The following is a 144179-nucleotide window of genomic DNA, read 5'->3' as shown; positions in this document are numbered from 1 at the left end:
AAAGCATTTTCCCTGTTCATTTGAGCCATTCCTTTCTATTCTACTCATAACCCTGCTTGTTTCTCAGCTCACTCAATGAATAAAATCCATGTCAGTGAGCACCAAGCTCCAGAATACTACCCAGGGAGCACCTTTGCTGGTGACAACCCACCTTGAGCTTCACCAGCACAGAACTTCAAAGATCAGCAGAAATGGACTTGAATCCGAACTTCAGGCAGAAGCCCTGCAGTTTTCTATGTGGGAATGTGGTCCCCAGTCCCCAGGTGCTTTGAAGAAAGAAGAGAGAAAAAAAAAAGAAAAAAAAAAAAAAAAAAGGCAAGCCCCAGAGGATTATATCCCACAGACAGTTTCGATACTCCTTTTACAAAGCCATGAGAAAAGAGGTGAAATACTTCACTCTCAGCATTCTGGAAACAAAGGCTTAGCACTGGTGTCAAGGTTTCAGCCCTGATAGACCTGAAGGTGGTAGGAACTAGAAAGTATACTGTGCCTTTCAACTTTAAATGCTGAAAACAAAGAGGTGAATATTCAGCTTGTAGTCCTATGGTTTCAGGTTAAGTCAAATGAAATAAAGGTATACCATGTAGGATGATTTAAACATCATTAGCAGATACAATATGTGAGAAAGCCACTCACAATCACTCACAAGGAAAGTCTACTATGAAAAGCCAGTTAGAGACTTTGATTTAGGATTGTTACTTAAATGCAGCATTTCTGCACACAGACACATACTTATCAACCTAATTATTGAGGTGTCAGGAAGTAGTTATCTCCAGTATCACAAAATCTATGTAATTTATTATGTAATTAACCATGACTGTAGTCACCAGTACTTATGAACACCTGATATCCCAAAAGCTAGTTTAATTGGTCTGAATTCTATTCAGAAAGAAGCCAAGGAAAATTGACCATAAATAACAGGCATGATATTAGTTATCTCCACAACCTTGAAAAGATAGTCACATTTTTAAAAAACTTCTGGAAAATACATTTAGTGGAAATCATAACGGGGATTATTGTAAAGCAATTCATCAGGATGACACAAGCGTATGATACAATTTTGTTTTCATGTTCTGGACACCCTCTCCACTTTCACATGGATTGAAACTTCTAAACATGAAAGGTTTAACTGACTGATCTATAGAAAATAATTTTTTTAAAAGAAGTTTTGTCAACGTATCAGAATATACTTGAAATACATAGTGGGTATTTGACTGAACTCTCATCGGCGTCAGCGTAGTAATTTGTGTAGTAGTTGGTGTAGTAGTGTCGGTGTCAGTGTAGTAGTGTTGATGTCAACGCAGTAGTCATCAGTGTCATAATCAGGGTAGTAATCAGTGTCAGTGTCATAGTCACCGTAGTAATTGGCATCGTAGTCAGTGCTGGCGTAGTTATCAGCATTGGCATTGTAATCATTGGTGGTGTAATGGGCATAGTAGTTGTCGGCATAGTAATCGGTGAGAGATTTTTCCCTCCTGCAGATGGTAAGCTACCTAGGCAGTAATTGATCTTAATCACAGGTTCCTTCTGATGTCTGAAGCTGAATATGGTGCGTATTTTCAGTCATTTTATGGTCCAGTTCCCAACACTCACAGTGGACTTTCAGTATCATAGTTTACAACATTATTACCCCCTCTTGTTCTGTATTTTATTGCTTAGTTTCAATTGCAGGTGTACTTTAAACTGAATTTCCTAAAATGCCATCTATCTTTTCCAAGCCACTGACTGAGCCATCAGTTTATAGATATATATAACCTAATCCACTTGTTTTAGCAGGTTACAGTATCATATTTTCTATTCACGCATGTGTAAGGTGTAACCAAAGCTCCTTAACCTCAATTCTTTTAAACTGGTTTCAGTATTCTTGCCAGAAACTGTCACCAAAATCCGACCCAGTCCATTTAACTCCACTAGCACTCTAAAGTGAGCATAGTTAAAAGCATTTCTCCCTACATTCCCATCTTTCCCACCTGGCTCCTAGGAAAACCATTTCCAGCAATTTTTAATGACACCACAACATCTATTTTTCACCTTCACTGAAGTATTCCTGGTCAGCTCACAAAGCGTGTGAGACAACCACCCACCTGTCATATAATGAATAAAGGATTCTTTATATTTTCTCTTTCCTTCTTCCCATATATCTTTTAACTGGTTCCTACATCCCATAAAACTTGAAGCTTTTGTGTATTCCTTTAGTACAGTAATAGGTTGTCCCTAAATCCTCTGTCTGCTTCTCTCATATTGCCTCTGAAAATGGCCACAGAACTCCAAAGACTTTAGTCAGTGCAAGTGCTCATGTCTCTTGGGTTTCAGATTACTTCCCCAGCCATTAAATATTGCAGATCATTCTCTGATGATACCCTTCAGAAACTACTAGATGCAAGTCCTAACAATGCTCCTTTTAACAAACCGCTGTGAGGGACATTAAATAATCACAACAAACCCATGATACTCTCCCCTGCTGTATTTCTCACCAGACAAAAGAGGAAGAGAGGAAAGTTCTCACTCTACCTCAGCATCTCAAGTAAGATCATCTGTACTTCAGAAAGAAGAGATCTAAAACAGATTCATTACTGGGTCTTTGTGGAGGACTTCGTAATTTTTTTTTTAATAGATTCAAATATTCTCAAGGAAGAAATTCTCAGATGTACACAGGTTACAGACATACAAGAAGCTCTTTACCCTTCACAGAATAATTTCTCTCATTTGGGCTTTACAGACACTACGGCAAAAAAGAAGAGTTAAGTATGTCATGTACTTGAAATAATCACACACTTATTCTTTCTTATATTTAGCACTAGAAAAACTATAACTGCACCACAGGCATCTCTCAAAGTAAAAACCGTGTACAGTCTCTTCATTTGCTTGATACACTAATGGCATATTTTGTGTAGCCACGTATGTTCTTTACTGGGTCATGCTGAAACCAGTCTTATTCTGTGAGATAAATGAAGTGTTCCGATTTAAGGACTTGATTTCCCAGCATAAGAAAAAAAATCAAAACAAGTGAAGCCTCTTACCACTCAGAGTTCAGACAGATAGAGAGCTGGAAGCTCCCGTCCAGTTCTAAGTCAACTGTTGTCCTCGTCTTACCCTATCCAGCAGACTCAACTAAAGAATGAATATTAGAGGAAACTACAACATCCTATCCTTCCATAGAAGTGGCAGAAAAAAAGTTCTGCTGTTGAAAAGAAAATTTTGAAACTTTTGGAGACCATATCTGGCACCTTTAAATAGCAAGAACACTATTTTGTTGAGTGATACAGAAAGATTCTGTTCTAATTTTCCAAAGATGTGCCCACACTCTGTAATGCAAGACATCTCTGAACAAATTTGTTCCAGCACTGGCAGCAGTACGGATCTGTTTGCAGAGTGATCCCTTGGCTAGTTACCCCTACTCAGGAGGGGATTAGAGAAGTTCAAATGGTGTGCTGAACTTATTTCTACTGTCAAGACTATCTTTGCAAGCACCTGTTCCTGAAGCATGGAGGCAACCAGTCTCACAAGCCAAATAAAGACAGTGGAGGGCAGTTATGATGTATGTGAGTCATGTCATGTCAGTCTCTCCTTCCTGCTTTAAGCACCACAGCATTTCTCAGATTGCCAGAGCACTTTGGCTGTGCCTTTACCAGTCACTTCTGGGATAAGCTGCATCCTTGTGCACCTCAAACACCCCAAAGCATCTTTGCTATATCCTCCCTGCTCCCTCTGTAACACCCCTGCTGAGGATTCTTCTCTACCTGAGTATTTAAGGCCCATATATCTAACAATTTTAACATGGAAACAAGGGTCTGGTAAAGTGTCACCATGGATTAGATTGAATAGGAGCTATTTTTCCTAATGAGTAGTACAAGCTGGCGAGATTTCCTATAATGATTATAGTAAGTAATTAAGGAAGTTTAACAGTAATGTAAACTAATATTTTTATTAAAACAAATTAGTAAGACAGTGATTAAAAATCTCATGAATACAACAGCAATACAGACTGTGACTCTAATGCAGAATAAAGTATATTCTCCTTTACGATGAGTAATAAAGCACTAAAATGCTCTCACCCTGAAGAGCAGAAAAAGCAGTTCAGATTTTAATGTTCTAGAAAGCAAATCAGCCCCTGCAGGCAATTATATCCAATTACAAAGAACTTTCTCAGACAAAATATTTTTTTTCTTATTTCAGGAAACTTCATGGTGCAAACTTTGAAAATTTGTATTTTATTACTATTACTACTTCTGTTGTTGTTGTAGTGCCTGTAAGTACCACCCAAACCTGGCACTCTATTGTGCTAGACACTGTTTAAACACATGAAGACAGTTACTTCTCCAAAATGCAGAAGAGGGTTAGAAGGTCACACTGTTCTTATTTAATAATAAGCTGAAGTACAGCGGATATAACTGATTTGCTTAAACCACACACAGTTTATGCAGAGGCAGGAGCCAAGCCCAGCTCACCCTAGAACCAACTCTAGTACCAGGACTGGAAAAAGCACCTTTTCCCTCTAAGAGGCTCATCACACACTGTCCTTGGAAGGAAAAATTTCAAGTGATTCTTTGCAGGAATGGAGTTAATGGCTTGTCACTGTAGTAGAATAATTCAACGCCAAATGCCTGTGATACCCAGATCCCATACACATTAGAGGTGCCTGTTACTGTGCTGTCTCACTGGAAGTTGCACGAAGTAGAATTCAAACATTCTTCACCACTACGTTAATGAAACAAATTTATCTTCTAATAGAAAAGCAGTCCTTCAGTGCTCTAAATCTACATTTTACATTCATATATACTCTGTATCTTCTCTGTTTGCATTAAAAGAAAATATTTTTGATCAATGCTCTGGCAATGAAATTGCACTCCCCCGTTCTTCTCAGCCAGCCTGCAGTGTAAATGATATTTAATAGATAAAGAGACATGCTGTCAGGATCAGCTATGCATGTGTTAAAGCTCAATTGTTTCTAAGGCAGCAAGGAATAAAAGCCTTTCAGATTACACATTACTGTCTAGCCTCACCTGTAATATATTTCAGTATAAGCAATAGGGCTTCTTTCCTCCTCGTCACTGTACTTATTTCCCTTTGCATAAAGACTCCATTAGGGTAAATGCGAAAACTTCAGCACTCACAAACTGGGAGACTGAGACAAAGTAACCTGAGGTATCTGGCTAAGAATATGTGTTGTCTTAGCATCACAGGTGGCACTAGAAATCAGGAATCCACAGATTCTAACCTGTTACTGCATCATCAAGCTACACCCCTTCTACTGTCATCCAAAAGGCATGTCAGTGGTTTTATTCTACAAAAAGATTTACTGGAAGCCTTAATAGTGTTTTACTCGTCCTCAACAGGATTACCCAGTGAGGAACAGGCTCTTTAGTGTGTGGCACAGAAATGACCACAGGCACACAAAACCTCCTCCATTTATTTGAGCAGCATCCACTTCTGCTCCCTTCCCTAACAAGAAACAGAAAAAATCTACAAAATCAGTAACTGAGTCCTTTTGCAAACACAGCTTAGCACTGTGGGGTATGAGGTACTTCCTCACCCTCCTGACCCAGTTTGGACCAAGGACTGGTTACATTACAAGCACATAAACTTATTTGGAACTACATTTTGAGACTTAAAATATGCAACTCCAGCTTTGCTTTTTTGATATTTCCCAGTCAGCTACAAAGTTTACTGAACTTTTTGACAGTCAGTATTTGCAATTTAAATAAAAAGCAATCAAATTTTACATTTTTTTTTTTAAACAATACAAAACACTACAATGGTGCACAAAAGAAAAAATATTTTGCTTGACAAAAACAAAATTTCAGCCCATTTAAGAACATGAGTGTCTCACCCTCGCACTGCAAAGCGAGTAGCCATAGGTAACTTCTGTACAATCATCGTAAGATCAGTACTATGAAGATCCATGCAGAAAAAATAAAGCAATATCAATCCAAATAGAGGAATTTAATGGGACTGGTTAGAAAAGGAATTTGGGGACAAGTGGAGGGTCTTTATCAGACTACTTTGAGAACAACATACTTTTTTTTTACAACACAATAAGTAGAAGGCAACACCACTATTAACAATTGCATCAGCATCCAGACACATTGCAAATGTTCCCAAAAGTTAGTGCACAAAGCATGTCAGCCTGAGAGAAAATGGAATTTGTTTGGAAAGTTCTCTATAAAAACTATTTCAAAGCACCGTCTTCATCTCCAGCATTGTTTCCAGCTGTGTTTAAACAAATTTCATTTCCTTTGTCATCAGCTGCAGCTGTATTTCCCTTCTCTTTTGCTTTCTGTTGAAAGCAGTTCACTGTGATAAACTCAAAGAAAATGCAGCTTCATTCCAAGGGTTTTTCATTTCTTTTCCGCTCTGATGGTCACTGATGACAGACGCATATTATAAAAACGAAACCGACACTGAAATTATACTAAAGGCGAATTAGTTTAATATACACAAGGACACAGAGCTCTGCCCTTAAAAGCACAGGATACCAATGTCGGGGCATTGCTGACCCCAGTCCTCTCTGCGCATAAGAAAGATGTATTGGTGTGATGTTGCCTTCTGTAGCATTAATATAAGGAATACAAGAAAATCTGTACATCAAAACAAAATAATTCCTCCCTCCACACACTAAAGTCTCCACTGAACAGACAGGATGAGAGAATAAGCGTGTGTTATCACATGTTAATGTTGTTTCAGAAAATGCTTGAAGAGAGGAGAAAGACAGCAGTTATTTAATGATCTGTCATCTCTGTCGTGCCTTCTCATTCGCTCGCATGCATCCACACTCACACGCACTAACAGCACTTAGGGAAGGGGGTGGGGCAGGGAGGAATAAAAAAAGGAGGGGCTGCATAGAAAGCTGGGCTAAAAATAAAAATTCTCTATGTATCCAGATGATAACTCCTGTTTTTCCAAGGTATGTTAAAATCTTGGAGATAAAAGAGAGGTGAGTAATTCACGCTGTGTACATCATAACTGATAGCAGGGGGTGTAGTGACACAGACCCCAACCTCATTCACAGATATCTCTGGAAACCTAAATTAAGCTGCTTATTATCCTAGGACATAATGTGACCAGCTTTAGAGAGATCAATGTCTTCTCTACAGATGCCCGCTCGCAAGTTGAGAAATCAATCAGCTAAGCCTCAAACAACTGCCAGAGGAGCAACCAAGGGCATGCAGCCCTAATACTAAATTTAAACAGAGATTACAGCACCTAGTTCTCCAGAAAAGTGTTTCTGCATTAGATTGTAGGAACTCCCGTTCAGGGCTGCTGTCACAAATACTGGGGAAAAGGAGAAATGAGATCTCACTTTAGTGTGTGTGAATTATCATATCTAAACAGTGTGAGTTTTTCCCTATGTATCCCTGTTTCTTTTTTGAAGTATCCTCATAGCACCTGATCTAGGCACAGAAGAGCCAAGTGGTCTCAGTGCACAGGACGACTTCACCTCTTTGGTGAAAACATTTAACACTTGGCTTCCTTCAATGCTGGAACATGACAAAATTCACCAGCCTGCACAGGCTGCACAATTACTGATGAGGTTCTTTGATACATAGCCATAACTAAAGAAAGAGAATATTTTTATAGCTGTTGATGGGCTTTTTGTGAAAGTCTGACAGAAAGGGAAAACGCTTGGCTATGTCAGAGGTCTGCTTTCCCTCTCGGAGCTGATTTAGCATTCTGAATGCTGAGGGGAAAGAAAGAAAGAGAGTAAGAGAAATCCCCAAGAATTCAACTGGGTGAAATTCATTCTTTCAGAAATGCAGAAAACGTTGATTATTGCATAAAGAAACTTTTTGCAAATGCTGTGAAGCCCAGAGCACAGCATTGAGGAGAGCTGTCACCCAGTCCTTAGCTCCCTTTTTCAGGGCTTGGGAACAGCTGCTGTACTCATGGGCTTGACCTTGGCAGCTGCCACACACTGATTACAGTGACTGGTAAATGTGGGTCTTCCTGAGTCATTTTGGATTCTCTGACAGTCAAAGATTTGAGATTTAGAGATGACCATCTGCATGCTGCACTGCAGGAAGACACATGCAGGGAGGACACCCTTTTTTGTTCTAATACTCTTCAATCTGTTGTGAGAGTTACTTCTGATTAATTGAGTTAAACAATCTGGTGTGATTTTGTGTTCTTATAAGTTAATGAAGTTTTCAGCTATCTTACTCATCAGCATGCAAATCTAACTCCAACATGATTTAGAGAAAAAATAAAAACAGACGGTAAAGAGGGTGCTGGGCTCTCTACCTACAGCAGTTTCAAGCTTAGTTACTGTTTTTGTGTCCTGTTTTTGCACAGTGTGTGGCTGGATGCCATGCATGGGAGAGATGCTGGGTGCCCATCTGACCTCTGCTGAGTCAGTGACCAGCAGGATCTGTTATAGCATCGGTGAGGTTCTCTGAATGAGCCATTTGTGAGACCTGGGCCAAACTCCCCAAGTTCATGCTACAAGGGACTTTGAACAGTTCTTAGCCGCTAATTGCCTGGGTAGAATTCAAACGAATGCTGAAATATGTCTATGTTTTTAAATTCAATTAGAAATTTATATTCACAGCCTTCAATTTCCGATCAAGAACCTACCATACATTTCAAAATCATATATTTAAGTCTTAAGTTCAAGAAAGCGTACACAGGAAATAAATAACAATATATCCTTATGACATACTGATCCTTATGGGTCCCTTCCAACTTCAGATATTCTATGAATCTGTAATTCTACAATAAATATAGGTGAAACTTAAGAATATCAGAGCACATGAGAAAAACAAGCTCTCTGCATATTTCTCTGTGAACAACTCCAGTAATCAGAGCTTTGTCACATGTACCAGAAAATCACAGCACAGAGAAACCAAAACAAATAGAAACAAATGGATGCATGGTGAGTGATGTCTCTCGAAACTAAACAGATGGCTTTGTGTTCAGTCCTCTATAAGCAAGGACAGTGTCCCCTCTGCCAACACAGGTGTGGAAAGAAATACTACAGAATGGGATGTTCTTATGTTCCAAAGAAAAAAGATCAGAGGAACCACTGAAAAGGGAAAAACAGCTACTCAAAATGATCATATCCTTTGTAATGTAGTCATTTCAGTCCCTCCTGCATAACGTCTCAGATTGCAGCAGACAGTACTTGAGGAGGCTGGGTTAGTACACAGCGAGGCTAAACAGCATTCCCTACCTTGAGCGCAGATTTTAATAAACAAACAAAATGAGGATAAGAACATCCTGGAAACAAAGAAACAACAACAAAACAACCCCACCACACACCCCCCCACACACATAACAGAGACAAAATAGCTAGAGATAGAAGAGGAAGAAGGTATGACTGGATTACAAATCGAAAATTTTGTTGCATGTTTCTTACTAATTATCAGAAAAAAAAGTTAGAGGATAAAGGAAAGGCCTATTTCACAGCTCAGATTTAGGATGTTTTTCCTAAATTTTAAACTCTACAGGAAAATAATCTATCAAACCTGCTATGAGATAATCAAATCATTCTTCAAATTTGATTCCTTTCATTAGCTTTTCATCAGCAGCGTATCCACAACTTTTAGATAATGATGGTTTGACTGATTGCAAATTCAAAGTCAACCATAAAGAGGCTACTGTATTTTATATGCTGTATAATCTTTCACAAGTTTAATACTTTTACGATGTACATTGTACAGATATGCCTACAAGATTCTGACCTAGCAACCTGATCTAGTTGAAGATGTCCCTGCTCATTGCAGGGGGGTTGCACTAGATGACCTTTGAAGGTCCCTTCCTGCCTAAACTATTCTATGATTCTAAGATCGACATCACTTAGAAACTAGATTAAATAACTGCACAGTCCTAGCATTGAAGGCATGCCATCAATAAAAATGTTTAAAGAGGAGATAATATTTATTGTGAACTATTTATTCCCCTTTGAAGTAGAAAATGAAGTATTCTGTAGCTAAATGAAAAATGACTCACTTTCAGAGCATAAATCAGTGTTTTAACTGAATTGAATTAATTAACATGTGGTATCTTAAGGGCTAGATTGCAATTTTTCAGGAATTCCTGAATTCCTTGTTCATAAAATGAAAGTTCATAAAAGGGGGGAAAATAACAAAACCCTTACTGATTAATCTTTCTTGCAAAAGTTGCTTCTAGGAAATATGTAGCTCCCATGCTAACAAATGCAATCCTTCACAGGGATGCTCATGGGCCTAGAGCGACCCTACATGAACCCAAATTGCAAATAACTCCACCTCAAATCCAGAAATAAAACAAATCTCTCCATAGTAAGGTCAAGTCATCAACAGACTGGGAAATTTTTTAGTCAGGAGAACACACTTTTTTAAAGCTGAAATGGATGAAGTGTTTGGCTTTCAGTTCTACACTGTAAAGAAACTTTAATCATCTGGGTGTTCTGTACAGTTCTAGAGAAGCAACATGGGACAAGATCCTGATCCAATTAAAAATACTGGCAAAATTCACTGTAATTTTAATGGAGAAAGAATTTTACTCAGCATGTCAACTTTTTTTTTTTTTTGGATGTGTTTGTATATAGATTAAAACTATGCTGTTGCAAATACAGGTCTAATTTACTCCTGTGATTCCAGCAGGATGAGTCTGAAACAACAGAAGCAGAGCTAAGATAAAAACATGTTCTATTATATATAATAATACATAATAGTAACAATTTCCAAAGCAAGAGAATAATATCTGTTGACTAGAGACAGAGCTAAGAAGTCATACAGGAAATATTTTCTCTCACAGTCTCTCTCATGATCAGCTCAAACCAAAAGCTTGATTCTACTGTTCTTACAGAGCAGCCACATCCCTTGCCTCCCATGAAAGGTTTCTGGAATATATATAAAAGACTCACGATTAAATTTTGTAGTGACAACCCAACAATATTGTCCTTTGGAATACTCTCCTTCTGAAAAGCTTTCACCTTCTGTTAGCACAGTGAACTCCACTAAATAACTTTTATGCTACCACCTGAAGTCTAAATACTTTTATTTTACTGCACTGTATTCCTACAAGACCCAACTCAGGAAGATACTCAGCTGCCTGATTTCATGTGCTGGAGTAATTCCCTTACAATCAAGTTCTTCGTGTATTTAAAGTATGGTGTTGGCTCAAGAATAATTTTATTTTCTTTGTTGATTTTTCAGCCTAAATGGATTTGCATTTTCATGTGGTCCTTTTCTTATTTTGACCCTTTTTTTAATTTGACTGTCTCCGTAATTCACTTCCTGTTCATTTTAACAACATCATTACTAAAGTAATTAGTTCATGGGCTGCTTCAGACTGAATCTGATATATTTTTAAAGCAGCAATAGCTCAAACCATGACAACCCTTCATCTCCTGTAAATACTGCCTTGCATATTCATAACTAGTTTTTTAATAAATGCCGCTGGCAAGTAGTATGTAAGAGCCCTCCAGCTAGTGATTAAAATATACCCTACTAAAAAAAAATCCCCTGGCTGGTCTTTCCTGAATCCTTTCTCAGGTTTCAGAAATTGAAAATTTGCAGCCTCTCAGAGCTGAACAGAGAGGAAATGAGAGTAGTTTGAAGACTATTCCTGGGCTGTCCTCTGGCTGAGAGTCTGCCTAAAGCTACAGCAAAAACTTTGTACGGCTCGGATCACTGCGACACTCTACTCTGCATTACCTAGTATGGATATCTTGTCTTAAATCATCACAGCGTCTGGCTATTATTGACCAGGGAAATGTTTCTCCTTTCTGTGACTCAAGACACATAAGACATCTTTCCTTTATACCGAACTCGGGATTTCTTTCAAATCATACTTAAATATTTCATGTACAGTCATGGCTTCATCAAATTCCATGTATATCTTTCCCTTCACTTATATATGCTAGTTTGCTTTCTTTGTGCCTCTAACTAGTCAATCAATTAAATTTGGGAAAACAATTGGGGGCAGAATTTGCAAGAAACAAAGTTAGAACACAAGTAATTAGCTTCTTCCATTTTTGTTTTTATTTTTCACTGTTTTGGAAATTAGTTTGATGTTAATTCACTGGAAATGAAGCTGGTTTAATTTATTCATTAGCAATTCTCAAGAGAAACCTTAGGATTTTTGTAGCCAGACCTATTCTGGAAGTACCTTCTCTATTTTTAATGATTTGCTTTTGCTTTTAGCACACCGCGATCAGGAACTGAAGAAGTTATTTAGACATGTTTGAAAACATGACCTTCTACAGAAAGTTTCATCTGCTCATTTATTATTTGCCTTGAAGTTCCCATCAAAGGTAGATGACAGAATGTTTTTCCAGATACCTGCCCTAAATCCTTTGAAGAGCCTTATTTATGTCATTATTACAATATAAATGATTGTATTGATATTAATAAGGTTTTACCATTAGCATCCTTTCCACCTCTCATGACAGGAATTTAAATGCATGCAGCTGTCACTTTTTCTCGCTTCCAAGAACTAAAAGAAAGTTACTTTCAAGAACCTTCGCAATGGAAATTTCACTGCACTGGAAAGACATTCCAAAGTCTGTTTTGTGAGCCTGCATTTGGTGAGGATGCCATTGAAGTACCTGTAAGCTGGTGAACAATAAAAAGGGCTTCTCAGCTCCACCTGTAGGTCTATTTCTCCCTGAGGTTCTGGAAGAAGCCGGCTGTAAACAGTTGCTGAACAACACAGACGGCAGCTCTCACACATCTCCCACAATGAGTGGCCTGAGATCATCTTCCTCCACTTGTCTGACCACTGTGCAACCTCAGATCTACTCCACCTGCTGCCACTTCCCTCTCTCCATTGCACATTGGAAGAGAAACAGTTGCTGTGGTAGCAGACCCGTGTAAACGTACCTCTGCTCTTCATACACACTTTGATTGGGCAGCCCAAAAAACCATGTTCTTAACTCTTTTCATTTCATCTTCTACCACTAAAATCTATTACAAAAGATTAGTGACATTCCATTCTTGTGATGTCCAGAAAAGACAGACGGCTTTGCCCATTTCTAGCCACAGGGAGAAAATGCACATGAGGCGCACACGATCATCTGGCTGATCACAGCACAGGCTGTCACGGTTGTCATCATTGAGGTCAGGTTTTAGGAGAAATCAGTTATGACCGAGATCTGTTTTTCAAGTGTCCATCAATCTTCCAATATAATATTTGTTACAAAACTTCACTAAGAGCTTGGCACACTAAATACATGAGGTGGTTTACTTAGCTTTCTTTAACCAGAAATATATTTTCTGGAATTAATTATGTTTTGCTTGTGCTTTGGTATATTAATCCTATCAAGAGCTGAAGACGCAGCATAAGGCTTGTTTTCACGTTTATCAGTACCAGATTTGTGCACTGGTGATCCATTTCTCATGACACAAGGTGCTTCAGGTAATTACTAGTGTGGGAAAGGAACACACCATTTCTTTGCATGACAGAAAAAAATAGAGGATTAAAAATTTAGACAGGTTTGTGGTCTGCCCAATTTGAGTGGTTTTGTTCTGTGAGACAGTAAAGCTTTAAAGTATTATACAGCTTGGGGGAAGCTATCCACTCTGTAGCAATTGCAGTTCTATGCTTGCTTTATGTTTATACATTATTATCTGCCTACCTATTTAGAAGAAATAATTAGTACCTAACTAACTATAAATAAGACAGATTTGTTCTTTCTGGCAAATTCCTTAATGCAACTGATTACCCTTGGCAGAAAAGCTACATCACATGAACCTCTTAAATAAAACCTGCACAGTGATCTTTCCATCTGTCTAACTACCATAATTAAAGGCATCAGCAGCGAAGAGAATGAGAGCTTCCGGTTAGTTCTTGAGCATGGACAGTATCTATCATTAATTTGAGAGACGGGCTTATTTACATTTATTTCACAATTTTGATCTTATTTTCTGCTAGTAAAAACAGACCTGTAGGGGACCAACAAGTCTAACAGATGCATCGTACTTTCAGCAACACCAGCAAAACGTTGAGTGACTTCATTCAGTTGAACCAACATTCAACAAAAAGCAAAATTTTACTTCCTGGGTGCAGACAAATCTAGAGGTTTTTAGTGAGAAATAAATCCACGGGAGACATAAGGAAAATAAACATCCTTTTTATATGACATAAGAGCATAAATGAGTTCTGTCTGCTTTCAGATCTTGTTGGACCAACGCAGAGAAACCTGCTGGTATAGAAACTTAAGGGAAGATTCTAGAGCTATAACTCCAGCTGGGATAATTTGTCACAGGCCTATTGAAATAAAAATTGACCTACGACAACTTGCTCCGTTGCAGATCTACCCACTCATATATTTCATTCAACAGCTTTTGGCTTGGTCATGCTCTTGTTGGAGTTTCAAATTTACCTTCTGAACTGTGTTCATTCACCTTACGTATTCTCTCCTTGCTCTGCCTTCTCTCTCTTTCATGTCTTGAAGTAGATGAAGCAAAAGGAGAGAGAAACTATTCTGCTATTGTGATCCATCACATCAGAACACACTTGATGCCCTGACTCAAAGGAAACAAGGAAGATTCTTCTTCATAACGGAATCTACTGGGTCCTGGCTGACATTCAGATTACACAAGTCGCCTAGTGTCTATCAAAAGCGTAAACGCAATTGTTTCAGAAAATGCCAATATCTCTATGATGATGGAATTTGAAACCAAAATTCTGCAGAGAAAGAACTTTTTTGTCATTTTTATTTATACACAGTCACTATTACAAAGATTTAGGTAAATAAAGTAAACAGAATAAGAGATTCGTTATTAGTTAATAAAATACCTATGGAGCACATATTCTGGAAAGAGAAGTAGTCTGGGGGTGGAAGTCCTGTATTCGAGCATCATCTAAGTAGGTTAGTAAGGAAGGAAAGGGTCCTGAGGGAAGGCATTGCCTCCTGTGGTTGGAATCTGACACAGAACAGCCTTTCCCTGTTGGTATGAGCGGGCTCGGAGCAGACTGTCGCCTGCCAGTTTTGCCTCCCCTCCTGCAGATGCTCCCAGCCCTGCTGTCGGGTACCACTGCCAAGGGAGCGCCGCCCACGGCCACAGGCAGACAAGTGCAGTCACTGTAAATGTTGTGGGTTGCAAAAGATGGCAGTTCTGATCCATCTCGAAAACATGCAGCTGAGAACTGGCAAACTGATCTTCAGCCTACAGAAAATTTCACATGGGGAAACCTTTTCTCATTGGATGTGACCTCTCGTTTATAGAGAGTTTTTAACCTAAATTGCCTCACTGAATGCATAGAATGGAAGGAAAGTTAACATTTAGGCATGCAATAAGTGCTTCTTTTTTCTCTCCTCACTCAGGTAGATAGGTAACACCTGCCTCAGAATGATCTTATAAGTATTGCATAAAGATATTTTTGTGTAACAACAGAAAGAAAACTTATCCATGCAGGTGTTCTCAAGTCTCAAAGTCTTTGTTCTCAATTTTCTTTCCCTTCCTCCGTCCTTTCTTTTCTTTCTTTCTTGTATGTTATTCCAGTGAAAGAAGTACCGTTCATCTCAGCTGGAGAGCCAATCAATTTGGAAACAATAATGAACAAATCCTTTACATACAGAATTCTCATTTATATTTTGGTTACTTTATATTTTTGTAGGCCTTCAGACTGGATGATACACAAGCCAAACTGCAATAGTTTCCTCATGTCAGAGATTAAACACTGGTTGCATTCTCTTCACTAAACTGTTTTTCTCCTTGTGCAGACCACTAAGCCCCTCACACCTGCAGCAGTTTCATAAATATAAATTATACTGTTGCACTTTCACCCTAATTTAGCTCTTCAAAACAGAAAAACTGCAAACCTGAGGAGAATCAGGGGGAGGTGAGGAGTATATAGTAGAAAAAAGTTCCTAAGCACAGAGCAGAAAGATAAAAATAGAACATGCACATAGCAGAAAACAGAAAGCAAATCTTCAGATTCTGTGGGTAAATCCAAAGGTAACTGCTGTGATCCTTCGAACATCTCCATTTGGATACGTGTTAGTGCTTTCCCACACAAGCCTTGTGCTCCTTTCTCAGTTCTGGTAAAATTGTTCCAAAACCTCCAAGATTATGTATCTCCCTCCTCCTGCAACTTCCTCTGTTCTTTTGCCCAAGGCAAGATGTGTGGCTGAGGCACATCTACCCTGCCCTTCCTGGCTTCTCCATACAAATAGGCTGTTCAGCGGGATAGAGGAGAAGGACAGGGAAGGACAGGGAAGCCAGAGAGCTTGATCAGGTTCAACCCTTAGTTTCCACAGCACTATCCGGCAGCTAGAGCTGCACCTCCTCCAAAATCCACAGCCAGTTGCTTAGGGACTGCTCCTGGCCACTGCCCCGTGCTCAAAGGGATAAAGTCCAGCAACGTCAGCAGAAATCTTTCCTGAAGGCTCCATCATGGCCCTCCCAGTTTTGGTAACATGCCCAGGGGAACAACCTGTCCATAAAAGCCTAGCATGTCCTCACTGTGTCCAGCTTTTTTCTTCGTGTACTCTGATCTGGGATTAAAAGCATTCCCTGTGTGAAGCATTGTTAAGCTTGGTTTCTGCACGTGAAATCCAGATGCATTGGCTCAGCCATTGCTACACTGCCTCCTCCTTCCACGTACTGACCCACATAGACTCAGTTTATGTTTAGCATCTATGTAGACTGCAGAGCTGCAACAGTTCAGAAATCCTGAAGCATGTAAAATGAGCCATTTCCCAAGAATGTCAAGATAAAATAATTACAGTTATAATTTTAATTTTAATCAATTAACTTGTGGGTTCTGAGCCTTCAGGTTAGACTGTGTTCACACTCTCAGTGTTTTGAACGATAACCGTGCAGGCTTAATCCTTATTCAACTTATTTCTTTTTTTAAATGAAAATAGGCTCTCTTTGAATCACCTGACATCAGCGTTCAGGGCTTCCACAAAACATACATTCATCGGGATGTCAAGAAGCTTTTGTTGTTTTCTAGTATCAGAATAAAACTGTGATCCCAGCAATGCCTAGCAGGTTTCTCTATGAACAGAAAATAAAGAACTGTGCTGTTAAATGCAATACTGCAACAAAGTGCAGGTGGGCTAACCACATAACAAAAGAGGCCAACAGATGCTGAGGTAACTTATGTATCCTGGAAATTATTGTAACAATGTTTATTTTACTATTATTAAAGGAAGAAAACGTGAACTTTTAGGCCATTTTACTGGTTCTTTCCTAAAAACTGTTTGTCCTTGTAAAAAAGTCTATCATAAATTTTTTTGAAATGAAACTTCATTTACATCAAAAATAAATGAAGACTAAAATATGGCACAATCTGTATGTTCTCTAAGAGAAACAAGAGAAGCCAAGACCAATCTGAGCAGCACCTTAGTAGAATCTTAGTCTTCCAGCTACCTATTATAATTAAAACTCAATTCTAAAGTATGGCACCGATTTTATTTTCATACACACAAGTGTAAAACTACCTCACACTTTAATAGCCTTCTTATAAAATCATACTGACTAGTCCTGAGACAGGAATTTCTATGTATGAAACAGAAACACATTTGTACAAAAAGAAAAAAAACCAGATGTGATAAAGCAGTCCAGTTCATGTCTGACGGCAGAGGATCAAATGCTGGGATTCTATCTAGAAAGCAACAATGTTTCACATGTAGCTTAATGTGCTTTAGAACCCGGTTTCAGTGCACTGGGTAAACTACAACTTTGCTACTCTTTGCTGCAGAGACCAAGCACAGGAAGGATTCTGGTTTTGCAGATAACAATTTATACATGGTATTTCTAATAAACTCTCTTTTAATACCCACTGTTATAACATCACCAAGTAAACGTGTTCTTTGGTGTCCTGGGCCGCCTCAGTTAAGCTGGCAATTTAGAACAAAGAATATTTAGGATACAGTTTCAATAGCAGGAAATAGAGAAGTCAGTGTTGATGCATACATTTCCAAAGCTGAAAGGACAAGACTTCAGTCTAAAGCTATAAATTATTCATAGCATATTCTGACACATTGGGGAAGAGACTTGAATATTCATATGCCACACAACTGGTAAAGTCCGTGTAAATTTGGGAAATGATGAGATTGTGGAAACTTTCTTTATTTTCATTATACAGGCGTTATGGGACAAGCTGTGCCACAGTGGATTACACTGATACAAGATGTGCAATCAGAACAGATGAATCTGTGGAAGGCTTGAGCCTTGAATCAGAGTTCCTATTTTTTGAAGAAAGTGGGGATGCCAGCAATTTGAGAACCATATTCTGAAATCACAGGCACTCATAAAAGATTACCAATCATATTGCACTCATTTGCTAATCAGTTTGCAAGTTGTTTTCACAGTGAGTCCATATTCAATAACGTAAACATCTGATGTGTGATTCTATGTTGCCATAGATCTTCTTTAGCCATTTATAACCAGACAAAATGAGTGCAAAACGCAACTATTCAAATTTGGTGGCAGGTTCTATCTATTGTACATTAATAAAACTCTCTGCTTAATGCCCTTGATGATATAGAATTTAAGTGTCTAACAATTACATCTCCGTAAAACAAAATAACTATCTCTGTAACATCAGTAAAATTTTTTACAGACAAAGTATGTTACAGCACTGGCCAGGCAGTGGAAATCAGGACCGCAGTGTTCTTCTTCCTTTTGAAAAATCATTTAATTTAACCAATTAGTGTTCTTGTCACAAACATGTTCTGGGCAGATGCCATATATCTACTCATGTCCTCAAGTCTGATGTCTAAGACTAGAAAAAAGTCCTCTGTCATTTCCCTTGCCTTTTCCATACCCTTTCTATACAACCAGCAAAAGTTGATTTGAAGCTTTTAATCTGCCTTATGCATACTAGTATGATCTGGATGTAAGTATTCAGGATGTATTCAAGATACATACGTATTGTGCTTTTGTGTTCTTTTTCAGGAGACAAGTTGACCCCAAATCAGTTTTGACACAGCTGAAAGAATGAAAATCACAACAGACGCAGCATTTAGAGGGCCCAGTTTGCTCTGTAGGTTCTTTAGAAAACCTGTTCTCTCAGCTGTCAGCAGACAGGAGGGACAGAAAAACCTCAGGGAATTAAATACCTGAGTGAGGATGTGCTGTCCACATGATACAGCAGTGAGGCTCTGCATATCCCACAGAGAAAAGGAACAGGCGTCTTGTTAAAGAAAGGATTGAAGCCTAAGCATGTGTGAACTCCAGTTCTGACTTTCTCACAAAGTTCCTATGTGACCTTGGGCATCTACTTTAAATTTTATGCCTCAGGTCCCCTCTAAAATGGATTAGAAAGGGTTTTTTTCCACACCTTGTGTCCATCTGTCTTGACCTCCAAACAATTAAGGCATAGACTGACTTACAAGGCCTCGTCCAAATATGCTGTTCCTGTCTGAAGTATCTAGGAATGACAAAAAGTCTGCTATTAATACTTAAATAGTAATTAATGGTATGAAGAGTGCCTAGACTCTGGCTCCTCTTATCTCTGTACTTCAGTTTCCCCACTGCAATGTTATTACTTTTTTATTTCTCATGGTGTGTAATGAAGCATATATTAGCTTTGACAGTCCAGTGCCTCTTGGCATACGGTGCCAGAAGTGCACTAAGGATGGCTGAGCTAAACAGCAAGCACCCCTTTATAAATGATGTGGACAAGATTAAATGATGTGAAGAATAAAACTGATGGTAGCTGATGGTCGTTGCAGAGAGTTATTTTCAGGAGACTGCTCCCCACGATAGGTTTCACTAATGCAAAGCAACAGGAAAGCAAGTTATAGTGACTAAGTGTATGGATTAGGTTTATTACTGAAACAATCAAAGCTGCCCTAAAAGTTGAGGCACCCAATTTCTGCAAATGTTAAGGGAAAACAAGTGTTCAGAGTTTCCAAGTAGCATTTAAAAAGCTCATCCCCATAAAAGGTATTTTATTCTAATGAAAAGATTTTTCAGAGCTCTTTTTTTCACTTAAACTCCTGAAAGGAGTTGCTGCTTTTTCAGAACTGGCTGTGAGGCTGAGCTCGTGCTTCAGGCAGCAGTACAACCTCAGCAAGTTGAAACAGCCACTTCTGCTGTGCTTCCATGCATATTCCTACCCGTGTCATCTCTGTAATTTGCCAGTAACTGCAGAACATCCGAATCTTACTCATGTAGCTGCTTATTTGCTTTAGAACTTCATGTTCACTCTTTCATAGGAAAAAAAAATCATTTTTAATTATGTCGTAAGGTAAATACCATTCATCACCAAGGCCATCCAGGTTCTGTTGGAGTAAAAGCATAAGAAACAGCTGTCACAGACACATACACTCAGCTGTTGAACTGAACCGTAGCCATGAATTACAGTATCTGTGTTAAGTATGGTAATTATTTGCCCTCAGACAACACTTAACAGTCTTTATTCATCATTCCAGCTACTCAATGATAGAGGAAAGTAAAATAATCTCAATTTAAACATGTCAAACTAAGCCACAGAAATCTAAGGCCGGTCTAAGAGTCTGGGACTGATGACACAATGTCTCCAGCAGCAAGAACAGCACAAAATATTCCTGCCCTGAGCCAGTCAACACTGCTTTTTCCTCCCCATTGCAGCCTACCCAGCCCCTTATTTGTGCCACTTTTCATTAACTGAAGTCCTGAGATCAGTGCTAGATGTTTCCTAACAACATTTATGAGATATTCATATATATTGATTGTTAATAATTTGCAGCAATTTTGCCACATATGTTGATGTCTTTGAATGCAGACAGCCCAAGCTACATATATGTCAGATTCAAAATGTGTGAACTATCTAACTCAGTAGGTCATCACACTGATCACACATGTTGTGTGAATGTCATATAGTTTGTGCGAGCTGAGAGATCTGATTCTTTTACATAGCTTTAAACAGCTTTAGACTAACGCTAAACTACCCTTTTATCTCTGTGAGAAATAAGCAGGATTCAGACATCTACTTCAAGGTAAAATGAACGATACCCTAATGTTCATTTTTTACTGGGAGTTAGAATCACTCTTTCCTCTCATTCTGAATGTCTTCTCCAAGATGACACAGCAGCAAATCAGTGGCAGAGCTGGGAATGGCACTTCAATTTCCTGACTCTTGGCATCATGCCTTTGGTACTGGATATTGCTTCCATGCTTTTGAAACTCAAGGAGAACAAATTTTAACTTTGTCCATGGATATAAAATAAAGCAAGAGGTAAAAACCAAACCAAACAACAGCGACGACAAAAAAAACCCACAACAAAACAAAACCCGCAAAATAAACAGCAACAAAAAAACCCGCAACCAACCAAACCCTCACCACTGAAAAGTCTTGTTTGTAACACTGACTTCTCATTACTGCACACATAATTCCCACAGACATGAACAGCAATATGACATTTCAGTCTATTGTACAGGGTATTATGTTGCTTAAGGAGTGGAAGCACGTAGTCCACATGAAGCAGCCTCAGGTGGATTTAAATTACTCTCTGCTCTTTCAAAGTGACAGTTTCTGATCTCCAATTTCCATTGGTTACTAGGCTACTAGAAACAAGCATATTGTACATGGGTAAACAGTTATTTTATACATCTGGGTCACTAGCCAGATTGTAATGCAACCTGCCATTAGTGATAATGTACACTGTGCTCCTCTATATACCCATCTATTGGCTGCAGGAGTTCAGCCTTATTTAGATATTCTGATATTCAGCTTCAGAAATGCACAATAGGATGTGGATGTTTCTCTGGTGAAAAAAAACAGTCCTAAAAATCTGTAGGATTTCCCCATTGTAGATAAATAATTGGAAAGCTTAGAGCTATTCAGAATTTCTTAAGGTTCCTGGTCCTTTCTTGGATATTTCTTTTTGCTTCAGTTTACATGGTTAGGAGCGAGGAAATGCAGGTGGCACATTCCTCAGGAGGAAGTTACAAATGACAAACAGCCTCTCTGAGGACAAAGGAAGATGCACAAAACAGAGTAGGTTTTGACATTTTTAGGCATAGAAACCAACCAACTACATACTTGATGCCCGTTTCATGGTCACTAAGCCCAGAGAGCAGCAGCAATCGCTTTGCCCAGACCCCTGAACTGTGGTGTGCATCCATCCACAGAGATCCTGTAATAGCTAGAAAGCAGAGTGAAAGCAGGAAAAATCGGTTCATACTCCAGTCAGTTCTGTACAAATCCAGTAACAGAGGAAATACACAGACTGACAAATAGCGAAAGCACTAAGCAGCTTCTCCTTATGTAACTGTATCCTTCCTACAAGTCTGTATAGCAAGATAGCCTTTTAATTGCTGCAAAGGCTGTAATGATGATCACAACTTGTTTACAAAATAGCGATCCCTCTTTAATCATTCTGTATTTCCCCTATGTTGTACTGCATATTTAAATGTTGTAGGCTTTTAAAAATAGATCTTGCTTATATAACACCAGACACATGCGAAGCGAACATGGAATAGAAGCCTTGACTCTGCAGCGGTTCACACAAAGAAATATCTGTCTGATTCCTCCATGGCTGTAAGCAGCATTATCTTCACTGAAAAGATTGTTTTTCCAACTCGTTCGCAAAGTTCAGTATATTTAATCTTAATAAGAGTGTATAATTCACTGCTCCAACTGAATCATCACATACCTTAGCTTAGAACACTATCAGCAAACGGCTCATTTCTGAAGATCAGAACTACACAGCTCACTTGAACTGGTTCTTCATTTTGAGATCTGGAAAATGCTTACTGTATGTAAACAATTGCATACATTCATTAGGCTTATGTTATTGAACTGCAACTGGACCAGGGACAGTGAGGGCTCACTGGAAACCCTCACAAGGTGGAGGCTTGAGCTGGGGTGTGACACCTCAGCAGACATGGGGACTGGATCCTAGGAAATGCTGGAGATGCTGAGGATCACAGTCCCTGTGGATTTCAGTTTTACAAGGAAGACTAATAGACAGGCTCCAGTGCTAAAATTCAGGGTGTTAGGCAGAAAGCTGAAGATAAAGAATCTCTATTGTAGAGGACCCTGAAATGCTCACAGTACCTCATGTGGGGACAAACATGGAAGCAAAATAATAAAATTATTTGAAGAACGTCATTTCATCTTCAATGAGGGAGTTTACACAGGACAAATTTGGCATCACCTAAAGAAGATTGGAACCAGGCTACCAGTGACAGAAAAGTTTTTAAACTAGAGTATTATAGAAAGCTGGAGCAAAAGAACACATGGTTGTGGTTGGTCCATCTTTCAGGATAAAGTCGTGTGAACACAGTGTCTTTCAAATATGGCATAGAAAACATTCTCCAAAAGTTTAAAAGAAAATCACAAAGACTAGAATGCCTAGCTTTAAATGGAAATATTGATATAAAAGGTACAAGAGAAACTTCTAGAAGGCATCATTGGGATATTGTAAACTCAGTAATCTACGAAGGAAAACCAAGTAGAAGAAAGTATTGTATTGTGCATCAAAGAAAACCCACTTTCAGATGAGAGTGAAAAGTTAACAGTGTCAAAAAGATAGAATCTCTGTAGCTTGAAATTTCAAGGTTAAATGGGAAAAGCACATCATTAAGACTGTATTACTATTTACCTGACCACAGTGGTGACAGACTGGAACGTGCCAAAAGGCGACGAGAGCAGGAAACACTATCTAATGTAGAACATGTTGATCATAGATGTGATGTCAAGACTAAGCATCTAGACGTCACCGACAACTGCTTCCTCGACAGACTCCTCACAATTTGCTGGAAGAAAAGCAATTCTTGGCTCAATTCTGAGCACAGTTTAGCATTGGCTTGTAACATCTGTGTACGACCACAAGAGTTAAACAAATGACTCCACTGTGACAGAACAGCCATGCACCAATGCCCATGCAATCAAGGAGTTCTCAGTCTGTCAAGCCTGCCTGTGTCCAAGTCAGGGGAGGTTTCCCATCAAAGAGGAATTCAAAGAGCCTCTCAAATACAAAGCAATTAGTTTGTATACATACACAACTATATGAAGTTAGTTCTTTGAATTTTGCAGCATTTCAGATTATTTTATCCATCTATAAATAGAAAACCCACAAGAACAGAATCCAGACACACATTGTCCTCCCATAAACTCAAGATGTACCACATCAAAAGCATGGCTTCTAAAAGTGCTGGTTTTGTGTAAAAGAAACAAACTGCACTGTGACACATGCCTGCTAAAAATGACAAAAAGCTACGGGATGCCAAAAGAGAGCTTAACCGATTGCCTAATCTGTTCAGGATGTGTTATCTTTTTGTATTAGTACTCATTGAAAACATCATATGATTTTTTTTAAATAGAATATTCTTTTATACGTACAGCGTGCACTCACACAAAGAGACACACACAAGTACAGATTTTGATTCCATAGTGTGATGCAGCTAATTTGAACTTGTTCTTAGTGATGCTCAAAAAGCGAATACATTTTCAAATTAGGCTCTTGAGGCTTCATCATGCTCTCATTAGAGGCATTAATGAAACTCGCAATGATTTTACCAAGAGCCAGGATTTGGTCCATAGGAAGATAAAAAACCCTTAATATTAAGTGTTGCAGTCTTCTTAAAAGATATTGTCACTATTCATTGATTTTCAGAACTAGCATCTCATAAGTAGATGGATCATTTGTTCTGATAAGAAGTTCTGCTGATGCCTCAGGCTGTTCTAAGTTTCTTTTTGCTTTATTTTCTTGTCTGACAGAAAGATAAATGCTCAATAAACAAGGCAGTTTTAAAGTAATTTTCTTTCATTTTAATTTACAGGTTTTTGTAAGATTGCAGTTGATGTGTGTAATTTCTAAAAACACAATAATTTGCATACATTAAGAAGGTATATGTGCGCAGTATGTCATTACTTCTGTCTCCTGCATAGCTTTTCTATATGAAAAGAGGTTCTGATTCAGAATTATGAAAAATAACATCTATAAATCCTGTAGAGAAATTACATTAATAATACTTGGCAATAACTTCTCTTGAAACATTAATAATTTGAGCTTGTTCAGAACCTGTCTAATTTTAAGTGAAGACCCACTGGAGCCAGAAAATACGTCATAAATTTTAACTCCATTTAACTGACAAGGAAACTAAGAATTGGAAAGTTTGAGGGACTTGCTACTGTATTTCAAACTTTGTCTGCTTTCAGAAAAGTGTCAGGTTTTTAGAAGTCCCCAAACCCATGTACCATGCTCTTTTTGTCACACAAAGGAGTTACTGAGTATTGAGCAGTTTTGAAGTCCCACCAGTGCGGAGTCTCCTGACGAGTGGCTATTGCATGTTCCGGACTACACGTGCAAACCTGTTTTGTGCATATTCACTTGTGAAAAAAATAATGAAGTAAATTGCATTCATGCAAGGACTGATTACATCAAAGAAATGGTTGAAGGTACATCAAAAATTTTAGAAGACAACAGTAATTATAACCAGTGACATATATATCCACTCTAAACTAGAAAAAATACTAGCAAAATATATTTGTATGTAGTTCACATCTCTATATATGCTGGTTTATATCCTGGCTAGCAATGCCACCGAGTTTAGCAGAGGGCAGCTCTTTCACAATGCTTTAATGCTGCAACACCAAGATGAACAGCAGTTCAGTGCAGCTTCAGTTATAATCACAGCAACAGTTAACTTTATCTTCACTCTGCAAGCTCTATTCTTTGGGCCTCCCCTTAAAAACAAAGATGTCTATTGCCTTGAAGTAATCTTTTTTTTACCTGAGTGATGAGAATTATTCAGAATTTTCCAAGTTAAATCTTTCTAATGCCTTATAAAATGACATTGAAACTTTCACAGTTCCACTGGAAATTTCTTGCCTGACATACATCTCAGGTTATTATTTGTTTCGTGACTGCTTCAGACTGATGGCTCACAGCAATACAGTAAATCCAAAAATGCAATTGCTCTTCTTCCTCCTCATGTCATTTTGAAATAACTGTCTGGATTTAACCATATATGTTTATATTTAAATAGTAGTAGGCTTCATACAGGAATTATTAAATGAGGTTCTGTAGCTTGTGTTAAACAGGATGTCAGATTTCTCACGCCTCCTGGCTTGAAAAGCTAATTCTATACACCCATGGAACTCAGGGCCTTAGCCAATCTCAGAGTTGATTAGGAAGGAAGTTACCTTGATTGAGTTATTCTGTAATTAGTCCCTGCAATGTTCCTTGGCCCCTTTGCTAAAGCATCTAGTATAGCGCCTTCAGAGTCACAGTACTAGATTAATATTGATAAGAATAACATTTGCATTGGCTCGAGTGTCTTGCTCACGACACAGGACGGTTTGAATTTCTGTGTTTCTGCAGAAACAAGTAAACACTGAGGCAGATTAGAAAATAGACTTGCACTTAGGAACTTAATCACTTGAATTAACATCTTTGTTATTGTGTTAGTCACATCCATCACAGAGCGAAGGACTATGAAACCACTGGAATTTTCACACTGATGTGACCCAGCCTTAGTCTCTTTGCATGTTTTGTTTAGTTCAGAGCCTTTATACTATTAGCTACATTTACTTATGATCACTTTTCAGCTGTGCTCTCTTTTGTTTCCTTACATTATCCTATTTTTCACTCTGCTTCATCTCCAATTATTTTTCCTGGATTTCATGGTTGAACTCTCCTTTTATCCTCCATTGTTCTACTTGCTTGAAATAACAGGTCTGGCACTTAGATTTGGTTTTGTACTTATCATATCACAGAGCAGGATCTTCCCATTAATTACAATTACTCTTCTGCAATTTTAGTCTTTGTTTAGGTTTGAAAAAACTGTCTAACTTTTAGTTACTTAACAAAACCCTTTAAACTTTACATTCACAAACATCTTCTGGTATTTGCTTTTAGAAACTACATCTATACTGTTGTACATCTTAAAGGAACATATACAAAGCCTTTAAGGATCGACATTGCAGCAAACCTCAGGGACACATCTCATTCCACTTCCCTGCTCGTTTTCAAAGGAAAACCACAAAAGAAAGATTTGCTGTTCTATGTGATTGAAAACTAGATCAACTAACACTGGTAACATCTACTTATATCTGATTTCTGTGCGCCTACACTGTAAGAAAGAGAATAATATAAGAACCCTAGTAAGCTGTCACATAATTAATTTCCAGTCTTTTGGTTAGTGACCAAAGTCACCATTTTGATTTAATCTGCTTTTTTCCCCGAAATTTTTTATATCCTTAGCAGGACAATGGTCACCCTACCACAGTGAGCTGGGGACTGGGCCACTGAGCTGTAGCCATGTGCCTACCAGGACTCACTCCTTTGCAGCACAACATCAGAAAAACAGACAAATAAGAGAGCCCTTCCCCTCCTCACCAAACTCAGATGTGCTTTCTGCCTGGAACACGCAAATAGCTATTTTAGGTATCAGCTCTGGGGCTGTAAGGTATAAAGAGCAAGCTTGTCTCTTACTGAAATGGCTGTCATAGTGCTTCTTGCTAATTAAGCCACCTAAGAGTCACCAGCACCTCCAGACAGCTCTCTGCAACTTTCCTACAGGCCAAGGCAACCTTATATTTAAGCTTTTAGGGTCTTCCCTGCCAGCTCTCCCAATGGCGAGAACAGTAGTTGCCTGGCTCTGTCTTACACGCTTAAGATAAAACAGGAGAAACAGTTGTGGGTGAGGACTGGTCTGCAAATCAATCACATCATTTGACAGGCCCATTTCACTATACGATGCTGTTCACCTCTAACAGGAGCCATCATATACTTCAGAAAGCTGGACTCACGCACCCTCCTGTCAGATGACAGCAGCTGCCAAGGGTCTTGCACGTTCAAGGAGCTGACTGTTCCCAATTCCAGGTGGGAGACAGTGAAATCTCTAAATGTGTCCCATAATCAAATATTTCAAAGGCGATAAGAACAGAAGAAAAACTTCTGCTCTGAATACTAAAGACAGCCTGATGGAAAAATATCTGATTCCTCTCTAAAATGCTGCTCTGCTAAAAGAATGTGGAACACCATTTTCTAGTTCTCTATAGGTAGATGACCTCTTTATTTCTTCTTACGCATTGTTCCATTAGTCAGCTCTGCTTTTTCCAATTCTAACCCTCAGCAAAGAGTTTTGCAGACTCCTGATAATTGTTGCAAAAAATTTTACAGTGCTGAAAATTATTTTTGGATTGTTGCAATTGCCTGTCACTATGAGTAAAGGCATTACCTGAAAGTATTATACTTTTCGCAGAACACAGTTCTCTGTCATTAGTATGGTCTTACATGAGGAAAGAAATGGAGTGAATTTGTTGGCAATATTCTTAAACCCATTGTTGTAAAACTTGCACAGGGAACTTCTACAGGAAAATGAGCATCACTCCACTGTCACATGCTTTCAAAATCATCAGATGCTCTGGGCTATCTGCAGTATAGATCACTTTGTGAGTATCAAACAATTATGGGTAATACTGCTGACATGTCCCTCTGTCAAGATTTAATAGGGTAGATTTGTCTACAAATAATATGCTAAAGTTTGTCACAAAAAAAATATAATTATTTCCAGTGCCCTTTCTCTCCTCTTTTTCTGTACATGCATATGGAGAGATATACATCCAGAGATGACATCCTGCTATACATGGAATACATGTCACCAGTCACTGAAGATAAATATATGAAGTGCCAGCTGGATGTAGCAAAATAATAAAATGTGCACCATTAAAAGTTTCTTTCTAGTGCAGAAAATTATAAATAAAAGGATGCATGTGGAGATCACTTGAGATAACTAAGACAGATAGATTAGATGTTACTGACAGAGTAGGTAGCCAGATTCATACTGTTAAGAGCTGGTATGTTATTTTTGTAAAATACAGAGAAATAACCAGTGCAGACACAGGAGTGACACATGAAAGCCTTGCACAGCGGTGCCTCTGCAGCTCCTGGGACCACTCGCAGCCTGGAACTTGGAGCTGGAGTTGGAAGAACAAGCTGGATTTTCTGCAGTTAAGAGATTATCCAAGTAATCAATGCTGGTTTTGTCATGAGAGTACTATAATCTGGTCCTGAAAATATTTGTTACCTACAGTATTTACAGTAGCATGGGAAGAACAAAGTGGTTAATGTGACCACTCGAAGTGAGTATTTGGTATACATGGGCAGCATCTGGTGCATCCTCAGGTTATATGAAATATTTACAGGATAGGAGTCTCTGAATTTCATTTTGAAGTTGCAATAAAAGATGCCAGTTCCACAAAGCGCTTTGGTCTTTCTGAAGAAAAAAAAGAAAATCCTCAGAACACAAGAACGGTTTTATTTTTGTGATTTTTTTTTTCTAATTAAAATTCCTGAATTGTATCACTTAATTTTGAATACATCCTTAACATCTACAAATTTCTCATTATTTTGCTCTCACATAAGATTGACCTGTCAGACTATATCTTCTCAAGCTCATTTCCTACTTTGCAAAATAATAGAAAACAAAATTACAAATGAGATTTATAAAAAAATATTTGAAGCAAACATTAACTTCTCTTTCTCATTTTCATGCCACCTTTGGATCACCAAAGTCTAAATCCTGATGGGAATTTTAATTAACAACATCTCAAACGACATTTTACTCTCTGGAAAAATGTTTACTAAATTGCATTGAATCAGTGAAATGCATTTCATTGAGGCAACAGTAAAAAGAAAAAGAGTTCTATGATAGTGACACTCAGTGCTATGCAAAAGAACATCACAGAGTATGTGTACTTTCACATCCCACAGAAATTCATTAATTTTACTGATAAACCATAAGTAAACGGAACTCAAATTTTGTTCTTTGTCAGTTTTTGTATTTTTTTCATTCTCTTCTTTCTAATTGTTTTGAGCTTTTGCCAAATCGTACTTAAGTGCTCGTAACATGTTTTTACTTTTTCTTTTTTTTTTTTTTTAAACTAATTTTGTAGCAGCCCTTCGTTTAGGAGTTAAAACTCTAAAATTGAATGATGAATAATGAATTACAGCTCGTTAGGTAATTCTGGTCCTACAGTTGATATTCTCAAAGCACTTCCTGCTCTCTTGTCACAGCATGGTTACTCATGCTTTATTTTTATCATTTATTAGTTACGAAGTGCCATGTGTTCCTCATTCTTCACTAAACAGCGAACGTTCCAGGTCCCTGCCCAGAAAAGCTTACAGTTCATGATCAAAAGGATGCGGACTTTTCTGCTTTGGAACCTTTTTCAATGCTACATCACAGAACAACCAGTCCAAATGATAACAGACCGTCCCAGTCCACCGCTGGACAAATAAGCCCAAAACAACTCTGAGGTCTCATTTGTTACCATAAAGCCCTAATCCATTTCCTTTCCATGATTTCCATTCCATTATTTCAGCACAGTGAAGCTGATGTTTACATCCCAATTTGGTACACATCTGTCGTTTGTATTTAGATGCTGATCTGTCCTTATAGCTGTTCAGTGAAATCTGAATAAAGAACTTGACCAGTGATGATAAAATGAAGCTGTATTGCAGAGCATGACATCTAATTTGCTCTTTTAAGGTGAAATTCACCAGCACACACTGGATACCTGGTTTAAAGTAACTATAGGTCTATAAATATAACTTATAGATCTATAAATGCTACTTGTTCATTCAATTGATGTCTGACTGCCAGAGACATCTCATCAAATTGCAGGCAATGGCCTTTTTTGCTATTCTCTGTTATGCCAATGAGATACCTGAAAAAGTCACTAAGATGCAGAATTGAACTTTGATTTTTCTTCATTCTTTTAACACTGGTTGACAAACAGTTCATCCTGTGACAACAGAAGTTAAAACCATTACCAGGTTTCTAAACTGCTTTGTCCTTTGTGTAAGCATTTCAGGCTTCAATAAGCTTGAGTTTTGTAAATTCTCAGAGATGTCACACTGCTGAGAAAATAAAATGTGCCTGAAGTTCTTAACATTAAAAGAGACAAACAGTCATTCTTCTTAAATACTGGTATAGCCACGATCATCTAGGCTGCCAAGCAGAAGCTAGATTTTTAATCAGACAAACTGGAATAACTGTAAAAACTAGAGGGGCTTTCAGGTATGCAAACCTTTCTTCAGGTCTGAAATAGTAGTTAACTGTAATACAAGTGAATTTGGCACATACAAGGCCTTCTAAGAGAGGGAATTTCTAGTCTCTAAAACGCCAAGTGTTACTAGCTTGAGGGAAAGGAAAGTTCCCAATCTCCCACTTTTTCCCAGATATTCTGCAACTTTCCCCCCTTTGTTTCAAAGAAAGTATTAATCTTCTTTCTAAAACAGCCGGTCATGATCCTCATGATCTCCTCATACCAGTGGTTAAATTGCACAGTACTACATGAGGCCACATCACTGACTTATATAACCACATTACTGTATTTTCCTTATTACTCCCCAACAAAGACCATATATATCTCAGTGTCAGCTTCACTCTGTGACTGCAGAAGTAGACTGTGGTACCTTATAGTAGAATCACTTGGAGACGTGAATTTTTTTGCAGCATGCTAGTGCAATGAATAAAGCTGAAATACGGACAAAAAAGACAGAGGAGTTCAGCTATGAGAAGAAATTAACTGTGTGACAGTGTTTTGGCTACAGAGGAAGTCCAAGGCCACCCGGCAAGGTTGGGGGAAAAGTCCTGTTCTGGAAATATAGAAAGGACATGTTATAGTCTCTTCTTCTCAAGTCTATTCTTTCCCTTGCAGCTAAGATTTAAAATGGTGAGTGAAATACAAGCTGGTGGAGGAATAAATGCAATTGACTTGAACTTGAAGTTAAATTTAGCTCTGTTAACCCTCTGTTAGGTTCCTGTCTGAACCAAGAAAAGTAACTTTGGTTTGAGGTAAGGTATATTTCTTCTGCCAGTCCTTAGCCTTTGTATTTGTGGGCATGGCAAACTAGAAACATCTCTCCCTAGCCTAGGAGGCTGATTTACAGATAGAAGCTCATTATGCTAATCTAAGTACAAAAAAAAAAATAAAGAAAAGGCCTCAGGAGGTAACAATCCAGACTCAACCTATCTCTGCTTGTGTGTTTACATTAACCGAGAAAGAACAAATCATCTTTTATTTCTAGTAACAGCTCAGTTCCTACAGGATGGCCAAGTGAGAACTGCTTGTAATTACTGATTACAGGAAGTGATTACTCACTTCCATGGCCCAGAGAAACTGGGCTTCAGCCATACCTGAGATGTTTAGGTATATAAACGCTCTTTGACTTCCTTTGGAAATTGCAAGTTGTATTTTGAGAATGATGTTTTACTGACATGACAAATGACCTTAACATTTCAGAGAGAAGATTACTTCAAAGTCAGAGTTATTGGTACTTCAAAGTTTCCTCTCCAGGTCACGTAACTTTCCTCTGAGATCCAGTGCATCTTTCTGTCAAACGAAGATGATGATGATAACCCATATCATCATGATATTTCAAGTCTAAATTCATTAAAACTTACAAAATGTTTTGCGGTGCTTAGGAGAAAAATGTTACAGAAATTGAAAGCATTTTTGCTATACTAATTAGCTGAAGAGTGAGACCTCTACAGAACTGTAGTCCACCCTTTGGAGGGATTACAGGTGGTTTTCAGCTGTGAATTTTTTTAAAGTCTGAACACATTTTATTTACTGCAACTGGAACACAAATGAAAGCATGCTGAATGCACAGTGCCAGTATCACTCCCAGCAACATTGGCTTAGCTTGCCTTAGTTCTTCATATTTACATCTGAAATTATATAGTCATACTGGGAAGTAATAACTCATATGTTGCCTTTTGTCCTAAGGAAGTGCTGTGAAAATTAACATGTTGAGTATACAGAGGAATCATGACTAGAGTTTCATAGCTTCACAGCTCACAATAACTGCTCAACAGGTTAGAGCAGAAATAAAAGATGAGTAGGGAAGCCGACAGGAGCGCTGAGTGCATGGAAGGAGCCAGAATTTAGGTGGGCAGAACATAAGTGTTTAAATTGGAATTTAGACAAGACGGCAGAGCTAACATGCCAGTAATGTAAGAAAACTGAGAAGCAGCTACAACAGATATTTTGATCACTATTAACGTACTTCACAGTTCTTGTAGGGTGATAGCACAATCTGTTACCATGAAAAGAATTGTGAAGATTTAACTGAATTTATTAAAATCTCTTTGTCCACCACTGGAGCAAAGGTTTCAATATTATACAGTCTAAGTGCATTTTCTTGCAATTTGCTTGCTTTGGTTTATGAAGAGGCACCCAAACTGGAATAGCAGCATCCCAGAATCAGCTGTTAGAGGGATTTACAGCACATAGAAAGAGACACCCTGTGTGTCACAAAGAGCAGATACACACTAAGCAAGGCTTCCCTAGCAAAGGGAAACAGCAGATGAGCAATAATGCAGATTCGGTTGGAAATCAATTCATACTTCAGAGAAGGATGAGAGTTTTGAGAACTTCCAAGGTAGAAAAACAGGACCAAACATTTTTCTCCAGAGTGTCTCCATCTCTGTGTTTGGTAATAGAGCAAAGCAGGATGATATGCGGTAATCCAAATAAAGTGAGTAAAGGGGAATGCATTAAAAAAAATTAAGTTGTTGCCTCCTCCTTGGACCTATCAGGTATTTTTTTTTCCAAAGCACAAATTCTCTATATAGCCTTCATCTTCCAAATGCCAGCAACATTTTTGCTCTTCATCAGCTGGACGCTTCTCGAGTCGATTATTTTGCCATGAATGTCTCTCACCAAGTCTCCCAGCACATACTGCATCTTCCTCCCTGTCTAATGAAACAGGTACCTCACATATCACCTAAATTCTTCCCTGTATCTAAACAAATGCATATTTCTACTTCACATGATATCTTAATCACTAGTACTTTCTGGAGAAAAGTTTCAACATCTGCTGTATCTTAACTATAGTGTCCCAAGGGACACCAGCTGACTTTCACATTAGTTAGCAAAGTCTTCCCTGTTAGGAATTCTTCGGAGGCCAAATCATTCATCTTAACATCACCACAACACAGCAGGTGAAATACTTCAATGCAGCAAAGAAGTACAAGACCTATTTACCTCCCAAGACATTTATGTAGGATTTACTTACTAAGCCTACAACAGAGGTGGTAAACACCCTCCTGCAAAAAGATGAATTCCACCTCGAAAGAGGTGGAGTTGTTCAGTAAGGAGCAGGCCTTTGGCAGGTAGAAATTATCACAACTCTGTTGTCATGGAGCTATGAGAATTTATCCCTGCTGAGGATCTGCTCCAGGATTTTGCAGCTTTTATTACTGTGTATGTATTCTAGTAGTGAAAGCTTGTCTATCATGACAAAAGTAAGCACAACACCATGATTTGTTTGTATTTATTACTCTATGTTTTTATGTGTTACTCATTGCCTTTTTTTTTTTTTTTCTAATCACATCTGCTTTTGGTCTTCCTGAATCTGAAATCCCCTATTAAGACAAATTGTCAGTAAAAGCCTTTATCACTCTCTGCTGGCCCTGGGACACGTGCAGCTAATTACCTGCCCGCATCTCTGCCCCAGTTTACACTGAGAAAACAGAAGCGGGGAGACTGTGTTAGTGACAGTTTTAAAGAGAAACAGTGCTGGGACAAGATTAGAACATATAAGTTCCTGGTCTAAGTCCTCTGCTTCCATGACCAGACAATACTTCATGACAAACTGAGGACATGTTTCTTTTTGAAAATGATGCAAAGACATCGTTACTGAGAATCAAGAATTGAACTTCAAAGTGAAAAAAAGTGAATAGTGAAAACTTGTAACAACAGTTAGGAACAAGACTTTTTGAAGTGTTCTCTAAAGCTTTATTTTTGTGCTTTATTCAGTTGCACAACTCCGCAGAATCACTTTTATATAGTTGTTTGTAATGAGCATGCCCATTTTTTGGAATGAGATTTGCAGAAGCACCAAGAGATCTCTGAGTGCAAATCCCATGCCTTCCTGTGAGACTCATGTTATCGTATCACTTGTGTTCACTTTGAAAAGGTGAATCTTTCAAATCCAGTCGGGGTTTTATTTCTTTTTTGACAATAGGGACAGAGTTAGTTAAACTGGCCCTAAGCCAAAGTAAATTCCAGCCCCCCTCCCAACTAGAGTCTTTTCTTATGAACACAAATGAAGCCGAGACGCAAACTGGATGCCAGCTTTCAAAGAATCAGTTTATCATAAGATATTCAGAGCCCACCTGTGCACTTGAACAATGTGTTTCAGAGGTGTGAAAACAGAGACACTCCTTACATAGGCATAAGACATAATCAATTATTCTTGTCCTATCTCAGCTTGTTAAACTGATGACTGCTATTTTAGATCACAGGATGTGCATTCTTTAAAGAACTTTAAAATCTACAGTGAAGTTTTTCATTCTGTCTATGTCAAAGGACCTCAGTTGCTTTTGTCTCTGTTACCATCAACACATCGCAAAATTTTAAGGTAGCTATTTTGTTACTAACTGAAGATAAAATGCATTTTCCCCTCTGTGCAGTCAAAATGAATACCTCTGTTACAAATACGCTTAGAACCATTAAATCATGCGCCTGAAACACAAGTTATATGTGAATGACAGAAAAGCCAAAAGGAAAGATTCAGCAGAATTGGTTTGTGGCAGACTAATCTTACATGCCAAGTCTCACATTTAGAAAGTCTCACCGTTTAAAAGTTACTTCCTTGCTGTTAATTGTGTCTGGCCATTTCTGTGACATCAGGAGAAAAGGTGAACTGAAGCTGGTGTGTTCACAAAACCTGTGACCCTGCGGCTTTTTCCTTGGCAGCTCCCCCCACCAGCCTGTGCTGGAATCAAATGGGGATCTGTTCTCTTATCAGCTGGGTGATGTACATACTGCTCTGCACAGTTGCCTTTCCTGCTGTGAAATGCTGTAAAATAGAGAGATCGTTCTGCTGGGTCTCCACATGACACTACATCAAGCATACAGAAATAAAGAATACCAAAGGACTTAAAGCAGTGACACTGAATCACTCAGGGACTGGCCTGGTTGGATTGAAAAATTTAAGAGCACCTCTCAGAATCAGGCATCTGAGCAAGGATGGGAATGATTTGGCCAGCTGAGCTGGTGGGACAGACACATGTTCAGGATCCCACTAACTCATGTCTTAGAAACAGTCTTTCCTTATGTGCTCCCTTTTTCAGTAGTATGCGTTTTCTGTGTATCAGAACCAATTCCTGATCTGTGACAGGAACTTTTTAACCCTTACAGATGTTTCAGACCAAAAAAAACCCCCGCCAAAACAAAACAAAAAAACCAAACCAAACAAAAACCAACACACCACCAACAAAAACCCACCGTCATTCATTGAAAAAAATATTCTTCCAGGTTGAAACAGAGCATGCATTATGAAAAAACAACATCTGAAGCATGAACTTTCAGCTCAGCAGAAGAAAAGTAATGACTTTGGGAGCCAGCAGAGCAGAGGGAGGCCAAAAGCTGTAATGAAAAAAGGTTTGATGGCTCTAAGGGCACTGAGGAAAGCACATTCTCCATCTGATACAGGGTCTATGTGGGAGGTTAGCCCTGGCTTCCCAGAAGAGCCCTCCCAGAATGACATCAACCGTCTAGAGGAATGGGACGGAGGCTCGGGTTGGCCATGTGTGGGGTTTCAATGCTGCTGCACTTGCATGACAAAAAGCACAGCTTGAGAACTGTTTCTGGGCAAGGCGCATAGATGGGAAAAAAAGCCTCCTTTAGTCTCCCACACTAAGCATGAAAGCAGGAGAGATACATGCATGTCTGAAGAAATATATATTTAATAAATCTCAGCCTTTCTCTTATTTAGTAGGAAGTTGTGTGGTATAAAGGACAACACTGCAGCTCAGGAATCAGTAACAGCAGGTACTGTCCTTCTTCTGCCAGCGTCCTACTAGGCAGTCTTGAGTAAATCAGTTTAGAGATTACAAAATCGGTAATTACAACGATCAATTGTTTGTTCCTACAGTACAACTATAAGTCCACTCTAAATCAATACCGACTTGAAGCAGAATATATTTTTCAGAAAAAAAATACTCTTGATTATAAAAATTCCAGACAGAAAATCCACAATGAACCTTTAAAAACCATTTCCACAGCTTATTACCTTTATTATAAAAATGTGCACCCAGAGTCCACTGCTGCCTAACTTCCAACTTTCCAATATTTTATTATCTTATGACTGCTATGTTGAGAAGTTTTCCATTATCTTATTATGTGCCTTATATATAATAGATACAGGCTGGAAAAAATTACCTTCGCTGAAACTAAATCGGTTCAAGCACTTGAGTATCTTGCTGCATAGAATGTCCAATCCATTAATCATTCCCTAAGCCTTCACCAATTCTTAATTATTTTTTGAAACATGAATCTGAACCTTCACACGTACTCAGATATTTAGGAAGTTGTGACATCACCACTGGCACAGAAATAGCATAAACTTCATGATTCCTGTTTGAAGTTTCTCTTTCGGCCTTTGGCTACTGTGTGACAGTGAAATCCTACGTTCAATCAATTATCTCTCATGATCTCCCAAACACTTTTCAGTCGTTATGTCTCAGGATAGAGTCATTCATCCTGCAAATGTAAGCTAAATTACTTGTTCGTATATATGAAAATATATACATTTAAACCAAATACATACGTATATGATTTTACCTTCAAGTTTTACTGAAGCATATGATTTATGGATCACTTCATAAGTTAACTTTATTTCCAAAGTCCCAAACTTCATTCCATCTGCATGAATTTACCATTAACGATTTTTTAATATTTTTCCAGTCATTAAAAGTACTGAGAAAAAGAGCACAGCCCAACAATGCCTAAGGGATCCGATCAGATAATGATTCCCACTTTGCATATTAAGACTACCAGATAAGTAGGTTTAGGTCCTTTTAATGTGTTGCCCAGTTGAATTTGCATTATTCTTATTTCTTAATCAAAGGTTGTATGGTACCATGACAAATGCCCTAAGAAAGTCCATTACATCAGCATGGCAACATTCATTGACCAAACCTCATATATCACAAGAAAGCTATTGAGTTAGTCTGACACAATATATTTTCCATAAGCCAATGAGAACCACCATAAATTACATTATTCTTGATTATTACTTTACTAATAACGTCCCATATCAGTCTTTCATTATTTTGTCAGGGATTGGCACCAGGCTGGAAGGCCTGTAATGACTATGGCATCACATTTAAAATTCTGGCACAGTATTTGCCTTCCCAGTGCTGTATCAATTAATAAAATACAACATTAACAGTCCAGAGACATTCTTAAGTGGTTCCTTGAATACTCCCCAATGAACGTTGTTGGAACTGCTGATCATAAAATGTCTTAACTCGAACAGTAGCTGTTTAACAACCTCCACAGTTAGTGACAAAATGAAAGGAATTTCCCAAACCCTATCTCTACCTGTACAAAAAGCAGATAACAGCACTTACTCCCAAAATGCTTTGAGATCAGTAGTTTAAACACAATTCCTAAGAGCTCGGCATTTGAATTTTTAACTCCTCTGTATTGCTATACATCTCCAATTATTAAGAACATTCATACTGCAACAAAAATCCTTCTTTCTTCTGTATTGAATAGGATCTGATGTACAAAGCATTCTTGTATCTTTTTCGTGCTGTGTACCCAGAGTTTATACAGCAACATTAAACCTTCTGCTGTCAGGAAGTCCCTTATGTAACTGCGTGCAGTCACTCTCAATGGATGTTTCACTGAATCCAGTAAATTCTCTGGGTTTCTCAAGTACAGCAAATAATGAAGCAAGTAATATGGTAAGAGGAATATGTCTCGCCTGTATTATCAGTAATTACAAGTGCATAAAATATAATTAAAGAGTATAAGTTTTCACTTTGAGATCCGTAGAGCATTTTTGTACTCAAGAAAAAAATATCAGAATAATATCCTTGCAAATTATCCTTTCATTTGAAGTCTTCCATGTTTTAGGTACTGGTACTAGGTAAGCATTTTTAGCAGTATTAAACCATTTAAACCTGATTTTCATTAACTGTATAAGAATTCTACATAAGTAATTTTTCCTGACCTCAGGGTAAATTGATATGTTTACATTGCACTCACTGATGCGATGACAATGTAGTGCAGGCATACCAAAGCTAGCTTTAAACCAAAGCCAGCCTGGACACTGGCACCCATCTGGCCACAAGACATCACGAGCTTGGAGTACGTAAAACACCTGCATATTCATGCAGCTTTTAAAACATGTTTTGGAGCCCACAGTGAGCTATATGGTGTTAAGCTAGTACTGGTATCTGAAAAAAGACTAGATTTAAATTACCTAAGGCGGTCAGCTGTGATCAGAAGTCTAACAGACCTAACACCAGTGATGGGAAGACAGAGGCTTGAAAGCATTTAGGCAAGTTAGTTGTTTTTAGAATAACTACACCTGATCAAATTCACGCTCAGATACTTTGAGCACATATTGAAACAATTTCAGAAGCTTTAAATACAACTTGTAAACACATACAAACAGCATTAAAAAGAGAGCAGAGAAAGGCCAAAAAGCTTACTTTAAATTACAGCAGAAATACTATAACAATTAATCAAACAAACAATTTAAATATCTAGATGATGAGAAGAGGCTGAGTAACCAGCAATGCAGACTGTTTTCTCTGTACAATAGAGTAAGAGGCATTACAGACAGGCAAAAAAAGACTAGATACTTTTAATAAGAACTTTATGATATTGTAATAAACATCTGGGGGAAACATGGTCTAGAAAAACTGCTGTTAGGTGGCCGCTAACTCTACTCAGAAAACAGTTATTGATGGTTTGCTGTCAAACTCAAGGGGTTTCCCAAATGGCATTCCATTGAACACCATATAATTCAGTATTTTGATTAGTGATTTGGCCCAAGGAATAGAAAGCATATTTGTTAAATTTGCAGGCAACATGAAGCTGGAAAAGCTTGTGAGAACAAGACAAGGATGTGATCAGAATTTAAAAACATTTAGATAAAGTGAAGAAATGGTTTTAAGTAAGTAGCATACAAGTCAATAAGTACAGTGGCAAAACTCTACAGTTAGGTAGGACTAATAAACCACAAAAACCACAGTGGGTAAGGTACATGATTCAGGAACATCACCAAAGGTAACAGCAGATCGCAAGCTGAACATGACTCAACAGTATCATGGTATTGTGACATCATATGGGGGGACATATGAACAAAAATACTGCGTGTAATACACACGAAGGAATTTTTCTAGTCAACTCATAAATAGTAGATTAGAGTACTTGTCCAGTTTTGAACATTACTGAAGTAAAACAGTCTAAGGCAAGTAATAAGAAAGATGATCAAGATCTAGAAAACCCAATCTATTTGACAAGGTTTAAGGAACTGGAATTACTTTAGTCTAGAAAATAGAAACTTAAGGGATATGCAATAATTTTCTTGAAATATGTATGAAGAAGCTACAAAGGGAAAGGGAAGACATCCTTCTCCACATCTCTTTTGGCTAAAGCAAAAAGGGCATGAAGTCCAGCAGTGCATATTTAAGTAACATCAACAGTAAAAACTTTCAAATAGAAGGATAGTGAAGTCCTAGAGTCAGTGAAAAGTTTGTGTTTACTTCAGCAGAAGCAACCCAGGGTACAAAGTCAAGAAAACTTGAGAGCATTGGCCATTGAAACATAGTTTTCTTGGAATGTGCAATCAAGTGCATGAGGAAAGTGGAGAGACAATTTCTCCTCCTTTCTTTGTCTAAATATGCAGAAGATCCTTTTTGTGTAAGGCATTTCTGTGTGGAGAACAGTGTTACTACACAGCCTCCCTGCAAACAAAGAAAATCTCTTCTGCTAGGAAACAAAATATATGGCTGGACAAACAACAGTAACTGTGGTGCTAACAAATACAACCACAGAGGATAAAGGCAGGACAGATCTACCAGGCGGCCACTCTCTGTTATGATTCAATGTGGGTGAGATGTTAACAGACAACCATGACTTGCATCCTCCCTCAAGTAGCCCAATTTGGCAGCGCTGGCTGATGCCGAACTCAAACAAGTGCATGTGAAAGCCCCCTCAGAGTCCACCTTTCCCAAGGAGGTTACAATTTCTCCACAGCACTTGTGTCAGATCTGGGCATGAGTGGCACAGGCTGTGTAGCAGCAGTAACCCTGTCCCATCACACACTCTACTACAAGTAAGCCACTGCTAACAGGGACACAGCTGGACTGCTCCCCCTCTGCCCACTCACAGCACTTACCCTATATATAAAATCGGGCTAACAACAGGCATATTATATGTAAATGAGGGTAACAACGACGGAAGCTTCAACTGAAATAAAACTGTGGACTTTGTAATTATGCTGGTCATAATCTGGAATAACGGGGTATTTTTCTTCATTCTGTTAACAAGTTCTACGCTGGTATTTACTGACAGAGCAGAGATACAAGTGAACAAAACCAGTGTAATTCCAACATAAAGAAGAATTACCCTGTTAGTATTCTACTCAGGGTATTTACAATCTAATTGCTGTTTGTTACTGTGACTTGTGCTTTCTACACCGACTCTTGTTAATTAAACGTTTATATGCACCATTAGCAAAACTTTTAGCTTTTAAAAATTAATTTAGGATTGTGTGTTGCTCAAATTTATTATTCATTAAAGTATGTAAAGCACCTCAAACACCTCTTTTACATGTATTCCCTAAACACGTACAAATCATGTCAGCATATAAAAGCAGTGCGTAAATACACATAATATAATTAGCACTTTCACTGATGTGTGGTTGTACCATTCATACCTTACAACTGCAACTAGAAAACAAAGTATAAAGTGTAATTAGAATCTGTCTGAACTAACAATATTATAAATTCTTTATTCTATAATATTTAACACTATTAATACATTAACAACTGAATTTTCACAGTATTTGCACCTCACTCAAGTCTAAAAATAAGCAAGGATATTTTTGGTAGTTAATTTTTAATCAGTTCCATGTTTTCACAAATTAGGCCAATTATCTTTAGTTAGCAGAAAATATTATTAACAAAAATATTTGTTAGTGTTAATGTTTGTAAGGATGTATTTCTTAATAAAACCCAGGCGTTAGGCCTAAATGAACCCAAAAGTTTCCATATATGCAAATTACTTAATATCTTCATGGTTACATGACCTAATAGACTGATGTTTTATATAAGGCACATATGCCACAACATGACTCTACTATTGAACAAAGCATCAAATCTGTGTCTTTACGACCAAAGAGATGCTACTGTTGGATGTTGGCAACACAACCTGTTGTCAAACGTGAGAAACACCAAGAGATTCAGGGCGATCTGCACAGCACAGTGAGCAATGGAGACAACAACCTGCTGTGGACCTGGAGGTCGGAGCTCCCTGAAGCACTGTCTCCAGGTCTTGCTCCTGAGTGGCAGGAGCACAGCACATCGCAGGCAACGGCAGCTTCCCATGCCACTGATCACCCCCAATTGCCACTTTAAACTCTTCCTTGGAACACTTTGTTGAGCGAAAGTTACAGCTATGGAAACTCATTTTCCTTCAAGTTATCTACTGCCCACCTTCAGAAAAGCATCCCTATCAAGGAAGAGCAACTAACTCCATGTTTCACATTGAGTATATATCCACTTTTCTGACTTGGAATGTGCAGGTCTGTTCACCACTGCATGATTTCCCTAATAAAAATCATTACTTACCCTAGACATGTGGTTTCTTAGCATGGAAACCACAAACTTTGCCATTCCAATCACCTTTTTAACAAAGATTGTGATAACTTTAACAAAGATTGTGATTGTGGTAACTTGAAGTCTATACGTGTTGTCTTGAGCAGTTTCAGGGTCAGTGATTTAAAACTATTTTTTTCAATTTGCAGGATGACGTAAATATCAGTAATGCCTAAAGGAATGAAATATCTACCTCTATGGAAAATCAATAGGCCTGCCAGTGGGAGTTAAATGTCAGAGTTTTGACAATAACTCAGTAGTTGCCAGATTCTCCAAAACACCTGTGCAGTTCTGTATTTCTGAATATGCCCCTACACTCCCATAACTATCTCTAGGCTTCCTAATAGTCCTAACTGACCCAGAAATGTATTTGAAAACAAATTCTGAGCATTTATTTGTAAAATAAAGTATTCTTATTTGACTTTTTACAAAATTTCCCCTGGCAATTTAATATTAATTAAAATCTGTTGAGCCATATGGTGACTCTTCTTTCTCTTAACAAACATTATGACTTTCATATTTTCTACCATGATTTTTCCCATTTTTGCCATAACAAACAGCATAGCTTAGAGAGCTCAGAGCACACAGACATCACTGGCTCAAACAGCAATGCAGCTACAGAGACAGACCGAAAGGGACCACAAAAAAAGCATTTTAGGCAAGTGAACCTTGTGCAATTAAATATACCCTGTAACAAAACAGATCTTCACATTGACGAATAGAGCAGACTCACAAGCAGCATAGGCCCTGGCACGCATCTTTTGCTAAGCTATAAAGAACTGGCCTTTATATTTATGTTACAGAATTGCACGCTAATGCTTTCTGTCCCACCCACCATCACACATTTTTGAAATTGTACTATAACTGAGCAATAAATATCCTGCATTAACTCCAGAGTAGAACTAGACAGAAAAAGAAATAATCTTGCCGAAGCTTCTTCTAGTGAAGAGCCAGAGCAAAGGCGGAGTTTCCACTTGCGGAAGCACAGCGCTGTGTGAGCGAGTGTGGCTTACAGTGGAAGATATTTAAAGATCAGCTCCTTAGGAAGAAGCCACTGCCACCCATCTACCTCTGCATCCATCTCCCTCCGTCTCTCCGCTGCACTGATGGCTGCTTTGCAGCCTCCTTACTGACTGAGGCCAAGCGATTTAGGCCCTGCTGAAGGAAAAGGTAAAAGCTGGATCTACCTGGCTTTGCTGGATCTATTAGATCCTGCCAAAATGTGCCTGAGTGTGCCACTGCATCAACAAATTGCAAAATGAATTCACTTTCTTCTGATGCGTTAAGAAAAATGCCTATTCCAACACACACTATGCTATAAAATCTCATATCTAGCATTTGGGTCTTGCCAATTTCTACCAATGTTTGTCCCTCACCCACAAATAACATGACAAGAATAATCATTCCTCAATTAACAATTCTTCTACTATAAGTGTAGCTCTTTTTATCCCATAGGAAAATTTAAGTCTTTATGCATATACTTAGATTTAGAAAAAAATATATACTGCTACATACTGGCTTTGACAAATTTACCCCAGCTTCCACTCTGAGAAAAGCAAAAGAGCCCTGTACTTAAAACAACAAAAAAGAAATATTCACATGCCTTTAGAAAATTCAGCTACTGTAGAAAACCTGCACACTAACCCAGGAAAGGGCAATCTGGATCTACTGTAGCCAAAGTGAAAAAGTGCACCTTTAAGATTACTAAAAGCTTAAGAGTCTAACATATCTCTGTTCTACCAACTGCAAAGACACCAAGGCTCCAAGCTTAAATAGGACTTGCTTTTTCTCATCTAGACCTAGACTTTCTTCTAAATTGAGCACAAAGGCATCCAGATATTTATATCTCAAGAATCTGTACTCCACATTTTATATTTTAAATGAGACCACGATAATTCAAATCTGATCTTTTCATCTATGTAAGTGCAGTCACCATTTGTATTACACAGTGGAGTTTTACAGTGAGGTATGTCTAACATGTATGGACAATCCTAAAGAAGTATTTTAAGCTTATCAGCTCTTAATTGAGGTTTTCAAAGCGGCTTAAGGGATTTAGACAAAAAAAATATTCATTTCTTATTTCCTTTTATCACCAATACATGGCTAAACTCCTAGGCTGCTCTGAAAATCTCAGTGAGCCAGATACATATTCATTGGATGTAAGAGAACTGTCACTTTTGCTATGTATCTAAAAGATAAAACTCGCAAACTTAAATGAAAAAAATAATTGGCTAGATTTTGCTTGTGCCATCACTGATGTCTTTACAAACTTGTGTTCTGCAAAACTCCACTTTTTTAGCTGAGCAGGAACACTTCAAAAAGGCATATTTAGGCAGCTGTGGTGATACAAATGTTCCGGTTTCAGGAATAAGAAGTCTGATTTGAATTGCTCTAGTACTGGAACATGCTTAAGGTTGGATTGCTCTGGTCAATGAAAAGCGTCATAAAGTTTTGTGTAGTTTAATAATAAGACTTGAGAACCCAGAGCCGAGAAATTATACAATCTAGCAAATTACAGGTGCTAGATGTTTTCTGTATACCGAATATAGATACACTGGGTGGGACAGAAATTTGCAATGGATTTGAAGCAGCTGCTCTTATTAGCAGATTAGAAGTTGGGGGGGGAACAGAAAAAAAGCTGGATCCAAGATGATGCAGGTAGCACTTGCAGGATGTAGCAGGCCTGTTGTGTCTGTTTACAAGGTCAGATTTTTGCATGTAGAGGCTATTGCCAGATTTTTTTCTGTATAACAGTATCTTTAGTAAAAATTACCAAGGAATACCACCAAGCCAGAAAAAGAGCCTCCTGGTATTTTCTGTGAATCATGACAGACCACATGTGCCTTCATTCACAGAGCAAAAGATAGCAACATATTAGTAAGATTCAGTTCAATTACAACTACAGCCTCTGCATCTCTCTTGTCCTGCGATGCCAAACTTTTTGAGTGCTGCAGGCAGCAGCCAGCAGCCTCTTCAGCTGCGGCAGCGGCGGGGAAGGGCTTTGAGCCGGGTGCTCCGGCCCCGGCTGTGGGGGCGACCATTGCCCGGGATGCGCCCCCTCTCCTTCCACCCCAGGAGCCAAAATCCGCGCCCACCCGGGAGGCTCCGTGTGCCTGATCCAGGTTTTGCTGTGCTCTAGCTCTGGGACAATCGGGTTTTTTTGTTGTTATGCTCACCATTTTATTTATTTTTTTTTTAATTGCTGCAGAGTGAGCCGCCAGCCGCTGGCAGGGCGGTGGCACCGCGGTTCCCCCGGGAACCCGCCCGGTGGCCGCGGCCGCTCCGCGGGACTCCGCGCGTTCCCCGGATGCCGAGCGCTGCCTCTGCGGACGGAGAGAGGGAGGAGGGAGAGAGGGAGGGAAGAAAGGAGAAAAGAGGGAGGGAAGGAGGCCGGGGCTGCCTCCGGGAGGCGGGGGAGGGCCGGCGGGGCCGCCAGGCGGGCAGGCCGGGCCAGCTGGCAGCGGGACGAGGCGCGGAGCGGCGGGCGAGGCCCGGTAGCGGGCGGCCGCGCTCCGCCCCACGGCGCTCCCCGCCCGGCGGCCCCGCCGCCTGGGTCCGGCCCGCCCCCCAGCACCCCGCGAGGAACAGCTCCTGTGCAGTTCGCAGCGCCGCATTGAAAAGGGAGCGGGAGGGAGAGGCAGAAAGGAAAAGAGAGGAGGGAAGAAAGCAGCCCGGATCTCTGGGTTACTGAAAGCAGCAAAGGAGCTTCCAGGACAAGCTGAATCTTCTGCAAAAAATAGCTCTTTCAGGGTTAGGCTTTTTTTTTTTTTTTCTTTTAGTCGAGTGCACAGGAGAAGTGCCCCCACCCCAGCGCGCACCCAACCTGTCGGCCTGAGGGGCACCTGAACCAGCCAAAGCAGAATGTACCAGGGACACATGCAGGTAAGAGGCTGTCAGCAAGCTGGAGAAGCCTTTTGAACAGGCTCCGCTGAAATGTGGTTCTGTGAAGTTCCTGTGGGTTGAGCAGAGGGGAGATGCCACCTTGGCACCGTGCAACAAGTGAACTGGTGCAATATGGTCATGGCATTCCAGCTCAGGGCTGGAGGGAAGAGCTGGCCTGGGGCTAGCACTGCTCAAGGGGGAGGATGGAAAAGGGGTTCTATCAACTTTGTAACTAGGTGAAGTTTTGTGTCAATGTATTCATTTATTATGCCTGCTTGTTCAAACAGATTCTATAGAGCATTCCAGGATAAACATTGTTATGGCATGCTTTAAGTGACACATGTCTCCTGCCATCCTCTTGATGCATCTCTTCCTGTATGTCAAGTGAAGGGCAAATAATAAGGGAAAAGGCAGAGCACTTGCTTTGCAAGATCTGCAAAGATTTCATGCCACACTAAAGCCATCGATTTGCACAGTGTGTTGTGCTTAAAGGTGATGGATTTCTTCCCTCCCAACACAGGGTAAGGATTGATTTTGCTAAGCCCTAGGATGACTTTGTAGAATGAATTCAAACACATGTCTAAGTGACTTCAACATTTTAGGTAGAAATCTTGTCTCATGATCCTATTGATCCACATCACCGTAGCAGCAAATGCCTCTACTTGATAGAATCATACTAGTGCCTTGGACGTGATGACTTTAACCTTGACTCCCACTCTCCTTCACATGGCTTTTCTTTGGAAGGCCAAGGCTATTTTGAAGGAGGAGGAAATGCCAAAGTGGAGTAAAGGTTTACACTGATCTCCCAAATTCATTTTGCCTTTTGACCCAATCTGGCTTGTGTTCATTGCCAGGAATGATCGAATGCTTTCATCACATACAGTGGCACCAGCCTTGCATGTAGTGTTGTTAGTGCTAAGGCTGTTTACAGAGAACCTGCAGTTTCAGTAAGTGTAAGCTGACCACTTCTCTTGGGTGTGATTCTGCACAGCATTTAAAAATCTGCTGAATGGTCGTCAGGGAGAGTAAACTTAAGTCAATGTCAAACACATGGTTGTGTACAATACAATCTAATACGTGAGTTAAGCGAGGACTCCAATTCAGCACTCTCTGCTTTCCAGAACTGAACGATACCATGTTTGTGTTATCTGATCTCAAAAATGATAAATAATAGGTCATAATATTGCATGTGATAGAAGAGCAAACAGGTTTTAACAAGAAAAATAATGAATAGAAGGAGTATCCATATTACGATTTACTTCTGACAACAAGGTTAAAGTATGCATTATTTTATGGTAACACAAAACCCAATCCTGTAACTAATGATACTGAATTGGACATTGGCAAATAGGTAGTTATATCCTTAAGAGAGCAGAAGTTCTTTGCTATGACTAATATATTGCAAGGTTTCAACAACTGTACGACACTTGTAAAAAAAGTAAATGTAATGGAATATTGAGGTATCTGCAGCACTAAATTTTCTGAGTCACTAAAAGGTAGAAATCAAATTTGCAATAGAAAAATCAGGTCAAAACATACAAATATGTTGTGACTGATCTGCTTTAAATATTTTTCTTTCAAAATATTTCTTTTTTCTAGCCAGAATGTAATCAAATTCTTACCAAATCCTATTAAAAAGATTGCTGAATTCATATTGAGTATACTTGTCACTGTTAAAAATAAAAACCCACCTGAGTTCATCAAGCAAACTTTTAAATATATTTTTGTCCTGACAGAAAGCATTAATGTTCTTCAGATAACACCTAAAAAAGACTAAAGCATCAGGAGAGATTTTCATGTTTACTGTAGCCTTAATTAGAACTTCTCATTGAGTCAGAGAAAGACAATAAAGAGCTCATTTCTTTGCAATAAAATAATCTACTGTAATGCTCATCAAACCACATTGGAACACAAACTATCGAAGTTACCATACAAGTACAGGATCAAACCACATCCAAACAAAAATGTAGGCACATCTTAAGCCCTATGGGTCCTTTCTTAATATCTCCAAGTCTTCTGGTAAGATTTCTACTAATTTACAGAAAACTATTTACAATTACCTGCCAACCTAAAATAAAAGTGAACCATAAAACCATTCAAATTTGCGTGGATTAAGGCAAGCACTTAAGTCAGTACCTGGACTCCTAAACAAAAACAATCTTGTTTGAGCACTCAGAGCTTCCACTTCTTTCAGTGAAATTGGAATGTTTAGCTGGACTCTACCTGGGTACTTAAGCGTGTAACTTCATACATCCAAATGCAAAATGATGTGCCGATATACAATGCCTGATGCTACAGTTTTCAAGGCAAAAGCTCTTCTGAATTTACTGTGATCAAATGTAGGATCTGATTTAGAATGGTAGCCATCATTTTCCTTTTTCCTAGTGTTTTGTTCTCAGATGTAAAAGTAAAATCTGTAGAACTAACTCCTTAGTCCAATTCCTTTAGAAGATGTTTAGAGAGACAATGTTTTACTAATAACCTCATGTAACTCAGCTAATTCTTGGAAAACTTCTGAAATATGAGAACATTAACTGTAACAAGGTAATAAGCATAATTACGGAGATTGAGAATTCACCTATCTTGAAGAGGCATCAAGCATTATCAACTTGAGTGGGGAATTTCTGATTAAGCTCAGTAAATTCTGTAAGCGTAAATGAAATATACTTTACATTTAAGCACTGCTAAAGTCCAGGAAGCGCCTAAAGTACTTTACTACATTAGGCGATAACATGTGTATCTCTTAATTTTTAGTTTATAGCATGGATTGGTTTTTATTTTTTCTGAATCCTAGAAAATCAGTTTATTCCAAAGATCTAGGTTGATTTCCCTCTTACTGTTTTATAAGTGAGTCCTCACAACGCAGAAATAGTAGAGAGGTCCTATGCTAAAATTCCAAAGACAGTTAAAAAAAATTTCTAAAAAATAAGGTCAGTTACCAGTTCAACCACCGTCTATACATTTCCACATACCTTTCTACAGGTCTAGCTTTTGTATTACTTGTGCGCCGCACACTTCCACATAAAATACCAAGAGAAAGGCAAAGTGGCCTCCCACAGAGCCAGCACCACAAACACAAGCTCTTTCAAAGCTATTTCACCATCATAATAAGCATAAGCATTCGATTTAGCCATATTTACCAACCTGTTTTGGTTTACTCAGAAACTGTCTAAAACACACCAGGGACTGGCATAGGTTCTAAGGCACATTGCTACCTCCTGAAGCCTGAGCCTTTAACGTGGAGCTTTTGCATGAGAAAGAAAACTTCCAATGAGATGCACAGACTATTTGCCTACAAACGTACAACTTCGGTTATGTAAGAAGTCCTGTTTAATTCAGTAAATTTAGGCTCTGACAGGATAAAACCTGACGGTTACAGGAGCACACCCTGGGATTACACACACGTGGCAAAAGAACTGAATCTAAGTGCTCAACTGCACAGGTGTAAGAGAAAGTATTTCTCTCTTAGGAAAACGTGTGCAACACAGTGTGTGCTGTTTTCCATCTTCTTCAAGGAAACATTAGCAGGCCAGATGGAAGCAGAACATAAGCCGAGTTCATCCCACAGTCACTGTTCTAAAATGTCTATAATTTTAACAAACAACAATACGATGTTTCGAAGTTTTCACAGTACATTATACACCTGGTACCAGTCTCTCCCATTGGCTTTTATGAGAGTTCTATAAATGGATGGAGGGTAAATTACGATCATGGAATAGGATTTTCAGCAGCATTTTGCTTCCTAAGAAATTTTTTAAATGTTTTCAAAACTGTTTGCCTTGATGCTGTATATAGTCAGCTTTCTCCAGCACAAATGCTTGAACAGAAGTGCTTTGCCAAATGCTGGCATGGGATTTTATGTATGGCAGTGTTATTTTTTGAGATGGGTTAATTTAGACAAAGCAGATATCTTGACCACACATAGCTATTGGAGTTCCTCTGGCACTTTTTCACGAGAACAAGCTTATTAGTCACAATGCCTTGGCCAAGTTGCAGATCAGATAGACTCCTAAACTTTTAATTGCATATACAATCAACTTCATGCCCTGAATTGTTGTTTTCTGTACCATTAAAGATATTTAACATTCTATCATTGGCCTTTCATATTTACATGAAACGAGACGTATTAACCATTTACCTTTCAGTAAGATTCCAGTTGTCAAACACATACCTAAATGATCATAATGGGTTTACGGAAAAATAACTATGTACACATGAAAATTCTTGCAAGATGAAACCTCGGGGCTTCCTGTATTTTACCGGTCCCAAGAAGTGTTGCTAAATATTTCAGAAGTTATAAAAAACATTTTTCGCACTGATTTCCCAACACTTAAGACAGAGCTAACTTGCTGGCAGAAGTGAAGCAGAACTGTCTCAAGATCAGCTGCAGATGCAAGTCCCATCTTTGCTTATTTGGTAACCTATTAAAAATACTGTAATGGTGTTGGTTACACTGCCACCTAAAATAAACAATTATGAATTTAAAAAAAGCAATCTCTCAGCTATGCAGTTTGTACATGAATAAAACTGGCTCATAAAGAATATGCACAACATAAAATTGAATCTTTGTTCAGCTGTTAAGATCAGCATAAACAATAACTTTAAGCTACGAAATTCTAAAAATCTGGGCACATAGCTGGAATACTAACTGATCCCTAGGGATGTTGATGAATCATAACTCCTAGCCTAGCTGAAAATCCATTATAATAAACTGATAATTTTTCATTATTACAAGCCTTTTCCAGAAGTACTCACAATACTAGAGCAGTGTTTATGGTGGTATGTTTTCCATTTTGCCTTGATATTTTCCAATTTTTCGCTAGCAGCTTTTCAAGTTTCGAATAGCAGATTATGAGCTGCTTATAAGTGAAACAAGCTAAAAAATACTGAGCTCGCTTTCATTGAAAGAAGTTCCTTCAAAGAAAGTAGGTGATATACTGCTTTTGACTAAGACACATACTGAAACTGTACAAATTGTGAGTATTTGTGAAGCTGGTATAAAGAAGCGTTGCTTGAAGCAGGCAGTTTTACAAGAACCAAGCAGAAAATCTTGCAAAGGCTTAAAGACTCTTGGCACACAGTGAATTTTTCCTAGATGTAAATTAAGAGGAATTCTTACTAATTAAATAAGAATTCATCTTTATATTCTGAAATTAAATTCCTTCAAAACATAGAAAAACAACAGTCCCTAACACTGTCATTTATTTATATGAATATGGTAGTCTAATTCCAGTATATAGCTTTCACAAAAAGGGCACTGTTTACTTCAGAAACCTTGATGTATTTTTTTTTAATCTACCACTATTGTCACAATTTATGACAGCATAACACAGTTACGAGTTCTTTAATGTGCACATCTAGAAACATGGATTTTACGTCTAGCTTCATCATACAGCTTCAGCAAGCCCCTTCACCTTTCCGCACATCCATTTCACCCCACTCATTACCTAGCATGTATGCTGAGCTTGAACAGCATTTTTTTTTTTAAATCGTGTTTTCAAGTATCCTAAAAATGCACTTGCACATCTCAAAAAACCAAGTATTGATGATCAATAGCAAAATACTCAGCTGCCTGAAGACCTACAGAGAGAGAGAGATTCTATTTTGATCACTTAGCTTAGACTTGTTGGGAAGTTTAGGCTTATACATGTTCAAGAACTAATTAGTTTTAATGGGACCCACTGTTAATATATCAGAGGGAAAAAAAGCATGTCAGCAGTCTCAGAATGGAAGAATGTAGATGAAATTGCTATGCAAAGGAGGCCAAAACATTGGAAAAAATGTCCACAAGGTAGATCAGTATGAAATATCCAAGTAGGACAAAGCATGTGAAAGGATGGGAAAGACAAGATAAGCACATGCAGAAATTTAGAGTTCCATTTAGGAAATGCAGTCTCAAACATTCATCTGTAGAAAATAATTCCTAATTTATAATAATCTTGTTTCTAAGCAAGCTGATTCTCCAGAAATAAAATAAAATAAATCAAAATAAAGTGGGTTTGATGTCTAAACCAGGTCTTTTTAAAACCATCTGTCTGGTTTAATTTGCTACCCTTTTTGCAATACTTGCAATACAACTAAAATGGTAAAAACATTGGAATAGTACTTACAATGAACCTGACCAGCTTTTTTTGTTACATACCCAGCACAGGAAGCATCTACAAGTTTGTCTCACAGAATGCAAGATTGTACAGTCTATTTCAGAGAGAGCTGATACTGCAAAACTGAGGGAAGTAGTTGTCTTCCAAATCAGGTGTCATGACATGTAAACTAAGAGGTGACTTTCTGTACTTACACATTTTCGTCATTGTCCAATAACATTACTAACAAAAAGCCTAAGGATCCTAAAGACCATATTCAGCAAATTCTTCTAACAGGTTACACTTATTATGAATAGTATGATATTTCATTGCTTTCTTCTTGGGCTTTTGAAATTCTGAGTCATCAGTACATGAATTTCACTACCAATGGTCTATTTGCATGTAAATAAAGTAAATTCTAAAATATCATGTAATTGAAACTTATTATACTGAATGAAAAAAAAAGTTTCATCAGATGACCTATTCCCATGAACAGAAAACACTACCCAGAGTTTAACATTAGGTCCTAAATGTGATTTTTTCCAAAGTTCACAGAGTCATAGAATAATAGAATCATTTTGGTTGGAAGAGACCCTCAGGATCATCGAGTCCAACCATAACCCAACTCTAACACTAAACCACGTCCCTAAGAACCTCGTCCAAACGCCTTTTAAACCCCTCCAGGGCTGGTGACTCCACCACTGCCCTGGGCAGCCTGTTCCAATGCCTCACAACCCTTTCCATGAAGAAGGTTTTCCTAATATCCAACCTAAACCTCCTGCAGTTCTTCCTAAACATTTTTGATTAAACTTCTATCAGGATAGCACAATAGATGGAAACCCCAAGTTTCCTTCCGCTGCTTCTCCATGGCCTATCACGACACTTAGACAAATTTGCCAGTGTTTCTTCTGTCACTCTGTCCTAGTTGTTTATTTTCTCCTCCCTATCCAGGTTCAAAGGCTTTCTTGAAATGCTTTGCCTCCCACCACGTTTGCCCTGCAGTTTCATTTGTGCTGCCCACAGCAGAGCAGCCCAGCTCACCCCTGTCATGCCTGCACGCTACGTGAGACGGGGTCTCGGTCACCTCTCGGCAGTGCTTGGTCACAAGGCAAAAATGACCCACAGTGAAGTTACTGCCATGAGTAGAAAGAAGCAAACTGATGGCTAAGGACTGTTCTGCCAGCAGAGCTCACTGCTCACAAACTACATCTAGATTAGGAGACAGTAGGGGTCCACCAAGAAAAGGAAAGTAGCTGGCTTTAGAAGAGCAACCTGACTTTTTACCTACAGCCACTACAACAGGTTTGTGGGTTAGATCAATGTCAGTGAACTCTCTTTTCTCATATGCTTATCTATTTGGGCAACCCCTAGGTAAAAAGAACCACATTACAGCCTTTGTGACTTTCTCTGTAAAATATGGGAACCCTCTACTACTACATGTTCACTTGTTTTACAGCACACTACTATCTTCTGGTAACCTGCCACTGTTAATTTCATATCGATCCCTTAAAAAGCCTCTTGTCCTAAAATGGATGTTGAATATAATACAAGTTACATGAATACGAAACCTCTTTGGACAGCATTTTTCAATTAACGTACAAAATAACAGCTAGGCATTTAGAATCTTGTCAGCATAATAACAAAAGCATATGTGATAAGGAAAGTATTGTGCAATGAATTCAGACAAACAATCTTTCTTGATTACATTAAGACTTTGTTTTCTGTTATGAGATCCATAAAAGGAATTCAAATACTTTTATCCACTGACATTTAGAAATGGCAGCCTCACAATGATCTTGACATGCATTTATTTTTAGGACCAGTCAAATTTTTCTTTGTATTTTGTTTTCCTTAGATCAATCATATGGCTTTATAGACTAGTTTTCAAAAGCTGAAGAAACAAATTTTAAAATTTGCCTTGCCAACATTAGAGGCAGCGGTATTTATCTTTACATGATTGAATGTAGGTGGAAATTAAAGTAATATAAATAAGAGAATAATTGGCTTCCAAGCCTTTTTCACATTAATTCTTGTCTCCTAAGGTCACCAGTTAGATTCCAAAGTTACAGTGTCAATTAGAGACTATAAGATCTCCTGAATAGGGGCAGAAAAGCTGTTACAAATGGCATTTTCTAAGGCAACATTTTCAAACTGGTGCTCGTAACAAGAAAAAGGTTTAGGAACTCTTACTCCCTGTTCATTAAAAGTCATAAAAGAGATAATACTTGTCTGTTTAAGCCTGCCCTGGAATACAGAGATATGTTTCTCAATAAGTAACACTGAATATTAGAGTTTAAGTTCACAGAATTTACTAAGGTCAAGTTTGCTATATTAACGTATGATTAAGCAAAAACTATGATAAATTTTTGAGTATTTTGTAAAACTGAGAAAAACTGTCACATTTTGATGTGACAGTAATCTGTCAGAGATTTTTAAAATCCAGGGGAGTATCCCCTCATAGGAAGGTTTTTTAAAAGTTCATAGCTGGTATTTTGCACAGAAGATCATTATTTGTGTAAAGTAGGAGGATGGCCTTAGTCTTCAGTAAGGCCTTGGACACCATTGTCATAGAAATAATGATAGAACTGTCATAAAACTGATTAATGAAATAATGTCAAGTGTAGCTTGACATGTCTCAAAGTGACAAGTTATTTCTGCTGTCATTCATGAAGTTTAGCAAGGAAGAGAATTTTCCAGTTATAGGCTTCAGATGTAGATGAGATCTTTCTTCTTTTGTTATTTGTCATCTAACACTCCTTTCAAGAACCAGGACAATTTTAAGAAGGCTTTAAAAAAGGAATACAAGGAAGAATGACCAGCAGAAGTAAGGAAGAAAGAAAAAAAAAAAAACCAAACACCACCAAACCAACACAAACACACACACCCCAAAACCACCTCACAACATAAAAAACTTCTCAAAATAATAATGACAACAGAAAGTTAGATGAGAATCATATTGTCTCATTTGTTAGATAAAAGAAAGGAGGAAAACGATCATGCACAGAGGAAAAATAAGGCAAAAGAACAGAAACTAGGAAGTGCTGTTATTGTTCTGAATAGCATAATACATTTTTAATATTTTCACTGCACTTATTTGAGGTAATGTACACAATGCATCAAGGTATATAGAACTGGAAGGGAGGTACAGACTTGCCTGAACCTGTGCAACAAAAAACCAACCAAACAAACAACAAAACCCACACCACAAAAAACACACCAACAACAGAATTATTAGGAGCCAGCTGAACACTACATGGAAACAGTGAAAGGGCCCTTGTCCCTGGAGCACCCACAATAAAAGATTACATACTGTTCAGAAAGAGAGAAAACCAAAGGTGTTGGTCACATTAGGAAACTGGATCCCAAGAAAGTGGGGGAAAAAATTGTAACAAGCTTCAGAACTAATGTTTTCAACTGTTAAAATGTTAAGACCAAGCCAAGAACGCACAGGAATGGAGATAAAGTGCTCCTCAAGGGCAGAAGGAAAAAGTACAAGTTGCCTAAGGTAAAGCTTGTTTAGATCTTGAAAGTATATTAAAACAGTTGTTGGAAGTTTTTTAGTTAAATTATTTAGAAGGGGAGGATGAAAGCAAAACATACTCAAAGTGGCATTCGTATTCTTGATAACCTAATTTATGGTGCAAACCCAAAATGGTTCCAAGGGTATGAATCCTGCAGTTATTACAGATGTGTGAGGCAAAAGCTCAGGCAGAGGTACACTAAATAATCTCTGCTGATAGAACTGGTATATGAAACTGAAGACTTGGCAGCAAATACTTAATACTTACTTACTTAGGAATCTGGACATGACGTCATATGACAGGACAGAACAAAATATATCAAGATATGCAAGATAAGGTGAGAAAAGCAATATGACGTCTAAGAGCCCAGATACTCCCATGGCCATCTGTAGCCTGCATAGTTCTTAGAGGACAGACCTTAAGGAAAATTAAACAAATAAACATACACAGAAAAGTGGAAAAAACCACTATTTGAATTTATCAAGAGAAGATAACGTCAGGCTAACTTGACAGGATTTTCTGTTAACATAACTGGGTTTTTAGGAAAGGGAGATGTAACTGGCTTGATCTATTGTGGTCTTTGGTAAGCATTTGTTATGGTGCCACAAAAGAAACCAATAGCGAAGCTGGAGACCGTAATGAATAGCAGAAAATCTGTTAAAAGGGCAAGAAACTCATTCACAGGGAAATGAAAAGTATAGTATTAAAATAAGGACTGTCAGACTGAGGAAAGTTTAATAGGGAAGGTCTTTGTGCATGAGTGTTGGAACTGATGTCTGATGTTTCATCCAGAAACCTGCTAGAAAAAGGAAGATGTTGACTCCCTTTGTTGATTAGTCAGTGCTGGGAAACATCATCAGTATTGGGAAACATCGTCAGTACTGATGAGTTTCAGGTCACTATGCAGAGGGAGCTCTGTGAACTTCAACAGTACAAATATGATTAGATTTAACAGCACAATATGCTGTTGAACATCAATAACAAAAAACGCCTACCCTAAGCTGTAAAATATCGTTTAGAAATGACTGACTTTCACATACGAGATGACTATAAGCCATTAATATGATATATCCATAAAAAAGACAGATGCAGTTCTAGTTTTAGAAGATGTTTTTCCAGAATAATCAGGAAAATAGCAATGCCAGTTTACAATGCCACTCACAAATTTTCAATCAAGCATCTTGTACAGATCTGGTTGGGAGGCATGGAAACAAATCCAAAGAAGGATCATCAAGGAGAAGGGAAAGTCTATCTTATGAAAAAAAGACCAAAAGATTTTGGCTTATTTTGTCAAGCAAAATGACAGATCAGCAGGAGCGTAATCACAGCATGTAAATGCATCAGGGAGATAAACACCAGATACGGAAAAACCTAAATTAGCTAAGGACAAAACTGGCACAGGAACAAATGGATATTAACCGTCTGTGAATAAATTTAGGTTGGAAATTAGAAGAAGGTTTCTGATCATTAGAGCAATCAAGATTTCCAATAGCCTTCCAACTGGAATAGTGGAGGCAAAAAAAACCTAATAGCTTTAAAGATGAAACACAATTTATGAAAGACTTAGCATGACATGCTCCCCTTGAGAGCTGAAGACTGAACCTCAATAACCCAGTAACGCTCTCCTTGTCTTCTGAAGTTTCTCTGACTTCAGCAGAAACAAACCCTGACTCTAGCTCAGTAAGACCAAAACCTTCAACGTCAAGAAGTCAAAAGTCTTCCTATTATGGCTGTGGAGGGCTTGATTGTCTTCACAGCTTCAGGAACCTCCTGCTAATAGAGCCAGGCAGGAACCGACAAATGAGCCTCACCTCTCCTCCCATTGCCCAGCCCGAACCATCGTTCTGACTACTCGTATAGCTGAGCTCTATGGTTTGAATACTCTCTCTGCCAGCCTCCTTATCGAGTCTCCCACTCAGCTGAACTGATAGTTTTGCTGCATGTAAGACCTTAATAATCAGAGGAAATGTATTTTACCCATACAGCTAAACTCAATGGTTCGTGCTAAAAACACTGAAGCTTTTCCACATCTTGTATTCATGTTCCCACAAGCAGGCACAGAGGGTTTGAAATCACCAGCTGAGTTAACAGTGTGTAACAGTAAGCTTAAATTTATTTTACTAACAGCTGAAGTGTGTGTGCATGAGGATCTAAACTAGAACCTATTAGAACTAGTAGGGATATTTTCCCAGACCTCAGAGCTAAGATACAGCTGTTTCTCCATATTACCACCACTTTTCTCTCCTGAGCTACAAAAATAAATTTAATAGTCATTATTTAAAGCATATGCTCTTAAATAAGAGAACTCAGTGCTCTGTCTTGCAGTCCTAGTCAGGAAAAACTACTGAACTCACTTTGGACTGTTCTCTTGGAAAGGATCATAAAATGACATCTTATAGTCCCATGTCTCTTCTAGTAGCCTGAGTCAGAAGATGATTTTTGGGTTAATTCAGGCTCATAGAACTACTTCAGGATCTGATCGCTGGAGTTCCTGTCCCATTTCAGATCATGATGGCTGTGATTTGCATCCCTCAGTGTATCAGACAGGCAGATGTCCATGAAAACTCCATCACAACTTGATAACATCATTACAGCCTTGCAGTTCTTGGCTGCTGGCATTTGCTACGCTGAAGTTTACTGAGCATCGCTATTACTCATATTTCAGAATTGCAGGAGTCATGCCAGCAAAGTTTCCAAACAGGTGAGATCACTGGGTAGTGACCAGTCAAAAGCATATTGCTGAATTTACTGAGCAAGGAAATAAGACAGTCATTTGATGAGTTAAGTAATTCTTCTTGCCAGCACACAAAAAAATGAACCCTTATTTCCAAGGTGTTTTATAGTTGTCAAAGAGTAACAAAATTTTACTGCCCTCTTCTCAATAGTCATTGACAAATATCAGAAATAAAGTTTCAAATAAAATTCCAAGTAATTAATTCAGACTCATTAATCATCACAGGAAAAAAAGTACATTCAGGTCGTTGCGTGTATATTTTGTGTATTTGCTAAGCACCAACCAAAGTAATTTTTTGTGAATTTACAAATGAGAGTATTTACTATTGTTTCTTGCACACAATCCTGCTCAAGTTCCATCCTCTATAAGCGTCATTTGTAGAATTAGAGAGCAGGATTACATTACTGAAGTGGCCAACCAGACAAGACAGACACAGACTAGAAAGACTAGGTACACCAAGACAAAGTTTGTCAAATGGCTAAAATGTATGTACCTAGTGTGCCCACTGAACAATTGCAATTGGTTGAAGAATTGCAAATAGAAAATATGGGAATAATAAGGGGTTTTTTAACTTTTGCACAGCTCTTCACAAGGATATAGAGTGTTTGGCTTCCACTAATACAAAATAAACCACCAGCTTTTTTTTATTTAAACAGAGTTGAATGGCTGCATGGTGCTTTCGATGTATCTCTTCTGACAGCTGTTCTTTGGTTTCTAACCTTTCTTGCTAAATCATCAATTCTAACAATTAAAATCCTACCTAGCATTTCAACAGATAAGAAAATAGTTGCTTCAGCTGCACAATCATTTGGACAGGAGTCAGCAGGAATTGCAAAAGGAACACATTTACACGCATCTACAAGTGGAACCTGAGTACTGTTACTTTTTTCACTATGACATTTATATAACAGATTCTGGTTTATGTTTTATTTTGAAACCATTGAGATGGTGGTTGACCTATCATTCCCACTTCAGCTGACAATTAAATACATACCTATCAAAGACCTGCTAATACTTTACAGAATACTCTAAGTTTACTAGTCAGAGGCAATTATGCATCTGTATTTTTTTGTGGGTTCTTTTGATTCTTTGTAACTGACACTTCTTGAAAACCAATAGAGTCACTGCTTAAGGGTTCACCTATCCTTGTCATTTGTTTCTCCTCAAATAATTAAATAGTTTTCATAAAGGACGAAATAAATATATTACAGATAATAAATAAATTCTGCTCTGACTTACATTCACAGGTTTTCACTAAATAACAGGAGAAACATTTATTTAGTGGATCTGGTTACCATTTCTTTCTCCTCAGTTTTAGTTCTGGGGAGACCATCAGAATTTGTGTTTATGGGCAGTAAAATAGTTTCCGGAATGTGAGAAGCATCATTTCAAAACAGGAAATTCATCACAGATTTCTGTCTTATGTCATCTTCTTATTAATACTTATTATTGGCAGAGAATCATGGCACGATGTACTCATGTACTGCAAGATTAGTTTAAAAAGATGCTACTCTATGTTCATCTACTCCTCATCCAGTGTAATCCCAGTTCCAGTAAAAACTAGTGAGAAAGATACCATTCGTTTCAGTGCAATCAGGATTTCGTTTAGAATTTTTCACAGTAGAAAGCATTGTTCCTTGCCCCAAGGTAATTTTAAAGGGATATCATCATTCTGTGAACACGCAGCAATAACTGGTATAGAAATAGGCTAAATTCCGCTTTGGAGATTTGTACTTGTTGACACTCCATTTGTTCGTGGCACGTTATCTAATTTCTGCAGAAATACTTGAAGGATTAAAATATCTAGTGTACAGTTTGAACGGTTTGAAATATGATCTACTGTCTATAAGAAAGGCAGGTTGCATTGGTTTCAGATAATTTCTTCCAATAGGTTAGATAAGAAAAGCATTCAATCAACTACACAATTTTTGTGAAACTTATTTACTGATTGGATTTGAAAGACAACACTTGGCTCAGATCTGGGGAGAAAGTTTGAAGTTCGAAGCATAATCAGCTGCATGTGGGAACAAGGGACCTGGCAGTTCAGTGTGTGGGGAAAGGTCCTGGCAGGGCAGTTACAGGCACTGAAGTCCATTTGCCCAGCAAAGATGAAATCCTCCCAAGTATGCATGTGCCAGGTCTTAAGTCCTTCACTGGCACTACTCAGGGTTTTATCAGCTACTTACAAATCATTTACACTGGCACCTGCCCCAAATGGATTTGACTTCTATTTAAATGCAAGTGCTGTCCAAAAACGTTCTGGATCCACATGCACAATGAAGTAACCTCCAATGGTTCTGGCAGTACTACACAAAAGGACTTCCATCCTCACAGAGTGTTATCCAGATGTAATAAAACATACAGAAGCACACAGTCATGCAGTTATGTACACTACCTTTTTTTTAGTCTCCTTAACTAAACTCAGATAAAACACTTTAGTGAACGTGGGAACTTAAGATCAGAACCTTGATATCACCTGAAGCACATCCTTGGCCACATGATTCTTTGTTACAGTGTCAAAAAGCAGCCATGAGAGTGGGCCAGCCAGTTAAGGTAGCTATGAGACACACAGCCCAGGCATTAGAGCACTTCTGCAGGAGAAGGAATATGCCAAAGGTGTCCTAAATATCACTGTGGTTACCAGCTGCTTTAACAGCCTTTATCTGCAGAAAGAGACTAAATCTTCAGAGTTGGTATAAATCTCAGTCTGCCCCATGGGTAAAGGAGGATACATTCTCTTCCACCCTTATTTCTTAAGCTACACTAGGAAAGACATTTTCGACCAAAGCTGCTGTTAAGCACCATAGCTTTTGCTTTAAGTACTTCTCAGTTTTGAATGCACTTCTTTGTCATTAGACTGTGTGAGCTGTAGGCTGCTGCTTCTAGAATCCCAGACCAGCTATCCAGGGAAGATCACCAGCCTCTCAAAAAGATAAGATACTTGGATCTCAATTCCCTGTGGAGATTCTTGTTTAGGAGGAGAAAGGAGTCCTGATTCCTATTCCCTCTACATGCTGCACTGCCTTTAGAACTAGTACTACTAATGATCACACCAAAAGTTATCTGTCATGGGTCAGAGATGGAAAATAGAATAAAATCAGATCTTGAGTTGAATGAAACAGATCACTGCAAGTTTATGAGCTATACCCCATCTCTGACATCTGTAGAGATTCTTTTATTTCAAGTGATGATACAGAAATAATTAGAAGAAAATCTGGTGCAAGTTATTAGGAAAAAACCTGATAAATAACTTAATGTCATGGATTAATATTTAATATTGCTATTTAGCAATAAAATATTTTTCTCCACCAAATGCTGAAATATAGAACATACTGAAAACATCCAGAAACCATTAAATGAAATTGTCTTAAGCAGCAGCTACATGGCTTTTTAGAGGGAGAAGGGAAAAAAAAAAAGAGAGCAGAGGGCACTGCTGCTGGCTAAGTATTTGTTAATTTTTCATGTGAATTTATTGCATATGTAAGTGATTGAATTAGTAGCACTGACAGGAACCCAGGCACAGTAAAAGCTTCCTGCTACTGACACAGCAGTGCTGGAGCTGCACAGCCCTGGCCATTAGCGATCCCGCTGCCCGAGCCCTGAGCCTGCCTCTGAAGCCGAGTCTGCAGAGCAGACTGGAACCAGCCTGAGCGAGGCATTGCTTCTGCGGTGGGAATTCTCAGACATCCATAACAAAGACTAGGATGAGACCACTACACTTTTTTAGGTTAATGACCTCATTTGGACTCTGATGCCAGGCTCCAGGGAAGAGAGTCCAGTGCGAGCTAGTATCATGCTACCAAAATACTGCAAGGTAAGTTTTGGGGGAAAACGTTAAGAGGATTTTGTGGCGAAAAGATTAAATGCAAAAGGGTGTCAGAAAGAGCCAGCTTGCAGAAGAGACTGTAAGGTACAGAAATCAGAATGATTCCCCACTTCTGAGAAATGAGGGTCATTTCCAGACACTCAGAGGCTGAGCAGTGAAGTCTGGATCTTCTACCAGAGAGTGACAGATCACTTCAGAACAATGAGGCCCTGAGAGCAAACTAGGGGAATGTAAATTGCCTGTCTGCTAATGTAAGCATGCAAGTCTATTGCCAAATATTACCATCTAAAAGGAGTATAGGTATCATGGCTGCCATGAAGTTCTTAGGGAGGCTCATAACCTTTTGGAAACCCTTTCCTCCTTCCCAGCAAGATATTAACCTTTTGACCACGTCAGTGCTTCAATCTATGTAAAGAAATCGTATGCACAGTAATCGTTGGGGAGCGGTAGAAACAAAACTGTGCAAAACATCAGGGATGCAGTGTGTTGTGTAAATTGTGTATGAAAACCTCATCTCCAAGAATAGATACAGATCTTAAAAAAAAAAAAAAAAAAAGCCACACAGTATTTCAAATGCATTATGAATGTGCAGATGAGCAGCCATGGGGAAACATTCCATCGCTGTCTTATAAACTACATTCCTGTAGTGTCAGATTGTGACAGCTTAGAAAAAGCTCATATTACATTCTTGTAAGAGTAACACTGCTGGATTTAATGGTACTACTAATGGGGTAAGAATTTTCTTGGAGTACGGGTGCATTAAACCAGCCCTCAGTCACCGCTTCCTGGTTACTGCTTGTGGTTTATTCTCTAGAGCAAACACGTATTTCTCTCACTTGAAACTTCTGCTTGTTCTGAAAAATAATAATTGCTTAATATTTTCCTTTTCACTGCATTCAGCCTCATGGAATGAGGATTTCTTTTTAAGTGAATCATTTTACATGTAGAAGAGTGAAAAAGAATTACTGTTCTTTGATTAGCAGTGGTAGAGCTTCACTTAATGCATTCTTTTTTTTTGGTAGGTCTAGACAGTCTCTTCTAAAATTTCATTTAGATATCATTTGTAATTCATTTGAACAATTTTAGCCACTTAGTAAAGTTACTTCAATATTTTCCTTTTTATTGAAAGTTATTGCACTGCTGCAAGCAAGTTATTTTGTTTGATGAATTTCCACATGGTTGATCCCAAAGGAGAGAGGAAAAAACACAAAAACAAAAGACCCCCCAAACGAAATTCTAATCTAATTTAACAATAGCTGTAAGGGAAATGAGGAAATATTACTTACTCTAGAGTATCAGTCTCATGGTAACACAAAAAATGAAGCTGATTATCCAGAAATTTTAGCTAGTTTAAAGTTTTCACCTATATATACAAATGTCTGTGAGCAACTGTAGACAAAACCAGGGAGAAGCTCCTCTTGAATGACGGCATTGTACCAATGACAAGATTCATGAGCTAGGATTGAGACACATATTATAAATACAGACTGAGGTGCACATCTAATAGTAAAACTAGCAAATGTTTTGGACATTTGGACCATACCTGAAGTTACAAAATGTGTTCTAATACACTGACAGATTTTGAGTCTAGAAGGATCCATTTATTGTCATTTCATATGACCCATATCATAATACAGGCTGATAAACTTCACTTATTTGATCTTCAAGATCAAAACAGCTTAAATGAGAATAGCATATACTCTGGCAAAGCATCTAGTTTAAGCTTACAGTCCTAAAGCAATGGGAAATCTACTATCAATTGCTCAAGATATTCCAGTAGTGATTCTCTAGATTGTTCAAAGTATTCCTAGTGAGTATTAGCAACATATTATAACATTTCTTTCATACTCATACAGAATATGTTATAAACTACCTTACAAGAATATAATAAAGCAGATAATATTTTTAGAATTCTCAGGTAAGATGAATTATAATGAGAAGGTGTGAAATTATGTTTAAAGAAATGGAGAACACACCTGAGTCAAGACCTGTGTAAATAAGGATGTGAAAGAATCAGTTTAAAGTCTGTATCTTCATGTTCCCAACACAGCATTTCAGTTCATTTACTGTGGACAAAAGCGGCAGTTGGAGGAGTCAGAGGAATAACCCTCAAGGCAGCAGCAGCCTCTTGCTGTATAAGGCACAAAATGATCTTACAGTGTAAAAGTTTCCATTGCTTTTGGAAGAACCAGGATTTCCCCTCTAGTCTTGTGGGAGGGAATTGTGATCAACTTTCAGAAAACAGCTGGGTTAAGAAACAGGAAGGCTGCTTTGTAGAGTGAACTTAAAATCTAGTCGCGTGTGCGTGTCTGGAGTGTGTATTCCTGTACATCATAGTAAGGAAAATGTAATCTGCCTACTCTGAAGTAGTTTAAACATACATCTATTTTAGAATATTCTCAGAAAGTCCCTGGTAATGAGAGTTTTTACAGTCCAATTAACAGAAAAGGAAGTGATGGTCTCTAAGCCTGGAAACAATTCCCACTAACAATAATCTGGAAGAGGCTACACATAAAGAAGTCCTCTCTTCCTTATACACGGAAAGAAATCAAGGTTATTCAAACAGTTGCAAAAAATGGAAAAAACATTTTTATCCACACTTGGAATGAAAGCAAAAGACAAAGGAGTTTGAACTTGTCAGTAAAAGAAAGTGGTTAGCGTATGTCCTGATTTGGGAAGAATAATCAATATTTAAAGACACTAAACAGACTCTAGTTGGAGACAGTCCTCTCATCAAGAGGATGCTAGGAGCCAAGAAAAGACCAGAGGAAAGCTGAAAGGGGAAATTACATTGTGTTGGTAAATCAAGGTAACAATAAACACAGGTCAAAATAGAAAACGTGTTGACTCTACTACTAACCTCTTCTTTCCCTATTCAGTGGAAAGGAAAAATATCACATGCAGCATTACCCACTCCCACTGCTTATCATTTATGATAACCAAGCCAATACCACCAGCACTTACAACACTATTCTATGCTTTCCAATTACATTCACTGGATTCATTTCTGTCCTGTTAACTCCATGAAGACACTAATTTCTTGTATTAATTCCCTTCTCCCCATCTATTGACATAAATAGAAGTCATTTCTGTACAGCTAATACCAAAATGAAGTGTGCTGATTTGGAAATGTACTGTGTACAAGTGGAACAGAAATGGAGTGACCTTGCCTGCAAAATACTTCACTGTTTGAACATTTACCTAAACTAGTCAGCTAGGAACTACTATAGAAGCTTATACATTTTGAACAATATGATATATAATTTCTTTCAGAAATGACTCAATCTTATTAACTCAAACTAAAATACACCTACCGTGTATTTTTTAAAGCTGGGTTAGGATTGAAGGGATGTTTTCACTATTCCCTCATGACAATACAAAGGCAAAAAACCCCTCTACAGGGACTCAGTAGTTGAATCAACTTGTTTATGAAGCAAAGCCTACTTGTTTTATTTAGAACAGTCTCAGCAGACCTCAGGTAGCACGATGAATCTCTACCTGGATGCTGCCAGCCTTACTTAGCTAAAGCAGCTCCTTGCCTCAAATATCTAACATGTTGAGCAATTATTTTTTTCCTCTCCCAATTCCTTTAATTGTATTTATCCAGCAGCAACAGTTGATACTTAATAATTCACTGACAAGATTATGTGCCTGTACTTTTCCCTTGCTGCTGTATCTACTCAAAACAAAGCTATTCAAATAAGCCTTAATCAAGACACATCATTCTACCACACTGTGTTTGCACAAATCTGCTTGGATCCCTTCAGCTGGCAACACCACCAGTGAAGCCCAAGACTGGCAGGGCAAACCAGGTTTATTGTGATGGGGCAGTGGTGTCACATTTAGCCGACTTAAAAGTCACCTGGGTTCCCTAAGTACTCAGCTACTGAACAAACAACACAGGTGTAGGGCTTTGTCCTGTGCTGTAATTGTTCAGAGCTGGTGACTGTAACTGTAGGTGATGGTGAGTGGTTCCCTGGCAGCGGTGGATGTAGAGAACAGCCTCAGTTGTTAGCTGGAAATTCCCAGAGAAAGGCAACCCCTTCTTTTCTAAAGCTTACTTTATCACAATTAGGGGTTAAACTGCAGGTAAAACTACTGGAAATAGAATTACTAAAATATAAAGTAATTAAAAGCTTTATCAGTAAATACAGAGTATTGAGTCTTGCTTAACTGAGGCCCATCTCCTGAATACTATCTCAGCATTATTTAAATAACATTTTGACAATCCAACATATCAAGTTATACTGAAGAGTTTTCCCAGAAACTTAATGTGATGCATTAATAACACAGCATTTGAGGCATTTGCGATTCCCCCGTTATGTCAGCTTTGTAGGATCCTACCACACTAGCCCATATAACTTAATTAAAGCTCACTCATATGGGCACATGTAGTTGTCCTTTGGAAAAAGGAGATCATTTTACTGACTAATGGTATGTGTTCCTTTAATAACTTTTACTCCCCTTTCACTCCATCACCTTCCAGAAAAAATAGCATTTAAAGTGCTTTCTGCATGAAGAGCGATTATGAGCTGAAGTTAATTCAGTGCCAAAGACTTACCAATACATCAAACAGTGACAATACAGTGGAAAGAAACAAAAAACTTCCAACAGCTCCAAGGAAATAGCTTTAACATCCTACCATGAGACAGAATCTTTTACCTTTTGACTTGAAATTGTGGATGCTGTATATTTTATGCTCTAAGCACTAAAAAAGAATGTAAAGGGCAGATGCTGAAAGTAAAACAACTGTTTTTAAAAACATATAATCATGGAAACATTTGAGTTGGAAAATACCTTTAAGATCAAGTCCAACCATTAACCCAGCACTGCCAAGTCCCCCTCTAAACCACGTCCCTGAGAACTTCATCAACACATCTTTTAAACACCTCCAGGGCTGGTGACTCCACCACTTCCCTGGGCAGCCTGTTCCAATGCCTGTAAACCTTTTATGTGAAGAAATTTTTACATGTAAACACTTAACAGTAAACTCTTTTAGCCAATACGCAGTTGTGGGAAGTTTCTGGTAGTCAGCATCGATCTGCACATCTAAGTCCATGACAGTGAGCAGGCAAGGCCACAACAGCTGCGGTTCATGCTGCAGAGGTTGTACCCTTCTGGAACTGCTTAAAGTGTATTTTATCAGTACAGCAACCTGAAGTTCAAGCATCTCTAACAATTTCTGGCTTTCTCTAAAATGTGAAATGTATTTTAAAATAACGTTTTCCTGTTAAAGTAGCATTTATGGCCCAATTACTGCAGAAGATAATGGGAGCCTTGTGGGAAATAAAGCTATTTGTGTAAGATTATGAGGGACCTTTTCCATACTGTATACTTTTGAACATACGCAGCTCTATAGCCATATTTACTTGAAAAAGCTGCTTTGAACTATGTGACTAGTACTCTCAAATGGTAGCTTAAAGGATGAACTATATAAATCAATCAAAATCTGATTATACATGATTTTTAGATCATTTGTATATACAAGAAATAGAGAATTGAACTTTTCTAAATAAGCAACCTGTATAACTAGTACTTCAGGCAAAGAAATTCAGAATCATTTGGAAGGTCGCAGAAAGAGACTGAAAAAAATTCTCCATTTTGACTTCCTACTGGACTTATAATGAACAAATATTTCATGCTATTGTGAAAATTGGTAGAACTGTAACCTCTACATAATAAGAGCACTCTTGTCCCCAGAAAATCAATAGCTATGTCTTCATTAGATCTAATAACTAAGGCTAAAATTCTAAATGCATTCTGACAAAACAAGACTTTATATCTATATTTTATATACATAGCCAGAAAAAGAAAATGAAAGGAGATATGACATTAATGCGAAGCTGCCAGTAAACACCAGAATATCACCTCCGATTAGAAATTCTTGCTCTGTGTCTATGGACTTTAATATTTTCTTATTAACTCCTCTGCCTTGAATATGAACCTTAGTGCCATCCTGGAAACCCTCCCATACAGGTCACAAAGTTAGCAAATCAGCAATAAACATTTCACACCAATATTTATTCATATGTTGTCAGCCTTGCACATACCAAAGATCCCTTAGTAGAATTCCAAGGTATTTGAAAAAATGGCAGCACTCTGGAGAATATTACTGGCCACATGGTTCACTGTGCCTATAAATACGGTCCTCTGTGCCTCAGTTTCTCTCTTTATAAAAATACTTTAGGGACGGTACCAACCTAGCTTGCATAGATCTATCAAGTGGCTGAATTCACTGACAGCTGTCAGGTGCTTCTAGATCCTTGGATTAAAAAAGTGAAACAGGGAAATGGTACTGGAATAAGCATTGGCAAACCAGGTGTTTTATAAGGCAGAAAATGCACTAGCTTCCCAAAATGCAGGCAGGGGGGAGAGGGACTATCCTCTTGGATGCAAAGCACAGATATATTTTTTTTCTATATGTTGGTGATTAAAGTTAACATCAGACTCCACATAGCGGCAAATGAAGCTTATAGCATTTTTTCCTGTTTTCCTCCTTCTTATGCCATCATTTACAATGCTTTTATGGTATATCACAAAGCCCTTCATCTGAGAATTAACTTTCTCAGCTCCATTCTCTGCCCTCCAAACCTACACAAAATGCAGAAATTACCTGCCTCGTTCACTGTTCTAACCACGTTTTTTTCTTTTTAGGAGTGTTTTTATTATGACAAGTTTAACCACTCCACTTAATGCATACATATGAAAATGAGATCAAGACAAAGCCTTAAATTACCTGGTCAGTGAGGGATCATGCTCAGAAAACCACTCAGACCTGCCGTCACAGATTTTGCCCATCGCTATCCTATTGTAGCTATATAATCCCTCTAGCATTGCATTTTAATACCACGGCATTTTAACGTACAGTGAAGTTCCAGGCTGCTTCATTCCAGGTTTTCGTTTTATATAATCAGGATCTTGAAATAGCAGGGATTGTTAAGTATTCCAATATAGCAAGTTATTTATTTTTGAGGCATAAGACAGGAAAAACTAAATCTTGCACCATTAAAATTATTCTGTACGTACATAGCCTAAGTCCAAGAAGAACATATATACACATATACTACAAAAAAAATCTATTGTTTCAGCACATCCTATGTGGGAACACAGCTCAACCTGTTAAGAAACAGCTCACATCAGCACTTTCTGCAGTATGACCCAGCTACTTCATCTTATTGAGCTTCAGCATATGTTGCTGGCTGCAAGTGGTGAGCAAAAAGATACTGACAGAGAAAAACAAAATGAAAGTTGGGGTGAGACCTTAGCTTGAGAAAGCTGCAAAGGGAATTTCTTCATCTAACTCTCTATTTCTCCCAGAGTTGCAGACACACACCAGGGAATTGCAAAAACTTGCTTGTTTTCCACACGTATGTGCAAGAAAAATTAAATTGCATAAGATTTAGCGTCTTTAAAAAAAACGCATGGAGAGTCTCAATCTAGATTCTAACTAATAAGAAAATTATTGTAAAACTTCACCTGAGCTGAGAGAGTTATAGACAGAAGACTGGGCTCTACCAATATGTGATCTCTCCGAGCTGTTTTAGGACTGGAGCCCTTGAGTAATGAGAAGAAAGCCCTCACTGGTTCTGCTGTTCTGTGGCTATGTTATAAACAGGAGTTTTCAATGCCTTTAATTCTTCCATTTTTATCAGTATACCCATATAACTTAGAAAAAAAAATTACAAACACAGGTACTAAATACGTGTACCGTGTCATTCAGCTGCAGGCAGGGAAGTGCAAGTGTCACAGTGGTCAAAGAGTTGTGCCCTAAAATACTCACTGGAGTAAGGGGTGAAGGGCAGCAGTGGGAGCCCAGCTCTGGTCAGTGGCTGGTATCCCCAGCCCAGCCACACTGAGGTTGGAGCAGAGACAAGTGTTGTACCTACTACCTTACTTACATACACAGTGGCTTTATTAGTACAGTATGTATGGACTGTAATTGGAAAGCTGGGCATTAGTTTTATCTCCATGTTGCAAACAGTGAAATGTAAAGAAAGGAGTCACTTTTCAATTGTCTGTGACAGGCTGGAAGTTAAAACAAAGCAGAATTTTTAAACCTAAATTTCAGTATTTAAATTAGCTCCCCAGCTAATCAGCAGGGTCCCTTGGAGAGCAGCGTGTGCTGTCCCCGACTTCGGCAGTTAGGACAAGTGCCTAATGCTGGGTTACCTGAAGAACCATCCACTGACTGCAGAATCCTGCTCAGTAACACCACCTTTTTTCTTCATTCAATTCCTTCCCTCTTCCAAGAGTCAGTACCTGAAGGAAACATGGCATTTGCAATTCCAGTGAGCCCATGCCATCTGTGTATGAGGCTGATCTCCAGAAAGCTCCTCCTCCCGGAGTCCCCCATGAAGCAACAATTTGGCTGACACAAATTCGGGCTTTTAGAGCACAACTAGAACACAAACCCAATTTGCAGTCAGCAATTTTAATAAAATGAACAAGTTACATTTTCTATTGCAAATCTAAACGTTGATGCCTCTTCATTCTGATGCTCCAGTATAATGTAATTGTACCAGAAATCTTTATGAAACACATTGTCTGTCTGCCTGTCTGCTTTAAAACTGCTCCACACACACACCCCCCCCAAAAAAAAGTCACAGAGCATAATCCTGAGCTGTGAGCAGAGGAAGTGGCACAACATGCGGCTTTTTTCCACCCCTTACATCTAGGAAGGAGTAATATTTCAAGTAGCCTCAAAGAGCTTTCAAGTTTCATTTATTGAAATACGGTTTCTTTTCGAAATAACTATTCATACATTGCTAACAACCTACAGGCAGCTACGTCATGCACAAAGTCTGAGAAATTAAGCTAAATGCTGTTACCCTACAGGTTTTGTTTCCCCGACCTTCTTACGAGGATAATGTTCCTGAGCACTGCACTGCAATTGTCTTTACTGCTAGATTGCTGTAATGGTCTCTGACATGCTTTTGGCCCATGCTAACCAGCGATCTTCCAAACATTGTGTGACTCAGGAGGTAGCAGAGAACAGTGACCACTCCTAGTAGCAACCTGATTGCAGAGCATCTTTGCAGGAGGAGGAAAGTTTGTAGTATGGATGTCAGTTGTTCTATGCCAATTAGGTTCAACAATGAGGAACAGACCTAGGTATGTTTAATTTCTTAGTACAGATGTAACCAGAGGAACTAAGGAACCCTCAGTTTGTTCCCCTTCTGAGTACCAAACAACACGTACTCCATGAGAAGAATCACTTTTGGCTCCAAATACTCACAGCTCCCTCCTCCTACTTCAAACTGTTCTTCTGGTCTCAGCAGAAAGGCAGACTTGACATGCAGGTTTTGCATGGACTGATTCCAGCCATATGGCACATGTAGCTTTTAACTGTGAGAGAGACCACTGTGATCATCCAGTCTGATCTCCAGTGATACAAAGCAAAGAATATGACTCTGATTCCTCAGCTGAGTCCAAGAGACTGTTTAGAATCTGTCTTTTAGAAAGCCAAGCCATCTTGGCAGACAGCAAAAGACAGACAGGATACTGCATTCCTCAGTATACTCACAGTTAAACAATATGCAGCAGTTCACTTCAAATGCACATGGCTGGAGTATTCAGCACTATTACCTGTTTTGTCTAATTAGTTTTTCCTAATTGTATAACCCAACACTAACTGCATGGTAATAATGACTTTGAAAGAAGCTTGTCATAGCCAAGAAAGAGAATGTATTTTGCTTAAAAAAATCTCCAAGTTAAAAAAGCATTAATAGAAATTATAGCATGCCTATTATGCAAAAATATGCAGAATTATCTGAAAATGAGCAGTCAGCAAAGGGCAGGTAGGCTGTGCTGATGCCTCTGGGTGATATGTACATTTTGCTGTCTTTGCCATTCTCAGCAGTTTCTTTTGTCAAAACAATAAGTGATGCTTTCTGAAAAGAATCATAGGCAATCTAGTGCTTGTTGAGGATTTGCAATGAAGAATTTGTTTGACATACCTTTTCTTCAGACTAGAATACAATGAGTTTTTATTCCCTACATAATTCTCATCTGGAAAAAACTGATATTATGTGGATATTGGATATTTAAGACAATGAATGTTTACAAAAAATTGTATCTGTAATAGACTGTGTTTATAAAGAGTGATTGTATGTCTCTAAATATCTGCATGAATTACACCAGTCAACTAAAGACACTTCTTATTCTTACTAGTCAGCATTATCTTAGCCTTTCTGTGGCCAAGTCCTTTTCTAAAGGTGTGTAAACAAACAAACATTTAGAGATTACTTCCTTGCAAGACTGAATCTCACTCTCAATGAACAGATAATCCTGACATCAACCCAGTCTTCTTTTACAAATCAAACAACAAGCCAAGCAGACATCCAAGGGGTCCAATCTAACAACATTGTAGGGAACATCACTGCTCTCAAAGCTATTCCTGCCAAACTCGCTTCCCTACTGATGCAAGTGGTTGGGTTCTTTCAGTGCCAGCAGCATGAAATAATATAACTACTCTAGCGTGGAGCATGACATCAGATCTGTCATTGCAAGCCAGAAAATCCATCAAATTGAGACTTTGTTCCCGCAAACAGTCATTTACTGCGGATCATTGAGCTGCTTATTCAATATTTATGCAAACTCCTCATGATATTGTACTGGACCATGTATAAGAGGAGAACCCATGCAAAGACAACTTATCTCCTAAGAGGTTAAAGCAAGCCCTAAATACAGAAAGGAGCACTTGTATCTACTTTTATCATAATGCCAGCTTCAGGATGCAGCTGCTTTGAGGGTCCCACAAGTGGTATTTTTGAAAGCCTGCATGAACCCAAGGGGCTACCACCGTTGTTAACGTTTAGACTGGCACAGAGTGCTCCAGATCTTGGGATTCAGAATCAGTGGTCTGCTTGAGGTCCTGAGGAGTCCAAGACTAGGACACGAGCAGTTGTGTAGTCCCAAAGCCAGAGCAGACTGCACACCAAAAGGTCCCTGGACAGTTCGCTGAAGGCAGCGCTGCTGTGCAGCAGCTCAGGAAGGGGACAAGTAGCTGGACACAGAGTTTGAAACAGGTGGGTGCTACAGGCTAAGCTTAAATTTTTTTCCATTGACCAGTAGTATGTAGACCAGTGCAGATGTACTGTTTTACAGAGGACAAGATAAAACAAAGGGAAGTCCTTTTCCTTCGCATTCTCCCCAGTCCCCTTAAGGAAGGTCGTCTACAAATATACACAAAACAATCACCTAACTCTGCTTTCTCAATTACAGTTTCCTCTCCAGCACAATTCACTGGCAGATTTCTAAACTGGAAGCACAGTACAAACCCAATTGCCTTCCAAACTGGTCTGCTTGGCACAGCAATTAAAAACAAAAACAAAACACCACACAACAACTCAGATGTCACACTGTTAATCAACTTGGTCTTTATGCAACTATTTCAACTGTGAGCTCTGCTCTTATATAAGAGTCACAAATGCCATAATTAGTATTAGCTCCTGTCATAGGAGTGGATCAAAATCTTTGTTATTTGATCATTTGGTTTTGATCAGAACTCAGTTTTGAGAAAGAAAAAAAGATAAAAGAAGTAAAATTCACTTTGATCAGGATTTATTTTGCATAATCTTGATTACAGGACTTCATTGGTATTTGCAAACTGTAACAGTGGTAGCTGATTTACAGCTTGCCATCCCAAGTAATTCATAAAATAAGCATGGAGTTAAAATCCCCTTAACTCTTGAAATTTTAAAAGTATTTGGGATATAGATAATGTTTAACTAACAATTTCTCCCTTTGAGTTATGACATTGATTTTATCATTCCTGTCATGTTCTGTCTGTTTAATTGGATAATAACTGCAGTCATATTATTGCCTTGTAAGTATGTACAAGCACCCAACAATGTTTATGCAAAGAACTCTGTATGCCTTGATGGTTAAATATAACATTATATTTTGAATGTGCAGCAAAGGATGGAGAGTTGCTTTACAAGTGCTAATCACAGAGGAATGAGCAAAACAGAAGGTGAATTAACAAGAACTCTGATATCTGCCCATTGAATCATTGCTGCTAATAACACAAGCGAGGACTGATGCTCTAGCAGCACAACCTCTCCTGACTTCAGCTGCAGTCACTACCCATACTCCAACTTTTTCTTTCTTCCCTTGTCCTCATTGGATTAAAATAATAGGGAAAGGAGAGGAATGAATTATTTAAGTAATAGGCATCAACAGTAGAAGCTTTTTTTCACAACACAACAGGTTTCCAAGTCACATGCAAGGGAAGAAAAGTCAAGTGCAGCTTTTCGTTTCCTCATCTGGCAGAACTCACAGAAAACAGGTAAAGTACAGTGAAGTACAGTGACCTCAGGCTTCAGTCCAGCTGCTTATCATAGGTCAGATTCAAATCTGAAATCAGTCAAAATTCTCTACAATTCCATTGATTTATGGATTTATCACTAACATCAATAATAGTAGATTATAAACATTTCTTTTATTACCATGTCCTAGACTCTGAAGACATAGAGTGCAACCCAAGACAGCACTTGAGTTACCATCATTTATAATGAAGTTATGTACAATCTGAGAGCAATATCACTGAAAGTTCTCACAGAGCAGTTATCTGATGCCCATGTTGTATAACTCAGTATAAGCTTGATTTGCATCAAGTTAATATTTGACATGTAGAGGAACCCTTTCCAGAGTGTTCCAAATTGTCTCTCCCAGATAAACTGAGAGCTAGAATTTTAATTACAATATCCATGTAAATACTGTTTTTTCTCTTTTAGATATATATGTATTTATGGAAAAGTTTCTCCTCCTACTGTACACCTAGGTAGATTTAAAATAAGAAAAGATGCGGTCAACATCATCTCAACTGATGTTTTCCTCCAGTGAGCTCCTTCTACTTCACAAAAGTCTGAATCCTGCCAGAGAAAACTGAAAATGTAGACGACCAGTCTTCAACCACTGATGTAAATGATTGGTTCTGATGCTAGTAAAGGCATGTTGTTTTCCCTCCAGGTTGCCTGCTTTTCACATAGGCAAGCAAGACTAAAGCCATAAGGCTGCTCGTCATGTGGGGAAGGAACAACCTGCCTTCTTGGAATGGTTTGATTATCTCAGAACATGCGCAAAGTAAAAACATGCACAAGCAGTTTCCTGAAGTCGGTTGTTTTATAGGAGGCTTTAGTCTTTTATTTGGAATGTTGTTCAGGGAAATAGCATTTCAGTATATTTTTTAAGGATAAGAAAAGGTATATCATTAAATTTATACCAATCAAGTGACTTCAATGGTCAATGCAAAATGGAAGTTAGAAAAAGTCCTTGTTTGCTGATTTAAATCCTGGCTACTCACACTCAAGTGATAACCCCTATAAATGTGAGTTCTTAAGTACCAACTAGTGAAGAAAAAGTAAGAATTTCAGAATTAGAACACCATATGTAAGAAGGGTACTCTGTATCTCAAAATCAACACAATCTCTGGATAATAGGGCAAACTATAATAATAATGATGATGATGATGATAATAATAATTAGGGAGGGTCAAAAAAAATCTTTCAACGGATATTTTGCTAAATATGTGACAAAGTCATTCAATGGGCATCTCTGTTGCTCCACAAGGTGACCCCAAAGAAACTTCAAGGTCTTGGTTCTATGAAGTACTTCACAGTTCCTGGTGATTAAGAGCATCCCCAGCACCATACTTTGATATCAAATAATGGAAACTAAGTCAACCGTGAGAGTGTGAACTAATGATTTCTTTTCCACAACAACAATTAGAATCAGCAGTAATAGGTCACTTTGCTGCAAGAGTGTCTTGCATTTTTAAAATTATAACCACATCTCAGAATCCTAAATTTTTGGATGAGGAATACAAGGTTAGATAAATATGAATGTTTTCTTCACATTGTATTAACAAATTCAAAGGAATGATGTCTTACTAACTGCACAAATATGGTTTAGTCAACACGTCATTAAGAGATATTAAGATATATTTGCTTGAAACCCTCCAGCAAAATGTGCTTCTAATCTCTTCACCTGCCTTGTATTTCATCTATTGACAGCAATACCAAAGTGTCCAGTTCAAATCTACCATATATTAAGGAAATCAGGTGGTGCATGAAATTGTGAGTAGTTATGCTCTCAGAAAAGGAACCACTTTGCGTGGCCCTAGGATTCAATAACTAAACATAAGTCTTTTATGCAAAATGAGAAAAGTCACATTCAAAGAAAAAGAAAGAAAAAAAAAAAAGTCCTCATCTCTCACTTACTTTTCTTGCTAGCAATTGTCTCCCAGAAGAAATACTGAAATACTACTGAGGAGATAGCCAAATTCTTGAGGTGTTTTACATGGTATGCTTGGTAACCTTCCACAAAAACAGCCTGGTTTATTTTTAGATTCCCTTAACTTTATTTATTGATTTAGGAGGATATGAGGAATGGGCGTAAGTGAGGAGAGTTTTGTAAAAATGGTATCTTTTATTAGATTGGCTGATACAGCTTGAATAAGCAAGCATGCTTTTGGGCACAGGGTGCTGCCTTCAGCAAAATCTAACTCAGTACAGGCAATTTCAGTTTAATCTTGTTATATTGATGACAATGCTATTATGATATAACTGGAACTGATAAGAAGAGTATGTTGAGTTTGAAATTTCAAACTTCCACATAAAACCAAATGAAAATATCTTGGTTGAGACTGTGGAGGGAAAAGAACACCTGGATTTCTTCTAACCCCCTCTTTCTTTCACCCCCATGCTCATCACTGTTCAGAAACCAGACTCTGGCTGTTGCTGCTAATCTGAACTCTTACAAAAGCAATAGTTATTCTAAAGTTTCCGTACAATAGTAAAGATGTTATTGTCAGTAATGTTCCAAATTTACTAGATACACAAAATAAATGGTGAAATATCATCGTTTTTACAGTCTTGTTCCTCTCCCAGTTCCTGTTAGAAAAAGACTATGAAAACACAATGTGGGGGATATCCAAGCATGGATTGCTAGCGCGACTGCGACAGACTGAGAAACAAAGTGCAGTGAATAAAAGGCCATCATGTAGCTTTGCTATTTAAAGGTCTAACAATAACACAGAACCTGCAATAAAAATGAAGAGAAGGAGAGACTGGGGAGAAACTGCTGAGGCCAGCAGGGAAATGGTCAGGAGAGAAAGCAAGCCTGAACACTAAGATGTGTAAGGAAAACTTATAAACTGATGACTGTAGAGAAAATACCAGACAGCAATCCCATTAATAACTGGAGACCAGCCTCTGTGGTGACTCCTGGCAATGCCAGTGATAGCTTACAATTAGATTTTTCCCCAGCAAAAGCATAACTGCACAACTAAGCAAAAATACACCCTTTTATAAGCAGCAGAAAAACAAGTCAGCAGTGGCAGTCAAAATTATCCTAATTAATTTACAGCTAATTAAATGTGAAAGTCCTGAAGAACCAGGCATTTATTAGATGAACTACAGCAAACAAGTTAAGTGCAGCACTGATGATTGCACCAGCGCAAAGTTTTTAACTCATCTGCATCAAGTACCAGACTTCACTTTCTTTTAATTCTTTCTGACTCTGCTGGAAAACTCCTTACTGAGAGCAGGACCATGAAAGCAGCATTTAGACAGTTAAAGTCCAGAGGCTTTGTAACTTATCTCAGAAAGATCATCCTAAGCACACAGAGCTGCAGAAAGGAAAATGATGCAGATGGAAGAAGAAATGGTCCAATGAGACATCAAAGCTGATGTCTGTAGGACTGCATGGGAGGAATGTGGGGACTGTCACTGTCTACAGAAAATGACGCTTGTTCTCTATTTTTTTTTCCATCCTGTCCAGGCTTCAGCTTCCATCAATGTTTATTAATAGAAAATATTTCTATTCCATATGTATTAAGTAGAAAATGAATAGGGAGAAAAGCCCTGGCTGGTTTTATTCCTATCACTGGTATTAGTGAGCTGCAGAAACCGCAAGCAAGTTATTTATCACCTTTTAATAAGGCACTGCCCGAAACACAGAGGGAGAAAGCTGTGTATTTCAAGTTCCTCTAGAGGCTACTGAGGAAAAAAGAACAACATCACCTCTAGATTGAAATAGAGAGAGAGGTTGACTCAGCTTAGGTAGAACCAGACCTATCTGGGATTACTGTAGAATGGTATCAGAAACAGCCACACTTCACAGCTCTTCTCTGCCCTCATTGCCATACATGGACTGGGATTAATGGTAGGGGGATTAAAGGTAGGGGGATTAAAATCTACCCATGAGCTAAAAGAAACAAAGGATAATTCTATATCATCTCTCTGTTTGTACTTCTTTTTGCTTTGAATTATCTCACCCGTAAAACAGGATCAAAATAGTTCTTTACTGTATCTGAAAGTGTTCCTGTGCCTTTGCAGCTCAAGTACTGGGGAAGGTCCTGGAAAGTGCTGCTTCACAAGGGAGACAAGTCACAGCCCTGCACTGGCTGCCTTTCATCACACAGTGCTGTGCTTTGCTGACCTACCTGGCATGCTCTCCTTTAGTAAGCTGTTTCGTTTGTGTTTTGACGTATGCTTTTCAAATTGCATCATTAAAAACACAGCTTGTCTTTTCCACATACTATTGGCAGTAAATTTTAATCATTTGAGCAACTTTTTTATTTTATTATTATGATTATTCTGAAAGTCCTTGTGGATTAAAAAATGCTTTAAACTGAAATACAGAGAGAACAGATGAAATCTTTGCAAAACACTTGCTTGTTAGGATTCTTATCTTTCCATCAAGTACCTGGGTAGGGTAGCAGAAGCACAAAGGCACCATGATGCTCAACAGGGCATCACCTAACCCAGAGGTATTGCTCTGGCTCCTGAAATCTGCAGCTCAAGCTGGGCCCAGGGTGCACGGGGTGAACGTGTGCCTGAGATCGGCATTCACAGTCATCAGTGCCTGGAACAGGAGCTGCTTAAGAAATGAAATGCTCAGAAAAGGCTGATTTGGCTTATTTCTGGGGTGCTGAAACCCCTTCATTAGATTCCTTAGCAGGAATCTGATACCAAACACTTTGCTGCAAAGAAACAGAGATGGCTGAAGTCCCCCCTCCCAAAATACAGCACATGGAGGAGCAGCAGAGCCCTTTCCAGCACACAGCACCTACTCGGGCTCCAGTGGGGAGCTATCCCCTCTAGAATTTGTCTGAGGAATCCAAAACAACATCTGCCATCTTCAAGGTGTCCCCAAACCAGCAGATGTAGGACAATCTGCTATATTAATGGCATTTTCATTCCTTCCTGCTGAATTTGCTCCACTGTGCATGGAATTGATTAAATATTCATAGCAACAGTCAGAAAAGGGATAAAAGCAAACTTGGATACAGCCCAGCAGCCAAAGTAGTTATGCTGGAAAGAAAATAAAACACCTGAATTTTAGACTTTCTTTTGATTATCACTTGAAAATAAGTAGTGAAATGTTCACTAGAGCAAGAGTCTGAAACTCAGAGTATTCCCCCTCAGTTTTCCCCACCACTTGGCTTTCTCTACGTTGGTAAACATAGTCTGTCTCCAACCTGCTGAAAAAACATTTATTCCGCACAAATTAGAGTTGCTTTGATAAAAAGGTAGCGAGCATGTCTTCCAGCTACCCCAGGGTATCCTACAGATTGGTATGTGAGTACTCTGGTGGGGTAAGAAAGCTTAAATAATTTTGAGCAACAAAATGTAGTACACAGGATGATTATTCTAATCCTGGCGTTACTGGGTGAAAGCAGAGAAGGATCCTGTGGTTGTGTAGACTTGGCATGCTCTGAGAAGGGCTGCCAGAATAAACCAAGAAGCCAAAATAGAAATGAGAACACTTATTTAATGCATCTTAGAGATGCAGGATGAGACAGTTCAGAACTATCAAGATAGAGATGTCCAGAAGCAAAACTTTTGACAGCCGAGAAGCTGCAAGATAATTAATTTTTATGTGAGGACCCACTTCCCAACAACCACCACCACCACCCAAAAAACCACAAACAAAAAAACACCTCCAAAGAAAAGAGCTTTTATCTTATTTGGAAGCTCTTTGGGCAAGACAGCATTTGATTAAGTAAATTAAATTTAGAACTTGCATGACTGGAGCAGAAATTGCGTATCTAAAATCTGCCTACCTCAAGGAAGTCATCACAATAAGAAAGGCAATGCATAGAAGAGGATATGTATACAATACATAATATGCAATTAATATTTAACAAATTTGAAAAATAACATATCCACTGACTCCATGTTTGAGACTATGCACAGTCGTAAAGAATATGGACCATGTAAAGCCATGTAACAGGGGAGAAGATCTCACAGGCACTCAGAGTCCTCCTGGACCTATTCTTCACTTCTCCTCAAGAACTGGAGGTTTTTTACTTTCACTTAATAATTCTGTTAAATACAGAAATAAAAACATGATAAGATATATATTCTTGAAGTCTAGGCTGAAAACGTAAGAGGTGTGAGCTAATGCTCATGACTATTTGTGACAAACAGCTGTACCAGGGAGATGGAAATAACCTCCCTCGGCACTATGTGCTGTACGTTGTACACTCGGAACTTTAATATGGTATTAATTGCCCTCATTTGTCAGTGTTTAACATACAAAGTGCAGAATAAAATCATTTAGGCAATTCGGTCCAAGTAATTAGCTATTTTATGTCCTTTCTATTGTAAAATAATCTAGTGTCTCATTTTATGACTTGGAAAACCATTCACCATCAATTTAGTGATAATATATTAATAATTGTGCAATGTTCCAGAGACTTTCAATAGATGATGTCATGTCCACAGAACAGCTTATTATCAAGAGAACAGATCTGAGATGCAAATCACAGAGAATTTAATTATGTTAAAACAGACAGATGCTCTGCCATTCACTGAGCTGTCTATTGACAACATTCAATAAAGCATAAATTGAATGCAAGTTGTTACACACAACTGTCACTTCCTCGGTCATATAATCTGCATAAGATGCCCCTTCCCTGTACACACTGTCCTGGATTAATAAACAAAATAACCACACACAATGAATTCCAGTTGACTTCAATCCAGGCAACTGTGTACCACAAAAAGGAGCTTCCATACATCTCTCTTATTGCATCATTTTCCATTTTCACCAGTTTGCTTTTCGGTCTCATTCTGTTCTTTTTTAAGCAGCTAGCCCCTAAAGTTACACAGTTAGATCTAAAGCTCGCTGTTTATTTTGGAAGAAAAATTAGTAGTGCAGCATAGATGTTTTTTCTGATTCATCCTGTTTAGTTTATCTTCATAACCTGAAAGACTGTGTAAAAGATTAGCTACGTAAACTAATTAGCTGTTACCAAATCTGCATTCTAAAGAAGGGTCTGCTTCTTGTTCTTCTTATTGAAAGCTGCAACAAGCAGGTGACTTCTGGTTTCTTTGAGCGTGCTAATTTATACTGGCTTTAATATAGAAAATTCTTTTAAGTTCTCATCTCTTTCTTGTGATAGGTACAGAAAGGAAAGCACCCCTTTTTGAAGGGGACCATGAATGCTGATAAACACAAATTACCATGCTGAGAAAAGTTGTGTCAGATTTATTGTAATATAGGAAGCATGGATGTTCAGATTTGTGTTTAATATGCAGAACAACTTTGTCTCCATAACTTCACACACAGAGTTTCTATTACTACAGGCTGAGCACAGAGAAGTTGGTATGGCTTTGGGATATTTCTTTTTTAACATTTTTCAGCCTTCAAAGTGTCTTCTCATAATCCCTTACTGACCAGGACCCGAAGCTTCAAGCCTCTACCCTGCTTGAACATATGCACATGCTCAGCAGACATCTTCTTTAGGACTGCAATATTTGTTCTTCTCTAAGTATTTTGCTGAAATCAATAGCCAGTCTGAATGTGAATGGAAAAGACAACATCTGAGTCAAGCTCTTCTACACTAATTTGAGGTCAGACAACTTCAATTAGGATTGGAAATAAGCACATTTTCTCTTCTGTGGCCAGAATATTCTCTCAGTTTCAACTGAGTAACTCCACCAACCTAACTCCTCATGTACAATCCTGCATGACCAAAGTTTGCTCTGTGTGCATGAACAGAATTCACATAACTACCACTTAGCTGAAAATTAATGTAAATTAGAAACATTGGTATACTATTTATAATAAGTGTTTTAGCAGAATGGATATATTTCAGTATGTAGTCTTCAGCTGGCTTAGGAAAATAGACTGGAAAATATGTATTCCTGCTATGTTTTCTCCAACATAATAACGTGTAGTCTCAGCAATTTGTTGTCCTCTTTGGGAAAAACTGCATAGACTCAGTGTATTGTAATTTACTGTGAATTCAGCATCTGTTCATGATATTCTCAACAGGAAAAATTGTTTCTTTTCATCATCTGCAGATGCAATTATAACAGCATGGCCTGCAAAATGCTCAGATACAAGATGTTTAAGACTAGTAAAAACCCTAGAATGAAATGTTACTTTTGTCATAAAAAGATTCCCTGGGTTATTCCGTTCAGAACCCTTTAGCTTGACCATAACTATCACATAACCATAATACTTTGCACCTTTGTCTCACCTTCCATCTGAGCTTCTCAATTCACTTTGCAAACATAACTGGATTAAGTATTCCAACAGAGAGAAGCATTCTGCAAAACACAAAAGCGGAAGTCCCCAGAGGTCACACTTACACATTGAGCTCTGCATATCTACCGCTGTTTACACACAAATTTGCTAGCAGTGTACATACAAAATAGAAATTTAAACTACTGAATGCTAACATGGAGATTTTCAAAATAACCATGAGAATATATTAAGATTTTGACCTGCTAATCACAAGAAGATCTGAGAGCTTGAGGGGATCAGGGAGGGTTCAGAGCCATATTGCCCACAGAGAGAGGGGGAAAAAAAAACCCCAAACAAACAAAAAACAAACACACAGCCTCCCATGCTCAAAGACTTCAGGTAAATTTGTCAAGAGTACCTATATAATTAAGGACACTATGGGGCTATGGGCTTAGATACCTGAAATCATCACTAGTTAACCATCAGATGATAAGGTTTCACTCTCCCAGCCTGCACCATTCTTCATTGATTTCACAGAATCATGTAATTGTTGATACTGGCAGGAACCTCTAGAGATCATCAACTCCAACGTTCTGCTCAGAGAAGAGTTAACTAAAGCAAGTTGCCAAGGACCATGTCCATTGGTATTTTTAATATCTTCAAGGATGGAGAGTCCACCACCTCTCTAGACAACCTGTTCCGGTGTCCAATCACCCTTTTAGTTATAATGTTCTTTCTTATGTTTAAATGGACTTTCCTGTATTTATTTGTGCCTACTACCTCTTGTTCTTTCACTAAGAACAACCGAGTCTTGCTCAGTTTTCTTTACTTTCCCTATCATCAATTTACATGCATTGACAAAATCTCAAGCTAAATAATCCCAGCTGTCCTAGACCATTCCTCATATTTAAGATGCTCCAGTCTCTTAATCATCTTCATTGCCCTTCGCTGGACTCACTCCAGTGCATTGATGTCTCTCTTGTACTGGAGAGCCCAGCACTGGACACAGCACTCCAGATGTGGTGTCACCAGGGCTGAGTAGAGGGAAACAAACACCTTCCTCAATCTGCTGGATGTGATTTTCCTAATGCAGCACAGGAGGCTGTTGGACCTGTCACAAGTGCACATTGCTGGCTCAGGTTCAATTTGGTGTCCACCAGGAACCTCCAGGTCCTTTTCTGCTAAGCTGTTTTCTAGCTGGCCAGCCCCTAGCCTGTACCAGTGTATGGGGTTGTTCCTCCCTCAGTACAGGACTTTGCAGTTCCCTTCCTTGAACTCATGAGAATCATATCAGCCTATTTTTCCAGCCTCTTGAGGTCCCTCTGAATGGCAGCACAACGGTTTGATGAACCAGCCACTCCCTCCCATTTTGTGTCTGCAGTCTCGCTGTGGCTGGTCAACCAGGTCATTAATGAAGGTATTTAACAGTACTGGGTCCACTATTGATCCCTGGGGTAAACGAGCAGATACACAGTATTTTCCTACTGCTGAAGTGATTTATTTCTGTCTGATCCTTAGTCACACTTCACTAAGTCCCTAAAGATGACACTTTGCAGGATTTACAGAATCACCAGACAGACTAGGTCCCCAGCTTCCATTAGGATTAGCAAAATACCACTGGATCCCCATCTATCTTTTGGCAATGAAAAACTTGACAAAAATCTAACAGGAATCACATTTTAAATTAAACTCCAGCTCCTAAAAAATACGTCACATTTAAAACTTTTATTCTTACTTTGTAAATGTGCAATTAGCTATCACTGTCCTCTCAGAGTTGACAAATTGAAACAATAAGAATCTGAGCAAAGTTTCACCAAAAAATGGTAGGTGAGCCAGGAGCTGAACTTAATCACACTGATTTAAGCATCGGTCCTTTCAGAATTAAGTTGTGTTAGAATGGTTGAAGATATATATATATGACAGTTATGCAGAAGGAGCATATATATCCATTCTCATTACAAATAAAGGACAGGTTGGTTTTGATTGAAATAATGCTTGTACTTTATCTTAGGACTCCTCCTTGCTGATAGTTTCCTCTAACTCTGCTCTTCTGCCTCATGTTTCTCATCCCAACATTTAAGTCTAGTTCATATGTCTACTACAAGCCACAGTAGGAGGCTGACAGAAGGAGCAATCAGAAGGTGGGCAGCAAAGCAAGAGACATTTGCTTTGTTTTTCCCTTGTTCAGTGATAAGCTGATGTGGTTCCAGTTAGGAAGTCCAGAGCAAACAAGACATCTCAGACAGTTCAGAGGCCAAGCAACTGAAAGAGAGACTTCAAAGCAGCGAATTGGTGGAAATTCTTGTGTGCACGACAGGCAACTGTTGCACACCTCCAGCTTATGCAATCTAAGGAGATCCTAAGATACTTTTTCTATCACTAATTAAACCTACCCAAAATTCTACTGCCAGTTTTCAGTGGGATGATTTTGCAGAGATGAATAAGTGTGAAGTTACAGGAAGCAGCGTGGTTTCTGATCAGCTGGCAGTGAGTTACTCTCAAAGACAGAAGATTTACTGAAGAATACTTAATCTAATTTCTTGCCACAGAGTAGCGGTCAATATTAGATAAACTGTACAAAGCGATTAAACTTTACTGTAAGGATAGTAAAGCCTAGGGTTTAAGGAACCATTTATTGCAAAGGAACAAATGATTCAGGGCCAAAATCTTATCTAGTATGTCTAGATGACTATAGAGCCATCCAGACAGCAGTAGTAAAATACAAAACAAGAGACAAAAATACCATTACTACTTTTGTTTGTTTGCTGCATATTGTTGCTTTATCCAGTAAATCTCAGTCCACACCAATGGTTTTCCACTGCAGCCCACAGACAGGAAAAGTTCACAATTAGGGAAAATTAATGGATAATATTTAGGGAGACTATAAATGTGTTTAAGAAAAGCAATGTCACAGCTGCTAAGCTTAAATTCCCTCTGCAGAGGTTTGTACCTCCCCTAGACATGTACAAGGGTCTACAAGTGAAAGAGATATAAAAATAGTGCTTATACTTCCCACCCAGGAGACAAACAACAATTCATTAATTAGAAAGAGAGCTTATGAACTGGAGAAAAATATTCAAACCCCTGCTGTGCCATGACTTCTGTGATCCACAGCATCCTGAGTCTCTACCTGCAAACCAGGGCAGGCACAACCTGATCTCTCCAGGTTCCTCTGAGGACAGCATGGCAGATGTGCCCTTCAGATGGATTACTGTCTATACGTGTCACTAGATGGAGGAAGAGCTGTTGATTGAATTATTTCAGAAACATTCATAAAAGAAGCTACCTGTAATTATCAGTGGATTCACCGGCTTTGTCACACTGTGGAAGAAAGAATATTTGAAACAACATCCAGTCAACTGTGTGGGCATTTATGACACAGCTATGTACAAATGAAAGATTTTTGTGACAAAATATGAAAAACAAAAGCCAGAAGTATACTTCAACTGTCATATATGAGATTAATTGAGGGATAAAAATCAGTCACTCTGCATTCCACTGCCAAAACTATTCTATTAAACCAAAGAGCCTACAGTAAGTAAAAGAAAATCAATCAGTAGCTTAAAATTATTTGGGATATGTTCAGCCACAGCATAAAAGAGATTTCGTCTTGCACTTGGAAGGAACAAAGTACTTATATAGGAATTTGTTGTTTCACCATTTCTAGATAGTAAAGAATGACATTAAAACACCTCTCATAACTATAAGCTTAAAGACAGAAAGCTTCCAGTATTTTAACCAGTGCCCCATGGCCGTTTCTGAGATACTGTATTTTTCTTCCTCCAGCAGATTTGCTGATGCATAAAGTATCAAAACGTCTCTCTACTTTGTGATTTTACCTATCGGTATGGAAATACAAGCTCAAAAGGAGTATAAGTTGCAAAATGTTGCTGGTAGAGTTATGAGAGCTAGTAGCAACCAAGGATATTGTCCCTGATGTCCAAGATGAAACCTACATCTACCAAGTGCACAATAATTAAAAAAAAAAAAAAAAAGAAGTACCATTAAAAAAAATAGAATTAAAAAAAAAAAAAAAAAATCAACCCTGTAGAAGTAACATGAGGTACAAACGTTTTACAATGCACTATAAATGATGCTGAGTATTCTGAGGGTTTTGGTCAGTACAGATGCTTCAAAAGTACAACTAGTCACTGAGTCATTCCGGGCTGCAAAAGACTTAAATATTTGTCTTAATCTCTTTGTGTAAGATCTCCTTGCCTATACTGTGATGTCAGAAGTTCACGTCTGAGCAGGCCACTTCAGATTGCAAAGAAAACGCTACATAGTGCAGCCTCCACCATTAAAAAAGGAAGTTGCATGATTCACAGTGCACAGGTAGGACGATTCCCAATACCAGGCAGGGTTAATGCTGCCTTTGTCAAGGGGTGCAAAGATAAATATTTGTGAAGCATTCTGATACTGCAGTGGTAACCAAAAATAACAGAAAGGCGGTGACAAAAATAACCTTGCTCCTAAAACATCTTTAGAAGCAATAAAAATCTCACTAGGGATTTTCTTGATTTACTCAAAAAATGTGAGCGATAATACATAAGCAAACAAAAATAAAAATATCATTCAAATCTGTAAAATAGTACTGCAATATATCATATTGCTACATTTCTGAGGTGGAATCATATAGGTCTTTGTAGTGAAAGTTTCCTGAGGTTTATCTTTGAAAACAGTGTGCCCTATCGCTGATACAAGAAGTTTCTCAGAAAATGGTCTCTGCGTTTTGGGCAACACACACTATTAGTTTCCAGTTCTGTTTTAAATCACATAATATAGGCTGTCTTCAGTAAGATGACAAGGCTTGGAATAACATGATTTTCTCAGTAGAAAAAAACAGGAAGAATATAAAAAGCCTATAAAACAGAAGGTAATAAGGAACTTCAAATGAAGCATCTGCAAACTCCCAAAGCTATTATAGACAATTTTGTCATTTTGAAAGGGATGGTGCAACATTTTATCATTTAGGTTGGATAGCTCTCACTTTGCCTGCCAAAGCATGACTGCTTTTAACGTTACACATGCAAATGAAAACACACACCTAAAAGCTACAAATGTGGTCAATCACTGCTCATATTCAAACAAACAGAAAATTTTGCCCATTTTCTCAAATTTTTAATGCATCTGGAACTCGAAAACTTCTCTAAAAGACTTCAAAGGCATAAGATGGAAAAGTTTGCTAATAAATTGCTACAAATTGCTTGAATGCTGATGGACTCAGTAACACTTGTAGTGCAATGCAATTCGTAACCCAAATTGCATTTCAGAGTCTGCTGTTTCAGTAATGAAGGTAGCAATTCCTTCACAATAGGTTTATAAGAGTAAAGTTCAGCAGCTTCACTAGGAAAAAAAAAAAAGTATAAAGAATTCAACTTAAACAACATTTATTAGTTACTTATAAGTTTCTTGAAAAAGTGTCAGTATCTAATTTCCAGTACAAGTGTTTTTAAAAGGAGTTCTGTACAACCTGGCTATAGGTACAATTAATAACCACCCTGAAAGTCTTCAAAGAAGTAGCTGATGGCATGCCCAAAAGGTACAACTGCCAAGATTTCGGCCTGCTCCAGCCTGGACAATAACAAATACTTAACAAAGTTATAAGCAGGTGAAAAAAAGACCCTTAGAAATGGAAAAAGTCATGGTCTTTTTTTCAGTTAAAAGAGTCCATGTGTTCAGATGAAATGAGTTGTACCTAGACTGGGATCTCCTCACCTTCTGAACACAGCTATCTTCAGCACCGATTTAGGAAAGAAAAAAATTGATAGCTCAGTAGAAAGTTACATTAAGCAAATTAGTAAGCAAGTTGTTTCAAAAAGTTAATAAGTGGATAAATTGAAGGAGAAATTAATAGTATACAAAACCAAGGAGAATTAGTTTCTGGCAATAAATTATAAATTTCACCAAGTACATGCTAGCACATCTTTCAAGATTATCACCATATCTTATCCTGTTCCCTGTGTTTTGTCCCAAGACAGAAGGCGGCAACATCCATATCCAAAGTGTCTGGGCATAGAGAGCACCAGAACAATGGCAATATCTCTGACACGATATGTGAGTTATATTCATGGAGTTTATTTGCTTGGCAAACTCTTTCCCCCTTCATGTATTATCACCATTAGCTTACAAAATTTGATGATGATTAACAGAGGGCTGCAGAGGTCAATGCTTAATGGATTTAACAGAAGGGCTTGAAGATACGTCCACAATGCCTGAGGCTTAAGTCCTGGCACAGAAATGCATACGCATACATATGCTTTAAGTTTCACCATATCAAATATTATACAGGATATTTCTCCCTGTAACAAAGCCTCTAGCAAGGTTCAGCTCAGGAAACCCAGAATAGAATATGTAAAGACCCCTTACTCAGCCAGTCTTCCTCTATCAGCTTTTAAAAAATGTTTTTAGCTCTGATTATATTTCTCAAGTCTTTGCTAGATCTGCGTTCATCCAACCAAGAAACAGAGAGAGCCAATATCACATCCTGAAAGTCACAAATCACACAGAAGCTGAGCACTGAAAACACATCTGTAATCCTTCAGTAGACTGAAATAGGTTCACATGAGAATCCATTCAATAATTCTGAATAAAAAGTCTGCAACTGAAAATGAAGGACTGCTCACATGTGATTTCTCAACAAGAAAGGCCTGATTACTCAACCCATCTCTAGTGCCATTTGTAAAGTAGTATATGATACATTATTTACATCAAATACTCGCAGAGAAAAAGGTTTACACTCCACGTTGTTAACCTTTTAGGCATGCTTTATTTCTTTTGAAGATTAATTTCGGCTCAATGGTTATGTGGGTGACACACTACTGCATAAAAATATCATGCAAAATTTGCAGTCTGACACTGAAAACTGTTCCGTTTCAGACTACACTTAATAATGGATTCCAAGCAAGGATGCAAATAGAGACCAGTGCCTATATCCCAGTTAATGTGACTGGAAAGAACATCAAGCTCAGGAGAGGCAGAGCCCGTCCGCTCCAGGGACACGGGAACTGAGAGTTTCATGTAACAGCAAGAAAATTCAGTGAGCGTGGATCTGTCAGAGTTCATGTGATGACTTACACTGAATCATGCGCACCAACAAAGAATTTACAGTCTAAATCAACTACAACACAGGAAGAGATGAAAATAAAGAAGTGGAAGCATGTGGCCATTTATCTTGTTAGAATTTTACCTGTGAAAAAGCAAGTTGATGTAGATGTCAGTACTCAAAGGGCTACTTGAAAACAGTAAGTCTGGAGACATTTTTGTTCTCATACACGTAGTAGAAATTAATTTCTTAGTTCAGTGATTCTGTAAGGTGCCAAGAATTTTATAGAAGCGTGAAAATGAAGATGATCGTTATCTCCTAGGAGACAATAATCTTCAGCAGGATCATCCTCCTGAACATATTTAGCAACTCTGTAGGGTTCAGTTGTTTTACAGGAACAATTCAGAATTTACCTGCGTTTTTATCCGTTTCTGAAAGGTGGATAACGACTGAAGCTTTTATGGAGCTTTTGAAAGACCAGTAAAGGTAAATTACTGGAGAGGGACCAATACAATTTAGAATTATATCTTGTTTATAGTCTGCTGACATAACATGGTAGCATTATATATTTCTTCAGAATCTGCCTTATTCCCATGGCCAGATTTAATGCTTTAGTCTTTAGAGCCCTACTGTCCACCAACTCCATCACAAATCATGTAAGAATTTCTCTTTTCAAAACAAAGGTGCACATTCAAAACTCCCAACAGAAATCTAATGGTCAGGCATTGACATTTTCGCCAGTTAGTACCTGTCCAGCAAAAGTCCCATGTGTCTATTCAGCGCATTCATCACTATTCAAACTTTTTTTACCCTTTAGAGTACAGAGGGCGATATACCCTCTTGTAATGGGAATATTGGTGGAAATCAGTTATTAAACAGAGTTATTTTCTCCTAACACTGAAACAAACAGTTTGTAATTTTTCAAGTTTTGCCTCGTATAATAAACACAGAATGTAACATTTCCTTCCACTGGAAATGCCTTCTCTGCACAAGAGGATTGCTCATATATATCAACCTCAAAATGTGTCAGAGACTTTTGTTTCTTTGACTCAGCCTAATCTTATCACCAGCTTTGACAGTGGAGAACACCCTTACAAAAATTAATCAAAGTGGCAGATGCAGAAAGAGGAGCAGACCAAACAGCAGACTCACGAGCAGCAATTAGAGAGAGCGACGTTCAAGGGACCCTCTTCCTGCCCCGGACCGGAGCAGGGGCTGAGCAAGAGGGACAATGGGACAGTCTGCCGGGGTTTGCACCTCCCTGCGCCAAACAGACTTGGGGTTTGCATCTGAATTCAGTAAGAGGAATGGGTTTCCATACTCTTCCCTTTCAGACACCTAATTATTCGATCAGTTGGAGTGTTTTCATGTTCCCAGCTCATTCACATTCCTTCACAGCTGCTTTTTCATGAGTCAGGACCCAGTTTGCTGCAGTTCACATTTTGAGGATTATCACACAGATTTATGTGACATGCTGGAGATTGAATGCTCCCACAATTTGTAAGAAAGTAATTTGCTAGATGTCATCTATAGAACAAGAACCTCAGAGAACTTCACGAACGCCGTCCCTCAGTTCTCACCCAAGGTACCAAATGATTCACAGGCAGAAATACACCTTGGGTGGCTTCATGCTCCCTCATCTCAGGTCTGCTATTCAAATTTAAAACTTTTTTTCTTAAAAGGAAGTAAAGATTAAATTCAGGATAAGGGAACAGAATCATATAATAATTTAGTTTGGAACAGGTCTCTGGAGATCATCCGATGCAAGCCCTTTTGCCCCACTGGAGTTATGTATATGTGCATATACATATACATATATATATATATATATATATAAAAAAAATACAAAACGAATCTATAAATCTGCAGAAAATTATCTTATACAGAACCTCATACTACAATATCCTTCATAGGACACAGAAATTAATTGAACTCATAACAAGTGCAAACCTTTGTTCTTTTGATACCCAGTGGCTGACCTAATCAGAGGCTTTAACTGGGGAATGGATCCAGGCTACCGTGAGAAGCATTAACAACAATCTTCCCAAATACAAATGATTTCCTGTCTCACACACGGTCCAAGCTCCAAGCATCCTACAGACAGACAGAGTCAACAGTTGCAATAAAAATCCAAATATTTTACTTTATCTTCCTTCTTGGAAAAGGCAAGGAGGAAGCTTCGTTCAGTGGCACCATAGCACAGCTAAATAAACCGAGAAGCTGCATCATCTCACTCTGCTATACACAGACAGCAGCAGCCAAGTGCAAAAGACATTTAATTAAAACTCTCAAGTTAGTTCTTTGAGTTTGGAGTGCTTCCACTGAAATACATTCTCTCACATAAAAGAAAATTATAATCAGCCAGTATTGTGGGACCCACTGACAAGAGGATCTATGGGCTTTCTCATGCTGCCTGCAGATTTTATTAGTACTCTATTAAAAAAAAAAAATTAACGACAGCAATAGAGCGAAGTCAAAATACAAAGCAACAGACAAGCTGGTTTTGAAAAACCCATAACTCCATCATTTACTGAGAGAATTTTACTATAGTTAAGAAAATACCCTGACAAATTTTTAATTAAATGCCATGAAACCAATAAGCATAATATAAAGATCAAATGCCAGGTATAGTCCAAATCATCCATTCCTTCTAGTACAAGTAAATTAAAACAGATTAAAAACAGAGATTAGTATCAGATTATAGCACTTGAGTTAACCGCAAATAGCTTTTGTCATTTGTGCCTACAAACTGTAGTTGTTACACAATCAGCAATATCCATAAAATTGGTTATAAACAATTTCAGCGGGAACCTTTGGAAAGCTGCGCCCTGACAGAGCTGCCTGGGCCACCTCTTCAGCTGCTTTTTCTGTGAATACACACCAAGTATAATACAACATTTTAAAAAAGGTGAAACTCTTTAGATGCGTCCAGGGATCAAAGCTCTCTCTGTGGCAGATTTAATAACTCCTTGGAAGAAAGCTCTTGAGGAAGTTAGAGAAGCCACTGGTGTCTTATAAGTAGCACTTCCCATGACTCAATTCCAGCCCCATGCTGAGGTGCCCTTTACTTCCTCCATTTAACACAAAGCCTGAATCACAGTGTCAGCAGGCAGATCAGAGTTACATAAAGTGGGCTTAGACAGGAGAACATAAAAAAAAAAAAAATAGAGATTATTTGTGCTCCTCTTGCTTGCATCAGTACCTGGAATGTTCCTAATTCAGCTTCTCCAGGAAAGGCAGAGAAAAGAGAAGGCTACCGCTGTACCCAAAAGGAGGATATAGGATCCTATGTACTTCAAACTGGTTTAAAAGACATCGCAACAAAAATACATTTTCCTGGCAAAGATATATCAGACACATGGGAGCTACTAGCTCAAGGAACGGAATATTAGAAATTACCAAGAGAGAATTAGGAGGAACGAGGCACCTGGACTTCCAGGTGTAGCAGATTCCCAGGAGACATCCCTTCACAAAAATAGCATGCTGAATTTTTAATATATCTAAGGCTGAAGAGCCACACCATATGATGTGCCAAGACACCCACTTAGTTTCAGAAGGTGTCCAGACATACAGAGGAGAGGAAAAAAACTAAACAAAAAATAAAACAAAACCACACATAACCACCAAAAAAACCCCCACAAACCCCACCACGCTCAACCATAAACTCTTCACATTTTAATTTATTAGGTTTTTTCCCTCCAAAATTAAATTTAATCTTTGTCAATAAATTGTACTCTAGGGGAAGGAGGGAAAAAAGTTCCTAGGGCAGATTTTAGGACTTCAGGATTTTGGCATTCTCCTTCAGGGTTTTTTCAGCTGCTAGATACCATCACAAAGAGCTGCTCTCAGTCACAGCTCACCTACTGCTGCCTGGCTGCACACTGGGAGCTAGAAATCTGCTGTGAGGAGAAGATTGTATAGAATAAAATTCCACAGGCTACCTTTAAGGTTTAGTCCTCTAGAGGTTAATAATTTAATTCCAGTTTTTACTGGAATTTTACTTGAAGTTCTACTTCAATATTTGATGATGCGATAGACCCTTAGTCTGAAAAAAAGAGGCTGCGTGCTCTGTGCAGCTTGTCAATATTTGGTATTTTACATCTGCAATGGGTAAAATAGCACGGCAGCATGAATCCTGCAAAATTCTGAAAATGATGTGACTTCTCGGTTGAAATCTTCAGACCTATTTACATCTCTGTGTACATTTTGGAAAGCATGACGTATAATGTGATTAATTGCAAATGCATGTATGTTGTTGAAATATGACCATCTAATAGAGGCTATAAAGCTCCCATATTCATGTTTCTGCATTTGCTGAATCTTCTTCCTAACTGGTCTTTTAAAAAGATTTCACTCTAGAAAAATTAAACATCTCACTTCACTAAGTCTTTTCAGTAATTTAAGTAGTAAAAGAAATTCCTTATACAAGGTAGATAACACACGTTTAAAAGATTAATTCTCTAGATTATGACTTCTAACAGGATACATGTCAGTTCAACTAATGCATATCTGCAGAAAAATGTTATGCCTCGGAACACGAAGCCTTTTGCAGGCAGCAGCTGGAGACAGTATTTTCTAAGCACTTGCAGTGCCTGGAGATGCAGGGCCATAAGATTACTGCAGATCTTACTTGTACAATACAGTTCAGGGGTTTAAGACAATCTCTTTTCACTGTTTACTACCAACTTGAACTTTGTATCTCAATGGGAAGTCCAGGTTCATTGTAGTCCAAAACTGCCCAAGACTGGACACCAGATGGTTTTGAGAGTTAGCAAATCACAGCAAATCTTCTATTGAAAATGAACTGATAGGAGAACTTGTAAAGACACCCTTAACTATCACATTTCTTGGATGGTACTGAACGGACACCATCATTCCTCCCTCATGAAAAGGCCTAGGGAACTTGGTCCTGATGTAGTGTGACTTCATATAGTTGCAAATATCTCATAAGACTGTCAAAAATACAAGATCTACCTCCCTGGAGGTGCAACACCACAATTAGAAAAAAATATAAGACAGACTACAAAAGACAAAAGGTAACGCAAAGACTGGAAGATAAAATATAAATTGCACTCACATACGTCAATTACCTGCACAGTTTAATAGAATTATTACTTATTAAAAGTAGATTATTAAAAAACAAATCATACCACTGAAACAGCGGCAGTGATGCCACCTGCACACAGAATAACTCCCAAGCCAGCCAGCTCTATTTCACCTTCCCTCAAAATAAGTACGTAGCTGCAAGTGTAAATGGTACAGTTAGAGCAACGTGCTGTGCTGGTATTCAGATTTTGCGACTGCTGTGAGACTGCTCTAACTCGAGAGGAAGTCTTCTGAAATCTACAGATGTTAATCATTATCTATAAATGCAAACCACAGCAAAAGTGCGCTGCCGCGATGGATTACTTATAACACAGCTACAGTTCCCGAGTTTCACTTGCTGCAGCTCTTGCTCGCGCCTGTGCATTTCCAGCTCTCTGTGCCACAGGAGACTCGTTGGAAAGATGAGGGTGTCCAAGTCCACAGGAGAACTGCTTTTTACCTCTGAGCCTTTAATCACAAACACACTCTAAAAATATTCAGTGCTACAGGTATGTGAGCCTATAAGCAGAGAATTTTCAGTGTATGGTATATGCTTATAATCTCATTTCATCATGTCTAACTACTTTGTGGTTTTTTAAGCCCTTGGCTGAGCTCAGCCCATGGCATACTTCATGAGGGCTCATGATCTCAGTAGTCTTTTTCTTCTCTTTACTTCTGACATTTTTTGTTACCTCTGTTCTTACTGCTGCTGTCTGACCTCAGCACTTTTCACCTCAGCAGCTGTCTCTATTCCGAAGCCAGTATTTCTCTCTAAGTATACTCAGTCCCTGATGGTATTTGGAACAGGGAGATGCAGTGAAACTGATAATAGGATTGTGAATTTTCTCAAGAACTTTTTTTTTTTTTTTTTTAATCTGTGCGAAGAACAGCTGATAAGGAGTAATTACCATCCAGAGGCTGTGTGGATGCCTGCAGCCATGCACACTGACTGGGGTACCTCCGGACTCTCCCATTCCTAAGTATTCAAGATGTTTCATGGTCATATTTCCCTGTCATTCATACAATGCCATGTGAGCTTCATTTGTCACTTGGAACCAAGCTTAGTCTAAAGTTAGAAATTCCAAATCAGACATTTTTATGCTGACTGAATATAAACTTCAGGCTGATTTTCAGTGTTTATTTTTAATGGATTCCGAATGCTTCAGGAACTCAACTGGCTACAACTAGAGAAGGAGGACTTGTTTTGCTAAATGTAATTCCTGCTTATGGGATTTACAGAGTACCCCTTATAGCTGGAGAAGGCAATGGGATTGTGAGCATTTAACATCTTACAGGGTCAGGCTATAACCACTCTCTAAATTCCACCAGGTTAATGCTCTAAGGGCAGATAACGAATGCTAGCCTGTGTCACATCCCTCACTACAGACAGGGCATTATATTTAGTATCTAAATGTGTGAGATTTAGTCTTTATACATGTTAAAATAGATTGTTATATTTAGATCTCAGACAAGCTTTTATTCTTAATGCAATCATCGCATATAGGTACAACTAGAATCCAGGATATAGTTTATCATTTTATAATTGCATTACTCAGACCTTAATAAAAGTGGAGAGGACATGCAAAACTACCTGTTCCTGCTGTGAGCTACTGACACTTTGGCTTTAGGAAATACTCACAGAACACACTGTATCCATGTTCTCATGGGCTCATAATGTAGCAATACCAACAGGGACGGGCAGCAGTATAAAAACCTACAATACAAGTATCTGTAATATTTTAAACTGGCTTCTAGCCATTTTGATAATTGCTAGTTTTACAGTACAAAAGCTAATAACTGTTTCAGATTTCTCTGAGTAAAAAACAGTATTATTTTTCAATAGCTTATTTAACAGCATAAATTGCCAGCAACCTAGCTGAGATAAAACACCTGCACGATTTTTGTCACTCTTATTTCAATAGTTTTATACATGAAAGAAGTAAAAGACTACAGACATCGTTACTGCAAGATATTTAAGTACAGTCTCACCTTTGATTTCACATTAATAGTTGAAACTAGTATCGAAAACTGGACTACGGAAAATTATTTTCTCTTTAAAGTGGTGAGGGACAGCTGGGCTTCTTCATTGCCCTTTGTGCCACATTTCTTTATTTCTTTCGATTTCTCTTACATGCTGCTACCCTCCTAGCCGGTACGCTGCTACATGGCCTTTAGCCTTGGTTCACAATACTGAACAACTTTTAAGAAGTTAACACTCCTTTATAGAAGTGTTTCCTCACATCCACCACCCGCTAGGACCCCAGGGAGAAAAACATCAAACTCAGAAGTTGTCCTGTTCTACTACAGAGATGGCAACTGCATTGTAAAGATTTCCTGTCAAATGCTGAGCCTTGCCAGAAAATTCTTAAATTCCTTTACATCCCTCTAGTCCTGCTGGTTTTATTCTACCTGCTGCTAACATTAGGTAGTTCTTACAAAATGAAGACCTAAGAAAGGAGATATGATTTTTTTTTTCCTTTGGAATTCACCAGTGGAAATAGCAAGAAGAAAAACAATGTGTCTAATGCAGCAAGCTCCAAAGGAAAAAACGAAACAAACAAACAAACAAAACAACATACAAAAGACCTGTTGATTAAACATATATAAGTTGGTTTTAAATGTCCACATTTTTTTCGCTGTGAGAGATGGACTGAAGTGATCGAGAGTTGCATGCAGTTTTCATAAACATGCAATGAACATACGATTTTTCAGGCAATGAACAAGGATTTTTCAGGAAAAACATGGCACATGTGGACTGGCTGGCTGGTGATGTCTGCAGTACACATGAAATGAACGTGCAATCAAGGTAATAATTTGGATAGGGTCAAGCCCGTCCAGCTGTCTTGTTTTCAGAGACCCCCATTCGTTAACACTGTGAATTCGCCTAAACCTCAGCACAAAAGATGGAATTGCATAACTGAATCACAGGCTGGGGCCTGAGGAATAATATAACATTTTCTTTCCAAAAAAAAACAAACAAACCAAAACAAGCAACAACAACAACCAAACAAAACTTCTCTCTCAAAGGGATTAACGTATGTTAGTTACTCCTGTGTTCAGATTTTACAAAAAGGAGAGACAGTATTAGAAACATCAGCACTGCGTTCAAGGACTAGGGAATCTCTGAGGGGACATTTACCTGCTTTGCTGAGCTTCACCAAGAACCAAATACAATCACCCCATGACAGCTGTTATATTAGTTTGTCAAAAAATTTTGACATATGATTCATATGTGCCATGAAGCACAGTTCTGTGTTTGTTCTAACATCAAAACTGTGTCATAGAAATATTTAGAAGATGGATCAGTAAGAGAATCTTTTTACAGATTCCCCAATGTGGGAAGCCTGCTGGTTTTACAAGATGCAAGTATCCTGCGGGGAGAGAACAAAAATGCTGAACTAAAGTTGGGATGGAATTTCTTAGTCAATACATCATTCACTGAAAAAAGTCTCAGCGTGGTCTATCTACCCAATAAGTGAGAAATAAGCTACTTCGTTCAATAATTTGTGTAGAATTTTGGATGCTCATTTTAAAATGGCTTTCTGTTCAAAACAGACATGCGTTTATGTTATAAATAAAGCTGGAAACACAGGAACATGGATTCACATTAATGTCCAGTCCCTTAATACAGGGACCAATAATAGGTCACTGTCCTTTCTGTATGCAGAGATTCATCTTAAAAATATTTTTTCCCCTTTACTTCTTTTAGACAGCTTGAGAAACTTCTCATTTCCAAACCAAGTCTACTCACTATCCATCCTTTATTCTGCTAAAAGAGACAACCACTTGAATTTCTTTTTAAAGAAAAGCTTTCTTCTTCCCTATTGGGCCTTTTGTGCACCTCTTAGTGCCAATCAGCCCTTCTCAAATGTGAATACTATGGTATTTAGATGAGGACCCAGAAGTGTTAGTACAATAGAAACATTTCCTGCCTTGAACTGAAATACATATGAATATTTCAGAGCTGCATAATATTACCAGCTTGTAGTAGTTTTGTGACTGGTGGGTTTTCTTATTGGTTATTTCCAAGTGATAGACATCCAGATAACAGCAGAAGTTCCTTGTTATTAGAAAGACCTTTCATCCTGGATCTATTATTCTGAGAAGCCTCTGTATTAATGATGCATTCAAGCCTTGTGTCATCCACAGGCTTATCAGCATTCCCAGCTTTTGGTGCCAGTCTTCAGCAAAAAATATCTGGAGAGATCAGTCCCAGATGTTCAGCTACTGATTTCCTCTGACCTGTATTTTTTCCATCACCTCAGTAACTACATAGAAGATTTGGACTTAATAAAGCAATCCATTTGATTTGAAGTTAAATATTTTCATAATACTGCATTGATAGTCACTTTAGTTGTCAAAGAAGAAGAATTATTTTCCTTGTGACTTTGCCAGTCATCCAATGAACCAAAGACAATTGCTTACACACAAGAAGAGTCAGATACAATCTGGGTATCAACAGAACATTTACAAGGGTGTTCCCATAGCACGGGTGCTGCTGCTGCCAACTGAGCAGAGGTCCCAGCAGTTCTCCTGCTAAATTTGTTTCTGGACATTGCATTCAGATCATTTTGTAAGGTGCTCGATATTCCAGACCATTCACATCTCTTCTTCTAAATAATAAGATTAAATCAATATATAAACATGTTAGGAGAAATGTCAACATTGTACGATAGCTACTGCAATATAATATGTGTTCCTAAGAAGCCACAGCTCTGCTTTTTTGGTCCACAGTGTAATTCTAACTTGGCAGTTTCATTAGTGAATACTTCACATCTTGCTTTACGAACACTTCCTATTGTTTCTAGGTATGATATTCAGTATAACAAACAGAATAGTGAAGAAAATACTAAAGGTGGCAAGCCAAGAGATGTTGGACCATCACAAACACAAAGCTTGATAGGAGGTTCCAAAGGATGCAAGTACAATATGGAAACACTCAGGTCCTGAAAGCTGGCCGACCTTGGCAATAGTTCTTCCAATTCAGAATGTATAACTTGTTCACATCTCCACACCACAGTCAGCTCAGCATTGCCTAAAGGCTTATGTTCTCATTCACCTTAGACAGATACCTCGCTTTAAGCTCACAATAAAAAGCTACCAAGAGCTTTGATGAAACAGAATTTTCTGTTTAAATATTCATCTTGTGTTGGTTCATAAAACTGCCTCACCATATGGTTTCTCATTATTTTAAATGAGATAGATATATATATATATATATAAGATGCAAGGTATAACACCACCAGAAAACAGTAGAAAAGCATAAATGATGAGAAGACCAACATATGGAGAAAACATGAACAGAAAAGCCTGAGAATGGAAAAATACAAAGTAATAAACACAGATTCTATGTGAAATCAAGAGCTCATGGTTATATTGTGGACACTCGAACTCTCATGGTACCATTGCATAGCCATGTGTGCTCATTTTGAGAGGTAAAAATGTTAGCACTGCAGAATCTTAAACAGTTAAGCCAAGTTGCTCGCTTCATTTTTATTTTTAAATTGCACAAAACATAAAGATTTGCGGTGGATAAAGCCAGCTTGAATAGGCTGCTTAATTGGTACTGTGAGTGTAATATATCAGCTGCCTGGGGATCTGGAGAGCAGCCAAGCAGCCCAGGTTCAGCACAGACAGTAGCTCTGTCTGGTCTTTCTCCTAACACAGAAGGACCACAGCTACTGGAATTAAAGGTACCACTAATGCATCTTTCATAAAGTTCGCTTTATAAAACCCCTCCCCAACCCATTAAAAGGTAAGGACTTCAACATGGTCTGAACTGGAAAAGTACATGGTGGGACTTTTGTTGTTTTGTTTTTAAACATATTTTAATTCAATAGCCTCATGCGAAAAGTTGAGGGTAGCTGGTCACTTCTTTGGCATTATACTCAGAAATACAGCAAGTTGTTGTGTTTCTTCTCAACTAGAAAGGAGAGATACTTCATGGAATCAATAATCATATCATACATGTACTAACACTGTCTGCATATCATTTTTTCTATCAAATTTCTTTACAAGGGAAGCATGTACAAAGCTTTTACAATAGCTTAAATTTTAACATGCTCATGTTAAGATGATTTTGAATAGCTCAGTGAATAGCAATGTATCGTAATGTGTCAAGTAAAGCTGAAAAAGATTGGTAGGAACTTTGGAAAATAAATGGAACAGCACAGGTTTACATAAAGGCAGAATTTCTCCATGCATACATATGGTTTTAAATTTAAAAAAAAAAAAAGTATCTGATCGCTCAATTTCTTTCTGTTCAATTTCCCACAAGAACACATGGTATAAATATTCCTGAAAGGTGAATTTAGGACTCAAGTACCTTAAGTATTTGTCAAAGCAATCTTCTAATTATGTTATGGATTTAGATAAAATCCTTTTATTGCGTAGATGATGACAAAGAATTTCTGTCATTAATCACAGTTTAAATAGCATTGCCAAAATGTTAAATATTTACAAGGAACTGACCACTTGCTTTTTGTACATGAGAACAAATTTGCAAACAACTGTAATGAAGAATTACAGAATTACATAGTATTTAACCAAACAGTAATGTTTCAAGTATGACTGTGTATTCATTCTAACTGATCTGTCCCTCCTGACTTGAAGGCGATCTATTGGTCTCATGTATTTAAAGAAAAAAAGCTTTATCGTACATGAGCATGGTTACAAAGCTATAAGCATCACTGATAAAAAAAACCAGAACCACACACACGACTGTATGCTGTCCTAGAAATTTACATTAATATGCTCTTACAGTGGTTTAATTAAATACTCACCATTAAGTACCACATTAAGTAGTGTTGAATTGTTCAAAATTTAATTTGGAACTATTCAGGAACATCAACAACAGCAACAAAAAAAGAAAGAGTATTTCCTTAGAAAACCCTGCCAAATCAGCATACTTCTTTGGCAATGTCTATCACTATCCATTACCTGATCCCAAAGGATAAACCTAGAGAAACCATTATTAAGTTTTGAAACCAATTCTATTATAGATATTTAGCATCATGGGAATACTCTGAACTCTACTTCTTATTTTGCTCTGGAGACATCACCTAAAGTGTATCGAATAAGGAAATACTGGCGTGTTTCTCAGTTTTTCTTAAGCAGTATCTTCCATGAAAATAAATAATATATTTTTCCTTCATCAACTCATGTTTGACTTGCTTTGTACACAGGTTATCATGCTCTGGACCACAATCGTTTCCATCTGTATATTGCAGACAAATAGGGAATTATGAAATTATTACTAAATTATTAAACTGTTGCTTACATAAGAAAATAACTTAACTTGCAAATCTGCACTGTCAACAAACTGTCCATTTTAAAGACCTGGCAAGTGTAAAATTATAGGCTTTGAGCAATCGACTGTCGTAATAGATAAATACATACAGCAAGACAAAACACTAAGGAACAACACTTAATATTGAAGGAGGCCTAGTAAAGAGCACCTTTAAAAAGAAAAAAAAGTCCTTCAATGGTTATTGTAAGAAATGTGCTAGAGGTCATAATTTCAGCTGCAGTTCATAACAGTAACAAGGTTGTCCTGGTCACAGACAAACTCTTTTTATTCCTCTCCGATTCTTCTGCCTAGTCATTTCATATGCAAGGATCAAACACATAATATTCACTACAGCAAATGCAGATACCAAGATTTTCAAGCTTACACACCTTACATTGGACAACAAAATCCATTTCTAGTCACTAGAATAAAAAACTGGGTTTTCCAATGAATCAGTCACCTGTGCATCTCTCCACCAGAATGTGAGGATTTCAGGTATTGCACTGCAGTGCCTTTCCCTTTGGTAGCCAGGAAATTGCCCACTAAATTCTAGTTTCAGAATAATGTTTCTCGTACCATAGGCTAGTAGTCAGAAGTAAACCAACCTGACTTACATGTCTTTAAGGAAAGCTAAAAGAAAGACCTAATTAAAAAGTAGTATCAAACCATTTGCCCTGACTAGCAAATATACAAAGTCTGCTCATAAAAAATAGCACGGTATTCATCAGGTTACTGTTCTACTTGTACTATCACTGCTGTAAACTGCCGAGACAGATTTTATATATTGTTTGACCACTCCCAGGGCTTTGCAGTTATGTTTATCAGAGGTTACCAGCAGGCACTAATACGAGTATCATGACTCTTTTCAGGCAGTAGGTGAAACCTTGAAGAAAAAGTGGCTCTGTCTTCAAAAAAGTGACCTGACCTTTGCTTTGGTGGGTTTTTACTCTGCAAGAAATAAAAAGCACTGCATGCTTTCCAATGCATCCTTTCTAGCCGATAAACTATTTAGTTCTAGCACTCAGCACAAAAGGACTACATTTTATAAAGATCAAATAGCATGTTATTAGTGCAAGCTAACAAGAGCTCCATGCGCCATACTAGAAACCGGCTTCATAGACCTGGAATATGTCATATCAATCATGAGCAGAGCAAATATGTAATTGGCCAAGAACCTTTGATATGCCTACCGATTAGAAGTAATTCTCTCCGAATTAAATCTATTCAATTATACAATGACTTTGCAGTTCTTTGGATATCAAAGGCATCACAAATCTAGCATGCTTATCATTTCTGACACTTCTGCTCTAAGAATTTCTTGCAGCATGCAAAGAACTCTCTGTAGGGTAACTGCGATGTGTTGCACAAGCAAGCTAACCTAAGATTGACCTGGTGATCAATAAAATCTGTTGAATAAAACCACGATAATATGTAATGTTTTTACCTGCAATGGATGAAATGTTTCTGAAACAACCTGTAGCTCATTATAAGCCCTAGTGGGTTTTTTATTGGACACAGTATACAGTGTTAGTGAAAGTAATTCTAGCATATGATGTGGTAGCAAAGAACCCCTTCTGTTAATAGACTTTTAAGTATTTAAATATATTAGAGTCTAGTATAAATACTGCTTTTATGGAGCCAGATCCTGCAGTCTTTGCACAGCTAAAGCTTCTATGGAAATCAACGGGAGCTTTTCGAGTATAATAGTAAGGACATGCCCAGGGTCACCAGCATAATACAGTTCTGCTGCCGTGCTTCATGTGCATGCTCAGACTTTCTCTGTCACTTGCAAGAGCATGAGAGATCAAAATACAGAAATCCATGTGAACTCAAGAAGATAAATATCCTTTTTAAATAAAGAGTACTGCTTCCAAGAGAGTATGGCACATAATGGTAGTGCATTTTTGTTTGGCTGAAATATTAAATAATGTTAACATATTTTAACTTTATCTTGAATATTTATGACATATTAAGTGAATTTTATGAAAAGTTAAATTAAAAAAATCCTTACAGTAAATTCAACAACAATTACCATTCTTGGGAGAACTGTAGCAATGCCTATGATGGCAGAATTTGGCTCCGTACATTCTGATAGCAAAAAATAGACTGTTTATATGATGTAAATTGCTTTTTTGAAATGTTACTCGAGCTATAAACAATGTAGGCTCAGCCCTACAGGTTGTACATTCAAATTCCAGGGTGAGTTTGCCTCAGTGAACTCCCAAGGATCTGTGCTCTATTTGCAAAATCAGCTTGATGCTATTTTTAAGCAAAACCCAGGTATTTCAGATGCAAACTTTTGGGTAATTAAAATTAAATCAATGGGCTGATCCTGCAAACCACACTCCTCTGGAGATCCTGTCCTGCAGAAGGTCCAAACCCTTCTGCTCACGTGGGGGTATTTCTTGCCCAGCGCGGCAGGGCCGTGTTCCCCTTGGCTTCACTGGGGCAACTCCAACGAGTCACAAGACTCCGGACAGTTCCCTCTGCGCTGTTAACTAACAGCTTCACAGATAACATTTTTTTTTTTTTTTTTTTTTTTTAAAGACTGTGTGTGCTACTTTCAACTAAGCTTTGCTTCCAGCCGTAAACGCCGTCAGTTTAAGGCCGGGATGGTTCTGGGGTGTGTTTTTGGGGCGCGGTTGTGCCGGGCTCGCTGCTGACTGCGCCATTGTTGATTTCGCTGTTGTAGGGAAAAGGCTCTAGGGCGGCAGATAAGGCTGTTGCCATGGTGATGAAGGAGATTCCGAGGGAGGAGTCTGCAGAAGAAAAGCCCCTCCTTACTATGACATCACAGGTGGGCGGAGCGCGGGGCTCTGAGGAGGCCGCGGACACCACGCGGGTCACCGGCCACGGGGGAGATGCCAAAGCCCCACGCGAAACGTGGCACAGGCGGAGCGAGGGGAACCCCGGCCCGGCCTCTGCGCCCCCTCGGTGCCAGGGCAGCCCCAGCGCTGCTGCGGGATCCCCTCTGCCAGGGGATCTCGCGCCAACCTCAGCGCGTGGGGTGAATAATGGAACCACTTTGGGGTTTAGATGTATTGACAGAAAATGCTTTTTTTTCCCCGAACAAAGGGATGTGTAGAAAGTATAGTATATGTCAGTTACTAGAAAGTTGTTTAAAACATCAATGTACTTCATGCCACAAATATTCTTTTGCAATGCATATATAAAATACTCATTTGCAATGCATATATAAATTTAGAAACCGCCACTTCACAGTAGTGTCAATTTCAAAATCTCACATCCCATCCCTAAGCTCTCACTGGGATTCTACTGGTCCAAGTAAGAATGTGCTATTTTGCTCACTCCGTTGCTTTCATTTCTACAACTTCAGCCGAAGGACGGACATAACGTCATCACACTAAACCTCACACCTTGCAGCACGCATTGAGCCTTAGGTGGTTTCATTAGTTTACTGAAGGCAGTGACCGAACGCTGACACACGCAGCACTTCCATCTCGTTACAAGAGTGGATTTTACTCCCTCCTCTTGCTCACATACATGAATTTGCTCCCCAAGCAAGCGCATTTCCTTTACTGTTAATCTCTAGTGCACACAAGTTATTCCTCCTCAACAGAAGGTTTAATGGAAGTAATCGTACCACGAAGTAGTTCTTATGTGAGAGCCTTTAACAAAATCCACAATCCTGTTTTATTCTATTCACATTTTAGGATAAACGCTACTGTATTTCCTTGAAAGTATTTAGGATGCACATAGTTCTCTTGGAGTGCATCACAGATGCACTGCACTAACGCACACACGTTGTAGAAATATCATCATCTACTTTGGAAACCAGGTCCAGCGATCTCCTCAGCCCCTGTTGAACACCACCTTTTGTTTGCGGTGGACTGTCATGTCTATGAAGTGACTATACAAAGGATGGTCTCTTTGAGGCATCATTTTCAATTTTTTACTAAATGATTAACAAAACAGTAAGCCAATATAAAACGCTGACCCCTCTCCCCACACCCCCATCACCTAAAATAGCGCAAAACTTTCACTGGCTTCAACAGGGCCAGGAGCTCAGCCTGGTTTCCTCAGATGTGTAATGCACCATTTGTTGTGGTTGTCTGTCAGTCTACTCAGCAATAGTCTGTGATAAATTTATGAGTAAAATGCTTGTGTCTGTTAGTCAGTGTAATTTCTTCCACTAAACACAAATACCTACTTCCCTGCTATGCACCAAAGGGGTGCAGAAACCAAAAGGAAGCAGAATCAAGTGAAAAAGTGAGTATTTTCCATAGCCATCTCTGCATCATGTATGTGTGATGTGCAGTTATACAATCATATTGCATACCTCATTTGTATCCTAATCGTCTGGCTGTGATGTTGTTTCGAGATGCTTCCTCTTTAGTGTGTCTGTGTAAACCCCTTGTTCAGCCCATTCATTCAGAATAACGCACCGCTATATTGTGATATACATTTAGCCATCGCCATCCAAAGTGTTTGTCTCTGCTCTTTACATGATGAAACAGATGGATGTGGTTGCTGCTCACAGGGTGAAACATGCAGGTTCCAAATTGGCTGCAAAAAGGTTTCCCAAGGCAGATTAAATTGGGTCATAAACACAAAGCCTGGTCCTTCCGAAGTTATCACCACTGCCATACCCAGTACAGGCAGCTGTGTATCTCTTGGGAAAGAACAAGATACATTAGGCATCTATGTTGCTCCATCGCTAAGCAAGAAACCTGCAAGTAAAATGCAAGGATCAAGCCCAGATAGAGGAGAGATTTTAGAAAAGTTAAAAAAACACCAAACCACCAAAACCTCTCATTTCCAAAAATCTTTGATGAATGGAGGATTAATCCTGCCTGACTGTGGAAGCAGACTCCACAGGAAGCATAAGTGGAATCTGATACACAAAGAAGAGACTCTAAATCCTCATTTTGAAATAGTAACAATGTAGAGAAGCGCCTGCGTTTCTATTTTAAGAGGTACTTTTTTTCTGTCTTTCTCTGGAAAGTATTAGAAGCATATCTAACATAGAACAAGTCAGATAAAAATCCACGTTTTATTGTTATGCTCCTAGCAAAGCCCTGCTTGTAAGAAATGACGATTATTTGCTGACATAAATACTGTGAATTAAATTTTGATGAAGTCCCCAATCCACAAATTATTTTATATCATCAGGTATTATTTCATATCATCAAATCTGGAGGCAAATCTTCAAATAACATGAATGTGCAGACTCCAGTGAGGAGTCTGCCAATATATGGCAAAACTGGGAATCCTGACCATCATTCCAGCAGTGATGAGTCTACCACCATAAGCAGAGGGGTATTCCTGGTAACTGAGTAGGCCTTTCAGTATCTATTTTTGGTGATTCTATCTCAATTATTTTTAATGAAAATCACTTTATCATTGTGAGAAAGCATTCAGTACTTGCTAAATATTATATTTCAAGCATCAGCAGAGAGTGAGCTTTCAGTACTAACTGGATTTGGTAGAACATAACTCTGTACTATGTTGTTGTCGTCTCCCTTTATCTTTGAAAAGATAATCCAGACAAGGCTGGAACAAATGAAAAGAAGAGGCTTTTTATACGAGTAGAACCTAGAAAAAGTAAAAGAAAGCTTGCTGAAGGTTCAAAGATTAAGTGGAAGTTAACTGCTAACTGAAGTTAAGAAATAAAGGAGAAAAACTGTGCATAAAGTTTGATTTCCAAAATAAAATTTTTATTTAACCTTTTCACAGCTTCTTTGCATTTGTCAGGAGAATAAAAGCTCACTTCAGACTGACTTTCTAATGAGAAATTTAAACATAAATGCCCCCTGGAGTCAAAGTTTAATTGTACAGTCAGCTATGAAATTCCCAATTTACTATAGGTCAGTGGACTTCAAAAGATTTGATTCAATAAAGTACTTTGATTTGCACTTATACTTTAAAATGCCATTAACTGCTTTACTGAGCAGTAAAAAAGTGCAGTTAAATACCTTGCCTGCCTGATTTTAAACAAACAAATCTCAGTGTCACAAGAATTATTTGTCTTAGATTCATCACACCTAATTTAGATTCTTCATAATACATAAATTGAAAAGCAAGTGCCGGTAGGATCCCTATAAAGATAATAGAAAGAAAAAAGACCTGCAGGAGGTGATTCATTTCCAAGATGATCTTGTGGCAAATATATTTTGGTATTATAAGGGACAAAAATGAGAGTCCATAGAAAATTCGCCAATAAGAAAAAGAAATGCAAAGTATATATTTAAAGCTATCCCCGCTTGTGATTATTACTGAAAAATATGGGAGCTGCCTACTTAGAATTTACATGAACTACATAGATGTTGCTCAGACTACAATTTTGATATTGACTGCTTACGATTTAAAAAGTTAACCTATAAAATGCTTAGTTCTAGAATTTGAACTGGAGAGATGAAATTTTAAAAGTTGAAATTATAAGAAACATGCTGAAATTCATCCTATCCCATGAAAAAATGCAGACTACAACACACAAGTTGTCAAAAAAAAGATGTTTCATAACTACACCCCAATTAACTCCACCAGATGCTTAAGACTTTTTTAAAGTTTCTCTATGAGGTATTAGTTAGTATTCAGAGTAGGAAATTTTTTTTTAATTTTTTTTTTTAAAGTGAACTTAATTTGCACGGCATTTCTTGATCCAAGCCTATTTATAGTTGCTCAAAATACTCAAACACTTCTACTGCCTAAATTCCACGATTTCTTTTTTCTTGGCTGGTTGGGGGTTTTGTTTTGTTCTGGGGGCTGTGGGTGGGGCTTTTTTTGTTTGTTTTTTAGGAGGAGAAGTTTCTAAAAGTCTGATAGAAGATCTTTCAAATGCTTCTTCTCAACTTTGCAAAGGAAACCAAGTAAAGATCGCTGATATTCAGCTCCAAATGTTGTTAGCAGATTTTCCTGATGAATTTGATTGCATAATCACAGTTTCCCTTATAAAAGTTAACAGTCCCGTTTGAATCAATCGTGTTCATTCTAAGCTTCTTAGCATTAGACTTGCAGTGACTTACAGCCCAGTCCAGAAATGTTTACTAAATAACATTATAACAGTGTAACAGAAAGTTAAAGAGAATGTAATTAGCTTCTGTTCTCTTTTATACCAATCTAAATAGGAATTTACTCCATTTTAAGTAATTGATACACGTCGATGTAGAAAAAGGCAAAAATCATGCCATTTCTAGATAATAACAATAATTAAGTTAGGACTACAATAATTCACTGTACATTCCAATCATCTCTCTGAGAATAGTGGCAATTTCCTCACAGACCTTAGATCATATTTTTATATTCTATTTAAAGGATTAATGATAAATTCATCGTAAGTATTTTCCATACATCTCAAATCTGTCTTGTTTGATCTACTGTAAACATTTTTAGTAGTTTAATAGGGGACACTGAAGTCCTATTGATAACTCTTTTTCATCTATTATTAAAACAAGTAAATACCAGAAGAGTAAAAAAGAAAAATACAAAATTAATAAATGCATGCTTAGCAGTACAAATATTGATTGATTCTTTACCTCCAAGTTAAATACTGTTCGACACTATTATTGCTTTTAGGGCAGTACACATAATTTCAGCAGAAATAGTCTCATGAGTATAATGAAGTTGTCTTGAAAATATGCTTAGAAGTCATAAATTGGCTGCGTGCCTGAAGTTATACAGATTTCTCTGTCACATGAATTAAATACATTTCCATGAAATAAGTCTTAATTTGAAATTGCCATGGGAATTGATGGTGTAATTTTTTCTTAAAATAAAAAATTAACTATACTGTTTCACACATTTTAAAATGCCTCGGCATTCCATAAGCACAGAACTACTTGGATAAATATTTTTTGTAAATAATGTCAGTTTAACCCTGTTTTGGTTTTTTACTATCATTTATGAATAGGAATTAATTTTCAGAAATTTTTTGGTTCTTCATTCATGAATGCTAAGTAAAAATATATTATCCTGTGAAGGAGTTGCAAGCCGTATACTACAGCTCTTCTATATTCAAAGAACTGTTTGTACAGTGAAACTGTTCTACTGAATTGCAGGTCCAAAAAACTCACAAACAGCTTTTAAGTTTCAAGCTTTTCAATCTTCAAAAACATTTCAAAGCAAACCCACACACCATGACAGATCCCTAGGGAGAAAGGCTGGATAACTAAAGAAATTATAACTTGCTTCTTACGACTGCCCGCAGTAATGCATCCAAAACCACAGCCGTATTCTAGACATGCAACAGAACTCCATTTTAGAAGAAAAATCCACCAAAAAAAGACAAGATAAATCTGTGTGATTTCAAATTAACTACAGCCTATATGCAAAGCTACGGCAAGGGTGCAGGAAAAGATGACTTGTTACATGGGAAATGAACACAGGGCATGTTCAACACGGTTGAAGATCAGTAGGAATAGTATAAGCTTTACAAAAACTAAATTCTGTGATAGTCTGTGACATATCTGCTATTGTCAATTCTCTCATCTTCATCTTTACAGTCTTCATACTGCTCTGGCATGAAGATTTGGTCTTAAAAAAGCAGTGGTTTCTTTCGTCTAAGTTGACATTTGATTACGTACCAGACTCAGAATAGTGCATGCGGACCTATACAATCCACAACTGCTGACACTTGAACTTACCTACGGGTCATTGGTGGTTCACAAAGAATTTGTACGTGCAGCTCAGTCCCATACGCTGGCAGCCTTCTTCACTTTCAGCTAATGAAAAACATTAAATAATTCCCTAATATTTTGTAAGCAATCATCATAGCTGCCCCTAGAGATATGGCAAGGGTACAAATCTAACACCTGCAATGTGAGTGAAACAGGAGTCCTCTAGTTTCTGTCCTCTGCACCTTATTTAAAAGCACTTGAGAGCTGTAGTTCTCCAAGTCAGAATCCCTCTTTAGCTGGAGTTGCCACACAAAAAGTAACTTCAATAATTAATACAGAAAACAGAATCCAGCACCATGAGTTATCATTTGTTCCCTGTAGACGCTGTCACAACACTCATGCCTCCTTCCACAGTAAAGGTTTCTTTGGAGCTTTCTCAACAGATACCTTTGGATTCTGCAGGTTTTGTTCTGCAAGACTTTCCCCACCTGCATTTACTCAGCGTACGTGTCAGATTTGTTACTCTCTCAGTTAACCAGCAGGCCATTTGGGGAGTACAGACTAGGTACTTCCAGCAACTAACGTTACAGAGACGATTTCTTTAAAATAGCATTTTGTCATTTCTTAAGTGACTATATTACTTCAATGATCTCTAAGCATCTATGATGATGAGTTAATTTTGTCTTTGTTCAGCATTGTAGAGTAGTTCTCCAGTTCAAATTGTGATATGGGTAAGGGAAAAGGCCAAAATACAAATCACGGGGTAGTGCTACAAGTACAATGCATAGCCAAGTAAGGGAAAGCAAATAAATAAATCTTATAACAGCCAGGAAAGGGAGGCACTCCAGTTTAGTAAACAGCATCCTTCACTTAAAAAGTGAATAGAGCATGCTGACATTAATGCAACAGACAGATTTACAGTAAATCACGTTTTTATATGAGTGGTAAAGGCCAAATTGTCAGTCACAGTCCAGATATCACAAGAACAGCTTTCCTCCCCTTGCTCTATGGCTCTGATCCAGCATGACTGTTAGGCGCATGCTTAACCTTGAGCTTCGCTGAACACACTTAAGTGCTTTGCTGGAGTGAGGCCAAAATGCATGAGCCAGACACAACTACAATTCCATGTTTAGTGTCCTTTAGCCAGACCAAGAGGAACAGAGGGAAGGAGATGGCGAACTGTGAGATATTTAGTTCTACTTTGCAACAGTACACCATAACTTGTGTAGGTCAGCACTTAAATAGGATGCTACTGTGACACAGCCATCACCGCAAGAGTTGCCACCAAGGAATGCAACTGCTGTTTAGGAATATGCAATATAAGCATGTTATCACTCACCAATTTAGCCATCAAGCATTGGTTTTCAAGAGCACAGCTGCCATGTGAATTTAAATACCCGGTATGGTGTCCATAGTAATCCTCCCACAGCTTCTCTGACTCCGCACAAGCCCCCTGTCAGTTGTTTGTATTAAGCCCCAGGGGGTCACTTGGCTTGTGTGATTTCAGGTAAGAAATTGTCACCTCTGATTCACAGGCCACTCCACACACTTCCTACCACTTAGCAACAGAGTACTGGTTACCAGCTGCTGAGCAAGACAAGTCCTCAGAGAGGCAGCAGCACCAAACTGCCTTTTGCAGCAGGGTGAAATGAGTTTGTCTCAGTTTTAGAGTTTCCTGCAATTTGCATTTGGTGGAAGTCAGTTATACTGTGTGCCCTGTGAATTGATTCTCCGTTCTGGTGTGAAAACAAAATATTTGGCTGGCATGTCAGTTTTGTTTGGACATAAATTCACATTAGAGTGAGGGAAAAAAGTACGACCCTGGCACAAGAAGGATGCAAAAAGCAATCACACTTACTATACAATAGTAAATAAAGTGTGTGAGGTGGTAATTTTGATTGTGGAATATTTATAAACATGCTCGAAGAGCAGGTAAAGAAAAATATAGCCCATGCAATCTGAACTTTTAGCACAAGCCTAGTGACTTTTGTCAGGAGTTCCCTTTCCAAACCTCCCTCAGTGAACACGTCAAGGTAACAATCTGCAGACACAACAGTCAGGCCAGTACTTCCAGTGTGCTCTAGAAAACAATAACCTCAATTTCTAGTTGTGGTTCCCATTTATCAGCTTTTTGAAATAGCTAATAAGTGAAAATGAATTCACTTGTTTTCTCTTACTCTAATGAATGCCACCAAAGATCACAATGCGACAGATAGGTGCAGAGAACCTGTCCATCAAGAAACCATTGCTGTGTATTATACAAATTAATTAGCGGTCAATGCTTATGCTTTAGTAGATGCCTCTGGCTAAGTTAAAAGAACAGTGTAACACTTACAAACTACTCAAATTAATCTAACTCATTCACCTATTTGTCCAGTCTCACTCAAACAGCAAACACGTTCCTCAGAGCAAAGTTCAAAAATACAATTTTTCCAATATAAAATCTGAGTTAAAAGGTTCCTGCTTTCTCCTGTGCTCATTACCATATGTTCATTACCACACCTTGAGTGTTCTAGGTCAGATCATTTCACCGATGCAGTCAGCAGCCCAACCACACTCTCGCCAGCACAGAACGGGCAGTACAGCAAAATGTGAGTGCCCAGGAGCAGCCTGGCTGCTGAACCATACAGGAGATTATCCATCAGTAGTTTGGGGCTCCCCAAATTAGTGCCTTGAGTAATTCAGTCAGCCTCAAGTGACGAAATGGGTAGAATCCAATCCAACTAACTTGGGTAGCTAATTACATCTAAATTTTAGGTGCTCATCGAACCAGTCCTGCTAAAATAAGTTCCGTATATAGCTAGTGAAAAAGCGAGGTGCCTTTGAGAGCCTACTGAGGGACAGCATAAATTAGGCAGGCAAGATCTCCCTATGGAGTTGCTTTTCTAGGCATTTATCTCTCCCTATTGAACATGGAAGGAATTTCAGCACTTCATTTAAGAGAACTAGTTCACTATGTGCTCAAAACATAGGTGCTAATTAGCTGCCTATGCCTGACTGGAACCCCCCAATTTAGATTCCAAATAATTTATCTTAAAGACTAGCATTATGTTATGCCCTACTAACATTATTAAAAGAAAAAAAAAAGACAAAAGAGCATGCACTGTGCAATGTAAACAAATCGAGATCAGGAATGCAGTAGGACAGCGTATACAATCGGATGTCAGGACCATACCTTACTGACGGCCTCGGTGCACTCCAGCATTGCCACAGTGTGAGCCCAGCGCTCTAAGAAAAGAAACAGACAAGGCAGGTGAACGTGATCCGCTGTAATTGTGACACTGGGTGAGACACTGGCTCTCTCAGCTGTTGCCCTGAGCACCAGGTGTGCTGCAGCTCCTTCTGCCTTGAGGCCAAACTAAGCTGCTCTGGGGAAACTTTTCAAAACAGAGCCCTGTCAACTGCCCATCCCCCCCCTTTTTTTTTTTTTGAATAAAAAAGCACAAACAAAACCAAAACAACAAACAAACAAAAACCCCAACAGCTACTCCCTAGGTGTTCCATAACTTTCTTGCTACAACATAAGATGCAGACTAGGAGCAAATTGACACCAAAACCGTAGCAGTTATTGTATGCAGACATAATCTCACAATGTCTCTGGCACAGTACAACACGCCACCAGCAACACCAGCATTGCAAGAGGCACCTGCATTAAAACCATGAGCAGAAAAAAAGTTTTTACAGGGCAGCAGCTGGGTGCTCTGTGCAGGCTCCCCAGGGCAGCGCCCTCCTTGAGGAGATTCCCTGGGGCCACAGCTCCAGGAAGGTGTTTTACCAGGCAGGGCAATCCTAGGAGGACAAGGATAGAAAATAAGGCTTGGGAGGATTTAGGGATGACTGCAGGGCAGAGGAAGAGATGCTGGGTAGGCGACTGAGGGAAGCTGACACCAGCTGGGTATTAGCTAGAGGCCCTCTCATGGCCACCACTCCCTTTCAGGGGGCCAGCACTGAGCCTCTTCCATGGCAACATCTCCCCTCCTACCCCAGCACACCCATGTCCAGGCCCATTCGGGGTTTGATTTTTTTTAGCCCCAAACCAGTTGCTCCAGCACAATTCATTGGGCTCCCACCTACCCTTCAGGCCTGAGGAGCTCCCAGAGAGAGAACTGCCGTGAGCTGCCACCTCCTCCTCGCTTTCCTCACAGCAGCTCTGGCAGCAGCACAGGGACCACTGGCCAAACCAAAGAAAAATTCAGCAACAAAGGCAGCTGCAAGTAATAAAGTACATCAGCTAAATAAATGCAGACAGTGGGTGACGGAGTGCAGAAAATGGAGACCAGGTGACTCCCATCAGCACCCTGTGCTGCAGGACTGCCCAGCCTGTGCTGAGGGGAAACATGGCAGACACGGCCCTCAGCACAATGGCCACTGCCTGACCCGGCCTCTGCACCTCATCTCGGTTCTCTACTAAGTAATCCTCACTTTGGATATATATTTAAGCAGCAGAGCTCATATCAACCATCAGATGATACTTTTGACTCTCCCAGTATCTCTCCCAAAGCCCCCACAAAAAACCACATATATGGTCTTTGGAACAAAAAAGACCGATAGCAGTATTGGGGTGAGGGGAAAAAAACCAAAAAACATCAACAAAAAAGAAAAAACCAAACGCACACCACCCAGCTTTTTCTGTGGTGCTATCCAACAGCAGAAGTCAGTCATGGAAGATTAATTTATTTGAATTTAGGAGTATTTTATACTATGGATGGGTCTCTTCAGATGCATTAGAATTAGGGAGTATCACCCTCCACAGATTTTAGATATCCTTCAGTTAAAGGAGTGTGTGGGTCTTTTCTTTGATTAAAATTGATTTCATAAACAAAAATTAAGTTATTGGAGTCATTATGAGGATTTATGGCACTCACTGGCTAAATTAGTACTCAGAAATGAGCAGTTTTCACAGGCTGAGTCTGTATCACTTGGCGTGTGTACAAACATCGCACATGTCAATACCGGGCAGCGCCAGCCGCCTGGCTCCTGCTCCAGCACTGGGTGATGTTGGGCAGCTTTCTTAATTTCACTTTGCTGCTCTCCTCTGCAATGTAGAGATAATACTTCTCAGCTCTGCGGTGGTGCCAGGCTTGATTCATGAATGTTTTAAAGCATTCTGTGATATTCACCCTGAAAGGTGCTTGAGAACCATAAATTATTACTTTAATATAGATAATAGTTTTCATCTCATGAATGTTTTATAGCACTACTCCAAATTCATGCCTGATATAACTCTAATAACTTGAGCAGAGTTAAACTAGGGATAAATTTGCTACAACATATGAGGCAGCAAAATGAAATTCCAAGTGTGAGACTGAGGACTTACCGAGTGGCATTGCATACGCAGTCATGACAGAAACCATCCCACCGCCCACTTACCTACAGCAAAAATATCAGCTCATGGCACTCTTTAACATTGAGGTTTGATTCATCATGAAATGTCTGCTTCATGACAAAAATATATTTTTTCTAATATGTTCTACTGCTATACATAAGTAGTTTGTATTTTTTGAGAATTAGTAGACTTCATCAAGTATTTGCTATCTGTTTTGATCCAGATATTTCAGTTGAAAGCAGATTATTTTTTTGTAGGAATAATCCTTTTAACAAGACATTTCTATAGCTTCCAGTCGTTAGTCATGGGAGCTTAGGACACAGGACTGGGAGGGATCCTCTGGGCCACAGTCCACTTCTCAAATGCAATCACATCATGAACAGACATGTAAAAAGCTTGTCAAAAGCCATTTTAAATAGTCTTTTTGTCTCCCTGCTGTAAAAAACCAAAAACAACAAACCAAACCACAAAAACCAACCAAACAAAACACAGCAAAACAAACAAACAAAACCCCACAATGCTCATACTGTTCACTGCTGTGATAGTTAGAAAGATTCTTTTAATTCTCAGACCAGATTTATTCATGTGCAGTTTAGATCTCTTTGTTGTGGTGCAACCCTTTCAAAATAGCTGAAATAACTTTCCTCCTCCAATGTTATCTGACCCCTCTTCCTTTATGTAAACATGAAGAATAATTATATTCCTACTCAATCTTCATTTTGTTTGCCTAAGCAAATCAAACTCTTTTAGTCTCCCTGTAAAATGTGTTCTTTATTCCTCTGATGGGTGGCCCATCTCTGATGAATTTAGTGTATGTGTTCGCAAAGTAAGAGAGAGAAGAGGAACCTATTTGTCTTCTAATTAAACTTGCTGCAAATGCAGCAGAAAGAAGACACAACAAAATTAAATTTTGGTGTTTGCTGGCAAAATTGATGAAGTGGCTGCTACCACCAATCTTCTTTCAGTTTAATGGTAGAATTTTATCAAGGGACTTTGAACGATAACCTGCTGGTACAAACTAATGAAAGCCTGTTGCTGAGCAGGTCTTCCTTATATAAACAACATAATAAAGAAATTTCTAGGGATGTGATAACCAGCTTTGAAAAGAAAAAAATATTTGCCAGACATCTGCTACTTCACACTTCACTTGAACCCTTGAGAAATTCAGATCATTGTTGATTCTGGTCTCCCTCCTCTCCACAATTCTGATTCTCAGCATTATTGCTGCTCTTCCCAGAGTTTATCCTCTTACCCCCGGAACAGCTTCGGACAATAAATTGCCTTTCAGTTGGTCTTCAGATTTTATATTCTTCACTGTCTCCAGTGAGTGATCTTGGCTGCTTGTGTTCCCATAACCCTTCTTCATTCCCTCCTTCTCCCACCTATTTAAGAAAATTTCCATGGAATGTAATGGGAAACTTCAAAATATACAAATCTTTTGAAATAATGTAAACTATTGATACACTCTTATAGATATAGAAACAAAATATTTTCTATGAAGATTTTACATTTACAGTGATTGCTATAGAACCTCTTCTTTCTTCCCTCCTGTCTGCCTGCAAATGGCGCGGGACTTTTCTTTGTGCTGGTAGTATATCACAGAATAGATCACTGAAGATCCAACTGATCCAGAGGCTTTCACAATCTTTCTGCTGGATGCTATGTTCACCTAAATATGCAACTTATTGCAAAAGTGCAGCAGCTGTTAGTGACGCTAGTTCCTAGGATGCGATGTGTAAATGCGAAAAGAAAAATGCATTCAAGCAATTTTTGCTGATGTCTGGATTTGATCACAAAGAAACTTTTAAAATACTTAAAGTAATTTGGACAAGAAATAACTAGGCATCCACCTTTGTTTTTTCACCAACAGAAATGAGTAAGGACTGACACCAAATAATAAATAGCATAATAAGGTCCTCTTCAGTCTTAAATAACAATATCAGGCAAAAATACAGACCTGGAGATAACACGGTCCTATTGAGGCACCTTTAATAGCAATCAAAGGTGTGTAGATGGTATAAATGCAATTTCCAGTCAAGTGTTGAGATTTATCAAATTAAGCAAGTAGCTTCTGTGCATTGAATGAGACAGCAACCTGGACAATCACTTTGGAGAGTTAGAAACCCACATGATTACGTCACCTGTAAGGTGCACCTGCAATCTGGGTTTAGCATATGCTGAATTACAGTCTGGGACAGTATCATTGCTGGATTTCTAAATTAAGTGCCCACGTTTGCATGTTCTGCTGCACACAACTGGGCAGGCAATCACTCATCTGTCTTCCGTGTTACTCATGTAAATTGGTATTTTGGTGCAGAACTGTGAGGTTCTGGGCAAATGAATAAATGCACATATGATACAGTCAGTCAGCATTAGGTACCAGCCTAAATGTTTGATCCATCAAAATAATGGACTTTTTATTTAAATAGCTCCGGTATTTTCTTGCAACTTTGTAATATAGAAATGAAGTACTGAACAACAGCAAATCTAAGCTCTTTTGCTGCAATAACTTCAGAGGCAGTCTTGCTACTGGAGTAGCTAAATGCCAGGAAATAACAAATATAAAATAAGGAGGAGTAAATACCTTTTTTTGCCAGTTTTAGTCCATGTTAGCATCCTGATTTTAAAAGTTAAAATATATCTGAGAGAAAATTTTGAAAATTTAGCAATGGAAAAACAGTGAGAACAGAATGGAGAGAAGGAGAGCAAAGATAAAAGTAAAGCTGAAATAGCTCCTGGTGAAAGAAAAAAAAAAAGAAAGTAAAACATTATTAAAGTAAATGCAGGCCACACCATCAGATATCCATCCAGCTCGGCTTAGGTCTTGATCCTCCAATCAGAAACAGATTGCAGAGAGGAGACTTTTATTTATGAGACTGTTTTACTGTTTTGTGTTTTTAATCCCTAATACATGAAATAGCCTGTAATACAGAGATTACTTTTAGGTAGCCAAAAACCTATACATTCATGCAATTACAATAAAAAGGGAAAACTGCTCATAAATAAAACCTGGATCATGAGTCTTCACAGAGTCAGAACCCAGGCAGGAAGCTCATACATTCACCAGGATCCCTCCACCGCCATTCATACATCTTTGTATTGCAGAGAAGTGTTTTCTGTCTCGCCAGGTTATTGTTTAACGGGCTAATCCATATTTGATAGATGAAACGGTAATGTGCATGTTCTGTGGGGAGGCACGTTACTGGTGAAAAATCGACCACTTTCAAATACTAAATAAGCCCTCCTTAGTCTCCTGGTGATAGAGAAGGCCAAATTCACCCATTGATTTGAAGGGAGTTACATCAGGCCCTGTATACTTTAGCCCTGTAAGCAATATTATGCAATAATTCCTATGGAAAAATCACCTTGCTGCTTTATTTTTGGGCAATTTATAGAAGTGGAATATAATTTTGCCCCAAAAGAGTGGCCATATTTTTTATTTTATGCCCAGAGCTATTTGTGCATCTTCTAATTGCAATATCTTACTCTCTCATAACCAAAAATAAAGCGCATGATATTGTGAGAATACGTTTTATTTCTTTAAATTCTGCATCCCAACAACACTCTGTGACCCTGGGTTGTTTCATTGCTAGCTGGTGAATGAGCAACAAGAAAGCAGACCCCTTCTGAGCCCCTCCATTGATGACTTTCTCTGCGAAACTAAACCAGAAGCTGTTGCAAGGCCTGTAACGTCAAATACTGCAGGTAAAAAAAATTCCTTACTATCCCTCACTAGATAGAAATAATTTTAGTTTTATCTTCGTTTCAGTACATTTTTGTCAAGTGATTTATTGATTTTTTACTATTTGCACAAAATTACAAGCTGATATTAAGTTATAATTGCCTGATCTATTAGTAGAAAAAAACTTTATTCATTACATTGGAGGGCAAATCTGATGTGATCCAAACCACATGTATTCTAGCAGATATCTGAGGTCGAATTAAAGAGAACTTGTTTAAATTCAAGAGGACGTACTTATCATTTGACCAATTCTCAATCTTTGTTTTTGCAGCATTTTAATTTATGAGTAAGCCCCAATTAGTCTGGTTTTAACCAAACCCATTCCTTACTCTAGAAAGGTTTATTTAGTAAAAACTTGGATGGATGCTGGAGAAAAGGGAAGAGATATCAAACAGTTCATCCAGGCTGAGTTTCACTTTATTAGTGAAAGTATATAACACATTCCTGAGCTCCTTTGTGTTGCAGTAAAATAGTAGAGCAGGTAATAAAAAGTAAGAGGGAATCCTGAAAGCTTTTTGAATTATATTCAGTCATGTTTGGAGTATATTGTCCTTTGGAAGTGTTTTTAGAAATTGGCCTCTTCCTATTCAGTATTTGTGCACACGTGATCAAAGCGGTTGAGCAGATCAGCTGAGATACACTAAAATCAATGCAGCACTACCAGCTTCTATTGCTGTCTCATAAAATGACTTGGCTTGTTAGAAGGGATTTAACTGAAATCTATGTACATGCAAATTATTTAGATGGATAATTGACAGCTGGGTGATTATCTTCACATGTAATTAGTATGTGTCTAAAGCAATATGCACGTTCTAATAGCAAAAACTGGAACATTGAATTAAATAGCAATTGTAAATAATATTTTTTCATTTCGTATGTAGCTAAAGATATTACAGGGATGAATAGAAACATTTCAGGTTGTTTAAGAGTTGTGTTTATTGTAAAAAAGTAAGTATCTGTAGATCCTATATTTGCCTTGAATATCTATGAGATTGGAAGGGTTAATTAGATTAATTTAATAACAAAATAAAAAATTCTTATTCTATGAAGATTGATGAAATTCAGTGATTTACCAGGAACACAGATAAGGCACTGCAGGAGATAATACATATTGATCTGTCAAAAGCACCTGCCCTATAAAAAGATGATAAAGAGTGAGTTTTTCTATCTTTTATGCGCTAAAGAATTTGAAATGTTACTCTTTAAGCAACTTCTAAATGAAGAACTCCGACTGAACACGTCTTTTATACTGATATAGTCCTTAATAGAAATAGCAGTAAAATTTACAATTATATTCAATATTTATACCCTAGAACACAAACAACGACGAGTAAAAACGATTACTAAACATACCATTATTCCTTTATGACCCAAGAGGTCCAACCAAGAGGCTGTCCACTCTTCAGCTTTTTCCATAATGGCACGTGGCACAACAGCAGTGCCCTAAGCAGCTGGTACCAAGACTTGATGAATCATAAGATTAAACCAAATATAATCTAAAAGCTTGATTGTATAGGCAACCATCACAACATAAGAAAAACTGTGGAGTAAGGCCACAGCCTTAAGTCCTCAGATGTCTTTAAGATTTTCAGAGGAAAAGCCTTTTATGCAAATCACGCTTTTCTAAACTGCGTCCAGTTAAGCACCTGAAATCCATAATCATATTTGAATAGGCTGGTCATAATCTTTAGCCAGAAAATATACATCCACTCTAGTCAAATGCAAACACACTAGCAATTTTTTTTCCTAATAAAATACATTTTTAAAAGAGAGCTATTTGAATTAAAACTACATTGAATTCTAACATTTTGTCTCTAAGTATTATCAACAGGTCTGGATCTCTTGGATCTTAGTGAACCTGTCTTACAAAACCAAAACAAAGTAAAGAAATCAGAGAATCCATCAAGAAGTGAAGGCTTAAAAGCTTCAACCCACAGAAAGAAGACAGACAATTCTGACCTTATCAGTGTGGATACTGAGCAGAAGGTCCAGACTGTCAGAGTTTCAGACAAGTCTTCACTAGATTTAGGTAAGAGTGTAGCTATTTTAGCAGTGCTACAGAACCTTGCTTAGCACAAATTTCTCCTTGCTACTATCACAAAATAATGAGCAACACCAGAATTTTTGTTGCACCACATTTTTGCAGGGGGTGTAACCTTTGTTCCACATTATAAACTACCTGAAATACTTCCTCGCAGTAAACACTCTTGCCTTTGCCATTATACCTATTAAGTTGTCACTAAATGGGCAAGTAAAGTTTTGGAAACATTCTTAAAAAATAATTTAGTTAGGGTCAGTAAAATGGTAGAAAAATCTATAGGGGTATCATGAGAAATTGGTAAAAGACACAAATCAGAGGCAGCCCATACTGGATGCCCTTTTCAGAACTGCAGATGTCAGAAATGCACATTATATTTGTAAATACTGCTTTATCTATGCATACGAGAGAAAAAAATAATCCATTCTTGACAAAAGAGCTATATTTATACAGACTGAAAAAATCCCAAACACAACTCAATATCCTGCCAAGCGTGATCTATAGATGAGCTTTAGAAAAGGTGAATTTAATTTAGTTCCATCCAAACTAAATTACTTTCACCACAACTGAGAAATTTGCAAGGTAAATGTAATTTATACCAAGGTAGCAAAATTTCCATTCATCAGCGCAAAAGTTCTTTTAGAGAACTTTATCTTCAAACAGGAGCTGAACATTTGATTTTTGCAAAGCAAGTCAAACATATGACTGAATAATATTAGTTGCCTACACAGTCATTTTTAAACGGTAGTCACTAAAAGAAGTTGTATTTTGATGATTTGACTATAATTAGGAAATAAAAAGATATTCAAATCTATTAAATACTTAATATAATTTTATCAACAGGTCTAAATTACATACGAACACTGATTTTAAGTCCTGAGTTCCACTGACATTCTGACCATGAATGCTAATAGATTTAGAAAAACGTTGTGAATTCCCAAATATTTTCACAGAATATCAGCTAAAAAGGTGCACAACATTTCTGTATTGTGGACCTTAACTAACATACAGTGTTTGATGGCACCATTTTCTCTATAACCTACATTTAACAAAGGAGAGATAGTTTTCTGCAGTACTTTCTTTAGAAGATTCATATTTCCTTTTCTTATTTTTCAGTTGATATTCAGACACAGCTAGAGAAATGGGATGACGTCAGTTTTCATGGAGATAGGAGTAGCAAGGTCCACCCTTCTACAGAGCGAACATCATCATCATCTAGAGCTCCATCAAAAGAGCTTTTATGGTACAACTTTTTGCTTTCCTCTTAAAAATACTTCCAGTCCAGCTCTCTTAATTTACAGAAACGCTCCCTTGATGACAAGTCATATTATTAAATCTGTTACTACTACATTAGATGTGTTCAAGCAGACATTTTGAACAATGTATCATAATCTAGTGCATTATAAAATGACACTTTGCCAGCAATTTTTAATGTTGTGAAAAGTAGGAGGTGCAATTACTAAATAAATGGTGGTGAAAATTCTACAGAGATATGTAGTGATCCAAAACCAAATACAAACATGGGAATAACATGAGTAAAAAGAGATACTTGGTAGAGATTTGATGGTCATTGGATATCTAGCGTATTTTGGTTTCACTACCAAGAGGGCATAATTTCTGTGTATAACTGGAAGAGACAAGAAAAAATACCCAAGCCAAGCACTACCTCTTTCACGCAGTTCAACTAAAATCACAGGGAATGTAAATGAGGAAGAATTGGACTTTTCCTTTGGGAACAGTTCATGTAGATTAATTCTTCTGCCTTCCTGATTTGTAAGCAACACTCATTCACTACATTATGCGTGACGATAATTAGCATTTTCATACACTGGAAGCAGTTTTCTGACCAAATGATGATTATCCTGTAGCTTAACCTGCCCTTTATCTGAGTGTTTCATTCACTCAGAGCTTTTCACAAGTTTTGCTCTGTTAATTTGATTTTGGTCCACCGGGCTTCATTTTCTAGGAAGAAACGATATTAGCATATTGTGGCACAAAAATGCACACGTGCCAAGGTGAAGTCCTGTGATGTGGTGGTTGATTCTTAGACACTGACCGCAGGTACAGTCTTGTGTCATTGCCTGAGCTCGTTTTGCCTGGCTATGAAATAGAAGCCCAGCGGTAGAGGCAAAGTCTTCATTCCTTTATACGGTAATAGTTTCATGCCAATATACACCCAGGGCTCTGCTGATGAATCAGGCCTGACTTTTTTCAGAAAGTAGAAACAGAACCCTCTTATCAGGATCCATTACTGTGTTTTGGTCAGGAAAAAAAGTCTCCTTTATTTCCCTGCCACGTCTACATTACAAACGGGATTTTTTTTTCCCTTTGGAAAGCCTAACACTAGTTGTAATGCATGATATCTTTCCTTTCTGTACCATAGATTTATATATCTTAGTAATGGAAAAGATCTATTGCATAATATCATCCACTTGATATGGACAGTGTGTTTGCACATCCCTGTTGTATTAACTGTTGTCTCTGTGCAACTGAAAAACGTAAGAGTGGGAACACTGAGAAGGGCCCAGGCACATTTGATAACTGCAAGTTAAACAATGTGGTTAAAAGAAATAACCTGATGAATCAGTATGTGCTAATGATGCTGAAAGACAAGGCAGCATGTCTTAGTGTGCAGTGATGAGAATGCAAATGCATTATTTCTAGGTCCACAGAAAACAGATCACAGTCTGAGTTGACTAATGTCAAGAGTGCCTTGGACTCTGATTCGACATCAGAATTAGAACTTGCACCTGCAACACAGGTAAGAGGGTTTGGTAGATTTATTAACAATAAAAAGGCAAGTAGCCATTGTCCCACTAGCTGATGGTTCACATTCTGGAAGAACTTTTTTAAGGAATATTTTCAAGATCATCTCTTAAAAGACTCATACAGCCTAATCTTCACATGGCTTCCAAACTAGAATGTTATGAAACTAACTTAACTGTCAGCATCTCAAACATTCAGAGCTTAATACTGCAATGAATTGTGACCTTCCTGTACAGAGAGAAAGACATCAAACTACAATTTACAACATCGCATTTTTTCCCTTCCTCCAGTTCTGAAATTCAAACTTGTATGATTCCCTTTCCCTGTAATGTACCTATTCTCAAGGGCTCTTGGTCAACCCGGAATCCCCAGAATTGAGAAATGGCTGAGGAATACAGGAAGGCTTCATTAGACCAACATTCATTAGCAGTTTACCTCCACAGGTGGGAGAGCCACGGTGTGGTCAAAGGACTTTTTCCTGCTAGGAAAGGAGTTCTAACCCGGAGGGATCTGGGCTGAAAGTCTGTAGATCAGCCCAATTCCACTGTCATATTGTACATTGGACAGGATCTTATAGAAACAACTATTTAGAGTTGGATGGTTTTAGATACGTGTGTATGCATATATATGTGCAAACATGCGTTTATATATGCATTCACATAGATGAGGTTGCTTGCACAGCTTCTTTCTTGCTTCTTATTTTTTAACTGAAAAATGTCAAGACCAGCCGATGCTCCTGGCAGGGGAAAGACAGAGTCGTTTGGTGGATTAACTTTTAGTTGAAAATAATTTTCTCCTCTTCCACAGCTATTTTTACACCTGAACTTCAAAACCTTTCTGTCAGATGGAAAATCTGGAAATTAATGGAAAACAGTAGCCTCATTTGAAAATGGAAAAATGAGACACTAAAATTCCAGGTGTCTTTCCTGAGATTATGCACTTTTTTTTTTTTTTTTTTTTTTCCAGAAAGTAGAAACAGAACCCACTTATCAGGATCCATTACTGTGTTTTGGTCAGGAAAAAAAGTCTCCTTTATTTCCCTGCCACATCTACATTACAAACGGGATTTTTTTTTCCCTTTGGAAAGCCTAACACTAGGTGTAATGCATGATATCTTTCCTTTCTGTACCATAGATTTATACATCTTAGTAATGGAAAAGATCTATTGCATAATATCATCCACTTGATATGGACAGTGTGTTTGCACATGCTTTGTCCAGTTTATCTTTAAGTACCTCTAACCCCTTTTTAGGAGGCTGGCTGTTCTGCAGCCTAATAAATCTAAATGCCAGCAAGGTTGTGCTCAGGCAAGATGTGTGTAAATCAAGTAGACAGTCACAGAATTTAAGTGCTGTGGCTTTTTGTAAAAGCAGTTACAAATTTAGTATATAACATGTCTACTTTATATGGTCTATTTCCTGTTTATCCTCCAGTAGAAAAACTGCAGAAGCAAAAATCCACATTTTTAATTCATTGTAAGTACAGTCAGTTGAGGCTCCATACTGTTTTGTAAAATGACTGATATTTCAAAATTTTAAAATGGGAGGTTGAATCAACCAACTTGAAAAAGAAGCTGAGTATGAAATTCTTCTCTGTTCTGGTATATTTCATGTTTGGTTTGGTTTGGTTTTGGTTTTGTTTGTTTGGGGGTTTTGTTTGTTTTTATCACAAGCTGCTTTTTTTTCAAACTTGTGATCCATTCAAGTCATGAAGTGTTCTTAAACTGGTACTTAGTGGTGAAGAGAACTGACCCGAAGTAAGATTATGTTCTTATTCTAGGTAGTTTCCTTAGAAATTTAGTATTTTCATTCACTGCCTGCTTCATTCATCCTGTTTATACTTGGACTGTCAAAGTCGTCTGTTCCCAACAAACAGGCTCATCTGTCTTGACTGAGTTCTTAATCTGCTTGTAAAAGAAATCACGTTAGAGCTCTTATCGAGGCATATGTTTTCCATATTTTGTCCTCTATAGATCTTGTCTGTCTCATTTAAGAGTAACCTTTGCATATGCAACAGATTCTGCCATACCCTGAAGATTTCATCTTGTCAAACTTGCTGCAGTTTTCCATCAGCAATTTCTCAATCATCACCTTCATCAGTCATCTTTGACATGTTAGATTTAGTCCATCAAAGTGAAATACTAAGTAACTAGATCATCTTTTCATTAAAATTATGCAGTCTTCTTAACAAAGTCCTGTGTTTACCAGCATTCCTGCCAATACAAAAGCACAAAGGCAAGCTTTGAACTAATAAGGAAGAAAAGTGTTTGAAGGCTGGAATGGGCAATAGCAAGGTGACTGTCATCGGATGTGGCCGTCTTGCTTCTCAGTATTCTACTCACATCATATATTACATATTATTAACTCTTAAGCTGCATTGGCCCAAAGTATCTTTGTTCTTTCTTTTATCTGCCATTCTGGAAAGTTCCTCGTTACACTTTTACTAGTACTGAGATATCCTACGGTGTTTGGAGTTGAGGGCAGGAGGGCATTTAATGGAGGAGAAGGTATATTTCTGTGGGGATTGTGTGGGAACGACGCATGTACTCTGACATGTGGCAGAAGAAGACACTTCTGTGCTTGTCCTCTTCCCGCTCACCGCTCTAATGCCCCAATGAGATCATGCTCCCCTTCTGCAGCGTTACTCAGTCTGAACATCATGATTTACAGTATTTAATTCTTTGGTCAGGTTACAGGTAGCTGTGTGATATTCTGCAAGACGTTTGAATTAACATACCATATTCTGATTTTTAAAATTAGGATCATACAATATGAATAAAGCAGCTCTTAAACAGATTAAAACTGGCTGACTTAAGTTCTCAAGTACAGTAGTTATTTACTAGGAGCTGTAATTGTATGTGTGTTCTTCTGTGATTCCAAAAAGAAACCATAATCTTCAGTATTATTGATCTGAAGATAAATATGCAAGCCATTCCTGACAAAATTTGTATATGATGTCACAGAGGAATGAAAAAAAAATAAATAAAAGCATCATAAAAATAAGCTGGTGACCAAGATGTCTGTATAAATGCATATTCCAACACAGTTGTTTTAAAAATCATACATTTCAGAAGAAGAATGCAGGCTCTACTTACACCACGATGTTGGGATGCAATTTGAAAGGCATCTTTGGCTCAGAGTGTACGAGAATGTCAACATGAGTGCTCCCTGTGCAGCGCTGTGGCAAGAAGAGTGTGTGGAATCAGACATAATTAGTGGGAGACAGAAGATCACCAGATTTCTGTATAGAAAAACAGCAAGACCCGTACTAGAATATGGAGTTTGGTTGTCTGTATGTTTATAAAGAAAATAAAGCTATAGAAACATAAAGAGGGAGAGTAAAAGAGACGCAAAACAGGTTGAAATCTGAATAAAATGCCTCATAATGAGGTAATTTAAGATCTCAATCTCCTTATATCATTTAAAAGACAATTAAAACCTGATTAAAGTCATCACTATCTTTCCATAGAGAAAATAAGGAGTACTAAAAAAGTGCTTTAAAGTACTGGAAAAAGAATAAGAAGTGATAGTTGGAAACTGAAATTAAAATTAATAAGGGAAACAAGGAGGGCAATTAAACAAATTTGCAAACAAAGTGATATGATTAAGGTCTCTTGATAGCTTTAAATTAAATCCAAGCACCTTCCTCAAAGACATATTCCAGACACCCTCAATTTATTCTCTGCGGAATGTCAGTCTCATCCTGCAGATGCTGAGTGACAGATACCGTCATGGGATATATAGGCAATGGGATGATTTGAACCAGTTCTCTCTTCTGCCCTAAACTCTCTTAATCAGTAAAATAACTGGTTTGTTTATTGGATTGGGTTTTGGTATGTTTTCAATGACAACCTGAAACCTCTTCCCGGCCTCAGCAAAGAAAAATGTATTTTCCAAACAACGTAGACCCGAGGTAGTAGATGTGAAAACAGAACTGACAGCTCCTCCACGTAGACCTTCCCTCACACTCTGTGTCCTGACGTAGTAAAGTGCAGAAGCCAACACAGAAGAATGCACGGAGTGTCCCCCCGCCACGCGCTTCTCACAGGAATTGTGCTGCATGATTCTTTTCTAACTGCACATATATCATCGACTCAGTATTCATTTCACTGATCAGTCTCCACCTGAGGGATCAAAGACTCAGGAACAAAACAGAAATTTTAGGGCTGGATTGACATAAAAATGCCATCTTTCTAGGTAAAAAAACCTGTGTGCCCACACACGAACATGTGTGGTTGACCATGCATTGCACATTACTTATATGAACACCCAGGAACGTATTAACGTAAATTAATGCAATTGGGACCATGGCCAGGCAAATGACTAATGAGTTTAAATTCTGACAAACATGAGGAAAGAGATTAGCAGTCGGAGCTCTCGTTTAGCAAGATTAGGCCATGTTGTGCTTTTCCGTGCCATCATTGAATATTGCTTGGTTTTGTACTGTGCCTTTTGTGCAAAAAATATATGGTTTTAATAAAAGAACAGGGAGAAACTTGTTATGTACTTCCAAAGGGATTTACTGATATTAGGGCACAGGAGAGCTGCTGCTTGTGAAAAGCATTTGTCCTTCCAGTGAAATCCATAGCACACCCGGCTCTCCAGTGCGATCCCAAAACCGAACCTGAAAAAACCCACAAAATGTACAGGGAAAATGAGATGCGTTCTTCCTGGAGCACCTGAGTGGAATGCACTGCCACAGTCATCATACAGGAGAAGGAACGAGGAAGGTAAAAGTCTTATACAAACCGTCAGCTCTTCCCTTTGTAGCCCAACTCTTGCATTGTCTTTTCTTGGATATCTCTTTATCTTTCACACACTTTGACTGAAAAGAATAGTCTGGAAAAGAGAAATTACTCTGCTTCCCATGAGGAATGATCTCTGCAATCATGTAAGAGAATTCAGAGGAATTCATGCAGGGACACAACTAGTTTTGCCCAAGAAAAATGCCATTTGGGGCTCTAGGCAATTAAGGAAGTGACTAGGAAATGTGGCAGAGAGTATATCATCCCTTTCTGATTTATTCTTTTATTTTATAGGCACGATCAACTAAGGAGCAGCGTTGGGGAGGGCCTCTTCTCTCCAGAAATCACTCCTTGGAGGAGGAATTTGAAAGAGCAAAGGCAGCTGTTGAGGTATTACTTCATTTACTGTTTTCATTTTCAGCTAATGTTCTAAGGATTTCTTATTCATCTTGTAGCACAAGTATAGGAGAAATTTCAAACTGGAATATGTAAAGCAGAGAAAATATACATTTCCTGGAGTTACTCATTTAAAATAGCAGTTTCTCTCTTAAAAAAAAAAAAAATAACCTTAGCTATAAATGAAGATTAGACAGAACCAACGCTTCAAGCTTGACTTTTATTGCTATAGTAAGTGGGTCAAGAAAGATTCCCCATAAATGCAAGTACTCTTATGCTTAAAGTATAAGAGTGAAACATGTTTCCCCAGCAACAGAATGTGTGCAGTCAGTTATTTAAGCTCAGACACAAACCAATTCTCCATTGTGAAAGTGGAATTTGGAATCATTGAGAAACAGAATACCTGCTGTAATGGATAACCGCACGTGTACCAGTAACCACGTACCAATGCATTTTTACGATTAGTGGCAGAATGTTAAACACAGGAGTACTCTCATTTCCTGACAAATTTTGTTTGAAAAGGTGCAGGTATTTGGATAGTTCTCCTATTGCACTTCTGTTTTCTTCACTAACTCCTACTTCTCCAACATGAAAAATGCCTCTTGAGTGTTGTCCTATACCACTAGTCCCAGCTGAAATCCTGACCCTGTCTAGAGACAAGGTGGCATACAGTCTTTTAACAGAATTCAATAAAAAATTAGATACAAGCATCGATCTTGAGCATCATATCTTCTCAGGGATTCAGTCAGTAACCATTCAAAATCCTGTCACCACAAAGAGCCCAGACAGATGCATCCCACCTAGGGCAAAAGTTCAGACTGAACTATACAACAGCCACTGAAAGGAGTTGTTATGATAGAAAGGATTAGGCTGTGAAACTGATTCCTCAAAATTTATTATTTTTAGCATGAACTGCAGTCTCATTAGTCTCCAAACATCTAGAACACTTTAGGGGTATTTGGGGTTAAATTTAGATTTTAGTGCCTGTGTTTTTATACTCCTCTAACTCAAGTTTTATACCATTGTAATTTCAGTGTTGGAAGCTGAACAATTCTGGATTGATATTGGTTGATTACAAACAAAACTAGGCCTAAATCATATGTTGGCTTCTAGCTAGAAACAGAATTTCTTATTTAAGAAATAGATTTGATTTGTAGGTTTTTTCATGATATGCTAAGATACGACTGCATGGTTTATACCATGGTTTCTAAGGATCTTATTGAACAGAAAAAAAATCTTAACATACAAGGCTAAAATAGACACAACCAGTAAGTTAGCTGTTTTATAAACTATAAACTGAATGCATTTTTCTTGTATTTTCTGAGAGCATTATTTTTTCCTGATCAAATAGATTATTTGCAAACAACTGCTTGTAACGCACAATAGTTTTTGCTGTCACACATCATACACGTTTGCCTCTGGCAGGACAGGAGAGACTTGCTTTCAAATTGCCACTGCTTAAAATGCTCTAGATGTTCCTAACTGCACTGCAGAATGATCCTTCAGGTGGGACATTTGCTGTATTTTGTGATTGCAACACATGGACTCTGATGTTCCCAGACATTCAGCAAAAAGAAAAATGGGTTGAGGCAAATGACAGACTACAAGACATTATTGAATTACATTACAGAGTAAAGTAAGGAGGAGAATATATTGTAAAAAAACTCCTGCACATTAAAAGGTCACTCTAGGGCAAGAAAGATAAGTTGTTAAAATGCCTTAATACCATCTCAAAAAATAAGTGTTAAAAAGAATCTAATTAAATGTTCTATAACTTTGTAGCTGGCAGTCTTAAGTTATTCTTTCTGCTTAAAATAGAAACTTGAACCAGGTAGTTAAAATGTAAAGGAAAGGATTCTTCAAGACCTTATAGAGCAGTTATTCATTTGCATATGAAAAGAGTTGAATTTTCATCCTAGTTAAAATGAAGTGGTAAGAAAGCTAGAGTGATTGAAATAAATTGCAGCCCATCTCAGAAAGATTAATGCTTTCTTAAGCACAGAATAGATACAGTTCAAAAATTCATCTTTTGGGCTTTGGATGTTTCTGTAATATTCTTCAACTGGGAAAGCTCCAAGTGGTAAGATTAGCCAGAAAACTGATCAGGAAAAGGAAGAAAATCTCAGGTCCTTTGTGGCCTAGTTCAAAAGGAATTAATTAACAATTCAGTAGATGAAGACACCAAATTTTATCCTCCACCCAGTATTCACTTTAGAGCTTTGGGAATGGTTTTAAGATGTCAAACTTTAAGATTAATGAAGATCTGTGAGGTAATTCTTTCTTAAGAAGGTTTAAAGATGTCTATGCCATTGGGGAATCCTTTAAGAATAAAGAGGTAAGTAAATTAACTTTTTTACTAGATAGGGTCCAGATTGACTTGCAGTGATTGGGTGCTTGCAGACTTGGCTACTTTTATCTGTCATTCTGGAAACTGGATTTGATTTTTGCTTCATCCATTTGCTCTGCATGTGAGGGAAGCACAAATATCCTAAAGCCTTCATGATTTCCAAGTGCCATACAAATATGTTTTAATGTAATCTTTCTAATAATTAGCTGTGTTTTACCAAAGAATGGTCGTTTTGAATTTTTAAAAAATGCCAGCATGGGGATTCAGATCCATCCTGTACCTATATTCTGTTAAAACAGTTGTTTTATCATACATTATCCTATTGGTAATAAGTTAGAATAAATAAAAACAAAACCAAGAAAGTGCAAAAACTTCCAATTGAGAAATGCCTCAGAGATGGGAAAAAAAAAATAACAAAACGGTTTTGGTATTTTCTTATTCCATGTTTCCCTGATGTAGAGATTAAACTGCAGATGCAAAAGAAATTTTGAGCTGTCCTTCTCAGCATTTTATTTATACCATGTCACATGAGCCGTCTGCTGTATGATGTACTGTTATGAAGCATCATAACATATGACAGCTAAATTATGTGACAATAGTGGGAAGAAGATGGGATTGATTTATTCTAACCTAGGAAAACAGAGTCCAGAATAATCAGTTTTGTAGTACCTACAAATACCAGTTAGAATCCTTTCCGTACCTGTGGTTTTCCTGTCTCACTATTTCGACATCCCTTTTGGATGTGCTAAGACTGCCTAAACCACATTTTAAATTGCGATCTAGGATGCATCCAGATGCATTTCATTTGATCCTCTCTCACATCACAATGGAAATCTTTGTCTTGATAAATATTTTTTTTTCTCTAAACTTTACTAAAAAGGCATACTTTGTTTTGAGAAGATATCAGCTAAAGAAATCATATGTATTTAGCACGTAAGTTTAACTTAATGTGTCTTTCACATTGAAGAGTATGTTGATGCAGTAATTCAAAGAAAGCAGCACCACAGAATGTTTCTTTCTTATGCATTGGTCAAGAAGGAACACTACGAATTAATTTTTGGCAGTGCAGGACAAGCAAAATTCTACACTTAAAGTTAGGAAAACAGGTAAGTTTAGAAATTAGCCAGCAATATTCAGAAAATACACCCCATCCTCCAACCTCCTTCACTGTATCATAAGTAAAGAGCCTGGAATTAATTTTGCCTCCCATTTGTTTAACTGCTTCAGCATATTTTTAAATACTAAGAGTAAAAATAGCCTCTTTGACAAAATGCAGAATATTCTGCTTGGAAGTAGCCAGATGGTATAACCATTTTTCCTGGTTGTCATTCCACTTAACTGCTGCAGATGATCTGAGGACATGTTAAATACGTTCAACTGGTCTGAAAACTTTTGGTACATCCAAAGTAATTCGCCAGCATTAAGGTAGCAAAAACATTGAAATTAAGTAATTGGCACCAGTCACACAGCAAATACAGCTAAAATTAGACCTAGGAGTCTTGATCCAGAGCCAGATTTTCAAAAATACTCAATATTAATTTAACCCTCCTGCCACTGAAGTCAATGAGAAAATTACTACTAACGACAGCTGAAACAGACTTAGGCTTTTAACAAAGACTGTGTAATATTTATGGGTCTCTTCCTCAAGGACGTTAAGCTGCTCTGCCATTGACATTGTCATTTGTCACAGCAATATGACAACATTTTATCAGGTGCTGTACTTGTGCATGATCCAGTTGCTCAGTGCGACTTTGCTGTACCAGTTTCAGAAACCCCACGTGCTGGACATGCTTAGAAATCTATAGCTGGGACTTAAACCCATTTGTCCCCAACAAGCAAATCTTTGCTTCTAGTTCAAAATAACAGTTGGGTCCTGGTTCGTGTCCAAGTACCAAATTATGAGTTGAGAGATGTTATGGCAAAACAGGTCTTCTCCCCATGACATTTTTCCTCTACCTTTGACTCCCTATAGATAGACATGAAGCATGGCAACTTGAATGCATAGTAATTCACCAGCTTTCTGAGTGGAGTGAACACAGAGTGAACTTCTGTGTGAATTATAAATATGTAATTAAGCAGCAGAATCTGAACCTAAGACCTAAAACCACTTCTATGCTTGCTCACGATCTGCAGAAATGTTATTTGATATGTTTCCAAATCATTGACTCATGCGGGATTTTTGTGGGAAAAAATACAAGAAACAATTCAAATATAAACTCATATATGTGTATGTATCTATATATAATTACTTCTTTAAGTTAATCTGTTTAAAAAGACATTACTAATTACTTTTCAGTAGTTTTATTAATCTGTAGGAAATGGAAATTTCCACTCTTTTTACCTCATTCTGAATCTAAAAATTACTGCTAGTAAAAACATAGTCAAGTAATTTTTTCTTCAGTGCAGTGGAGATTTGCACTGAATGCAAAATAGCTGATAGAGGCATCTGTCGAACAGGATACTTTAAGGGATTCCAGTGCTTCTGGTCATGGCTGATAAAAGGAGGAGTGATCCGATTCATTATCCCAGCCTTTTCAAACCCTAAATGGACACTTTGGCACAATCTCACAACTATCTAAAATATGGTATTTCCATCAAATTTGGAATGAAAGCAGATTTTGAAACCTCAGAAATTGTGTAAAAGTCGTCATGTTCTGTTTGCTTCTATTACAAAGAGTGAAAGAAAGATTGACGTTTGCTTCCTGGTCCACAGAGGGACATAGCAGGTACCTTCACAGATCAAATAATTGCATAATTCAGACAATCCTGAGTATCCTGGAAGAAGGTGCTGGATAAGAGCCAAAGGGAAAAGACTGTTAGATTTCTGGACAGGGAATGCACCTTGCCGGTTGTGAAGAGCCTCATGACTTACAGCAACTACACCTAGTTAGCCAGTGCGGGTCCTCCTAATCCTTCACACCTCATCTCAAAGGTTCTCCCTGCTGACTCACTCTAGAGATGTTCACAGTCTGTGTTTGTCTTTCTCCCAGTGCCTGAGGAGGGTTGTAGCAGGCCAGGCAATCACGGTCTAACTAAGCTCTAATTTTGCACATCATGCCTGGCTGTGGAGCAGTAGCCAAGCGGTCAGTCTTGTAATGAAGATTGAGACTAAACTGTCAGGACCAGTTTATAATACCTTTGAACAATTTGAGTCAGCACTTCACTCTCAAATAGTTCTGTCTAAACCTCAATAGAATTATCTGTACTGTTGTCTTTGACATAAATAAGCTGAGAAACTGTGCTCTCAGTAGTGTCGGTTCACTGAAGTTCTGGCCACAACCTTGTAGGAAATGGAAAACTTTGCAAAGGCTCATAGTGCTGAGCATATGTTCTTCTATGGAACTGCTTTTCAGGGTTTGTGAGTAATGTGTGGAGGCTGAAAAAATAGCACCTTAACTTGGATTCTCCCCCCTTTTTTTTTTTCCAATCCTATTTCTGGTTTTTGGCATCATTTTCTAGTAGCCACAGTGGTTCCCTCGTTCTGGTTGTTACACATCCTAAATCTCATTCTGTTTCCATCATTTCTGTTTCTCTTGTATATGCATTTTTCTCTCTTGACTTCGAGCTGAATATTAATCTTACTGTACAATTTTATAACCTCTTATCGATTCCTCTCACCAGCACCGTACACCATGCAATATCAGGATTTCTCCACTATATCAAATGCCCCATTTGTACTAAGTCTCTTGTGCAAACACCCTCTAAGTTTTGCCATTGCTCTTTTAACATAATTGAAAATGATGCTGAAACTACCAAAGGGGGATGCTTGTTCCCTTTTAAACTGTTTTATCTATTGTTATTCTTTAGCATCTATGCTTGGTTGACTTTTTTCTTTTTTTTCTTTTTTTTTTTTTTTTGGCCAGGGAACAGTAGGATTTATTTCCTTCAAATTTTATGTAACAATTTGTTGTTAGCGTCAATAAGATGCAGTGTAAGCTGCTGCAAATCCTGCTTTAAATAAAACATATGCTGCCTCTGAGATAAAGAGTTTTCTGTTGACGAAATGCATTCCAATATAAGAGATGAAATTTAATTATATAGAATTCCAAATTTGTGCTGTAGTATTTCAGTCAGTTTGATTATTAATAGAATTAATGCTGCTCAGCAAAAAATTACCAGAAAGAAATTAAAAGCTTACCATTTTAAAGTTTTGTTGTTCATTTTCTTCCCTTTTTTCCTCTTTTTTCTTCTAGTCAGACACAGAGTTTTGGGATAAAATGCAAGCAGAATGGGAAGAAATGGCTCGTAGAAACTGGATTTCAGAGAACCAGGAAGCACCAGGGCAAGTCACCATCTCAACCATTGAGAAGGTAACACCAAGTTTTTTTAACACAGAACATTCTTCCTGTGAAGAGATGAGAGATGAGCCTCAGCTGTTCAAGGGAACCCAAGAAAACTGTTTGGACATGCAAGATAATTTCACCCAAAAGAGTTCTTCCTCTTTAAGTGCCTGTGAGTGAGGTAGATTTAAAAGACCTTACCATAGTGAGAACACATTTAGACTTGCACACTGCCTGAATTCAGCTGAAAGGATCATGAAGCAAACTGCTGGATTACAGGCACTTAAGGAAGAGCACCAGATAAGAAAATCTGGGCTTGCACATTCAAACACTGTTGAGGGTAGAAATGATGGAGATTCTGTCTCTCTCCTTCATTCCCTCCCTTGTAGGTTTTAATTTGATTTATATTATGTAGCTGATATTAGCATGTACCCTTCACATTGCATTGGCAAGAGAGAAGAAGGCAGAATTTAAAGAAATTCTAAAATAACCTGAGGCGCTTGCAACACTGTTCTCTCTCTTGAAGGTTAATTGAAGATTTCAGGGTATTAACTGCACAGACATCAGGTTACAGGCACTGCAGGGAGTCAGCCACTTGATGTGTGCTCTGTACCATCAAATCGGATGCACTGGGCTCACGCCGGGTTCAGTTCTGCTGTTATTGCAGTCAGTGTGAGTTGTTGCCATTACCTTTGATGGGAGCAGGAGAGCCCAACATGAGTACTGGGAAGTATAACTTCAGAGCTAAAGAAAAAATAAAGAGCAGAAACCTAACTGTCCAGCGATGCTGACGTTTTATGCTTTTTGTCATTGAAATTTCATGGAGGAGCTCACACCGTTTTCATAGAAGAAAGGATGTTTACATCCAATTGGAAAATAGTGAGTCATTCAATTTTATTGAGTTGCCGTCCCTTACTACCCTGCTTCATCATAGGTCCATTATCTCCCTTCTCCAGGGTTATTATTTCCATACTGAGAATCCCTTCAAAGACTGGCCTGGTGCTTTTGAGGAAGGACTGAAAAAAATGAAGGAAGGTGACCTGCCAGTTACAATCTTATACCTGGAGGCTGCTATTCTGCAAGAACCCAATGATGCAGAGGTACTTGGTCACATGCCTTTTACTAATTAAAAAAAGCGACTCCCTTTAGCATGCGGTGATGGAATGATTTCAGGGCTCAAACCTTTGCTAGTCATGACTGACTGAAGCAGACTGAACCTTAGTGGTCATTTTGGAGTGGTGCATGCCTTGAAATAAATAAAGGTGAGCTTTTTATAAGATGAGAATCTATTTCTGAAATTATAGCATTTCCAAGCTGTCATTTAAAAGCATTCGAAAGAGATAGTATTTCAAACGTTTCCTCCTTTTCCTGAAGTTTTCAAACAATCTTTTAAAACTGCTATTGAAAATGTGAACATTTTTGATTTAACAAGAATGATGACAATTTTTTAGAAGTTATATCAATTTCTGCAATATTAATGTTTTCAGTGAGCATATATTTGAAGTCTGTTTTCTATGAAACATGAAAAATATTTACAGTGTAAGTATCTAGGTCTCTTTGAGTCTGTTGCTACATTAAATTAGGCAGCAGTATTTTGAAAAGCAGAGAGAATTCCCAGACCCTCTAGAATCCCTTTAACTTATACAACTTAAAAATTGTTCTTCACTGTTATCCATAAAATTCTAGTAAGATTTAAGATGTACAGTAATTCAAATTTACAAAATCATCATGTGATCACACACTGACAGAATACCTTTGCATTAATTGATTATAAATATTATCAGACCCAAAGATATTCAAAACTGCATTGATTTGTAGTGTTGGTATGCACACTGTAGAAAAACCTGTAGTTAGTGCTGGACAGATCTGCTATTTTTATTTACCCCACTGCTTACAGTGATATCAGTTGTAACTACTTGCTATATAACAAAATAACACAATGATCATTATTTCTACAGGCCTGGCAGTTCCTTGGCATAACACAGGCAGAGAATGAAAATGAGCAAGCAGCCATTGTCGCCCTCCAAAGGTAGATGAAGATAATTGCTAATTAAGGGATCTGATGAGTATTAGCTAATGGAAGCCTAGGTATCTCTAACATCATACTAATCTTGTAACATGAAGCATCTATTTAACTAAGTGAAGCATTAGCATAATATAGAAATCTTCCCAGTGATTTCAGAGGCATGACTAGTGGTTAACATTTCTGATTTATTAAATAAGTGCAATATTTAATCTAGTAAATTAAGTGGTTGCACAAAAGAAAAGTTACATGGCCAGACAAACATGAAATAGGCATAATGCAAATAAAGTGCCTGTTTGATATTCTAGCCACTTGGCATATTTTCTGAAGTTTGTCCTTTAATTAAGAGGTTTTCTTAATTGGAATGAGTTCCCTTCAGCTGCTGAATACTAAACTGACAACATTTTTAAGTTGAGAGAGATGTGAAGATCCCAGTATGATTGTATGTAAAACGTCAGTTCCGAAATATCAGCATTAGTATTATCTTTCTGTAGTGGGTTTTCATGTTTCCATTTGAAGCAAGTACCCTCTCCACTTTCAATTGCATTTGCAATGTTAACTATGTAGTCGTTTCACCGGAGGATACTCTAACTAATTTACATGTCACTTATTAGCTTACCTGGAGAGAAATCCAAGGGGTTGCCTGATTTAGGGCTTGCTTATCCCCACAGTTTTGAAACAAGCAACAGTGACGTTCACAAAACAGACTAGATTCTGGTGTCAATTAATGGTATATAACTGTAGAAAGGCTACTCGATAGGCTCCAGCTTTATTGAAGAAAAACTAAGAATTCAGGATGACTGAGAAGATTCATAAAGGTGGAAGAAATACCTCTCTGTATATCTGCAAACTATATTGAACTGTTTGCTCGAATTTACATAAAGCTTCTCTTTGTTTACTAGACAGGTAACTAAAAAAAATGAATCTACCTACATTTGCTCATAACCAGAAGAATGAAAACAAAACTTGTATGGATACATTTCTGTACATATGTGTGTGTATACATGCATGTGTCTCTGTATACGTATGCATAATGTGCTTATCACAGAAAAATAAGATAAAGTCCCTTCTTTAAAAGTATTATTGGGTAGATCTTACTTGTGTGAGTGATTTTTTTTTTTTTTTTTTAATACAGATTATTTTGGAAGAATTAAAGAATTGTGTTTGGCTAAAAATTACCTCAATATATTTTTATTTTCTGCCTAGGTGCCTGGAACTACAGCCAAACAACCTAAAAGCTCTGATGGCCCTGGCTGTAAGTTATACTAATACTGGCCATCAACAAGAAGCCTATCAAGCTCTAAGAAACTGGATAAAGCAAAATCCAAAATATAAATACATAGCAAAAAGCAAAAAAGGGTCCCCAGCACTTACCAGGAGAATGTCTAAGACATCAGATGAAAGGTAAATGCAGTGTAAATCCTAATGGCAGAAATTTTAATGATGTCACTAGAAATGGTGGTGCATGCTGTGCCCCCTTACTCTGTAGAAGTCCAGCCTGTTCCCTCTGATGGAAGACTCAGTGTCTTCAGTGGCAAGAGTGGGAACCCAACACAGGACATTTGGTTTAGCAAATGAAGGCTCCATCTTATGCCATCCCTGGAAGTTTAAACAAACAAACAACCCAAACAAACAAAACCACAAAAACAAAGAAACAAACAAACGCCTAAAAAGAGATGCTTCCCCATTACTCCCATCACTTTCCTCTGACCTTGTCTGCTGTCTCTATATTCCCACATCCTCATTCTTCAGCTGTCTCCAAACCCAGGCCTGTATCCAGCTCTTCCATGCGTGTGTTCTTCCTACTGCTCACTGTATTTCCTATATCCCAACCAAGCCACTAGAAGCCAGGAATGACAGCCATTTTGCAGTGGGACATGGCTTCAGTTCACTGAAAATATTGGGAGGTAGCATCTGTTTGTTAAACAGCCATTCTGGTTCTAACCAAAGAGACACTGTTGTAATTTTATCTGACTTCAGCCTTGCACAGGAGCAATAATAGTAGGAAGTAGCAGCCATTTTAAGTAACAAAAAAGAAATCATGCGTCGGCAGCCCTTCATCTAGATTTCATGAGGTTGGTAAATAAGTATTTCTGAATTATGAGATGCATGATAAAGTCATTAAAGGCATACACACGATTATAGAAGCAAAACACTAGGGCTATCTCACAGCCTATCATGTTGAACACAGGCCTTCTGGTTTACACTTATCGCTAACAAGCCCTGGGTTGACAAGATAATTTAGTATAAGCAAAAATAAAATATGCATGTTCAACTTAATTGCTAAGCATGTTATTCTACTTTGGCCTCATCCCGCTGACATCTGGTGTTGTCAGTGCAAAGGTTTTATGAAGCCTACAGTGGGTACCAAGGTCTCAAATTTTGGCATCTTTCTTCAGGGGTCTTGGCTAGTCACTTGATCTGTTCCTCTTCAGAATGGCTGCTCTCTTTGCCAGTAAAGAACTCTTTTATGTCTGAGAAACTAATCCAATTTTAATAGTTTTAATAAGCCTTCACGTTATCTCACTTGGGTTCATAGCGGCACTTTGACTTCATACAATCATAGAATCATTTAGGTTGGAAAAGACCTTTAAGATCATTGAGTCCAACCATTAGCCTAAGACTGCCAAGTCCACCATTAAAATACGTCCCTAAGAACCTTATCTACACATCTTTTAAACACCTCCAGGCATGGTGGCTCAACCACTTCCCTGGGCAGCCTGTTCCAATGCCTGACAACCCTTTTCATGAAGAAATTTTTCATAATATCCAATCTAAAGCCCCCCTGACACAACGTGAGGCCATTTTCTTCTGTACTGTCACTTGCTACTTTGGAGAAGAGACTGACCTGCACCTTGCTACAACCTCTTTTCAGGTAGTTGTAGACAGTGATAAGGTCTCCCCTCAGCCTCCTTTTCTCCAGGCTGAACAGCCCCAGTTCCCTCAGCCGCTCCTCATAAGACTTGTTCTCTTCTTTATATAGGTGAACTTCATTACATAGGTGAAATTTTTATTCCAGACATGAGTTTACAACAGCACCTGGAAGTAAATCTTTGCCATGATGAAGCTGAAGAAGCTTATTTTCAAATTCTAGGAGTATATAACTTCTGATACATCCACTACAAGGATTTTAATTTCTGGCTATGCAATCAATATTGCAATTTTTGTAAAGAATTGTAAGATGAAACTTTAAGGTATTTTTCACCCTTGTCTAGCTCATTACTTGAAGAAGTAAAGGACTTGTACCTGGAGGCTGCTCACCAGAATGGTGATATGATAGACCCTGACTTGCAGACGGGACTTGGAGTTCTTTTCCACCTGAATGGAGAATTTAACAGAGCAATAGATGCATTTAGTGCTGCTTTAACTGTTCGGCCAGAGGTACATTTTATGCTTTCAAGTTTTTAAGATTTTAGCTTTACAGGCCATTTTCTTTCTTCCCTCTTGATCAGGCTAATATTAATGAGATGTCGCTTCAGCCATTAAAATTTTAATACCTGAAATAGAAATGTTAATTACAAGACAGTCCCATTTAGAAGCAAATTTATACATGTCCAGTTTCTAGCTGTGTGCTGATTAATTGTCCTAGTCATATAAAGTTGCCTACAATCATGAGTTAGAACCTCACATTCCACGTCAATTAAGAGAAGGTTCGATACTGTTATTTTCTGCAGTCCTCCTTACTTTGCTAGCAAAAATGAGCTATCATGTCCCTTTTTGATACCCACAGTAGAAAACTAATTTTCTCACCAGGACTACACATTATGGAACCGTCTCGGAGCAACCTTGGCAAATGGGGATCGAAGTGAAGAAGCTGTCGAGGCCTACACACGTGCTTTAGAAATACAACCTGGCTTCATTAGGTCCAGGTACAATTTAGGGATAAGCTGCATCAACCTGGGCGCATACAGGTAAGTTACAAAAATGTGTAAACAAAAAGCTCAGGGATCATAACTACCAAGTGAAAATTCCTTTTCTAGCTGGAGTTATCCAAGAAGGAAAAAAAATAATAATCAGAATATAGCTACATAATCTCAGCTATTGTAAAATTTGGTAATTATTTTTTACCAAGTACTAAAAAGCAATGATGCTTTTCTTCTTTTCACCAATTCTACATAACAGAACTACTGATCTATTAAAAGAAAATTCAACATTCTCATTCAGCAAGCTGCTTAAGCATTTTTTTATATCTAAGTGCAAGTACTCTTATTATAATCAGTGGGATTGCTCTCACATGTAAACTTAGTCCTGTGCTTAAGAGCTTTTCTAAAAGAAAACATAAGAGCTTGTCTTTAGAAAGGAAACTTCAGTTAAACTGCTTCAAGTAAGTAATGCCATCAAAACCACTTTCAGTACATTCTTCAGGAATCAAGGGTGATATTTCAGGGTCCCAACTGTCAGCTTAGGACAGTTAGGATGAAGGGGAGCTTTGCAATATCCCCAGATGTATGAATAGACTGAGCTCTGCATTACTACAAGCTAAATCCACTTGTTTAAAGCAAATCAAGCAAGAATAACAGAAAGAGACTGATGAACTGCATTGTAAAATAATACACTTGAGTCTAGCACGGAACTTTAGAAAGTTTTCTCTAGTTGTTAAGCAAATTATATTGCTTGTTTCTTTTTTCTTCTCCCCTACAGAGAGGCTGTCAGTAATTTTCTCACTGCTCTCAGTTTGCAAAGGAAGAGCAGGAATCAACAACAGGTTCCCCATCCTGCTCTATCGGGCAATATTTGGGCAGCACTTCGAATTGCTCTGTCTATGATGGACCAGCCAGAACTATTTCAAGCGGCAAATGTGGGTGATCTAGACATTCTGTTAAGAGCTTTTAATCTAGAGCCGTAATGAAAAGTATCCACAAATTGATTAAATTGTATTAGGAAACAGAGAACTCTTTTATTACTCATCTCAAAATGACCACATTTTCCAAAAGATCATGGCTGTAGATCAGTAGGGGAATTATCTTGGACATTATTCAAAAAAAAAGTTCAAAAGCACAAAATATTGTAAATAAATTCAAACTCAAAGGACTGAAATGAGCTGTGGCTAATCTGACTAAGCCCTGAACTAGATGAAATAGCCATTTCTGAAGAATCTTCATCCCATGCAAGTTATATCTCTCTCCATACACACGGCTATACAAAGAAAAGTATATTAAGAACAAACCTAGATAATCATTATTGCGCATTAGAATGGCAAGCAATGCATCCAAGGAACCTACTTAGTAGCTCATCGCACTGTGCTGACAGCACTTTGCCCTCCAACATGGATTCCCCATCTTTGTTTCTTTGTCAAAAAGTCTTCTCAAGGTGTGTTTTTAACATAGCTCTGAAAATAGATGCATGTAAAATGGATGTATTTTATTTTGAATATATTTATTAGTTTGCAGCCAAGAAAATTTTTGTTTCCAAAGGCACCTTGATGAATTTGGGCCAAGTTCTGCAGGCTCACAGAGTTGCGAATCATGTGCAATGTTAAGA

The 144179-nt window shown here is 38.2% G+C and overlaps 1 protein-coding gene across 1 annotated transcript; it reads left to right on the top strand.

Moving 5' to 3' along the window:
- Positions 1 to 46328: 46328 nt before the first annotated feature.
- PEX5L (peroxisomal biogenesis factor 5 like) lies at positions 46329 to 143544 on the top strand. Its single transcript, XM_065640011.1, has 16 exons — positions 46329 to 46397; positions 103330 to 103395; positions 105153 to 105257; positions 106652 to 106690; positions 119956 to 120067; positions 121924 to 122133; positions 123259 to 123385; positions 124807 to 124903; positions 129947 to 130042; positions 136589 to 136705; positions 137632 to 137775; positions 138634 to 138704; positions 139905 to 140102; positions 141914 to 142079; positions 142452 to 142609; positions 143340 to 143544. Exons 1-16 carry the CDS (start codon positions 46377 to 46379, stop codon positions 143542 to 143544), a joined length of 1932 nt encoding a protein of 643 aa, XP_065496083.1. The 5' UTR covers positions 46329 to 46376.
- The last annotated feature ends 635 nt before the right edge of the window (positions 143545 to 144179 follow it).

Source organism: Caloenas nicobarica, chromosome 8, assembly GCF_036013445.1.
Source record: "Caloenas nicobarica isolate bCalNic1 chromosome 8, bCalNic1.hap1, whole genome shotgun sequence".
Lineage (NCBI taxonomy): Eukaryota > Metazoa > Chordata > Aves > Columbiformes > Columbidae > Caloenas > Caloenas nicobarica.
Note: the sequence above shows the minus strand (reverse complement) of the source record. Positions and strands in the feature narration are given on the sequence as shown.

Bases quoted from the DNA above. Each gene is read 5' to 3' on its own strand.
- PEX5L (XM_065640011.1), top strand. From the start codon at position 46,377: ATGTACCAGGGACACATGCAG. The intron at 106,691-119,955 runs GTGAGTATTTTC...TTTCATTGCTAG, and splicing joins AAGCAGAATCAAGTGAAAAA to CTGGTGAATGAGCAACAAGA. The intron at 136,706-137,631 runs GTAACACCAAGT...TCCCTTCTCCAG, and splicing joins CCATCTCAACCATTGAGAAG to GGTTATTATTTCCATACTGA.